A 142011-nucleotide genomic window follows, 5' to 3' on the forward strand; every position below is an offset into this window, starting at 1 on the left:
TATGCGAATCTTCTAAACAATGGTGCAGTTTGGGGAGTAATCAGACTCGGCATCGGACCGATCTCTGCATCCAGTCTTGGACTATAAAATGTGGCAATTGAAATTCTCTCTTTTACTGAGTCAACTACTGCTCTATGCTCTATGCTTGGATAAATTCCATTCGACATAACCTACAAAATTAATTGAAAAAAAATATTACAATTAATCAATTACTATCTTTATATTTTAAAAGTAAAATGACTTTTTTAAATGAAATTTGTAAGCCAAAACACGACTTATGACCAAGGCAAAACAAAGAACAATCACCTGAGTAAAATACAATCCGAACTTCTAAAGAATTTAAAACTGTAATAAGGAAAAGATAGCTTCGAATATTTGTAGAAGTTCAAAGTCAGAGTAAAACTATCAAACACCACGTCATGAAAAGAAGTGAACTTCCTCTGAAAAATACGTAAGTTCCTGCTCTTCAGAAGATTACAAGTTGCAAAAACCCGTAAACTCAGCCACAAATCCGGATAATAACTCTTATGAATCAAGTGTCGCAAAGATAGCAAGAAATCATTTTGGCAACGAGGCATTACCTAAAGCAAACCCATCTTAGAGATACTCAAATTTCAAATCAACCTTGCAAATGTACAGGATGTGATCATTTATTTCATCTTCTCCACAACACCTGCAACCCACATCAATAACCGGAATAATGCTCCTAAGAGCGACAAAGGAACGACTAACGATCCGGTCGTGAAGAGTTGTCCAATGAAGAAATTAATACGAGGAGAAGAAACCGACTTCCACAATGAGGGAAAAACAGCGCTGAATGTAGGTTGAGGACGAGATAGCACACCAAAAAAATGGCCAGGGCCCAGAGTATGACCGCAGTTTGCCGTTCCAGCAAACCGCCTCTTCTCTGCCTGTAAGGACGAACTGATCAACAACAGCTTGAAGAAGAAGTAGCTTGGATTTTTCACAGATTCTAAACCTTCGTCCAGCTCCAACTTGCAGACTTCACTCGGCTGAATGTACTATCTTTCTGCTTAGTTAAACCATAAAGCTGAAGATAAATGGAAAAAGGCGAACAACAATTGAGCTAGTTATCATGCTAAAATGATATCAAAACTCCATTATTAACCAAAAAAGTAACATGGCTAATGAAAGCGTTTCAAGAAGTTTGATCAAGAAAGCATGAACTCCTAAGACCTTTCCATATATGACGGCATTTTGGAAATTGTTCCATCTCCCAATGTTTGAAGAAGAATATACAACTTTCTCCAATAAAGAACAATGATCCACCTAAATTTTCCATATCCATTTATAAAGCAAACAAAGATTTCTATCCTTAAGAAAAACTAAGCTCAAACCTCCATCAATAAAATCGCGGCAAATTGAATTCCATGAGATTTTGCACAAGGTTATGCTAGAGATATCTCCTTTCTATAAGAAATGCCTCAATATTGGACTACAAGGAATTTTGAACACTGATAGGCATTTTAAAAATCGACATAAAATAAGTCAGAACACATTGAAGAAACAATTTGACGAGAGTTAAACGACTAGCCGGAGACAATAAAGAACCTTTTCATAAGAATAACTTCGACTAGAACCTCATAACCACATGATCAATTGCCTGAAGAAATTTTCCTATATGACAGAGGCAGTTCAAGGTACGTAGCGAATTGGTACGCTATCCATCCTATAGCCTATAATATTTGAAGCATTGTGAAGGTCAATGTCTTCAATATTTATGCCCATTAAAGAACTCTTGTGATTGTTGATCTTTAAATCCGTAATAAGCTCAAAACCTCTGAGAATAATAGTCAAATTTTGCAGTTTACAAATATCATAAGACAATAGAAGCAAAGTATTGTTAGCAAATTGCAACTGAGAAACAGAATCAAGGCTGTCATTATCCGCATATCCCGTAATAAGGTCCATAGATTTAGCTCTCTGTAAAATAGCGTTCAAACCTTTTAAAGCAATAGCAAAAAGATAAGAGGACAAATGGCCACCTTGCCTAAGTCCTCTTTCCAAATGAAAAGGTTTCGTTTCGTATAGCTGCCATTAAGTAATATAGAAGTCGATGCAGTCGTGTCATCCAGTTGATCCAACTTCTAGGAAAACTCAGCAATCTCATGGCAGAAAGAAGGTAATTCATGTTGATGCTATCAAAAGTTTTATGGAAATCAAGCTTTAAGATCAATAAACTATCTTTCCGTCCATTTTGCAAGTGTAAAAGCTCGTTGGCGATCACACCAATAATTGTTTTCTATTATTTGGCTAAATTATAATTTAATATTAATGGTTTATTATATATTATTTATTTAATTAAAATTTAATTATCAATTGATTATAGACTAATTTCACGCACAATCACATTAAAATATATCGTTCATTTATTTTTTATAATAAAATTTTATAATTAATTTCAATATATTATATAAATAATTTACGAGACGATAATATAAAAATATTACATAAATAATTTTATGAGACGATAACATAAAATTATATAAATATAATTGTATGAGATAATAACATAAAAACATAACATAGATAATTTTAAGAGATAATAACCCAAAAATAAAACATACTATGATACTACATAATCAAAAGCATTTGTGGAGGCAACATATATAGAAAATTTTACCTTTTTTATTGTTTTAATTGGAATAAATTATGTAATGATAATTTTTACTAATTTTAATATAAATTAATTTTTAAATAATACAATTTTTTTTAAAAAAACATTACTAACATCTTCTTTTTTAAAATATAAATACAAATAAATTTGTGAGTGTAATTGGTAAAAAAATATAAAAATTGTTAAGAATTAAAAAGAAATAAAATATTAAAAAAAATATGTTTTTTTGGGGAAGGAATTGGTGACTTCTAGTGGACTAAATTTAATAAAAATTCACCTAATTAAAAAATAATGAGTAAATTTTTATGACTCCCATTGAAATGCCCTATGGTCTAATGAATTGGAAATGCCCTCAAAGATTTGATTCTAAGACGACATGAGCATATACTCGATATCATAGTTATAAGTTATAGCTAAATAGTTACCTCAAACATGTCTCCGATGTTGATGATAAAAGCATTAGCGACGGGTTGAATCGAAACCCAATTTTTGTCCTTCTTAATTTGGAGTCCATCGGTTTCATTGACTTGCAGAAGAATGGTGAATCCACTGGCATCTGAATGAGGAGAAATGCCCATTACAAGTTCAGGCTGTGGACATGGAGGATAATAATTCAATCTCATTGCCTGCCACCCTTCTGGTTCAAATAGTCCCACCAAATCATCATTGGGTTTTATTTTTAGAGATTTTGCCACTAAATTTATTATTTTCATAGAAAGATTTTTCATTTCTTTCGAGTAAGCTTCAAGCGCATTTCTGTCATAAACATGAAAAATATCGTAAAATTATAGGGAGAGAAATTTGTAAAGGCTGTATAAAAAAGTATTCCCTCCGTCCTATTATAATTGAACATATTTTTTATTTTGGGTGTCCCATTCTAATTGACTATTACTATTTATAGAGTACTTTTCACATGACTTTTCTCTTTTTACCCTCTTCAATTAATGCAATTAGAAAGCATATTTTTAAAAAGTCGTGATGCATTTAATGTAATGTGAGGATATAAAAGTAATATTACCAAATTTTTTTAAATAATGTGCAATTGAAATTTTTTCAATTAGAATGGGACGGAGGGAGTAATTTGTATTATATTTATAAGTCTTTCATCAAGTTATCCACGGGCATGATCAATAAAAGTTGATATGAGAAGACTTTAGAAATACTTTAATAAATTTTTGTTCAATTAGTATTATTTTTTATTTTTAAAGGAAAAAAAATATAACAAAATTAAACTTTATGATACCGGCAAAGATTGGATGTGTATACATCATTTGTTAATTGGAGAAATTCTTAGGTAGACTCGGTCTACCACGTCATCCGTGGACTAATCCAATCATATCATAACACCTCATTAAAATGAGGGTATTCTTATAATTTCGTTTGTTATTTGCATACACTTTTCAATAATGATATTACAAGAATACCCTCTTTTAATGAGGTGTTATGATATGATTGGTTTAGTCCACAGATGACGTGGTGGACTGAGTCTACCTAAAAATATCTCTGTTAATTGACCATAACCACTAACTTCAATCGGGCACAAATTGATAATTTGTCTGAATTCACCGAATAACCTCTCATTGAGAAAACATAATTTAGTAAATTGTAAAACGTAAATTGATGATAATAAAAAAATAAAAACTTATATAATAATTTACCTGTCAATTTGTAAACAATAGATAATTAGCAGATAAATTAATTTTATGGGCAAATCAGTTTTAAAGTTGGTGGACATATATATATATATATATATATATATATATATATATATATATATATATATATATATATATATATATATATATATATCCGTTTTTATAAATTACCTTATAAGTTAAAAGGAAAACTTGCTAATTGAAGGACCAATTAGTTTATAAGTTAAGGAAGTAAATTATAAAAATAAAATTAATTATGCATAACCACTAATGTTAAAATTAATTTATGTGCTAATTATTCATTATTTATAAATTGATGGAGCAACTTTCTACTTAAATCAAAAAATAAATAATGTATAGTTCAATAAACGTAAATTATTTTAAGCCGAGATGAGAGCTATAGGAAATTAATTATACCTTAATGGAATAGGCAAGTTTGGAAACAAATTGTCCTTCCGCAAATGGATAGGGATAGTGGTAAGGCTTAAGACATCACACCAATCAAGCTTCTGTTCTTCGGAGACAACAAATAATTGACCATACCCTTCAACTTCTCCATTCACACTAGCAAATTTCTTTTTCTCATCACTCGGAAGATTAAATAAATTTTTAGCTTCTATTTTCATTGTCTCCACCAATGACTCACTAACTCCATGGTTAATCAACTGTGTGAGAAACAATTAAATTATTTTGTTAATTTCAATAACTAATCAATGAACAATTTATATAGCTATTTCAGTAAACCGTATAACTAAATTTTTAATTAACATTAATTATTAAAAATTCAGAAAAGGTGTTAATTTCTCATTACATGTAAATTTAGGAGGTCAATTAATATTAAGTTTTATAAAAAAATTATGAAATAACATAATTTGGCAGATTTTGTTAATTCGGAAATTTCAGAAAATAAATCAAACATAGCCAAATTAATTAAAGTTTTCAAAATTCTTAACGAAACTAGAATTTTAACTTGGTTCTACCCGAATATCGCATAGAGAAACAAAAGTCTAAGATCATTAATTCCTCCAAATTAATATATATTTTTCAGAAGAAATAATGATCAATAATCCAATTTATATAGAAAGTGATCAATTTAACTAAGTCAAATTAGTCTATAATATTATATAGATATCCATACCTGAAAGAACCCCCAATCTTTGCAAGCATTATGAAACTTGTCGAGCTCGGATTCTTCAGAAAGCAATTTGCTCATGTCGATGATCGGAACTTGATCGGGCGAAGAAGAATTGGATAGAAATGGAGGGTCCAGATCAGGTCTTACATATCTAGATGGAACTGTAGCCAACGATCTCTTTGCCAGCTCCTGAACATAAGGCACTGGGAGGCTGCTTCTCTGGGTTAATGTTTCAAGATTGGACTCCATTGGCAATGTGGTGAGAGATGCAGAGCATCCAATTTCACTCTCTTTTGTACTATCAATTAAATGTGGCTACGGTTTATAGGTTCATAGACTCATAGTTGAAGACACATTTAAATTCAGTGCGGATTTAGGAAGAGTTTATAGTTGGCAATTATCCATTTTATTATTTTAATCTTTGAGAAAATAATGAACTAGAATTTAATAATATAGTTTTCTGCTTTAAACTATATAATATTATCCATTTTAAAATTTACATTTTATCAATTTTTCTCATAATTAAGATATTGTTAATTAATTATTTATATATGATAAATACAGTCGTACTTTATTATAAAAATTAAATTAAATTAATGATTAGTTTTTAAAAGTAATAAGAGATTAGAATATATTAAAATAAATAAATAATATTTTACATTTACAATTGTGTATATTATAAAATACAAATAATATATCAATAATTAACTATATATGTATATAATAATTTAAAGTATAGCTTTTATTTGAAATTGAACAGCCGGTTCCAGTTTTAAAAAATATTAAATATCTTGAATCTAGCCTCCTTTTAATATCATGTTAGTTTAGACCGATTTAAAATTTAATCTGTCTGTACTTAAGGGCTTAGCCTAATCCTCTGTGTACATTCGGATGTCAGGGATTCGACCCTGACTTTCTGCATGCAGTTGTTTCGCCTGATTTAAAAAAAAATACTAATCCTTACGATAACCTTTGCTAACACTTAATATTGAATAGTTTTTTTTTTGATAAAAAGAATTACTAATTTGTTTCGGATCAGATTTAACCAGGCCACTTTACGGTTCAATCAAGTTATGGCCACTTCTACTATCAAATTTGGTGCGTGTAATAATGCATGTTCAATCATTGACAAAAATAATAATAATGCATGTCAATAAATTAGTACGGACAAAGTATTTGTAATTATTGTTTCGGATCAGAAAAAATATGTGGTGGTTTTCGTGTGGACCTGATATATGGGAGACATGGATTGGACATTTCATAAAGAGTAAGCATACAGATTTCGAATCATAACAATTTAGTGGACCATTTTCATCCAAAAACATTAGTTAGGCTAATTTTATAAATTTTCGAAATATCACTTCCCCCTCAGCTTGACATAAAAAAAAAAAAAAATCATTTTCGAGCATATTGAATTATATCAACCTATAAATTGGCCGAACCTGATCAAAAATCCCCCTCTAATAAAACAAATAGAGTGCATTAAACATCCTCCTCTAACCAAAAAAAAAAGATGAATTTTATAAGGTAGAGAAAATTTAATATCCTGCAATTTCTAATCGTCACGCTATGCCACGAGACCGGATTTAGACAATTAAAATTATAAAAATAATGTTTTAAAGTTTGACTATTAAGAAAAAAATCGTCAAATCAAGACCTGTTTTATTTATCGAGGGATAAAAATTAAGTTTGAATTTTTTTGATAGGTAAAGCAGATTGATCGGGAATGAGTAAAATTTAAAAAATAAATTTTAAATCCAGAGTTAATATTCATGAAATATTTTTAAGTAGTTATCGTCAAAATTTCATAAAATTTGGACGAAGTGTAAATAGTTAAGTGGAACTGAGCGGGATCAAAAATATCTATAAAAAAATATAAAATGGAATATAAGTCTAGTGCGAATAAACATTATATCTTTATTAGTTTTATATTTTTAAAATTTATGTGTGAAGTCTCATAAAATACAGAATTAGTTTCTGTAATTAAATGGAGAAGATAATTAAAAATTTGGGTTAAAGTGTTCAATTGAGCTAGGGACCAAATTGCAAATTAGCCATGTTAAATATATATATATATATATAATATATATATTTTGGAAAATGAAAGGAATGGTTCCAGAAACCATTTCTTTCTTTCTCACGCGAAGCAAGGGAGCGGCGATTAAAGTTTCGATCGCTCAATTTCTAGTTTCCGACTATAATTTCTTCGATAATCCGCACGTATATAGGGTAATAATTAAGAATTCGACTTTAATTTTATATATTTTAATATATATTCGAATAGTTTACGGTAACTGTATCAATTAGTTGAATTCTTAACGTTTTAGGTGTTTATACTGTGAATTTAAGTTGTTTTATTGATGGATTGGTGTCATGGACGTGTTTTAGTGTCGGAACCACGTCAGAATAGCGAAAAATTGAAGTTTTGGGGACGTGTAGAATTTGGCACGTCACGCCATTCGCGGGAGCGATGCGACCCATGTTAGCGCGGCGCGTATAACACCCCATATTTTCTTGTTATGTTGTCGACTTGATTTCGAATAGGTTCGGATTGGTTTTAGCATTGTGACACTTGATTAAGTCTTGTTTTGTATCTTGTTTGTTTCACATGTGTCGTGTAGGTATTCGATGTTGATTTGATTCGTTTCCAGGTAATTATGATAGATGTGTTTGTGCGCTTTTCAAATATGTCATGCTTTAGTAAACCGTCCATATTTCCAAATTTTACCGTCGGATTGGGCCCCTATTTATATATGTTGTTCCTGAGAAGATTTATTACAATCTGGTTGGTTGGATCGTTATTTGAAGGTTTCTAACTCTAAAAATACCTATTAAACCGTGGGCTTTAATTGAAGCCCATTTAAAGCATGCTGGAGCCTATAAATAGACCCCTAACTAATGTGATCAGCCCCTTTTCGAGCCCTAAAACCTAAAAACAACCTATTACACTCAGAGACCTATATTTCTTCATTCTAAAACATTCAGGTTTGATTCGTTACGTAAGTGTGTGATTTTACATCCTTTCTACAAGATCTACGCGTTTTCTTCGATTGTGTTCTTCGTTAGAGGCTTGTGAAACCTTTTGATTTTGGTCCAGACCTTTATACTGGGGTTTAATACTTATATTATCTTGTTCTTCATCATCCCTAGATATGGTTTTCTCACCCTTACGTTATACGAATTCGTAGTTAATCGTTTTGCGTAGAAATTGCATGTTTTTAGGATTTAATGATTGAATAGCTATTATTATTATGTCATGCCTATGCTACTGATCTAGTATGATTAAAATAATTTTTGGTCATTGTAAACTGATATTGCATGTTTTGAAAAGTGTTTGGCATGATTTATCAATGTTAGGGCTTTGTTAGCAGATTGTGTACTCTAATCGATTTGGTGTTTTAAATCTATGGAAATGAGATGCTATGCTTAGGTTACTGATATGTATTATATGTTGGATTGATTTAATGTTTAAGATCTGATTTATTTAGTTGTATGACACTTTAGGCTTGTAGTCGATTGTTTTAGCCGAAATTGAGTAATATGACGAAGTTGTGGTTTTTAAACGTTGTAATCACTTAAATGTTTTGAAATGACAAGTATACTATTTTAAAATGATTTAAATAATATTTATATTATTTAGGATCATAGGTTACATGTTTTGAATCGTTAAATGCATGAATTGGCTTGTTTAGCATGTTTAGGTAATTTCTAGCGAAATTGCGAGTTGGATTGTTTAAGTGTTGTTGGAATGCGTTTAGATCTGAGTTGGTTTGGTATTTTGGATTCATGTATGATATACTACTGATTTAAATGAATTTTGGAGTTAGAATATTATTTTGTTTTGGTACGTGCGACTTAATTGACAAAACTTGCTAGCTTTACGCTTAAATGCTATGATATCGGATTCAATAATTTGTAATGACTTTGGATCTGAGTTTCATTGATATTATTTACTTTGAAAATGTTTGTAAGCTGATCTAAGGTGTTTGGGTTTAGCGATGCATGTTTAGACCCGTATTGCTTTAAATGTCGGTAATGTTTATTTGGCTGATTTTTGCGAGAATCATGTTATTTGATTTTGAATTTTTTTTATGGCATGTGTTGTTCCAAATATGATTATTAAACATTTTAGGATTTTTGTATATTATTTTTAGCTTAATTGGTTGTGTTTTTCCTTTAGGGAGGTTTATCAAACATTTTGTAAGCATGATACTATACTTCAGTTTTAATGTTGAATTTGAGTTTTTTTTTTAAATTGAGACTTTGGTTTATTTAAAGTGTTTTCGGACTTTAAAAACGAATTGTTTTACTCTGATTGGATGTTTGGATGGGGTTACACTTGGGTTGCCCGACATGTAAAGTTAAACTTGATAGTTATGATAACTTGGCTGACTCACCACTCTGGGAGTTTTAACTTGGTTTTAGGATTCTTAACTAAGTTAGTTAAAGTGATTTCCGGATTATGTTTTTAAAAGTGGGAACTTGATTTAACTTGACTATTGTATGACTCTGGTTATATTGAGTATGTATTTATGAATACCAGACTCAACTAAGTATGATCACAATACATAAAGACCAAACTCGGGTCACAGAAGCAGACAGCACCAGTGCGTATCCCGTCCCTAACACAGACAAGGACATAACAGCTAGTAGAGAATTCTTGGTTTTCGGGGATCAACACAGAATTCATTGACTATCACACTCATGGTGCAGGTTTCCATATCAGGAGCTGATGAACATGATTATGGAAATCAGAGGTCAAACATACCTTATCTAAATAAGGAATGCCCAAGAAAGGTAATGAAACCTTAAAAAATATAATTAAAGGGCTGAAGACAGGTACGAACCCTAATTTTATACACACATTCAATCTACACCTTCAATATTAAGTACTTAATTTTTAAAGTTGGTTTGATAACTTAATAAAGTTCAACTTAACTTCTTCAGTTAAGTTAAAAACCACTAAACATATTAAGTAAAAAAATTATTATTTTTTTACTGAAAATACTAAATTATTAAATATTAGTTATAGGTCAAATGTTGTAAAAAGGCCAAACCTTTCACAAAAGTTCAACAAAAGTCCTGACCTTTAAATTTTGTCGATTTTGGCCAGAAACAAATTATTTTGTCTCAATTTTATTCATCTCTCAATTGGCAATCAAATATGCTGATGTGGCTCCTACGTGACGTGCCACACAATGTGTCACCATGGCAATTATTAGGTTAAAGTGTAAATTAATTCTTAATGTTTAAAAAATTTACCAATTTTATACTTATAAATTTTTTTACCACATTTTATAAATCAAAATAAATAAAAACTCAATTAAACTAATTAAATACTTTAAATTCCAATTAAGTTAATCGAACTAATTAATTTCATTAAAACCTTATAGTCGCTAAATTTATTTTGTCAATTAATAAAACCTAACTAAATATAATAAATATTCAATTAAATAAAACAAAACAAATTCAATTAAAAATTTAATTTTTTTTAAAGAAAAAAATGAACCCAGTTGAACTAGGTTTATCTTTCTTCTCATTTGGGAAGAACATGATGAACCCACTTCAACTGGGTTTAATTTTTTTTTTTAGTTTTTTAAAATTAAATTAATTAAACTTCTAATTGAATTTATTCTATTTTATTTAATTGAGTTTTCATTATACTTAGTTAGGTTTTATTAATTGAGAAAATAAATATTTGTTCTTTCATTTGGAAAGAACGGTAGCCGGGAAAAAATTTCGGACAGTGTTGGTCGTGGCGGTTGGAAAAAATTGAAGCGGCTGAAAAAAGGTGTCATTGGTGGAAGTTGGAGAAGTACGATAAAAATGTTAAGAAACAATTGAATTATTTTTTAATAAAATTATTTAGATTTAATTGAGTTATTTTTTTAATTAAATTTTAATAGTTAAGTTGAAATGATTTAAAGTTTGAGGGAGTAAATATTCTTTTAAAAAAAATTAATAATTTATTTGTACTTTAACTTAATAATTGCAATGGTGGCACATTGTGTGGCACGCCACGTAAGCGCCACATCAGCAAAATTGATTACCAATTGAGGGTTGGCAAAAATTGAGACAAAATAATTTGTTTCTGGCCAAAATCGACCAAATTGAAAGGTCATGATTTTTGTGGAACTTTTGTGAAAAAGTTGGCCTTTTTTCACATTTGGCCTTAGTTTTATCAATGAATAAACTTTATATCCTTATTATTTCCAATTATTACTCACGAATAAAAAATATTTTATCTCACACATATTAATAATTTTTTTATATATCACAATGAGCGTATTATACTTAAATCAGTACTTATAATTGTAAATTACTATATTTTTTAGGGTAAATTCCATAAAAGAAATCACGACCTTTACATAAAGTTTCATTTTAATCACGACATTTAAAAGTTGGCAATTAAAGGCACGACCTTTCATTTTGTTTCATATCTATCATCGAAGTAAAATTCTGTGTATTTGTTCTGGTTAAAAATTACTAATCTTACATACTCTAACTGAAAGATAATAATATTTGGTGTCAATTTATAATTTGGGTCTTTTATTAATGGTTTAGTGAAGAACCTAGACAACAAAAATACACTGAAATGATATATTTGAATAAAAATAAAAGGTCATGTTTTTATATGACAACTTTTAAAGGTCGTGATTAAAATGAAATTCTGTGTTTATTGTTAATAAATAATTAATTTTCTATCTTTATTTTTCATTTTATAGTATATGTACCATTTATTTAATACTTCTGCTCTTTTACATTATTTGTACTTCCGTTAGTAACACACAATAGTGATCATCATATTTCGACGGTATTATCATAAAACCGAAGCAAGTATAACCATAAAATTGAAGCAAGTGCAACTATAAAACAATTAGAAATGAGTGCTGACATGAAACCAAATAAATCTGCACTAGTATAAGTGACATCGTTTAAATTATATATTTTGCTCTCTGCCTTCAATTTTGAGAAACCCTTAGCTTATGAAGTCGAGATTTTCGATCGAGTTCACGAGAAAAGAAGGTTTTCAAGTAGTCTGCATATGCGAATCTTTTGAACAATGGTGCAGTTTGGGGAGTAATCAGACTCGGCATCGGACCGATCTCTGCATCCAATCTTGGGCTACAAAACGTGGAAATTGAAATTCTCTCTTTCACTGAGTTAACTACTGCTCTATGCTCTATACTTGGATAAATTCCATTCGATATAACCTACAAAATTAACCACATCGGAAAAAAAAGTAAAATTAGTCAGTTACTATCTTTAAATTTCATTTGTAGAATTATATCTTAGACTTTAAAGTTTAACATTTTCATTTTTATATTTTAATGTTTTCAGCACTACATTCTTTTAAGGCCTAATTACTCAAAAACCACACACCTTATAGCTTTTCTTCATTTATACCATAACTTAAGAAAATTTTCAATTGTACCCTACTTTTGATTTTTATGTTTCAAAAAAATTTAATTATTTTATTTTATGCATTTAGTCTCTTTTTTTGTGTGTTTTCTTTTTTGAAAGTTTTCTTCTTTCTTCATATTTTATTATCTATACTTGATATAAATTAAACGCAGTAAACATTATTTTCAGTATAGTTTGAAACTTTTTTGAAACTATTTTAGTAATTGTTTGAATTACTAAAATAAAAAAATTCCCGATGGAAAATACCGATTATTTTCCAGAGTTCGGTAAGAGGCGGTGGCTAAAAACGGTGTCGACTGACGTGGCGCCGCCATTAATTTCTTTTAGTATCAGTTCATCACTTTTGACAGAGTTAATAGAATTTTTAGACGGAATGACCATGAGGAGCGCCGCCACATCATTTAGGAGATTTACTAACCGTTTTTAAAACTCATCGAGTGTACAGGAAAGCTTAAAGTCAGGGTCCATAATTATTAGCCTTTTAGAAATAGTTGAAATCTATATTGAATATGTTAAAAACTGCTTCATTTTTTTAGAACCTTAGAAAACTGTTTTTAAAAAATGTTGGACACTATTAGGAACTGTTGTGAAATATTATTGAAAAATGTTGGAAACTACTTCTGAAATGTTTGAAAATGTTGGAAAATATTTCAAATGTTTAATTTTTAATATTTAATTTTAAATCAAGCATTTAGTGACATTATATGATTAATAGTTTATCAATTTAATAGTATTTAATTAATATCAAGATATATTCAATAGATAACTGTATATCTAATATAGAAATATTTAAATATATAGACAATATAAAGTTTTATTGTAAGGCCTAATGAATTGGAAGTGCCGTCAGAGATTTGATTCTAGGGTATTATATATATATAGTTATAAGCTATAGCTAAATAGTTACCTCAAGCATGTCTCCGATATTAATGATAAAAGCATTAGCGACGGGTTGAATCAGAACCCAATTTCCGTCCTTCTTAACCTGAAGTCCGTCGATTTCATTGACTTGCAGAAGGATGGTGACTCCACTGCCATCTGAATGAGGAGAAAGGCCCATTACAAGTTCAGGCTGTGGACATGGAGGATAGTAACTCAATCTCATTACTTGCCATCCTTCTGGTTCAAATAGTCTCACCAGATCATCACTAGGCTCTATTTTTAGAGATTTTGTCATTAAATTAAATATTTTCTTGCTAAGATTTTCCATTTCTTTCGAGTAAGCTTCAAGGGCATTTCTGTTATGAACATAAAAAAATACCATAAAATTATTGGGAAAGAAATTTGCAACGGTTGTATGGGAAATAATTTGTTATATTATTTTCATAAGTTTTCCATCAAGTTATCTGCGAACATAATTAATAAAAATTGATATGAAAAGGCTTTAGAAATATTTTAATAATTAAACCTTTGTGGAATCATTAAAATATACTTAAATAAAATTAAAATTGCAAAATCTATTAGCATGATTTTAAATGATAATTGCTCATGTGACAATTAAAAAGTTGGGTGCCACATAATTTTCAATCGGGCAGAAAAATGATTATTTCCCGTGCGACAATAAAAAAAGTTGAGTGCCGCATAATTTTCAATCGGGCATAAAAATGATAATTCGTCTGAATCCACCGAGCAACATCTCACTATTAAAAAGATAGAAGATTAGGTTATTAAAATGTAAAAACATAAATCAACGATAATCAAAATATAAATAATTTATAGTTAAATTTTTTAACAGAATTAATCATACCTTAATGGAAGAGGGAAGTTTGGTAACAAATAGTCCTTCCTCGAATGGATAGGGATTAGGGTGAGGCTTAAGAGATCACACCAATCAAGTTTTTGTTCTTCGGAGACAACAAATAATTGACCATACCCTTCAACTTCTCCTTTTATGCTAGCAAATTTTCTTTTCTCATCACTCGGAAGATTAAATAAATTTTTAGCTTCTACTTTCATTTTCTCCACCAATGACTCACTAACTCCATGGTTAACCAACTGTGTGAAAAACAAAATTAAATTATTTTGTTTAATTTCAATAACTAATCAATGAACTCTTTATAAAATACTTTAGGCCAATTCTATATATAGATCTAATTTAAAATCTTTACGATTTATAATTTAATTCAATTTTTTAAATTTTTATAACAATAATCAAATTGTATTTTTTTCTTGCAATTTAATCCAGTAACAAGTTTGACCATCAATATGTCTATTATTACAAAGAAAAAAATACAATTTGGTACTATTATTATAAAAATTAGAAGATTTGTATTAAATTACAACAAGTTATAAATGTTTGGAGTTTTTTTCACCATTAAACCATATATATATATATATATATATATATATATATACACCTAGCATTTATGAATTTAAACTCAATTTGTTTTATATTATATCTATCGGTCTGTTCACCGAATCCAGCAATTAACTGAAATAAGAACTTATAATCATTAATCGGATCGTAATTAAAATATATAAAAAAATGAATTGTAATCTGAATAACTAAATTCTAATTAACATGAATTTTAAAAATTAAAACAAATTAGTGTTAATTTTTAATTACCTCGCTTGATTCGTAATTATACACTTTTCGAAAAGTGACTTTAAATTACTACTAAAAATAATAATCTTCTAGTATATTTATGAGGTGAGGAACTGTACTCATCTTTCGGAAATTTTAAATTAGCAAATATTATACAGATATTCATACCTGAAAGAACCCCCAATCTTTGCAAGCATTATGAAACTTGTCGAGCTCGGAGTCTTCCGAAAGCAATTTGTTCATGTCGATGATCGGAACCGGACCGGACGAAGAAGTATCGGATAGAAATGGAGGGTCCTGATCAGGTCTTACATACCTAGATGGAACTGTATCCAACGATCTCTTTGCCAGGTCCTGAACATAAGGCACCGGGAGGCTGTATTTTTCAAGTTTAGACTCCATCAGCAATTCTGTCAATAAGATGTGGCCACGGTTTATCCAATTATACTCTCTTTTAAGGCTGCATTATCCAATTTTACGCTCTTTTACTCTATCAATAAGATGTGGCCACGGTTTGAAACTGTCGGTGCACAGTCAAAAACACATTTTAACCGTCAGGCCACTTTTCGGTTAAACCCAGCTATGTAATAATGCATGTTCAATAAATTTGGTACGGAAAAACGTATTTATAATGAAAAAAATACTATTAGTAGTTAAAATTTATAGTATTAAATGTATTTAAAAAAATTTTACTGTAAAATATAATATTTAATAAATAAAGAGAATATATACTTATATTTAAAGATATATAAAATTAATACAATAAAAAAGCTAATTTTAATATTATATATGTGTGAAACTCGTTTAGGCTCGTGAGATTGATATTCAAACTCGGCTCGAAATGAAACTCGAGTAGCTCGAGCTTGGCTCAAACTTTTCGAGTCAATCTCGAGCTTTTTTTGAATCGGCCTCGAGTAACTCGCAAGTATTGCAATTCGTATATACCCCTAGTGAAGATGTTAGATAGTCTTAGACAATAGTTTTCCGATCTTTGAAAATTAGGTTTAAATTTTAGGCCAAATTACTAAGAAGGCCGATTTTTCATGAAAGTTTTATAAAAGTCCAAAACTTTCAATATTATAAACGCATGATTTTATTTCAATTATGTTCCACTATATAATTTTGCTTATCTGGCGCCGATGTGTGTCATGCTACATCAGCGCCATGTAGGCGCCACACGAGCAAAATTGTGTAATTGGACATAATTGAAAAAAAAATCATCTGTTTCAGGACAAATTGGATAAAATTTAAAGGTTTGAACTTTTATGAATCTTTTATGAAAGGTTTAACCTTTTTTATCATTTGACCTAATTTTTATAATGTGATTATAATTGGCTGACCTATTTGGTGGATAAAAATCATTGTGCACGTGGATAACTGTTTTGTAATATTATCATTATTTTTTGAAATGGCTCACTCGTTATTATTAAGGAGTTATATTTTTTATATTATTTCTATTTCATTTCTACTTCATCAACTGAAATTTTAACTTTGACACAAAAAAAATGGTTAAAAACTAATTGTAAGTTTGTATATTATTCAAAGCACATGCATTATAATAGATCATTATTTGGAGCAAAATTCAAAAATATACTGCTCATACTTTAGTATATATCATTATATATGTTATTTGAAATTTTTATTTTACTTGTAGTTTTACATCTAATTTAAAAGTTATTTGATGTAATTTTAAATTTTAAAATTAGATGTAAAACTACAAGTAAAATAAAAATTTCAAATAACTTATATAAAGAATTATTCATAAAAAAAATAAAGAATTAACATTATTTACTAAAGCTATATGTCAAATTTGAACAAAAGTTTAAATATATTTGTTTTTATTTTAATATTAATTGAAAGTGCAGAAAATTAAAGTTGCAGTTATAGTTAATATTTTTAAGGTTTAGTCATTCAAAAATACTCTATTTTTAAATTTTTTTTGTTTATAATATAAACTTTTAAAGTCATCAATTTTAGCATATTTTTAAATTTCAGTTTCAATTGTAGTCATTTGTTCAAATTAGAATAAAAAATTCAAATATGTCATTCATATTGTTCTAGTTTATTTTTTTATCATAAGAAATTCCAAACAGGCAGAAGCTGCAGGGAGCTGTTTGTGTTAGACAAGAAGTCGAAATCTGTTGGAAATGTCCTCCTGAAAACTGGAAGAAAGTAAACACTGATGGAGCCTTTAACTCAGTTACAGGTATAGCTAAAGCTGGGGGTATAATCCGAGATGATTTGGGGAGATGGTTGGCTAGCTTCTCTGCTACTTTAGGAGATGGGTCGGTCCTGCATGCTGAGTATTTTGGAGTGTTTCTTAGTCTCCAATTAGCCTGGAAATTGGGGTTGCAAAGGGTGATTCTTGAGGTAGATAATAAACTGGTTGTGGAGAAGATTTCTAGTCATGAAGATGTTGCGGATCATTCAAATATTGTCAAGGCCATCCGTGAGCTTTTGAACAGGAGCTGGATTGTAAAGGTCAACCACATTTACAGGGAAGCAAATTTTGCTGCGGATCATCTCGCGTCGATTAGCGATGACTACCTCATTGGCTGCTGTTATCATGATACCCCGCCTGCTAGTATTTTGCCTTGGATCTCGCATGATTTATATGGCACTTCGTATGTTAGGAATGTTAGTTCCTAGTTTGTGTTAGGCTTTGCCTCTCTCCCTTGTACCAAAAAAAAATATAAGAATATACTTCTTTTCACTTCAGTTTACACAAATTGCTACAATTAGAATTGAAAAATAAATAAAAAGCTCTTAATTTGAAAACTTTAAAAGTTTGTGCATAAACAAAAAAAGTAAATAAAATGAAGTATTAACTCAGCCTATTTTTAAATCACTAGGCTTTTTATATTGCTTAAATCCACTAAACTGAGTGATAATAACTCAAGCGGCAAATGCAACCGAAGCAAATGTAACCATAAAATAAAACATGACATGATCTTTAATATATCAAATTGAGAAATAAGTACTGATATGAAAGCAAATTAATCTCCACTCATATAATTAACATAGCTTAAATTATATATTTTGCTCTCTGTCTTCAGTTTTGAGAAACTTTAAACCTATGAAGGCGCGATTTTCCATCAAGTTTATTAGAAAACATGGCTTTCAAGTAATCTGTATATGCAAATCTTTTGAACAATGGTGCAGTTTGAGGAGTAATCAGACTCGGCATCGGACCGATCTCTGCATCCAATCTTGGGCTACAAAATGTTGCAATCGAAATTCTCTCTTTTACTGAGTCAATTACTGCTCTATGCTCTATACTTGAATAAATTCCATTCGACATAACCTACAAAATTAACAAGATTGAAAAAAAGTACAATTAGTCGGTTACTAATATGACTTTATATCACCACAACTTGCTATGTCCAAATTCGGAAAATTATTTTTAATACTTTGGTTCATCAATTTTTAAATTAAAAATATTGCATGCATGATGTAAAAGAATTGTATAATTAATAAAACATGATATAATCCATTATCCTAAGTTGCTATTATGTGTTGTTTGCAACACAGAAAAAAGAAGAGAAGAATTAAGCCTGGAGTGTGTAAAGATATTATTGTCCTAAAAGAATATTTCGCCAACGGTAGCATATTCTCCAGAATACAATAAGCTCTTCGGTGTATAGCATTGGGAGCTGGAGAAGCAGTAATATATTTGATACATTAAGTATGTAAATCAATCCATCTTCTAGGTTTTAAATTAAAGATAGAAAATAAAAAATTTAACAGAAAATCATAGTACAAATAATTTCACAATTTAAGAGATTGAGCTAAACCAATTTTATATTAGGTCAAAAATATATGTAAGCATAAATAATTTCGGGGTGTAAAAAGATAATAAAGCCTTGGGTCAAACTTATCTGAAATTCATACTCCACCAAACATCCAAAATCACTCTGGAGGAGTGGAGGGGGAATTTAGTTCCCCTTCAACCCTTTACAAGCATATAATGGGATTCCACTAATAAACTCAAAAATAGTAGGGTAAACTTTTCATATGGAAATTGGTCTTTTGAAAAACATTAGACCAAAATTTAAAAAATACAACATGATATAAACGTTGTACAACAAACTGTTAGGTCGTGAGTTCAATTTCTGCCATAAACACTTCTTTTTCGCCAATTATAAAAAAAAGTTGCTATTATGAAAAATTAGATCATATTTAGAAAACAATTTTAGATAGTTATCGTAATAAAAATATATTACTAATAATATACAAATTTTTGTATGAGTAGATAAATAATTGCTTTAATGATTTTTTCTTCAATTATGGATGATTTAATACTATTTTTTAAATGGCATAATTATTGGAAAAAAAAATTTAAAATACACAAAATTAATTTGCTGAAATTTCTTTTAATTGTCGCTTATCAGATGTTAGTTTAAATACAATCAATGATCCAACCATTTTATTTTTAAATTAAGACATACACATTCATCATGATATAAAAAAGTTGCTTAACACATATTTTCTCCTCATTTTTAAGAGTATTTATTTAAATTAACTATTAAATTGATAAAACTCGAATTTCAATTTTTTTAATATTTTCAGAGGTTATACAACATCCATGAAAAATAAAAATATGAAAATCTCATTAAAAATTAGTATGTTGTTTAATTTTAGAAAATAAAAAATAGAAATTAATAAGAAAAATCAATCAGCAAATAAAATTTTGATTTTCTAGTTTTCTATTTTGAAAATTAAAAATTGAAAAATAGTAAAAATGAGAAGAAAATTAGAAACAGAAAAAACAAAATATTTTCTTCTATAAAACAGGACCTTAAGAACTGTTGAAAAATATTATTGAATAATGCTGGAAACTATTTTTGATACGGTGCTTCAACAACTCGGATTAGTTCAGCCTATACAGTTGCCCAACATGCATGATAGTTTCCTTCACAACATCCGAGGAGCGACAACTTTTTAGAGCTTCACGCATATTTTATCCTGATTTGGAACGACATGGAGTCGTTTGTCGTTGAGGACCACCTACTTCGACATTCATCATAATACCATTCAGAGTACATGGAGTGGAGATGAATTACCCATTACAGTGCAGAGACCGGTTCTAGTGTACGTAGACTTTTTAACGATCATTTCATATTTAATTTGTCTTCATAATATGATAACTGATGATTTATTTTCACTGTTAATATTGCAATATGATGGAGATGATATACTTGCATGTAGAGGCAGGTTCGAGGACTTGGACTGCTACATGCAATTCCCAATTGGCTAGTATGGAGAGCGGAGACACCTCACGTTGCTTCCACCTGAGCCAACAGTTCCGCAATTTATACTACCTGACCTCCCTCCCGCGACGGTGGATTTGGATGCCATCCAAAGACAATATAGACATCACGCTAGACCTCACGAGCAGCCCCGTCCACAACCAATAGACCCTATTCCGCCAACGGTCTACTTTCATGTGGATGTTGCAATGACCGCAAACATACGGCGGGAGTATTACGGGCCGACACAGTATTATGGGACATCCTCCCAAGCTCCATCGCAGTCTCAATGGTCCCAGGCTTCGTCGTTCCAGGTTCCACGTACTTTAGTATATAATATAATTTGTAACCTCCTACTTTAGTATATAATCTAATAAATATTTCTTTTCTTCTCCCCAAGCTTCGTTGTTCCAGGTTCCACCAGCGTCTATGCCGTGTTTTGACTCGTCTTTTTGACAGACAGCATATACGACTCCCTTGTCCACGCCGCTACAGTTTGCGCCAGCCTACACGGCAACTCATGCACAATCCGATCAGTAGTGGTATCCACTGCCAGCTCTGGCTCACTCTGATCAATATTATTATCTCTCGTCGTCTCGGTATGATCGGCCATCGACATCATAGAAGCGGCTCTCTTCTTCACACCAGGCTCAAGATGTGTTGCAGCTTCATTTCTCGGTTTTCAGAGCCTTGGTCGTACACTCCGGACGATACCAGTGAGCCGTTTGGAATGTTTCCATCACGGATTACCGATATCACGCCTCCGTCCTTTACGCTCCTCCAGGAATACTCCTCACAGGATATGTCTGGTACTTCACCAGCTCTAGATGTCGACCAACCAGACCTGGATGAGGATGGTGACGAGGGCGAGGGCCGCGCTGATGATTGACATTATCGAACAGTGAGTGCGAGCATGCGCTCGCGATGGCATAACCGGGGTTACGACATGAGGCTGGACATATAGAGGACTAGATGATATTAGGGCTAGTTGTATTTCATACTACCTTGTTGTACAACATTTTCATTAATACAAAATTTTACAGTTATTTGTCACTGTTTTTTTTTGTTTATTAAAGGCTGGACATCCATGCAGGGGCCTCAACGATATAAGAACTAGTTGTATTTCATACTATCTTGTTGTACAACTAGTTCATTAATACAAAATTTTACAATTATTTATCATTTCTGAATATTTTTATTGTTTTCATAATATTTATAAAAATAGCAAATAACAATTTTAAAACGGAGAAAATACATTCCCCAATTATTGGGTAAACCATCTCTCCAATGATTGGGGAGACAAAAACATTCCCCAATCAATGGGAAGGCAACAATCCGTAAAATATTTCTACAGATTGCTGCTTATTAATGGTTAATCAGTCACGTACTTGTTAGTCACCAATCCACAAAATCATTTAGCGGATTGGGTGGGCCGATGAAATATTTCGGGAAGAGGTACAAATTTAGAAATTTTTTCGCTACTAGAAATTGTATCGTTAAAAACCTTATATGCTATAGTTAAATAGTTACCTCAAGCATGTCTCCGATGTTGATAATAAAAGCATTATCGGCGGATTGAATCGGGATCCAATTTCCGTCCTTCTTAACCTGGAGTCCGTCGGTTTCATTGACTTGCAGAAGAATGGTGACTCCACTGCCATCTGAATGAGGAGAAAGACCCATTACAAGCTCAGGTTCTGGACATGGAGGATAATAATTCAATCTCATTGCCTGCCACCCTTCTGGTTCAAATAGTCTCACCATATCATCACTAGGTTTTATACTTAGAGATTTTGCCATTACATTTATTATTTTCATGCCAAGATTTTCCATTTCTTTCGAGTAAGCTTCAAGGGCATTTCTGTCATAAGCAGAACGAATATCATAAAATTATTGGGAGAAAAATTTGTAAAGGATGTGTGGAAAATTATTTATATTGTCTTTATCCGTGGATATGATCAATAAAAGTTGATATGAGATGACTCTAGAGCAATAATCTTTTGTGCAATTTGCACTACTTTTTATTTTTAAAGAAAAAAAATGATATAACATAATTAAACACTTTTTGATACTGATAAGGTTTGGATATGCATACATTATTTCTTAAAGGCTTATCCATCCAAAAAAAAAAATCATCTCTTTTAACTTTTTTTATTGATTTAAATGCACCAAAAATCACTAACTTTCACGTGTTTTTAGTATTTAACATAATTTTTTAATTTTAGCAAAAAAATGCATGAATTTTCTAAATTTTGCAATTAAAGATACCAGCACCGTTTTTGACCGTTTTACATTAAAACGACGCCACTTTACATATAAAATGACCCTATTTTTCTAAGAAAAACGCATGTGGTCTTAATTGCAAAAAATTGGAAAGTTCATGTTAAATATGCCAAAATTAAAAGATTATGTTAATTATCAAAAACACGCGAAAGTTGGTGATTTTTGGTGCATTTTAACCTTTTTTATTTCATCTTTTCAAATCTTTCATTTTAACCAATTTTACAATTTTGCATTTCAATTAAAACTATTAGCCTAAATTTGAATAAGAAAAGATTTAAAAATACTCTCATATTCGCGTTTTAAATTTTTATGATTAAAATATAAGTTACAACAATATAAACATATACAAATATTTTATACTCAAATTTGAACAAATAGTTACAATTGATACTGGAAATTGAAAAATGAGCTAAAATTGAATTTTGAAAGTTAGGTCGTAAACGAAAAGGTAAAAAAGATGAGTATTTTAAATGGTTAAACCTTTATTGAATCATTAAAATATACTTAAATAGAATTAGAATTTTAGAATCTATTAGCATGATTTTATTTAAAATGAATAGCTAATTAAATGTAAAGTTTCTAAATTGAATGAAAAACAGATAGAGAATTAATAAATTGCGGTTACACATTAGTTTTGTCACTTTATTTTTTATTTTTGATAATCTAATGTTTATTTTATTATTTTTCAAAATACATGAGGTTATTTTCGCTATTCCTGTTAATAATTGCTTGTGTGATGATAGAAAAGTTGGGTGCCGCATAATTTTCAATCTAGCGTAAAAATGACAATTCGTCTGAATTCGACGAGTAATCTAGGTTATTAAATTGTAAAACGTAAATCGATGATGATCAAAATAAAAATAATTTATAGTTTAATAACCGTAAATTTTTTTAACCCGAGATAAAAGCCGTAAAAAATTAATTATACCTTAATGGAAGAGGGAATTTTGGTAACAAATAGTCCTTTCGCAAATGGACGGGGATAGTGGTGAGGCTTAAGAGATCACACCAATCAAGCTTTTGTTCTTCGGAGAGAACACATAATTGACCATACCCTTCAACTTCTCCTTTTTTACTTGCAAATTTCTTTTTCTCATCCGTCGGAAGATTAAAAAAATTTGTAGCTTCTGCTTTCATTGTCTCCACCAATGACTCACTAACTCCATGGTTAATCAACTGTGAAAAAAAAATTAAATTATTTTGTCTAATTTCAATAACTAATCATTGAAATCTTTATAAAATAGTCTAGGCTATAAGTTTATATTTATGATCCTAACATGGTCACCGAATCAAACAAATTAACTGAAATAAACTTTTTATAATTATTAATTGGATCATAATCGAAATATATGCATAGTGAGTTATAGTCGAACTAAAATAATTATTTAGCTCGGTCAGTAAACTCAGTTACTAAATTTTCATTAGCATTAATTATTAAAAATTAAAAAAAACTTGGTGTTAATTTCTCATTACATATAAATTTTGGAGGTAAATTAATATTAAGTCTTGTATATTAAAAATTATAAAATAATTTAAGTCTTTTGAAATTTGTAAAAATAACATTATAAATATATAAATCGGCAAATTTTGTTAATTTAGAAATTTCAGAACAAAGCCAAATTATCTAAGCTTTTCAAAATTCTTAATCATAACCAAAAAAATAAAGCTAAGTCAAAGTAGTCTATAATTTATTTTCGAAAACAATCTGACTCTAATTTTTAATAATAAAATGTCATTAAAATTATCACTCTAAGAAGTTTTTCTTGTGAGGTGAGGAACTGTGATTATATTCATACCTGAAAGAACCCCCAATCTTTGCAAGCATTATGAAATTTATCGAGCTCGGATTCTTCTGAAAGCAATTTGTTCATGTCGATGATCGGAACCTGACCGGGCGAAGAAGAATCGGATCGAAACGGAGGGTCCTGATCAGGTCTTACATACCTAGATGGAACTGTAGCCAACGATTTCTTTGCCAGGTCCTGAACATAGGGCACCGGGAGGCTGCTTCTTGGGATTAATGTTTCAAGATTGGACTCCATTGGCAATGTCGTGAGAGTTGCAGATTATCAAATTTTACTCTCTTTTATTCTATCAATAAGAGGTGGCCACGGTTTATATATGGCAGTTCCGGTTCGAAACTGTCGGTTCACGGCTGAAAACACATTTAAACCGTGTTTGGATAGTTTTGAGCGAGTTACGGTTAACGATTCTGGTTCTTACAGGTTTCGGTTTCGAGAAATATTAAATACCCCGAATCCAGCCTCCCCAATATCAGGCCAGTTTAGACAGGTTCAAAATTTAATCGGTTTCGAATCAGATTTAACCAGATCACTTTACAATTCAATCCGACTATGGCCCCTTCTATTATCAAATTCGGTACGTGTAATAATGCATGTTCAAATAATAATGCATGTTCAGATTTGGTACGTGTAATAATGCATATTCAATTAAACTTCTGTAGTGTAGACGGGGGACATGATTGGACGTTCCATAAGTGTAAGCACACCAATTTTGAATCACATGCCATAAATATTTGTGGACCATTTTCATACATTCCAAAAACATTACTGTAGCAATTTTATGAATTTTTGGCAAAAGGTGTAGATTGGCTTTTATGATCAGAAACCCGTGAATATTTTTTTAGATCTTTGAGGTCCACACGAGTTTTTAATGATCATAAAAAATGATACAGAAGAGATCAATATTAATACTTGTTAATTCTATTAAAAATTCTGGTTTTTTTTAAGTATAAAATTATGATAACCCCATATGATCAAAAATCAAAACATTTAATATTTTATAGTCTAAAATAAGTTCCACTTTTACAAAATAATAATAATTATTTAGATATGATTAAGTTATTCTAAATCAATGATATTTTTTTTAATTTCTTTTTGAATTTTTTATCTATTTTATTATTAAAAATTTATTTAAATTCATTTAATATATTTTTTATTTATACTATGTCAATAATTTATACACTAAAATATTTTAATAATTTTATTTTTAGTATAATTAAATTAAGAGCAAATTACCATGAAGTCCCTCACATTTATCATAATACACTACACACTTAAGTCCTTATTTGGCGATATGGTCATTCATTTTTGTTTATCTCAATTTTTTAGTCACTACGTCTATTTTTTGTGTTAGTAAACCGAGTTAATGAAATTATATGGTTCCCTATTTTTGTTTCTCTCAACAATTTTGTCCCTCACTTTTGTTTTTATTAACGATTTCGTCCCTCATATTTGGAAATTAATTTACTTCTAAGTCCTTTAATTTCGTTGACTAACACCAAAAATAGATGGAGCTGGGACTAAACTGTTGACAAAAACAAAAGTAAGAGATTATATCGTTTTATTTTCAAATAAGAGAAACTAAAATCTGAATTATGATAAATGTGGGAGTCTCATAGTAATCTATTAAATATCATATTGAGTAATTTTGATATATTTAGTACTATGTATAATTAAATTAAAAATTAAATAAATTATTAAAATAATTATTAAAATTACTTAATATAATTACTATTTAATTACACTAATAAATTATTTACGTAGTGAAATTAAAAATAATTTCTATTATGTATTACTATTTTGTTTAGTATAATTGTTGCAATCTGTTTTTTCTACAGAGTTCAATCTGTAAAAGAAAAGTAGATGACTTATCAGATGGTGGTTGTTCGATTAGCGCTCCGATACTTAAATCGGTATTGAGTTTAAGGAAGTACTGTTATATTCAATGTAATTGTGGTGTTGTAGGCAATATTTAAAGTTTTTTATATAGCATAAATGATGAATATCTTTTGGAATTCCGAAAGATCATCAAATCATCTTTTGGCATGCATGAAGGTCGTCAAACCATCTGTAAGCAAAGACTTTCTAATTTTTTTTATTACATAAAATAAAATAGTATTTTATCCAGTTAGTTAAGAATTAAAATGAATTTTGATGATCAATGGATTTCGGCACCCTTTTTTGAGCTGTTGCATTTTTTGGTCAGTAATTTTACTGGTGATTATATTTTTGGTAGGGCTCAACCTTTTTTTTTTCCGGATTGATTGAGCCGATTAAGGTGGAAGCATTAGGATTTCAAACGTCAATAGAAAGTTCCCACACATTATCAAATAATAATGTTTTTGAAAGGACTGCTAGAGTGTTATACATGCGCTATATTTTTTTCTTGTGATGACAAAAATGCTGAATAGTCTTAGATAATAATTTTTACCTAGTTTTTTGTTCTTTAAAAATTAGGTTTGGTTTTGTACTGTAATTATAATTGGGTTACTTATTTGGTGGGCAAAAAACTCTTATGGATAACTGTTTTGCAATTTGCAGGATGATTATTTTTCTTTTAAAATAACTCATTCCTGTTTCATTTCTATTTCATAAAATGATATTTTAGTTTTAATGGTCAAAAACTAATTGTAAATTTGTATATTATTCAAAACACATGCATTACAAATAGATAATTATTTTGGAGCAAAATCCAAAACTAAGTGCTCATACTTTAGAACATATCATGATTCACACATCCAACACATTTCCAATATGCCTATTTATTTTTGTATTCTTTTTCTTTTATATAATTGGAAAATGGAAAGCGCTGTTATTTTTGCATTCTTGATTACGCAACTACAGTTTGATTCATTCTAACTCGATTCCTTTTGTTCTTCATCCTCGTCGATTCTTATGACATCGAGGTATGATTTTCCGCGGAGTTGGCGTGCAAAGTAGCCCTTGTAGAAATATTCAGCTATCATTGTTTTAAACCTTGCTCGAGCTTCAGAAGTTATAAGACTCGGTGCTGGTCCTATTTCTCCATCTAATCTTGGACTGTAAAATGTAGCAATTGACAGTCTTTCTTTTGTGGAATTGACTGTTGCTCTGTGCTCAATGCTTGGATATATTCCATTCGTCATAATCTGTCAGAATTATGAAAATCAATTTAGGAATTTCTAATTTATTTTTATAAGAGAGATAATCAAATAATTGGTAGTGTAATTCGCTTAATTTTGAATTTTTGGTTACTATATTTATTTTGATTTTAATTTTATTTTAGAGAAATTTTCTATTTATATAGGAAGGAATATTTGAACCTCCTGAAACTATTAAATCAGACCATAGTATCTCTATAACTTATTAAATAAACAAAAATAATATAAAAACGTATGATTAAATACACACATATTTTAATTAATGCTCAAATATTTAACTAACTAAATGAAATTATCAGATATCAAATTTTAGTCCTTTTTCTTTATCATAGATGCTTTGAAACCATTTAAAATAATTAATCCTGAAGTACTAAAATTTGATGTTTGTACACTTAGAGGTGCTGACTGGGCTGGGTATCTTTCCAGCCCATTTAGTCCCGGTCTGCTTAGAATGGACTTGTACGCTTACTTTCCATCAAGTCCTAAACGTATTAGGCTTGCTATCGGTAAGCGTGGTTTGCTTCGGTTCGATTTAGTTTAATAAAATATAAAATTAAATCATATTTAAAGAAAAAATAAAAAATAAACCAAACTAAATTTAATATAAAATTCTGGTTCAGTTAATCAAATTTTATCATTAGTTTCAATTTGATTTGGTTCGGTCGGTTCGGTTAACCAATGATAAAAACTAAACCAAATCCAAAAACTATTCTTTTTAATAATTTAAAACCAAATCAAATCTAAGAACTATACTTTTTTTATAATTTAACACCAAACCAAATCCAAAAATTATACTTTTTTATAATTTGTATAATTTTAAAACTCGGTTTTTCATCGGTTTGGTTAATAGTTTGGTTCCACATTTTTACTTACCCCTACTTGCTATTTTAACTTACCGGGTTGAATTTGTTTTTTTAGATGAATTACTGTGTAGTCCCAAATAATATTAGTTTCAATCTGACGATCAAAAAAAAAAATATTAGTTTCAATCTGTAATAGTACCATGTTAATTACATGCACAGACAAATCTAATTTAGTACTTGAAATTTGTGATTATATAATCAATTACCTCCAAGCTATCACCAATGTTAATGACAAAAGCTTCAGGAAGTGGTTTGACAGGGATCCAATTGCCATCTTTTCTGATTTGGAGGCCTTCAATTTCATTAACTTGGAGAAGAATAGTGAGACCACCTGCATCAGAATGAGGGTTCAGACCGATAACATGGTCTGGCGTTGGACATGGAGGATAATAGTTCATTCTCATTGATTGCCATCCTTCTCCGTAATTCTCGTCTACTTCTTCGAACTTGATCGAAAGAGCTTTCGCCATTTGCTCAAGAATTTTCATTGCCAGGACTCGCAGTTCTGCCGAGTAAGCTTCCACAGTTTCTCTGTATATCGATAGCAAAATACAGACTTTTAGAGTGTATAGTTATTGATATCTATATTAAAAGCAGGGATTATTTTCATTCGGAGTCCCTCAATTTTGTCTCTTTTACAGTATAGTTTCTAAATTTTGATTTGTAGCTATGTTTTTAGGTAATTGATTTTTGGAGTTACTAAACTGTTCCCTTATTTTATTTTGGAGACCAAACTTTTATTTTTTATTTCTTTTGATTATTAAGCGTACGCTAATTTCATTCAAAAAGAGATTCTCAGACCAAAAATGCATACGTGACGATCAATTTTGCTTACAATGCATATACGGAAATTGATTTTTGCCTGAAAACTTGCCGCGTAAATATAAATAAACAAAAACCGACAAAACCTAATTGCAACCTGACAGAAATGAGCAAATATTAATTGTCACTTTTTCATTTTTAGCTTTAAAACCACCCTTTGAAATGAAAATAAAATTTAATGGTCAAAATGAAATAAGTTAAAATTTGAACAACAATTGAAATAAGACAATATCACTACTAGAAAACAGTCATTTAACGACGGATTTTTCCGTCGCTAAATGACCAAAATCTGTCGCTAAACACGTTTAGCGACGGATTTGCGACGGAAACAGTCCGTCGCTACATTTTTTGTCGCAACGTTTGACAACGACGGAAAAAAAATTTAGCGACGGATTTTGGTCTCGGTTTTAGCGACGGAATTTGAAATCCGTCGCTAATTAGTAGGGGTGTCAAAATGGGTCATGACACGATAACACGATTCGTCTAACCCGTAAGTTTGGCGAATCTGGGTTGAGGCTTAGCGGGTTCGTGTCGAAAACGTGTCAACCCGTTTATGACACGAAATAAATGGGTCGTGTCACGGGTTGACTCGCGAACCCATCTAACCCACCTAACCCGTTTATAAATTTTATTATTTATAATAATATAAAAATAAAATAGTTATAATCATAAAAAATATATAAAAAAATTACTAAATTAATTATATTAATATAAAAATAAATAAATTAGATTAAAATTTTACAATTTGAAAATTAATTGATAAATTCGAGGTTAAAATTATATTTATATGATTTAAAAAATTCTTAAATGTTAAGTGGGTCGTGTTAGCCGTGTAATTGTGTTAATCGTGTTACCCATTTATCTTAACGTGTTAATCGTGTCGTGTCGTGTCACTCGTTTAAAATTCGTGTCGTGTTAGGGTTGGGAATTTTGACACGATTAGTTAAATGGGTCGTGTTCGTGTTGACCCTAATCGTGTCACCAGAGTGGGTCGACACGACACGAACACGACCCGCCAACCCATTTTGACACCCCTACTAATTAGCGACGGATTTTAATCCGTCACTAATTTTAAAAAAAATTAAAAAAATTTAAATTACATCATAAAATAAATTTTATTTAACCCGCATCCACCTGTCAATTTTCGCTAACTTCCCAGTAGGTCACCCATCCTTCCATTGCTCCCACTCAAGACTTTTTAACCTTATAGTTCTCCCGCACGCAACTCCACCTTAACCAGCTCATATTCATGTTATACATTTATGTATATTATACTTAAATGTAACTAAAAACAACAAATATTTGTTTACATAATTTAATCCCGCATTCTAAGATAATTTTTTTTATAATTAATAATTTTTTAAAATATTTATATACTTTAAATAAATAAATAATTTGTAATTAGTATTTTATAAATAAGGTTTAATTATTATTTTATAAATAAAAACATTATATTGAAATAATATAAATATAATTTAAAAATTATTTTTTATTAAATACTATCTTAAATAATATTTTTAATACCTTTTAATTTTTTTTGACAGTGCAAATTAACGACGGATTTAAAATCCGTCACAAAATTCCGTCGCAAAAGGCGTAATTTAGCGACGGATTTTGTGGAAAATAAAAGGCGGGAGTATTCCCGCCAATAATTAGCGACGGATTTTAAAATTCGCTAAATTTTACCAAAACAATTGGCAGGACTACTCTCGCCAACTTTAGCGACGGAAAATCCGTCGCTAATGTTGGCGGGATCCCGCCAATTTAATTGGGTGTTTAGCGACGGATTTTATATTCGTCGCAAAATCCGTCGCTAATCAAAAAAATAGCGATGGATTTTAGTTCTGTCGCTAAAACGCTGTTTTCTAGTAGTGAATAGTTTAGTAACTCGGAGAATCTATTATCAATATTGTCGTGGCAGCCAGTTAGAGTTTCATTTGGTTCAATAATTTTTTGCTTGGCGATACCATTTTCAGTCTAAATAAAACTCTATCCGGGTGCCGCATCATTAAATTTTGACGGAAATGACGTAAGAGATAATACCGATATAAAGTAGAATTTGAGGAGAATGTAGTTATGGTTTAAAATATAAAAATTATGACGAAAAGGCGACAAAAGTTGAGGAACCGTCAATAAAAATTACCCGAAAAGAAGACGAAAGAGAGTAAACCTGAAAGATGTGGGAAGTGCAGAGAAGACATGGGGTTTTCTCATGTGGATTGGAAGTGTTGTTAAGTAGAAAAGGTCTGCCCAATCTAACTTCTGATCTTCAGAAACAACAAAGTGTTGTCCAAATCCCTCCATTTGTCCTGGTTCTTGCCATAGCTTCTGCTTCTCCTCCATTGTCAAATTGAAGAGTTCCTTCAGCTCATTCTTCATTTTCTCCACCAAAGATTGCTCCACTCCATGGTTTATTACCTATGTGCAACATATCTTCTTTATTTGCTTAACATTATAATTGGATAAAATTACATAATTGGATAAAATTGAAACGAAATCATGCGTTTCTGGATAAATTTGATAAAATTAAAAGGTATGGATTTTTATGAAACTTTCATGAAAAATTTGGCCTTTTTTTAATCATTTGGCCTTCTTTTTTTTTTTGAAGAAATACCTGAAAGAATCCCCACTCTTTACAAGCTTTATCAAACTTGTTCAATTCCAAATCCATGGTTTCTTCAACTAGCAACTTTTGCAAATCTATCACCGGAACTTGAAGTGTAACAGAGGCGGACAGGAGTGGCGGCTCGAGATCGGAACGCACATATTTTAGAGGGACTTGGGTAAGTAACCGACCCCTTGCTAGCTCCTGAACGCTAGGGACAGGAAGAGAGCTGCCAAGTTTTGCTGCCATTATTTTATCTAACTGAAATATATTAATCAATTTCACTCGATACTGTTTATAAACTTTTATGATACAAATTAGTCGTTTTATAGGACAAATTATTTGTCTTTAGTATCTTTTGTACACATTTCATTTTCAATTACTATCAACGTCATGTATAGACCAATTTGAGTTTAGCTGATAAAGATTGCAGAAAGAAACTTCTGAAATCTTTTACCAAACTTGTATTTGAAATCAAGGATTTAATTTCTTTGTTGGTAGTTGAATAAATTCATTAGTGAGATTTGTTTGTTTTGTACAATTAGTTATAGCTCTTTTATATGTGAACTCATTAGTAAATATGCAATGGGGAATGCATACATTTGTCTAGTCTTTCTCTACTGTAAAAAAATTGATCAAAAATTGAGCAGCGTTAAGTTTTTATTTAACTTGGTTCTTATCAAAGATTTAGCATTTAAATAGTACTTCAATTATTTATTCTATATACATACGGTTCTTGAAAAAAAAATTACAAGAAAAAAACACCATGGTTTCATGGCAATCAAAACAGTGAGATTGTTAAAACAGTTATTATGCTTTGTTAGGGTAGTACAGTCTTTTACTTCTCTAATTAGTCTAGCCTATATAAACCGTTCCTTGAAAAAAAAATTGCAAAAAAAATACACCATAATTAACTCACATGTTATAAAAATATTTGTTTAATTTTTATTATTTTAACATTATACTTTATTTAATTTTTTCCTAATATAAAATTATTAAAAAAAGAGTATTTATATTAAAGACTATTAGTATTTTTAAATAATTTATTATTAATATTAAATTAGATTTTTATTTTATTAGTCTGTATACTATGATTTTGTTTTTATATTTTTATATGTTTTTTTTTAATAAATTTATTATTTAAATAAATTATTAATTTGATTTTGTTTAAAAACGCGGGACTTACATCTAGTTCATGTTTCTAAAATTTTCATTCAAGTTGTTGTTTGTTTTACTTTTTAGTCATAATAATAGTATTAAAAAGTCAAACTTTTTTTACTTTTTGGCAATCTATCCAATTTTTTTAAATCTTATACATCTTCTCAATTTGATCAATTCATTAAAAATTTATTAAATTTTCAAAAATCAATTTAATATTTTTAAAATTAATTTATTAGAATCATGTGACAATACAATTATCAACTTCTTTTTCTCATTTGTTTAAATTACATATACAATTTTCACATAGGCAATAATTACATCAATGTTAACAAATTGGTTGAGTTTGGAGTGAAGTTATATATTTGTGAACATATTTTAAAAAGTTGCAAAAAATGTTTTTTTTTGGCACCATTAAAACTTATTTTTAACCAAATAACTTGCCTCTTCATGCACCCATTTCTTTGAATGTCTTAATGCTTTAAAAAACTTCGACCTTTTAGCCCTTTTTTAATTCTACCTTAACGTTATGAACTGGTTAATTTTACCCTATTTTATATTTTATCGTATCAATTTTATCTCAATTTTTTAATTTTTGTAAATTTCTTTATTAAAATGATGAAATCATTCAATTAACTAAGTTTAAGGATAAACTCAAATTTATTTCTATTCAAAAAAGTACAAACAAGTCCTTTATTTTTAAAAACTAACTAAAAAACTAAATCAAATTAAAACTAATTTAATTTTTTAATTAATTTAACTAAATCCAAATAAATTTTAAACACATACAATTAATATATGCTAGACATGGAGAACGTTTTTGCATTTTTTTTCAAATAAAAAAACGTCAATTTAATATTTCAGAGTACAATTGAAATATAAAAATACAAAATAGGATAAAATTGACCAGTTTTCAGCGTTAGGGTAGGACCGAAAAGAGGTTAAAAGGTCGGGTTTATAAGGCGTTAAGCCTTCTTTGAATGGTGAAATTGAAGATTAATTCTTGATAATGAGCAACTGTTTTTCGTATGAACAAGTGTGGAGTGAGTCGATCGTAATTTAGCAATTGTAGGATCTAAATATTTGACCATTCTAGTCCTTTTTTTGTTTCCTTTGAATAGACATAATTTCAACAAATTTACGAAAGCATGATGTTGCAGTAAATCAAGTCGAACTCTCTCCTCTTTTCTAAATGACTCGGGTTCAATCACCAACCCTCTCTCTTCCATATATTTTGTTTTTCTTATATTTAAGAAAGAATTATGTAATTTTTATTTTATTATTATTTCAATTATAATATTTATTATCATAAATTTAATTTTAGAATTTAAAGTTACTTTACGTATTCGCAATAACTATTTCCTTTTTCAAAAATATTTTGTATTAAAATAAAATAAAGTAAATCAAACAATTATGAATAAAAAATAGTAATTTAAATCTGACATTTGACCTACTGGTTTAAAATGAAACGAATCAACAAAATGTAAATTTATGGATACAATTTTTACAATAAAAAATAAACTGAAAAATTTGAAACGCATCATGTACAATCTTTGAAACTCTGCATTTTTAAGGGTGTGACATTCTTGAACAGTTAAACCTTCCTCATTTTTAAATTTGAACATCATGGTAAGTCTATTGCTGATAGATTTTTTGAAATAGTGTTAAATGATACTAAAGTTATTAAGATAACTATATTGAGATTAGTCGTAGTAGAATATCGGAAAATTAATTAAAAAATTAATCTTATGGAAAAATATAAAATTGAATTAAAACAAACACAGAATGAATGAAGAAGCGAGTTTTTATTCACTAATAAATCAAGATTACTAAAAAACGGTAGAGATTTTTCTAATGCACAAACTCAACAATAAATCCAAGTAATACTTTGGTTACACACTCTTTAAATTTTGCAAGTCATAAAGCTCGCTAGAGTTCAAATTAGGTTAAAGGTGTAAGGAGTCATAATCCTAATATATAAGGTTAATTAGATTTGTTTTTCCTATACAAAGACCAACAAAAAATATAATTAATATTTAATACATATTAGAATAAATTGAAGTTCTAAACTAATTAGAATTTAGGAATAATCCTAATAATCACCCCCTTAACTAAAAAATTTCTACCTCTTCAATAAATTAGATTCACAACCAAACTCCACTTTCTCCACTTCACCATAATCGGTTGAGGAATTCCAAACAAAACTAAGAACGTCTTGAATTTGTCGATGCAAAATGACTCAAAAGATAAATCAATTAACTTATCAACCAATTCGCACGCAACTTCAATTTTGTTGGCCTTGATCTTGACAATATCACATAGAATCTGGTAAAAGAGACAAAGTCGTAACCGATTCATCAATCTCATACAAACAACCAACTCTATGAGCTTTAAATAAGACCATAACATCTTTTACAATATCAGAAACCTCATTCCTGCCATAAAACTCATATCCATAAACTTTTATATTAGAAAGAGAGATGAAATTCTTACGCATTTCAGGATCATGTCGAACGTTAGTGAATGTTCTAACTTCTTCATTATGCATCTTGAGCTTGACTGAACCAACGCCCAAAATTTTGCAAGTTTGACTGTTGCTCATAACTACAGCTCCACTAACAACTATGTTATATAAAACCAATCGAAATTGGTACAAATGTGATATGAACAATCTGAATCTGCATAAATTTTCAGACCAACAGATTTCTGCTGCACTTTGGACAAAACCGGTTCTCTGGGTTGAACCGATTGTAAAACTGGTTCAACCTAAAACCTGAATCTCCGCCCCAAACTGTTAGTACTTCTTCATGGTACTCATTTGATTCATCTTCAACAATATTGGCTAGAACGATGTTGGTCAAAATTTGCAAGTATACAAAGTTGCAAGTAATAAAGAGACGATTAAGTCCCGGGTTATCGCACCACGAGGAAGGCAATGCTCTAATAACCAAATTCAATAAACTTAAATTTGTCTAGCAATGAAAGATTATTTTGGAGATTAAACTACTCAATTGTAAAAGCAATTAACAAAAGTAATAACAAAGAAATTAAGAAACACAGTTTGTGAACAATTAAAGCGATTGGAGAGTAACATTCAATATAAAGTTCAAATCATGATTAAAGGTCTACGGAATGGTTTTATAGTTTTAGGATATTCGAAGGCGTTATCTCAAGCTCTCTCGAGTCAAATAACACAACTAAAGCTTAATTAAATTAACTAATCAACTAGCTAGTCATTCTCGTGTTATCAATAATTTAATTAATCAACTAACTTTCACTTATTAAACTAACTCTAAGAATAATTAACTATTAAATCATTCTCATGCAATTAATTGTTAGCTTGTTGAATTCTTATTCCATATTAAAAACTGCTCTCTCGAGTCAAGTCCTAACACATGCATCTAGGTTCAATAGGCCAACATTAAACCTAACCTTAAGCACAAGAAATCAAAACAACAACCCAAACCCAGCAACCATTCATCATAAATTTAACCAACACATATAAAATTAATCCCAAAAAAGAGAAAAAGAAACACATAATGGAGGCTTCAAATACTAAATAGATTAATATCCAATATAATAGCATCTAAAATAATCCTTGTTCAACACCCAAAATGGTGGTTACAATTATGAAACTAAGTAACTAAAAGTTGGTAACCTAAGAACAATGGAGTAATGGAAAATGGTATAGCAAGAATAATGTAGGTAGGTGGTGAAGTCCCATCTACAATTGAAATGAAGCTCTTTTATACTCAATTTCCTCGAAATTCGGGCTTATAGGTGGATTACCCTGTTGCCCTTGAGTCACTGTGCATCCTGGGATATTTTTGAGACATTTGACGAAATAGGGGTACCTTGCCAAGTCCTTTGTGGGGGAAAGACAGTGTCTTGTGCCCTCAACGGTGCAGTTAAGACAGCTTGCGGGCGCAAGTTCCCCACAAGGGCTTGCTGTTTGAAGCACATCTTGTTTTGTGCGCAAGGTTCCCACAAGGATCCTTGCAAGCACAAGTGGGCTACACCAGTACCAACTTGAAAAGTTCATAATTTGATGTAGACACCTTGAAATGATTTAGTTTTTGATTCTATTGAAATTTTAAGATGTCTAATTTATGTTTTATGAAGAACAAAAATTCATTAGAAGTCTTGAATTACTCCAAAATCTTCAATTAATACGACATGGTCAATTTTGCAAGTAGGTACTTATGCTCTCGACGCTTATTTTCTTCGGCAACCTCCGGAATGCTCCAATTAAGCCGAAAACTCTTCGATACTATTCAACTGGTCCTGAAAATATCAAACAAAGCAATGGCACAAATAACAATAAGTAAACACGTATAGATTAGAAGTATTTTTACTCCTATCAAATGATAAGATTTTGGTAGTTTTTACTTTTTGGATATTTCCAACAATTACTCTTTAAAAGCCCCTTCTTCTTATAATATTTAAAAATACCTTCAAAAATAAGGCAGACTTAACTCCCTCGATGAAAAGAGTATCATGATTAAATATTATATTTTCACTAAATTGCATATATATAAGGCTTAATTGCATAAAAAATCATCAGCTTTCGCGTATTTTTGGTATTTAACATAATTGTTTTTCTTGGCATAAAAAATCATCAACTTTCAAATTTTGGCATATTTGTCCACGGGACGTGAAACGGCGCCGTTTTGAATGTAAAACGGCGCCGTTTTGTACTAAAACAACGTCGTTTTGCGCTTAATTTTTCAAAGGAAACGGTTACGTGGACGAATGTACCAAAAAATGAAGTTGATGATTTTTTATGCCAAGAAAAAAAAATTATGTTAAATACCAAAAACACGCGAAAGTTTGTGATTTTTGGTGCAATTAAACCTATATATAATCAGATGGTAACTAACAAAGTAACATAAGTGACAAATCTTCTTCACCATATTTAACATCTAGACTCTTCAAATCCATTATAATAAAATTGAATTCCCCAAGGTATGTTTTTAAAGACGTACCTTCAGTCATATGGAGCATATGTAGACAGTTTTTGACAACAAGTTTCTAATGAGATTTTTCTTCAAGAACTGCGTTTCACGTTTTTTCCACAAATCCAAAGCAAATTTCTTAAGTATAAATTTATACAAAATATCATCAGATAAACATTGTCAGATAGTAGATAGATCTCTTCATCCAAATTTTCTATCTTGTCGTCAATCATCTTCTTTAGCAGTTTATCGTTCCCCAATAATGCTTTCACAATTCAGTTTGTGTCACACAGTCATGTATCTTGATTTGCCATAAGACAAAACTATTGGTGCAATCAAACTTCCCTATTTCAAATTTTTCTATAGTCATGTCATAAAATTTTCCAAATACTTCCCAAATTCAAAACTATCGCTCTGATAAAACTTATTGTAAGATTAGTTGCAGCAAAATAGCGAAAAAACTATTATGGTGCGTTTGGATAAGGGTGGATTTGGATTTGAATTTGAATTTGAGCCAATTATCCTCTGTTTGGATTGTAAAATTTGTTGGATTTAGATTTGAGTTAAATCCAAGTTAATTTCAACACATACAAAGTTGAGGATTTGAAATAACTTCTATAACCTATACATTTCAAATAATCTCATTATCTTTATTATATTAAAATTAACCGATTTAATTTAATTCTGTTGAAAATCGACTATAACCCGATTCGAATGAATAAAAAGTAGAAATTTTTATCCGGTCAATATTTTTCTGAATGTTTTTCCAAAAAAAAATTTCTGGACGAAGAGCATGTTTGTCCTTTTCCGAGATACCCGCCGCCGCTGTCCGACGGTAATTTTTTCTGAAAATGTTTTGAGTTCTTGACATGTCGTAGGACAATCTAAGTACAACACATCCTTTATCCTCTCACGCTCACTCTCCTCCACGCAGTCAATTCTCATGCATTTTCCCTTACTACTCAGACTTCGCACCCTCTTGGTCATCTCAAACTCAACACTTTCGTCCTCTAATATCAGAGTCAACTTGCCTACATTCACATCAATGAGAGCTCTGCTGGTGTTCATGAATGGTCGTCCGAGAATTAGAAGGCACTCCTTATCACATAATCAAGAATGTCAAAATCCACTGTGTATATGAATTTGTCGACCTTAACTAAAACATCCTCCATAATTCCATATGGCTTCTTGATTTCTCGTCGTTTCCGGTCGTTTTTATGTTCGTTTTTTCAGTTCGCGCTAGTTTATTTGTCTCTTCCGTTTGCGATATGGATTTCTCGACTCGTTTTTAGATTTGTGGAATTTTTAGGTTTTTTATAATGATTTAAACATTTTGTAAATAAATTATTATATATCTATAATTTTTTGTTTATAAAATAATTCTATTATTCATATAATTATTTATTTTATCTTTATAAAATAATTCTATTATTCATATAATTATTTATTTTATCTTTCTCTTATTCATATATTTGTTTATTACTACTGATTTTGTAAAGAACAAATTGATTTATGATGAATTTGTAATAATTTTATAATATATTTGCGTTTTAGTGTATTTTTGATGTATTTATAGTGTTTTTCGGGATATCTATGTTTTTTGGATATTTCTGCCGTTTTTAGTATCTATGGTGCATTTACAGTGTTTATGGTGTATTTGCAGTGTTTTTATGGTATAGACCATAAAAACACTACGAAATGTCATAATACACTATATATACACTATAAATACACTGATCTTACACCATAAAAACACTATATACACACTATAAAAAAATAAAAAAATTCACGAAAACAATCTGTAAAAAAAAAGAATAAATTATTAAAAACTGAAAAATAGGGTTGTCAATCGGTCGATTCGGTCGACTGAACCAAAAAAACCGAAACCGAAATTGGAAACCGAAAAGGTATTTGTGAAATTAAAAAAAAAATATTTTTCGTAAATAAATAAAATTAAAAAAAAAGTCAAAACTTGACAGATAAAAGTGTATATAAGTTACCGAAACATATATTTAAGAAAATTACCACAAAAATTATTTGTAAACTTTTTAATAGTAACACAAAAAGATTTGATAAAAGGTTTTTTTTGTTAAAACTAGATATATAACTCGTTAAATAATTTAATTTTTATTAGTTAAATAATTAATATTTTTAATAATTGACTGAATATAATCACATAAATTTGGAAAAACAAAACAGATTTTATTGAGATTGTACATGTTAATTTTATTTTACAGAATACTTATCCAGCTTTAAAAAAATTATATGACATAAAAAAAATGATCGGAATCCTAATGTGAGTAATTAGTGCCAAACAGGTCCGCTTAAATGAGTTAGGAATACGTATCAGCCATCCGTTTAATCAATCTGATACAATTTGGTGGGTTGAGTTAAGTTTTTAAAACAAACAAAGTAACGATAACTATATATCAAGAAATCTTTCAAACTCATATCACCAAATTCTTTCTTTCTGCTTTCTTAATTTCTCGCTTACAAAAACAATAAAATGCTTAATTAGGGTTTTGAGATCTCTGAAATCCATTATCACCCAATTCCGGGTTAAAATATTTTGCGGTTACCGAACTATGCCTTTATTACAATTTGGTAACTAACGTTTCATTTGTTACATTTTGGTAACCGAACTTTACTTTTCATTACATCCGGCGGTCACCCATCCGTTTCTGATCAAAGTTTGCTTATGTGGCACCGGAATTTCAATTTTTTGTCCCAACTTTGCCACCTAGACGCCACGTATTTGCCACATAGACTTAAAAAATGAAATTACTTCATTAACTCTAAATAAATTTTAACAAATGAGCAAACCTAATCCCACTTCTTTTATTATTCAAATCAAATTATAAGAAAAAAAAAACAAAACCCTAGCCACGCAAAAAATTAAACCCAGTTCACATAATTATCAAAACTCAAACCCATATCAAAACTTAAATCACTTTTTCATTACAGATATGTAAATCCCATTTGGTTATAACTGAACTCGAAACCCCTAAGTTTCTAAAGCTATAACATCAAAATCCCTAATTTTTAAATTAGGGACAGTTTAAGGAAGATGGTTTTACAATGGAATGTTCGGAAGCATATGGAACTACCACCACGATATCGTAAGTAATTTCAACTTTTCGAAATGTATAGCTAGCTATTTATGTAAATTGATTTTAATTTCAGAAATTTTATTTTTGATAATTGTTGTTTCAGAAAATTAAATCTAAGTTTATGAAAACCAAAATATATAGCAGTTGTGCAATTGATTTTTGTTTAAAACAAATGAAACTTAATTTTTATAAAACCTAAAATGTATATCAGTTATGTAAATTGATGTTTGCTTAATTAAACCAAAGTAAATTGATTATAATCTGTTTTGCAGCACCTGATGTTCCATATTTCACAATTCGTGTTCATCGAATTAACAGAAGCTGTGATCATAGCATAATGGGGTACATTGATTATTGCAGTGCTGATTTAATTTCGAGAGTTGAGTTGCTTAGTATGGGTAAAGAAATAGGCATCGATGTCGATAATTATCAGATTTTCTGGAATGAAAGTGACAATAATTTGGTACAAAAAGCAATTAACAATGACGTTGATGCATTCGGAATGGCGCTAAGAGCTGAAAAAAATAATGATGTGAATGTATATTTCATTATTAAAACTGATGATGTTCTCGACGGGAATGTGGAGGCTCAAACTGAACCAATTAGTGGCAGTGTGGTATCTCAAATTCTGAATATAGAAGGACCTGCAAGTGGCAATGAGGAACCAATTAATGTTAATACTGGGAATGATAATCTAGAAGGAGAAGTTCAGGAGGATGACATTGACTTACTTGACTCAGACTACAGTTTTATTAGTGATGAAGACATTAATAAGGATGACTACTTGTTTGAGAAATTTGTTGACGCAGGGGTGGAGAGAGATATGATAGTACTTGGTGAACCAGAAGGGTGTGGGAATGTAGATGAAGGCAGCGATAGCTCTGAATATGCAGGAAGTGATAAGCTTTATTCATGTTCAGATAGTGAGGAAGAGGGCGAAGTAGCTTATAAGCCAAGGTTTGAGGAGTTTAATGAAGATACAGACATGGATGATATTCATTTTGCAATTGGCATGCAGTTCAGCAGTTTTGATCAATTTAAAAAAGTTGTTAGGCATTATGGCATTAAGCACAGATACGTGATTAACTTCAGGCCTAATACTAAAAAGAGGTGCAAGGCATTTTGTAAGCGGCAGTGTCCTTTTTATCTTTGGGCATCATTAATGAGCGGTGACAAGGAAACGGTCCAGATTAAAACCGGGATACTTGAGCATTCTTGTGTTAGGGATCACAATATTAGACATATAAATCCCACCTGGATTGCTCATCATTATTTAGAGCAATTCAGAGCAGATCCGACATGGAAGCTTGATGGTATAGTGCAAGCTGTGAAAGCTTTAACTTTTTCATTATTGAGTCTAGGTCAAAAGGAATAATTACAATGAATGAAATGATTAGGACTAAATTGATGAAAAGGATTCAAAGAAAAAGGGATGCAACACCAGAGGAAGTCGCAAGACTCATAACAGGACCACGAGAAAATCTTTCACAGGTTAAATGATTTGTTTGAACTAATTGTGCATTTTAATTAGTATAATCATTAAGTATTAAATGGCTAATTAATGAATATGCAGATGAAAACAAGTAGCAGGTCTTTACATGAATATGCAGCTGACAATGAAGTTATCAAGAAGACGAAATCCTTACATGAACTCCTTTGTTTAAACCCTCAAGCAGCAGGTCCTTCTCGACAGAAGACTTCCAAATCCCAGGCTGCAAGAAAAGCTCCAGCTAAAAGATATAAAACTTCAGTTCCGACTCCATCTCGAGCAGCAAATTCAGCTCAAGGACCAACAAATTCAGCTCAAGGACCAACAAATTCAGTTGCAAATCCTGCACCAATTCCAGCTCCAGCACCGCCTCGTTCACTTCTTAAGTTGAAAGCTCCTATTCCACCCAAGGCTACTTCTTCTTCAAATGTTTCTTCTAAGAAAAAGAGGGTTTGGATACCACCTGGTTTTGGAGATAAAACAAATTAGGTTTTAATAAAAATTATATTTTTGCTATGTAATACCCACTTTTGGCACATGGTATGTCTGCCAAGTAGTTTACTTTTGTAGGGATGAATTAATTTTTTTAAAATTTTGTAAGTGGGTAGACACAACTACATTCTGTCTTTTTGTGGGGATGATTAAATTTTGTATTTTGGCTATGTAGGGTATCACTTGTCACAGTATGTGCCTTATATTTTGGAGGATGCTTTTAAGCATATAGTGATATGTTAATGATTTAGTCTGAATCTTTGTTCTTATTTTAAATGATGATTGCTATGTCCATTTTCTAATTAATAGCATCAGTTGGTGATTTAGTGCATTTTATGTCCATTTTATAATTAATAATAATAACATTTGCAGTAATGATTTAGTCCATATATAAGAATTAAAGTTATCAATAAAAATGCAACCCTTTATTCTTTTCAGTAGCAATGTAGTGCAATTACAAGTTACTTGGGTTCTTGTTTCAGATTAAACTTGAAGGATTTTTGTCACACGTCCAACAATTTCGTATTGGTTCACAAATGCACATTTATCTCAAAGCAGCAATTTAGCTTCAAGTGCACATTCATCTCAGAGCTGCAGTTTAGCTTCTTTACTGCAGAAAATGCTTTACTTATTTGTTTAATAAACTTAATTGCTGCAATCAAATGTTGTAGGTCTATTTATCAATAACTTAGCATTGAACTCTATAAAAGAATATCTTAACAACAACCAGCATAAACAATGACTAACAAGAAATAGACAGTGATCAAAATCCATTCAAGAAGTGCATTTATTAAAATTACAGTAGTCTGTGGATAATAGTCAGCCTAAATGAACAATCTAAACAATAATTATCAACACTAATATTATCTAACATTACAGAACACCTTTCTAATCATTAATTAGTAATTACCAGCACTAATATTATTAAATATTACAGAACACCATCCTAATTAGCAACTCCATCTTCCAAATATGAAGGCAACGAACACTGCAATACATAGGTGATACCATCTCCATTTTCCCTTGCTTGCTCTATTTGCTATTGGCGGATCATACCATTGAAAAAAATCACAACTTATGCCTCTCTGATTAAGAAAAAAGACCCTTTAATTTTACAACCAAAGATAATTTTAAGACAATTATTTTGAAAAAAAAAAATCAAATCACTAAAAAAGAAAATTAACCTTATGATTATAACAGCCATAAAACCGTCTTCCTGGGTTTGCATCAGTCCATGACGTCCTCAACTCTGCTCGAATATTGCAGCGGCAAATGGGTATGGAGCTGTGATTCTCCATTAACCTTGGTAGAGAAAAAGATGTGTTTTGGAGGAGTTGAACTTTAATTGATAGAATGAAAATTCCAAATGACCGATAGAAACTTGAATGTGTTAGCAATTGTTCTTGATTTATATTTTTGGAGATGGGTTATAATTTTTGAGTTCAGATACGTCTTTTTTAAGTAGAATTAGAGAATTTAGGGTTTTTGGGAGAATGGTACATTAGAATTTAATTATAAGTTATAGGGTTAATGCAGTAATTTTATCTTTTAAGTCTATATGGCGTCTAGGTGGCAAAGTTGGGACAAAAAATTGAAATTCCGGTGCCACATAAGCAAACTTTGATCAGAAACGGATGGGTGACCGCCGGATGTAATGAAAAGTAAAGTTCGGTTACCAAAATGTAACAAATGAAACGTTAGTTACCAAATTGTAATAAAGGCATAGTTCGGTAACCGCAAAATATTTTAACCCCCCAATTCCTTTCTTTTCTTTTACTTTGTTCTCTCTTTAATCATCATGACATGTTTAGGTTATGATCAAGAAACTGAATATTTGAAACCCATTAGGGTTGAGATCAAGAACTTGAATCTTTAAATTAAAACCGATTACTATCCAATTCTTGCTTTCGTCTTGCTTTCTTTAAACCATTGACTAGGGTTTTGAGATAAAAGAACCGAGAAATGGATTCTGTAACTTTCTTTAGGGAAGGAGACATTGTTGAGGTCATTGAACAAGGGTTTTTTGGAACTTTATACAAGTCAAGAATTGAAAACAAAGTAGGAGATGACATGTGGGAAGTGATGTGCCTATGTCGTGAAGATGCAAATGGAAGGCAGCTTATACTCAATCTCCCCACTTCAGTAATAAGGCCTTTTAGTCCTGAAATTATTGATTATGAATCTTTAAGTGTGAATCATATCGTAGATGCACATAACATGGAGAATGGGGCTCATCATTGTGGAGTAATTACAACAGTACAAACCAATTCTCATGGCGCTCAATCATTCGTTGTCAGGTTATCAAATAATACACTTATAGAATCTAGTTATGTGAGGCGGCATTGTGATTATTTCCATCAACCATGCTTTGTGTTCTACAGGTAAGTCTTTCTTTTTGTACATTCTTGAATATTAATTTCTTTAATTATTAATGCAAGTATCTTTTTGTTATGTTGCTTCTTAAACAAGTATCCAACAAATTAACATCAATGTTTTAGATTTTTTTTTTGTTTAATTTGGATTAGGGTATTATTGCATGGGCTATGAATTAGACCTGTAGAAAATTGCTAGGTGTTATGGACTTTGTTCACCAGATAATTTCTGTTTTAACAAAATATTTTCAAAAAAAAAGAACATTTCAAACCTAACTTGATTAGTTCAATTTGTTTTTGTAATTTAATGATTTTTTTAGTTCAGTTTATGTTAAAATTGAGTGAAACTTTTTTTTACTAAACTTGTACTGAACCAATTTGGGAAAAGCAAATAACATCCCTAGTTCTTTTGACCAATTGCTTGTCCACTGATTTTTTTTCAGGCAAATAATTATTAATATTTTATATATATTAATTTCCTTTCAGGCAAAATATTGGAACCATCACTACACCAAAATAATGTTTTACCGGCAATTTCTTAAAGATGGTTTCAAATAGTGCCACTAAATTATAAATGTAAAAGTTAACGACGCTATCTAGAGACGAGTTTTAATTTCGTAGGTATGTAAAAGCGGTATAAACCGTCTCTACGTAAAAATAAGGGTGAAAAAGTAAATTTTTAAATCTTTTTCACGATGCTTTCAGTTTATCATTTTCAGTTTTCACAACTTTCTCTTCCATGCTTTCTCTTTATGGATGATGAACATTTAAATAGATTAATCGATTAATTGATTCAACGATGCTTTCTCTTCTTCTTTATTGTTTTATTTTTCATGGAATCAGAAACTTATAGAGTTATTCTTCGTGGTGCTCAAAGTTCAGATTACTGTCTCGGTAATCGATTGTGAGGTCAGTAGCGAGATTAAAATTGATTTTGATTTCGTTTTAGGTTTTAATCCATTAATTTTGATTTTGTTTTAGGTTTTAATCCATTTATTTTTATTTTTATTTTGTTTTAGGTTATAATGTATGATTTTGATTTTGTTTTAGGTTTTAATCCATTGATTTTGATTTTGTTTTAGGTTTTAATCCATTGATTTTGATTTTGTTTTAGGTTTTATTAGGGACTGTTAGCTCACTTGCTAGTGCTTACTTGAAGATCTCATTTTCTTTCTTAGTTTTCAACCATTATTTCGTTAAGATATTATACTCTGTTTGGTTTATTTATTAAGATCTGTTGTTAGTCTTCTGTGGTACTATGAGCTTGTTTTCTGAGGGAATGAACAAATTTAGAGAAGGGACTGTTATGTGGATGTTTTAGCTAGAATTTGTGCATTTTTCTAGTAACAGTGTTTCCTACTGAATCTTGCCATTTTATACAAGTGATCAGTGGACAATATTTGAATTCATCAACTGTTCATAGGACCATCTTTTTTGTGTTCCCAAATAGTTATTGTTACTTGAATAAGCTATTATATTTAAAGCTAAACAATTTTGTTTCCATCTACTTTATCATTTATCTATTTTTTTATCTTATTTGCTGCAGGATCTCTCAGTCACGAAGCTAGGGGTTTTGGTTAGTTATCTTTAGTGCTCCAAATAAATATGATGTACTTGACAAATTGCTGTAATTTTTAATAGAAGCTAGTGGGAATTTACTAGTTACTTTGATATATTCTCACAAGTTGAACCGGTGGTCGCATGAAACCAAAAATATGCACAGGGTTTAGAAATGTATTATGAATGGATTATATCTAGCCCTTATTTGGTGCTTCACATGGAGCTTCTCTTCTAACATCTATTGTATCTTACTTTTTAAGGACTGAAACTTGCAGCTGAGAGTGGAACTCCAAATATTACTAAATCAGGTACTTCTTTTTGGCGGGGAGAGTAGTAGCTGTACTTGAGCCATCTAGTTTTCTTTTGTTTTGGAGTAGTGTAATTTATTAACAAAAGAGGTATGCAATGATATATCTGGTGGCTCTTGATTCTTGCAGGGTAGACTGGGTCCTGCGCAAAAGATAAGTTTAAGTATCAATTTGAAATTCAGGCCACCACGTCTCCTCCGCAACCACCCAAGCTGAGTCTGTAATGTTAGATTTAGTGTATTATGTTAGATTTCGTGTATCATGAATATGCTGAGAACATGTTAATCTATTAGGTGATGTTAGATTTCATTTATTATGCTCGTTCTCGACTCCGAAAATAGTTCCCTTTTATCTGCTTTGATTAGCACCCATAAAAATTGAATTTCTTGCTGAGTTTGAGCTATCGGTTTCAGAAGGTATATCTATTTTCTTTTTCAGGGGATGCAAGATAAAAGTACAAATAAAAAAGCTTCATCGGTTTCAGAAGGTATATCTATTTTAGTACGCCTTTTCTTGTTTCCTTCTTCTTTTCTCCGTTGCTTTTCTCTTATCGCTTCTCCTCCTCCGATTACTGACCACCACTCCTCGCCATTGGTAACCTTTTCTTTAATTTAATCATTTTTGTTCTTTATCTAAATTGTACTTTGGTTGCAGTAATAAAATAGGAAAACACTAATATTCTGTTCTTCTTCGTCTGAAATGTAAAGTTACCAAAACGCTATTGTGAGCCATAGTTTCCTTATATGTTGTGAGATCAAGTTTATATTATTAAATGTGGTGCAAATCAAGTTGTCATGTTAATTTCTTTGAATGTATCATTTGATTGATTTGAGAATTTTGTTATATTTGCAGGGGAAGCCTCCAGATTGGCAAGATTTTGTTGGAATTATTACTTTGCTGTTGATCAACTCGACTATTGGTTTTATTGAGGAAAACAATGTTGGTTACGCGGCTGCTGCTCTCATGGCTAGTCTTGCTCCGAATGCTAAGGTTTACTCGAGAATCCTGACTGCGTTCTATATTTTAGATTATTATGGAAATTGCACCTCTGCTTTGGTGTTTATGTCATCCAAATTTGACTTAAAACTGAACTTAAAAATTTCAAATTTGTTAATTGATTTACTTGCTAAATCTTGTTAAAATGTTCTTCGAGATGGAAGGTGGAATGAACTGGGTGCCGCTGTTTTAGTTCCTAGTGACATTGTTAGTATGAAACTTGGAGATATTGTTCCAACTGATTCTCTTTTATTATAAGTTATTTGAGTTTCTTTATGTAGTTGTTTCTGAGAGATAATTAATTTATTTAATTTTTTCGTAAATGCAGGATATGATGGTGCTAAGGATATATGGAGAATCGGATAAGGTTATGGACCAAAGGCTACAAGATATGAAGCATGTTTAGTTTTTATAAATTTTAGACAAGACATTGTATTAATTTCTACTTCAACTTACACATTACAGTTAAGGGTATGAATTAAGTAGAAGTTTCGTTGAGGGTGTGAAATAGACATTAAAATTGCAAGTTTATGTAATTTTTTTTATTATTGATATTTTACCTTTTAAGCATTGTATATTGATTATGATTTTGAAATAAAATAATTATATTCAGTAATTTTCATATTCTAAATAATGTTTTTCTATAAAAATATATCTTTGCTCATAGGGGCGGTTTTAACTGCCCCTATAAATAAAAAAAGCAAGATGTGTAAAACTGTCTCTACAGTTTTTTTTGCTCATAGGGGCGGTTATAACCGCCCCTAGAAACCGCCGCAACGTGAAAACTTTCCCCGGCGGTAGCTCAAACCGTCTCTAATTTATAGCTACGGCTACAAAGGCGACGCACATGTGACGGTTGGAAAAAGTGTCTCTACTTTTTATAGAGACGGTTAAAACCGCCCCTAGAGACAATTAAAACCGTCTCTATAGGCAAGATTTGGTGTAGTGCATGGTTGAGATACAGAATAGGAGGTACGAAGAAGCTACTGATGTGGTTGAGATTGAGGAGGACGGTACCTATAGTGCTGCTAGAATAGTGAGACGGAATCCTCGAAACTATAGGATAGAATACTCGACCCGTTACTTTGATCCGGTATCCAAAACTAGATTTAGGGTGGTTCCCAAGAGTATGGTGAGGCCTAGTCCACCGGTTTTGAGAGACCGACTCTTCATCATAAACGACGATGTTGATGCATATATGGAGGATCGTTGGTATAGAGCAACACTTAGGGGATTCACTAGGGGCACTAATGGTAATACATTGTTTACTGTGGATCTATGTGACCGTCAATTTCGAGGACATTCTGATCAAATCCGATTTCATAGCGATTGGTTGGCCGCCCCTTCTCCATTTTTTCCGGGGTACGTAATATTTCTTTATATTCTTTTTTTATTTAAGTAATACTTTTTCAATTTATAAATTTTAAGGCAAATAATAGTTTGTTTATTTTTTCAGGTTAAGTCGCAATGGCCGTTTGCCCGCTCTTACAATTTACAATAAGCCTCACAATTGATCTACTGCAACTTCCGCTCATGTAATGATAGTAGTTTCTAGATTTAATTAGTCTCTTATGTTTGTGGTTTTGTTGCTATCAATATGAATTTTTTTGGATGTTCTTTAATTGTCAATTTTGGCATTTCAAGACAATGAAAGTAATTCAATAGATCATTTTATCACTCTTGGAGCTTCAAGGATCAAACAGGACTTAATATGAGGGGGCCAATCCATTATTGTTTTTAGCTTTAGGGACTGCACACAAGGATCATTATTTAATCTTTTATATCTTGGATCAAATTGCCAATTTTTTTATCTTTAGGGTCCAAATTGAACATCTGTGCAAGACTGAACACCTTGAAAGGAAGTTTGCCATACTTGTTTGTGTCCCGTAGCACAATTTGCTACATTAGTGGTTTCACTATAGCTCAAACGTGATTAAGAGTTGTAATATGAGAGGGGCAATCCACCATTTTTTTTAGCTTCAGGGATAGCACATGAATAAGCATATGAATCATTATTTTATCTTTCACTCGGATCAAATTGCCAACTTTTTTATCTTCAGGAACCAAAATGAACATTTGTGCAAGACTGATCAGCTTAAATGGAAGTTTCCATAATTGTTTCCGTCTCTTGTGGCACAATTTGCATTAACAGTCATAGCTCAAAATAATGGTTCCATATCCATCAGTATACTATATAAGTGGAAACGGAGGAACAAACAAAATTACGATACTAACTTTTTATAATTAAAAAATTTATGAAATTAAATACAAATGTAATTCTATAATTGTTAAACTTATATATTACAAATTCAGTGTTTAATTAGGTTTCATTTAACTGTGGCGCCATGGCATTTTTATTTTAGTGTTAACATGAAAAATAAAAATGGAGAATTTAGAATGATCAGTCGCGATATTTTGTTTATTTGCTTAGGTTAGTAATTTTAAATTATGGCTAGACTTAGAATTGAGCAATTAGGACGGAAATTTTTTATCCTTTTAGGAGAGGAGTATAAAAGTGGTCACAACTTCAAACGTATAATTTTAAATAAAGACCGGGTAGTAATGTGGTCTTTATTGATACCCATATTACGACCGGACTAAGAGCCCTTGGTAATATGTTGTCCCTAAATAACTATTTTCTTGTATTGAAATTATCTATAATGATATATATATAATAGAGCAAATTACTCTAAAATACCTCACATTTATCGTAATTCACAGTTTGCGATCCCTTATTTGGAAATCAAACGATTTGTTACCTCGGTTTTGATTTTGTAAACTATAAGGTCCTTCTGTTAGTTCCGTTAATAATTTAAAATTTACTTTCAAACGATTTGGTACCTCAGTTTCAATTATATAAACGATTTGATACCTCAGTTTCAATTATATAAACGATTAGATACCTCATTTGTAAACGATGTGGTACCTCACATTTCATTCCGTCAACGATTTAGTACCTATATTTAGCAGAAGCGCCTTATAGTTTACAAAATCAAAACTGAGTTACCAAATTATTTGATTTTCAAACAAGAGGTATCAAATTGATCGAGTAAAACCCTAATAAATCACAAAATGAGAACAAACTTGGGATGGGATTAGGGGTGTAAACGAACCGAGTTGTTCGCGAGCAGCTCGGCGTTTGACTCGATAAGAGCTCAGTTCATATTCGTTCGTATTTTAAATGAACCGAGTCCAGCTTGATTTTATATTCGTTAACATAAACGAGCCGAACATGAACACTCCAAAGCTCGGCTCTGCTCGGTTCATTTACATCCCTAGATGGGATCCAAGCTTATATGTTTTCTTAAAAATCAATAAATATGTAACTGTGATTTATGAAGATCTACATAAAAATACATATGATTTATGAAGATCTAGACTCAAAATTGACATAACATTATCAAATCAAAACCTAATAAACAAATTCATAAAAACAAAATTGGCAGATCGTTAGTTTCTCTTCTAAAACCAGAATATGTAGTTAAAGAAGGAAAAACATTGGGAGATACCAAAGTCTCTATATATGTGGCCTGAGTTGGCCATGGTTGAAGACGATGAATATAGATATCGTCACTGTATTGGAAATTTTTACGGTCATATATTTTCAATGAGTTTCTACCGACTCCCATTACAACTTCATCTCTTCCGATAAAATCCAGCGGCATCAAGATACAGGAAATTCTGGGTAGATCTACTGGAAAAACCATATTGCTTAATTTGATCCAAGATTCTGCCACACCATACTCTTTCATCACCCATACCTTCAAGTTCCCTATACCAGGAATGCCCACACAAAGATTACCATGTAGAGTAGACATAAAAGCTGGTCTATAGCGACCAGGTATAACGATATTACACGGGTTAGGATCAGGGTTCGCCAGAGGTGGCGGTAAAGGCAGCTTCTTGAATTTCACTTGCACCAAATCGATTGACAGAATTTCGATTGTCAAAGTATCAAAATTTCGGATTCTAATTATCCAATGTGGAATACCATTCCGCAGAGTAATCCCTGGTTCGTTGTTAATATACGGCCGGCCATCGTTATCGTCGTCGTCGGTCGGAATCCGATAACTTTTTCTATTCCAACGATTTTCCTTCAAGTTATAAACTTCAACTTCCGAATTGTTTCCATATCTATCAAAACAAACATCTACAACTTCGTAATTATCGTTAAATTCGTCAAAAACGAGCCCGCACATATAGGTATTATGTATTAGAAAAGAGCTTTTGCGAATGGTTATGTGCTCTCTAATAGATGGATTCCACAATATAAAATCTCTCCTGTTCTTATATGAAATACATAAAAGTAACAATCCATTACAAGAACTAACCACCGAGGCTTTCATGTCAACTGTGTTTTCTGGTTCGGGGATGGGTGGAAGTTCAAGATTTCCGGTTGCCTGTAGTTGTCTCAGTCCATGAAGAGAAAGGTATGTATCCTCACTTTTCAGAATTCCATGTCGATAGGAGGAGCTTGCCCTAGCATGGTGGAGATGCTTAAGACGGAAATTAGGGCTTGAAATCAGAGAAAGCCAAGAGCTGTGCACGCTTTTAAATCTTATGAGTGATTTTGGAGGTAGCCGCAAAAATATGTCGAATAAAATATCCGGCGGAATGTGAAGGGCTTTTATTTTTTCTTTCATAACCCTAAACTTCTTTTGCAGAGGAATCATAGTGGTGTTTGCTTCAAAACTTAAAATTTTTGACTTTTATATATAGGGTTAATTGCTCTAGAAATCACCAACTTTCCCGTATTTTTGGTATTTGACATGAAATTTTAATTTTGGCATATAAATACACGAACTATCAATTTTTTGCATATATAACATGGGCACCATTTTAAACATAAAACGGCACCGTTTTATGCCTAAAACGGAAACTTGGTCATATATGCAAAAAATTGATAGTTCATGTATTTATATGCCAAAATTAAAAGTTCGTGTTAAATACCAAAAACACGCGAAAATTGGTGATTTTTTGTGCATTTAAGCCTTATAGATACTTAGTTTTGCATTACGTTTACGCACGTGGCTCATAATATGACTCGTCAAATTATATATTAAATTTGTTATAGCTATAACAATTTATTTTATTTATAATTAATATTAAATTAGTTACAATTTTTGCTAGAAATAAATATAGTATTTCAATTTATAATTTTTAAAATTAATTAACATCAATAACATTTATTTATCATAATTATAATAATTTATTTTACATATAACTAATATTAAATTAGGTAGAGTTTTTGTTGAATTAGGAAATATCTTTGTAAGTTTATTTAAGACTATTAATTATAATAGTAATTAAAATTACATTTATCCAAAAAAATAATTAAAATTACAGTTTAAGAAAATAAAAACATAAAATCTTAATCCAAATTTAATTTAAAAACACTTAAAATTAGATTGCAGCTGTAATTTAATTGCAATTTCTGACCATGCTTCTATATATTTTGATTTAGCAATTTGAAATTATATAACACATTGCATCATTACTTCATATACAATTTATCTTTTTCTTCTTACTAGTTTTTTTGGCCACGTGCTACGCACGTTAACAGTATCTATATGACCCGTTATTTAATATTATAATTGTATATTTTTTTAATAATATATTATTATTTAAATTTTATTAGACTTGTATTTTTTTATTTGTTTTGTTTAATTATTTTATAAAATTTTATTTTTTTTATTGGAAATGTTAAAAAGTTAGAATTAAACAATAGATTTAATATTTGATATTGTTGTTATTAAAAAAATGATAATATAACTGAAACAAATTCATATTATTTTTCATTGTAAATAACTAATAAATATCAAAAATATCAAAGCCTTAACACAAATATTATAATATGATTATTTAATATTAATGAAACTCGCCATATTCTTTTATATATAGTGATATATCTGTACAATTCCTATTAGAATTAGAAATTTAACACATAATGATAGTTGTTGCACAATTCCTTTTAGGATTAGGAATTTAATACATAATGATAGCTACTGCGATAATTATTTTTAATATGTTTCCTTTATGGATTAGGAATGTCATCTTTCTATTTGTTAAGTACAAATATATAAAGGGTATTTTTGTCCGTGAATGAAAGTGTTCCCCCGCGAATACACTTTTATATTTGTTATAGATTAATATAGAAGATAGATATTGATGAATTACATATATATAATAAAAACAAAAACCAGAAAATAGAAATTAATTATTTAGAATTTGAGACACTCACGACGGTCAATGCCACTAGACCGGTTACAATAGTCATAAATCATATGATATTTACGAACCCATCTGATCCATTTTCGATCTTTTCTACTGAGTCCCCTCTTGAGCCAAGCTTTGCTTCCAACAGAACGAGTCGTCTGTATGTTCAAGTTGCTATAGTAGGCAGTAAAAGGAGCCTTGGACCAGTCGGTTTTGACTCGGCCACCCTGGGTCGCCCATTGGTCTGCATCCCAAAGAGTTGCCCGAGCCGACATCGGTTTGGTTTTAGGATATGGTACTCCGATTTTATTCTCGAATACCCTTATGGGAATGTTATCTACTAATAAACTGCATTCCATGAAAAAAAACGTGCATTTATCATTTTTTATACACATATTAATCAAATAGTTTAAAGGGTAAGAATAAAATCTTATATAGTCAATTAATTTATTTTTATAATAAATTAATCTATCATTGAAAGAATTAAAAAATGGAAAAATCAATATAGTTTTTCCAAAATATTTATATAATCAATTTATAATTTATTTATTCATTAGTAACTTACATCATTTTTGTAATTTATTACAATTATTGATATAAAAAATTGTTTTGCCTAAATTTTAAAGAAAAATATGAAATAGTAATTATTTTCCCTAAATCATTTAATTAATTAAAAAATGCACACATATGGATAAGCAATAGAATATCTTACATGATGCGATGGGGACTCCATAGTATGGTATATAAGTGAAATCTTTGAGTTGGATCGAACCAAAGGTTAAATTCTTGCTCCCTATTTCCTTTCCCTCCAACGTACACATTTGTGTGCAAAGTATAAGGCGAACCACTAGAATTTCCCAAGAACTCCAGATCAATCTCATCATGATCTCCCCCCGGAGGAGATGATAACTGCATTGCATACACCAATTTAAATGTGAATTACGATCAACGAAGATGGAAGTAATAAGCTAATAAACAATGAACTTTATTCAGTAATTCATGACCAATCTTTCGGCTTTGATATTGCCGGATATCTGCGGCCACTATCTTGACTAATAATTCATATCGAGCCGGTTAAAATTTTGTGGGCGACAAAACTCTGTTTAAAAGGTTTTCTTAAAGGTTTATTTTGCTCGTTCAATTTAGAAAAAAGAAATCAAAAATCGTAATATTAAGGAAAAAAAACCCTAACTTGTCAATTTTGAGTCATGTTATACCCTAAGTTGCCGTCAATCTGACATCATTCTTTATGGTTAAAAGTGTAAAATAATCCAAAGTCGATAAGTTGTTAGTGCTTTTGGCTATAACCACAAACTCTAATTCTTTTAATCGTTTGTCAATTATGTCCGGTATATTTTCAAACGTTGTCAATATATCTATGTGACATTTGGAGCGTGACCAATCTTAGATGGGACGTCTATGTGTACAAAATTTATCTTAACAAGCGTACACAACACCACGCCACGTCAGATTGACCGCATTTCAAAATAGTCATATGGATATATTCGAAAACATTTAAGAAAATAAAGTATTAATCTACGATAATTAACCTTCATGAATGGAGAAGTTAGCATTCGAATTAATTACATAGAAGGTAGTGACGGTGCCGGCGGAGTTTCCGGGGACTAATTTCATTTGCACATCAAATTTGGCATAGAGATATTCTTGATTGGTCTGAAAACCAGAGCCGGACTCCTTGTCAAGGCTTAGCGACAAAAGATTTCCTCCGTTCAGAATCTTGCCACGGCCATTGCCCCATGTTACAGCCACATCTTGGTAGAAATTACCGGCACAGGATGCTACAAAAGTACTCAAAATAATGCCGGAAAGCAAAAACAACGGCGACATGGCCGATCAAGAAGGAGAAAAGAGAAAAATAATTAATGGAGATTATAGGCTTCCCCTTTTATTCTCCTCTTTTATATATAGGTAATTAATAACTTCTGTTACAAGTAACAAAGCTGGTGCAATTTTACATGCTAATTATAGGAGATTACAGCGAATTAATCATATTTATATATAAATACTCAGTCTAAGAAAATAGACAACGATCGATTTTATCATTGGCATGCCTGAATCTCAGCTATTATATCAGTATATGTAGCATGCATTACTCTAGTTTCATTCAAAAGTTTAGTATAAAACTTAATATGGGTACTGTCTATTAAAGAAGAGTGTCTATGCAAGTTAGAATGAGCTTTCAAGGAATTGAATCGGACCGTGTTAAAGATAATCCTACATCGATAAAATAACATAAATATAAAAAATTATAAATATAAAAGTTCAACCACCTATTAACTAGTACTATTATTAATTTATTAGGTTATAGTTGAGTTTAAATATATTCATATACATAGAATTTTACATTCCAATCCATTTATAATCAAATACTCCTACATATTAATCAATATTATTTTCAAATGAGAGGCCGGTTCGACTATTAACCGGAGGTCAGTCCAGTTCACTAATTCGCTAAAAAAATCAAATTTTTGATTTAACTGTTTCAGGAAAAAAAAAAACATAACCAGTAAGTTATTGAATTTTTAGAACCGTAAAATTTGTTGGTTTTCATAAACTTAATTATGATAAATTTATTTTTGGCTAATGGTCTAAAAAACCTTCGCCTTTTAGCCCCTTCTTGTTGGCACCCTAACGTTGTAAAATCGCTGATTACACCCAAATTCGCACCTTCATTTTCAATTGCACTCTCAATTATTAAATTGATCTCTTTTTCATTTAAAAAAAGTTCAAATCAATATATTTTAACATATATTCTAATAGCGCTTAATGTCATATTTAAAACAAAAGCTTTTTTTCCAAAACAAATTAAAATCTAATACTAATTTTTTATTTAATATAAATAAACATTATTATATTTTAAATATAATTTTTTGTTTTAATTATAACATTGAAAACTACTTAAAATATATGTTAAAATAAAAAGTATTAAAAAAAACAGGTCAATTTGATGCTCAGGGTGCAATTGGAACTAAAAGGTGTTAATTTTGATGTTTGAGGGTGCAGTTGAAAACGAAAGTTGCGGATTTGGATGAAAACGGTAATTTTAGAACGTTAGAGTGCAAACAAAGAGGTTAAAAGGTGGAGGTTTTTTCAGACTATTAACCTTTTTTTTTAAAAAGAATTAGGTCTAATTACTAATCTTCAATTAAAGGATTCAAAAAAATTGATTTAATCGATTTAACCAACTGAATTATAAATCAGTGGTCCAACCAGTTCAGCCACCGATTTTTTTTAATTCATTCTCAAAATAGGATGGAAGTGGTTGTAAGCAAGTTTTAAGGGGTAATGTCATTAAAATTCACCAACTTTACACGTTTTCTCGATTTTAATCACGTTTTTAATACTTCTCATAAAAATACACTAACTTTTATTTTTTTTCTTCAAATTCATACACGGTGCTGACATGTCACATATTCATTGGTGCAATTTGCTGATATGTAAGTTATTTTTAACCAATGAAAAATTGGGTATTTTTACAAATAAAAAATAGACATAATTAGAGTACAACTAAAAATATTAAAAAGAAAAGAAAAAACAACAAATTTTCAGAACTGACGTACGAGAAAGATGATCTCCCTCCATGGAAGACGAACGAGATCTAATTTGGCAGGTCCGAGGGCGGCAACGGAGTCGAAGATATGAAAAAATTAATACTATTAATTCATATTAAATAAAAAAAATATTATCATTTGTTTATTATTCTTTAAATTTGTGGAGAAAACAGATTTTTTTTTGTTCTATATATAACATCATAAACTATTTAAAATATATGCTAAATATGAAAAAATTATTTAAATTTTGTCCGAGTATAAAAGAGGTCAATTTAATATTTTAGGGTACAATTGAAAATCGAAAATGTGAAATAAAGTAAAATTGGCGATTTTATAAGATCGCAGTGGAATAGAAAGTCAAAAGGTATGTAGTTTTTAAGACATTTTGTCTTTTATTTAAATAAATATAATTTTATTTGATTTGATTTATTTTCAAAATTTGTTTAAACACTTATCATTTACTAAAAGTAAATAATTTGTTTAAATATAATTTTATTTGATAGTAATGATGTTTTTAGAAGTGTAGATTTTTTTTTTTTTGAGAAACTAGTTGATTTTCTCCAGTTTTCCGAATTTGTAGCTTCTTTTGCCTCTCACTCCTTGTGGTTATGCTAATAAAATTATCATTTATCAAAAAAAACTTAATTATTAAATGTTTATCAAATTAATTAAATTTGTATAAAAAAAATTAATAGTAGAAAAACAAAATTAAACCTTTGAGTGCATTTGTAGTTTAAACTAAACTCTTCAATTTCTATCATATTATCTCAATTTCATCATTTCTTCCGGTCATAAATTTTCTAACAATTAAATTGTTCTAATTTTCATTTAAATATATATACTAACTTTTGTAATCAACATGATCTATTTTTTAGAATTTTAGAATTTAATTTTTAATCTAAAAAAATGAAAAATAATATTAATATTTAATTCGAAGTTCTCTAAATTTTCGGTGACTGAAATAAAAATAAAATAACTAATTTAAAGATAAAATTATTAAAAAAAAGCAAATATGAATTGTCTTGAGGTGACAGACTGAAAAAATGTTGTAATTGCAGCGAAATGATAAAATCAAAATATTATTATAAAAATCATAAAATATAATTCAAATTGTAACAATCCGTAAAAATTTATATTTTTTTATAATTAGAATTAAATGTATTTATAAATTTTAGAGTTAATTCAACTAAATAAGATATCAAATCTCTACAAGGCTACTAATTATAGTAGACGTATATATCTCAATATTTTATTTGATGTCATTTGTCGTCATCGATGACGAGTTGGATTTTTTCTGACTTATATTGCAATTTTTGCATGTCTTTATCAATGAAGAAAATCATGTGTTTTTCTGTATACAGCAAATATGTATTCGACACATACTATAATTTTGCAATTAAGCACGTTTTTGTTTAAGTTGGAAAAACAAGTACCTTATATAACACGTAAATGTAAAAATATGTTCAATAATCAATATGTTGTTGTCTTGACGTTGGCCAACGGATAACATAATGAAAAAAATTCTGTATTTTTTATATTTTTTATTTCGTTTTTAGACATTTTTATTTTTTATTTGGTCCCTATACTTTAATAAATAATTTTATAAAGTTTTTTATTAATGAAAGTGCGAAAATATTAAGGATCAAGTAAAACTGTTTTTAAAAGTATAAAAATAAAAAATATAATTTTAAAAAATATAAAGATCACGTAAAAAATAAAAACGCTTAAAAATGAAGTACAAAAACTGAAAAGTACAAAAAAAATTAAAATAGATTAAATCTAGAAGAATTGACTCCTTATATTAATTTGAGTAAGATGAATGTTTCAAACACTCTCTTGGACAAATACTGTATTATTTAGGCTAAACCCATCTAGAGGTCCTTGTACTATATTATTTTTGTTCAAAAAGCCCCTGTACTATTTTTTTATTCTTCAGGTCCCTCTACTTACATAATTTTAGATTTTCAGGTCATTTTTTAGTTTATTCCAGTCCCTCTACTTACAATTTTTTTGTTCCTCCAGTCCCTCAAAAGGACCTAAAAATCGGAATTTTGTCAAGTACAGGGACCTGAAGAACAAAAAAATAGTATAAGGACTTTTTGAACAAAAATGATATAGTACAAGGGCATCTAGATGGGTTTAGCCTATTATTTATTATATGGATAATTTGATTTGAAATCATAACGTATAAAATAATATGTGGATACGAGAAATCGTGAATATTGTATGATAAACTAGGTTTTAACGTTCACCTTTCTGAAAATTATTAAACTGTTTTATTTAATTTACCTATCAATTTTATGTGAAAGATACTGAAATACTTTCTACACCTTTGATAAACTCATCTTCCATCAAAATAACTCGAATCAATTTAGTTAAATTACAAATTAACCTTATATTCTCATCAAATTGGACACTAAGAAAGCATATGTGTCAAATTTTAACATAAAATAACTACTCATCATTTAATTATAATTTTTCAATATTAATTTTGTATAAATGTTTTTTTGTATTATTTTCTATTTCTTTTTTTTTCCTTTTTAACTTCATATTTCCTCTTTCTATTTTTAAGATTTCCTTTGATTAAATTTTTGCAGTGGTAGAATTACACGTCAACATAATAAACATATAAAAAAAATTATATAGTTCACCTCTTCTTTTAATAATTTATTTAATATAGTATCCGTTGTTATTATTATAAAAAAAGAAAAAAAATTGAATAATTCCCAAACATATGGTTGATTTTTTTAAAATGATAGAAAATATAGATAAAATAATTATCGAAAATAACTAATTATAACATTTTTAAAACATTTTTCATTAAAAATAAAATTAAAATTTTGTATTTTTTATGAATAATTAAACATAGTATTATGTTATTTTTAATGCTAAAATTATTATAAATATTAACATTGTATTTGGATGCTCGAGTATATGTAGTCTTGTATGTAATTTCGTTTTTTGGGGTATTGGCGAAACAAATCCCAACGTTTCACTTTTTTAGCGATTTAAACCTAACGTTTAAAACTTTACGAAATAAATCTTAACCTTTCTAATTTTTGCAAATTTTAGCCCAAGTTCTAATTCCAGCCATTTTGTCATCTTTTTTAAGCTGCAAGTTGCAAAAATGCGACACGTTCGAATTTTATTTGTAAAAGTTTAAAACGTTTGGAATTTAATATATCAATAATATGGTTGTCACATAAGCAAATAGTAGCCGGAAAACAGCTTGGGCTACAATTTGCAAAAATTGAAAAGATTATGATTTGTTTCGTAAAATTTTAAACGTTAGGCTTAAATCGCAAAAAGGGTGAAATGTTGAAATTTATTTTGCCAATATCCCTTTTTTTCCAATCAAGCGCTTGAGATGAAGAAAAATATTATTCCCTTTGTCCCACTTAAGAAGTCCCATTTGCTTTTATAAAAAACATTAATTATTTTTGTCTTTTCATGTTTTGCCCCTATTAATTATAGTGGAATTTTTCAAATTATTCTTTTAAGATGACTAAAAGAAGGGTAAAATAGAATATTCAATGGTAAAACATTCCAAAAATAGTAATGAAACTTTTTAAATGTAACATCTTAAAATAAAATATGGGACTTTTTAAACGGGGCGGAGGGAATATAGTGCTCGTGTTTTATATGTTTGCTCATCAGTTTGATTGATCATGATCAACCGATGGCTACACAACTAATTAAAATAAACCACTTGAAGTATTAAAAACACTCAACGTGGAAGAATGAGTTTTAGTCTATTCATGAAGAAGATATAACAGATTATTTTATAAACTACTAGAAAGCTTTCAAATTGTTTTTTTTTTTTTTGCCTGTTATTCATTTTAATTGCAAGATTTGGAAGAATGTATTTCCAATTGTGTTATCTTTTTGAATTTTTATTTATTTATTATAGGCACATTTATCACTTGTTCTTTTTTGATTGAATATCACTTCTTTCTTTTAAAAGCTATTAATCATTTTATAATCACCCAAACAAAGAAGAGGAAGAAAAAAAACAAAATAGATAATTTGTTTAGAATTGTTCTTTCTTTTATTTGTTGCATATACAGTTTTCCTAATAGTTTTATTAATTCGGATATTGGAGACAAAAACTCTTTCCTAACTGGTAATAGGTAAAAAAAATGATGGCGTGCACATTATGATTTTTGTAAAAAAAATAAATAGATATTTCTAATTATTTTATTTCAATATTGAAATTTTTATTTATTTAAAATTATTTTTCAAATTAAAAAGTTAGCAAACTATATTACAATTCAATTTACTAATTTTATGGTCAAAATATAAACAAATAATACTAATTCAATATATTTTTAACTATAACTTATTAAATTTCAATCTTATTCCTAGTGAATATATTTTTTCCCAATCGCTGAAGCAGTGTAAAATTTATCGAAAAAATATATACACATACGTAAGATTAATATATATCTATTCAATTTTAATGGATCGATAATTCAAGTAAAAACATGTCCTACAACCGCTATATAAATACATGCACCTAAGTAAGCTTTTATAATAAATAAAAAAAACAATGGCATCTAATAATTCAGAGGCATCATCAGCTGCTAGCTTCAACAAATTTCATCAAATAAGTGTTCAAGAACTCGTTAAAAACCCCATACTCTCAGTCCCGTCACGCTATGTGGTTCGATCTAGTGATGATCACAAAACCTTGAGCTGCAAATCTTTATCAAAAACCACTATAATTCCTACTTTTGACTTCAATCTCTTGCTTTCTAAAGAAACTTCTGAGTTTGAGATTCAAAGGTTGCACTCTGTATGCCAAGAATGGGGCATCTTCCAGGTTCTTTCTATCAAATTATATCTATTTCAATTTATTTTTTTTTATATATATATATATATATAGGTTTAATTACTTAAAAAACCCTCATCTTTAGTTTTGTTTTCGTTTATACCCCGACCTAGAAAAATTGTCACAAATACTCATGACCTTGTCTTTATGTTTCACCTCTACCCCAAATTTCAAAAAAAAGATGATTTATTAAAAACAACTAAATATAATGGTTATTTTATATCTTTTTCTAATAAAAAAATTACAAACAAATACTTTATCTTTAAAAACGCTCAAATAAGTCCTAAAATTAATTAATTTTTTTAATTTAAATAAAATAAAATAAATAAAATATTTTTTTTAATTACAACCTACAACTATACTCCAATTTAAAAAACCGCTAATATTATTCCCTATTATTTATTAATAAAAAAAATTTGATTTTCGAAACGGACGCCGGAAAAGGAGGAACAGCTGCTCCTCCATGGAAGGAGGACGACTGTTCCTCCTTCCACAAAAGGAGGACGGTGGCGGTGGGTGGAATTTTTTTTTTACTAAAAATGAAGGACTACTTTAAACTTTTTTTCAAATGAAAAGAGGTAAATTTAATACCTCGAGGGTAGAGGTGAAACAGAAAGACAAAGTCATGAGTATATGTGACAATTTTCCTAGGTCAGGGTATAAACGAAAAAGAAAAAGAAATTAAAGGTGAGGGTTTTTTAAGTAATTAAGCCTATATATATATATATATATATATAGTGACGAAGTTAAGGGGCGGGAGTGGGCGGCCATCGTCTCTTCCAACCAAAATACACTTATGGGTAGTTCAGTGGCTCGATAGCTTCCTAATTCAGCAACCATTACTCTCAGTAAAATTTTCAGTTCCGCCGCTATATATATATATATATATATATAAGGCAAAATAATTTTATTTATTCATATTTTTAATTTAGATGGTAAAAACAATTATGACAATATGATCGCCGGTTTATAATTTATGACATTTATATCCAATTTATAATTTAAGACAGTTATATTCAATTTTAAATTTAAATCTATTAAATTGTCGACCACAATTTAAATCTATTATCATATGCATAATTATCTATAAATTATTATCATATGCACATGATTGTTTTTTGAAATATAATTATCATCTTGGTCAAAGATGAGTATATAAAAAGTTAGGTTGCGTGTATGTATAATCTTTGGAATTAAATTAAACATGCAATAATATTAATAATACACCAAAGAATGAAATTGCTAATAAATTTGAGATTTGATTAAATTATGTGCAGGTGGTGAACCATGGAATTAGGTCAACGCTAAATAAAGTGAACGATGAGATTGAAGAATTCTATAAACTGCCCTTAGAGGAGAAAATGAAATACAAAATTAGGGCGGGTGATTTTGAAGGGTATGGTGCTACTGAAAGAACACAAGGAAAACTTGACTGGGGAGATCGGTTTTACATGATAACAAACCCTATTTCTAGACGAAAGCCTCACCTCTTACCGGACCTCCCTTCATCTCTAAAGTATCGGTTCGACTTAATTTGGTTCATCTTTTACGCACCTTTAGTTACGCTTTTATTATTGGAGCAAATTACTCGGACACTCTTGATATTTATCATAATTCACACTTGCATGCATTTCTCTTGTTTTATAATCAAATAATATGATAATTTCAATAATTTGAACGATTAAAGTGTTCAGTTATAATGTTCGGATGACATCTTCGATCGTGTCTATTATTTTAAAATGTCAAACCAAACCAAATCGAAATTATCGGACTGATGCAAACCCCTAGCTATTTCTTGACTGTTTAGTAGACAGATATGAGACATTCAATTATTGATTATAGGTCTAATGGCAAAAAAAACCCAAACCTTTACGACTTGTTGCAATTATATCCAAACCTTTTAATTTTTGCAATAATATCCAAATTGCATTTTTTGTAGCAATAATAGTCAAATTGATGGCTAAATTTGTTGTTTTCAATTAAGATATTAGGATATTATTATATTTTGATGTATAATAATATAGTAAAAGTCCCCAAAAATGGCAAAAAACTCAAAAAAATTCACATAAAAAGTGCAATTTGGATATTATTGCAACAAAATAATGCAATTTGGATATTATTGCAAAAATTAAAAGGTTTGGATATAATTGCAACAAGTCGTAAAGGTTTGGGTTTTTTTTGCCATTAACCCTTGATTATACTATAAAGATATGCTGGGATTTGAATCTGATATCCTCAATATAACAACATATTAATAATGATCAAGTTGAATATATATATACACATTTAAATATATTTATGTATACAATATAATATGGATCTTTGACGTAAATATTGTTTATCTACAGGAATAGCTTGGAAAATTATATATCAGAAATGCAGAAACTTGCGAAGAAACTTCTCGAGTTTCTCGCGCGAGCTCTAAAGATAGAGGAAGTGGAGATGGTCGAGATGTTTGAGGACGGAATGCAATCGGTGAGAATGACATATTATCCGCCATGTCCGCAGCCCGAGCTGGTGGTCGGGATAACTCCTCATTCTGATGCAACTGGAATCACTATCCTGAACCAGGTCAATGGTGTGGATGGGTTTCAGATTAAAAAAGATGGTGTCTGGATGCCTGTTAGCTTCTTGCCGGATGCACTTGTTGTTAATTTGGGTGACATTCTTCAGGTCTGTTCTTTGCACTCAGTTTATTTTCTTCATAACCCTAGTTTTGATATGACTCAAAAAAACTGAATATTTGTTACTTTTTTAAAAAATAATTGTCAAGTATAGTCTGATTTAAAGGATTTTATTTTAGTTATAGCTAAATTCGCTCAATTGAATCAACTAAGCGTAATTTTGCAATGCGATCGTCATTAAATAGTCAACTTTTTTATGTTTGTAATGTTTATTTAATCGGATGAATTTAATTTTAATATATTGCTATTCATTGACAGTCACGTGAGTAAAAACTCTAAAAATTATGATGAATTTATTCAATGTGAAGACTTGGCTATAATTAAAATAAAATTATTGGAATCAGAAATTTTTTTGTTAGTATTAAGGGAAAACATTTAATATTTTTTAAATCATTAAGCCTTAAATTAAAATTTAGGAAGAACCTCTATCCATATGAACATCTTATTTCTCATCTTGAAAGAATATTATTTCTTAAATTAAAAACAATGTTTCATACTTTATTTAACCATAAATATTTAATGCATAATAGTAATGCTTATATATATTTTTTGATGAATTAATGCTTATATATCTAATTTTATCTTTTACATTCTTGAAGATTTTGAGCAATGGAGCCTATCAAAGCATCGAGCACGGGGCAGCAGTAAATTCAGAGAAAGAGAGAATATCTATTGCATTTTTCTGCAACCCTAAATTTGACGCAGAAATTGGACCTTCAAAGAGTCTAATAAACCCACAGAACCCACCAATATATAAAAGAATAGGGATGGAAGATTATGTCAAAGGTTTCTTCTCTCAGAAACTCAATAGCAAATCCTATCTCCACCAAATGACACTTGACAAATAATCACCTAACCGAATCGCGATCGTTAACCGTAAAATGATTTTTTATATCCATAATATTAACCTTTTTATTAAATATATTTTTAAAATAAAATCGAACTATCTAGTCCGTCACTTTAAAAATTGAGATAAAATATATTCAGAACGCATTTAGTCCGTCACGGATTATTCTTTTGGATTTACTTGATTGTTCCGGTTAGAAAAGATAAACTCTAGAATTTTAATTTATATATAATTGTTTTGATTTGTAAAATTATTGGACCAGATAGTTCAAATCATTTTAAAAATATATTTTTTCATAAAATTGTTAAAACATTGGATAGAAAAAATCATTTTGCTTAGATATATAGTTACTGAAGTATATAGGAGATATTTTCATTTAGATCATATTCATAAAAGATGTATGAAATATATCCGTAAATTTCATACATTTAAATGGGAATGATTGAATTCATATATATATCATATTTGGTAGATTTTTAGTTTAGATTAGAATTTACATACACTCACACATGTATATTGCCTCACACCCGTTATTGTAATTTAATTAATGTTAATTAAGCATATCTATACCTTCTTACTTTTGTTGTAAATTAAAGAGTTATTTAAAAATCACCATGTTCATAGGCAATGTAATCAGATGGCTCATGTATTAGACAAATGGAGTATTTGAAAATGTTTTGTTTTTGGTGAACGAACTTGTAACAGTTCTTAATCAATAAAGTGCAATTCTAATTCAAAAAAAAAAGACTATTTAAAAAGGAACGTAATTTTTAATAAAAGTAGTAATTTAAACATTTTTTTATAAAATTAACATATATAAGCATATGATTTTTTAGTGTGGTAATTAAAAGCTTCAAGCCAGTTATTAGAATAATTAATAGAATTCTATTTGAATAATAAATAGTCATTTAATTTAATTAATAAATAAAATAAAATTCTGCTCATGTTTTATTCAAGATTAATAATAGATGACTACGTTGAGCTAAGGAATTTCTAAAAAGAAAAGTTGAGCTAAGGTTAAAGCCTTTAATTTATGAATCAAGTCGATCTTTAATTTAATCCTATTTTCTACATGAGCAAATTGTTAAAGTTCCACATTGATTATATATGTGAATGGACATGTGTTTAAATATTGGTTAGACACTTCTACTTAATACTAATTGGTTTTAAAATGGAATTTAACACAAATAAATAGGTGTTTGTAGTTTGTTGCATTAATTAAAATTACAGCAACATCCTTTTTTTAAAAGATACTAAAATACATTGATGATAAATCAAATCGCATTTCAAACAAATCAAATGATCTGTGACGAGGGTAGACTAGAATTTTAGATAGATTATAATTTAATTAAAAAATATGTAATACTGTAAAAAAACAATTATTAACAATTTGAGATAGAATATTTTTATATAATTTATTTTTTGAATTTTTTAAAAATAATTTTTTTAGATAGGGCGCAGGCATTGTCTAACCCTACCATGTCTCTGTCCCTGATGATATATAAGACTCAAAAAATTCAATATTTGATCTATTAGAAGAAAATAAAATAATCTAATAAAAATTTAAAGATTAATTTTTGATAGCATGCAAAATTAACTGGAAAAAATTATGGTTTAAATTTTCCGATAGTCATTTATAACTTTGAACTTCCGTATTTCGAAATGCTTTATTTTTGAAGCCGGCTTTAATAAAACTGCAAAAACCTCAATTCATCAAAAAAATTAAAAATGAAATACAAATAAGCCCTAAAAAGTATGAGACAAATAAATGATCATTTATGCAAAACAATATTGACAGAAACACACAAAAGTAAAGAAAACGCCTCATAGTTGCACCTCATTTCTCTCCCAAAAAATTTACGTTCAGAAGCAGGGCGAACGCCCAGCTCCACCTTGTAGATCTGTCACTGTTCAAATGTAAATTAATAACTTAAATAGATGCTCAAATTTTACATTTATTTAACTCTAATAGCATAATTTATATTTATATTTCATGTGATGTATACGTGTGTTATAATTCAAATAATATAAATGCTAGATAACATTCTATTAGGTCGTAAATTTATTTTTTTCACTAACACTTTCCCTCTCTAAGTGATAAAGAAAAACTAACTCTCATCAAATTCCACTTACATGATATTTAAATTTTGGGTTAATGTCAAAAAAAATCACGAATTTTAAACTTTTTTTCATTTTAATCACGTAGTTTAAATTTTCTCATTTTTATACACGAACTATCATTTTTTTTCAAATTCATACACGTTGCTGAGGTGGCACTCATTCATTGATGTAAAGTGACATCCACCTCAACAAATTACACCAACGGAACCGTGACATCTCAGCACCATGTATGAATTTGAGAAAAAGTGGTAGTTCGTGAATGAAAAAGAAAAAATTGAAACTGCGTGATTAAAATGAAAAAACGTGTAAAATTCGTAAATTTTTATAACATTAGCCCTTAAATTTTCCATCATATATTAGTCAACGCATCAACAATTAAGTTATATATGGGTGGTATACGGCTTAACCTGGCACGAATACATATTCCAAATCACTTGTCACGTTAAAAAAATAGGCAAAATATATGATTTTTTATCCAATTTGAGTCTCTCGACTATAATTTGTATATATTGAATCTATGTAAAATTTTATAAACTTTTTATATTTTCCATCATAAAGAAAAACATTAATATTGTCAAGTCAAACCGAAAAAGACTGATCAAGAGACATAATTTTAATAATAAAAAAATTGTAAGGATCCAATTCAAAAAAATATATAAAAAGTTTATTTCAATGGCATTAACGGTGTATAAACTAAACACACTATATTTCTATGATAAAAGAACCTGATATATATAAATTAAAAGTGTAAATATTCAAATTTGAGAAATTATAATAAAATACCAAATTCAAAAAAAGAAATGATATAAAGATTCAAATATACATTTTCCCCAAAAAAAATACTACTGTATTACTTGATAAATTAAAATATTACTGCTTTAATATTATTATGTTTTTTGATAAAATAAGTTGTTACTACGTTAATATAATTATATTATTATTTATTAATTTATTTTATATAAATTAATGGAATTATTTTCAAACTACCCTACTTTGAAAAAGTATTTACAATATTTTCATCCATCTTTTGCTTCATCTTTTTCGATACCCATTGTTATAAATACTAGTTTCGCATTACGTGCTATGCACGTGGCTCGTAACGTAACTCGTCAATGAACATATTAATAAATTTTTTATAATTATATCAATTTTTTATGAGAAAATAACAAAAATGCCAAAAAATTGCTTCTGTTTTCACACAATACAAGATATTATGAAAACATTTCACTTGTACCATTTTTTAAAGTTTCTTTTCACTAATACCATCTGCTGACGCGCACTAAGCTTTGTTGGTGCACCAAATGCAATGACCCGCGCGTGAAGGGTCATACATGTTGCATATTTTTCTTATAATAAAACAAAAGGTTGTATTATTTATCTAACATAGAAATTGATTTCCTTTATAATATGTTTATTTAAATTTTAAATTTTAATTTTAAAATATTATTATTAATTGTAATTTTAAAATATAAGTATATTAAATTTTAAAAAAATAAAAATACACAAATGATATAATTATAACAAAAAAAATTATAAATTACAGATATATTATTGATACATACTAAATACGTATAAATTATATATTAGAGATGTATCTATTAAGTACTGATGGATTCCGGCATCTCGACGGCATTAATCCTGCAAAACAGTGTAGATGGCTAATCGGACGGTTTGTCCGATTAGCTCTCCGATGCTTAAGTCAGTTTAGGCTTAAGAGAGAATAATTGTATTTTTTATAAGTTGTGTGTTTAGGCATACCTCAAGCTCCTTTTATAGTAGATGATTGCATACCTAGTAGTGTTGTAGTAGGAAAGTGATTCCTATTTAGTAGGGTTTGACCTTGATTAGGAGTGTCCTTCCTTATTCAGACAGGAGTCCTATTTAAGAAGATATTCCTAAATAGTCTCGTCTTCCTAAATTGGAGGCTATCTTCCTAAGTTGGAGTTTGTATCCAAATAGGACAGATACTCCGAATATTGCGTAGATCTTGGAGATCTTATCTGAATCCCGGGGTCGACGTGCTTTGTCCGAGTCCTCAGGGATTCGGTCTTTATGATGTCGAATGATGTATTTCGGTCAAGGAGGATCCGGTGGATTCGGCCCTTTGGGCGGGAGTCAGGTGTCGTCTGAGAATAGATCTCCTGCGACTCGGCTCCATTATAAGTAGAATAGGATTCGGTATCCATCATTAGCCCCCCCGCAAGTGAGCTGAAGTCATGGTATTTTATGCCTTGGAGTATTTCAGCTCTATTTGAGGCGAGTCGTTTTACTTCTCCAGCAAGATTTCTATTTTTCTTCTTTCTTCCACGTATCGTTCGTCTATTCCTCGTTGCTTTTGAACTTAAGACAAGTGTCCGTTTTTATTTTCCTTATATTTAAACTGTTGCATGACTTGTTTCATTTTTCATCTTTTGTTTATTATGGCGAATCCGTATAGATTCTTCTTTATCTTGATTGTCTAATATATCATCCTTCGGCGTTTCTCTTTTTTCTTCTTGATTTTGAACTTTTCTTGTTTAGGACTCGGTTGAGTCTTTTCTTTATTTAATGCATTGCTCATTATTTCCCATTTGGTTTGCTGTGTTTTTGTCTTCAAGTACTTTGATCTTCGTTGTTTGTGATTTTAAGTTTATTGTTTATTCCTCTTTATTCTTTATGTTCCTTCTTCTTTGGCGAGTCCCTGTTTGGCGATATTCATTTCATTTCTTTTTTTCTGTCTTTTTTGTGTTCGTCTTTATCTTTCTTCAAGGTGTTTCTTCTTGTTTTCTTTCATGCAATTCACTGATAGAGTTATGAGTCCTTCGACCCCCTCCATAAATACACTAATCTCAAAGGGTATTTATGCCCGTTTTTGAGATCATGTCTTCAATTTATTTCGTCGATTTTCCTTGATTTTGATTATTTTCGGACGGGTTGCCTTCCTTTTTAAGATTTGTTCCTCTGGTTTGGGTGAGTTGCCTTTTATTTGTTGCTTTGGGCCTATGGCCTTATTTCTTTTGTTCTGGACGAGTCGCCTTTATTTGAGCACTTGGCCTTATTTTTACCTGAATCATTTTAGACTCGGTCTTCAGTTTTGAGATCTTTTGCATTCCTCTATTGATTGGCATTTTGCCTTTCTTTCGCATTTCTCTTATTTTTCGGCGTTTTTCTTTCTTTCGCATTTCTCTATTACTTGACATTTTCGTCTTTCGCTTTATTTTGCTTTATTTAGTTGATTCGCCTTTCGTTTTATTTTGCTTCGAGTTGATTTTGATCTTTGATATTTCGCTTTTAGAGTTAATCTAAACTCTGTTTTTGGCGTTTTGCTTTTATTTTTAGAGTAATTCTATACTCTGGTTTTTGGGCGTTTCGCCTTTATTTTAGAGTAAGTCTATACTCTGGTTTTTTGGGCGTTTCGCCTTTATTTTAGAGTAAATCTATGCTCTGGTTTTTTGGCGTTTCGCCTTTGTTTTCCTCAGTCCTTCCGTTTTCCTCGATTGCTTTGTTGTTTTTAGGGGTATTACGCCCTTCTTCTTTATTTTTCCGGTGGTGTTTCTTCTAATTTTTTGATCTTTAATTTTTGGTTTCTGGATCGTTTCTTCAATTTTGATTTTTTCCTTTGCCTTCTGGGACATCTTAACCTTCGGTTCTTGGACCATTTCTTCATCTATATGTTTGTTTCGCCTTCAGTTTGTCTTTCGAAACATCTCCTTCTTTGCGTCTTGAGTCGCTTCACTTTTCGCCTCTCGATCCATTTCGTTCTTTATTTTTTGTTGCGTTGATAGGGGTAAGCACTTCAGTTTCACGTCCTCCAGGTCGATTTCTTCAGTTTTGATGTTCTTTAGTGTTTTGACTATATTTTCTTCCATAACTTCTTCCGCTATATATGTGGTTTTGCTCCGATGTGCAAATTCAGAGGATTTGCCTTTGTCTTCCTAATTTTTCTTTTTTGGATTGACTCTGTGGGGCTCTTTCTACTTTTGCTCTTTTCTGTCTTTTGCTTTTTTTGTTTTTCTTTTCTTGAATTTGGTTTCCTCATGACTTCGTTTTGGTTTTCACCTTTTCGGGTGGTATCCTTTTTTATCTTCTCCGTTTTGACATTATTTTTATTTTCTTCATTCCTTCCATCTTTCTTGTTTCTCGTTGTTTCTAGGGGTGTTATGCCCTTCTTCTTTAATTTTCCTCAAATTTCTTGATCTTCATTTTTTTAGTGATCCCTTGATTTCTTCTTTTTGACCAAGCCTTATTAGGCCGAGTCTCTTCTTTGTTGTCATGGTCTATTCTTTTTGACCGAGCCTTATTAGGGTGAGTCTCTTCCCTTTTTTTTTTATATTTTATAACATATTTATTAAATTCCATAATATATTTGAAGTCTATAAAAGTATGGATTAAATTAAAATAATAGTTTATTATTATTATTTTTCTTTGATTTTAATAACCAAATTTTAATATATATCATGCGAATTTCAAAATATATGAAAAAGATTCATCACGCATTATAATATTCCAACGAATATAAAAAATAAGATAAAATATTTGAAAAACTTATCGTGATTTAGATCCCGTTGATGATAAGATATTATCTCTGATTCGTCATTTCCGGATGTGGTCTCGGTAATTTCAGAAGGTCCTCTGAATCTTAGCAGTGGGATAAGAGATATTGAAATCAAGAGACTTTAATTTATCATGTCCACGTCATCAATAATGGTGGCCATAGCTTTCCACTTTGCAATTTCCATAATAATTTCTTCAGCATATAAAGTCGAGACAAGCCTCTGCAGTTTAGAGTCCACTGAGAAAGCTTTGATTTCATTATTTGTATTTGTGATTCCACCAGACAATTTAATGGTAATTTCTTTGTTATTTTTCTTCTCCCGGTTTCCATTGAAATTTATTTAATATTACGCAGCTTTTTTATTGTCCAAATCTTGCAGCTTCCTTTTTCTTTTTAACTTGTATCTCCTCGCTTTTTCCTGCTTAATTTTCTTATTGCTATTATTTGCCCGCTTCTCCTTTTATAATTCTTGATGACAATCGTTTTGTTTTTTTCTTGATTCTTCAAATTTAGGAGATCCGTTAGATATATTTATTATTCCTTTGGATTAGTCCCGTCGGATGCCATCCTTCAATAAGAATTTATTTTGAGTTCAGAAAAGCCCCTTCCAGTTTGAAGTTTTCAAGCTTTTCCCACAGACGGCGCCAATTGATGGATTCCGGCATCTCGACGGCATTAATCCTGCAAAACAGTGTAGATGGCTAATCGGACGGTTTGTCCGATTAGCTCTCCGATGCTTAAGTCAGTTTAGGCTTAAGAGAGAATAATTGTATTTTTTATAAGTTGTGTGTTTAGGCATACCTCAAGCTCCTTTTATAGTAGATGATTGCATACCTAGTAGTGTTGTAGTAGGAAAGTGATTCCTATTTAGTAGGGTTTGACCTTGATTAGGAGTGTCCTTCCTTATTCAGACAGGAGTCCTATTTAAGAAGATATTCCTAAATAGTCTCGTCTTCCTAAATTGGAGGCTATCTTCCTAAGTTGGAGTTTGTATCCAAATAGGACAGATACTCCGAATATTGCGTAGATCTTGGAGATCTTATCTGAATCCCGGGGTCGACGTGCTTTGTCCGAGTCCTCAGGGATTCGGTCTTTATGATGTCGAATGATGTATTTCGGTCAAGGAGGATCCGGTGGATTCGGCCCTTTGGGCGGGAGTCAGGTGTCGTCTGAGAATAGATCTCCTGCGACTCGGCTCCATTATAAGTAGAATAGAATTCGGTATCCATCAAGTACATTTAACAATGTATATATTATGTATAAATTATGTATCATTAATGTATTTATGTACATTTAAAAATTTATATTTTTAAATAGCAAAAATACATATTTGATACACATTATATACAACTTAAAAAAAATGTATCTATCATGTATAAATTATATAGTAAAAAACATGTATATATCATGTATAAATTTTGTATCAACGATGAATCTATAAAGTACATTAAAAAATATATTTATCATCTGTAACGTATATTAAAAAAAATATCTAACATATATAAAACTAAAAATATATAAAAAACAAAAAAAAGAGTTCGAACAATTAAATATGTATCAAATATATATCAGATAAATATAAATGGGAATGGCGTGTTGAAGATGTATCAAATATGTATCATAAATATATCAAATATGTATCCGAGATATATCTATTATATTCTTTTACAAGATCTGGATCACAATTAAAATCCAAAGCAAACATATTCCCATTTTAGTTCTTGCTTTTGCATTTGTATAAATCATACTAAGATTTTATAAATTTAATATGTATACCATCATTCAATTATAATATTGACCAACTAAGTTGAGTGGCTAGCCGTCTTCTCTTTTCTTCTCTTTTTTCTGAAAAAATCCTAGCCGTCTATAGCTCTTTATTCGATTCTTTTTCGGCTGCCGTCAATGGTTTAGGTAATGCCGTTGATGGTAGCCATCTTTTGTTTTATGTTATTTTAATTTCATATAGTATAATAAATAGCCAAATTTTTTTCATTTTTTTCTTGAGGGATTAACATTTATCGACGAAGCGCAAATCCAATTCAAATTTTCATAAATCAAGAAGCGAAGATATATGGATTGGAAATCTTTCAACAATAAAGATGAAATCGTTCATGGGCTATAGTAGTTTTTATTGTTTTAGTATTGTATTTTATTTTGAGAATTCTATTTTGTCCTTTCTATATGAAGGGTTTGTTGTCCTTTCTATGTGAAAGGTTGTTATCCTTTCTATGTGAAAGGTTGTTGTCCCTTTTTTACGAAGGGTGTTCATGTGTTGGTTGTATGCGATGTCACAGCTGTAGTTTCTGATTTCATAAATCAGTTTGCAGGTGATGGTGAATATTGAGCGAAGACGGCACTTTATTGGCGAAACAGTTAGATAATTTATTTTTTATTTTCGTAAGTAGATCTGCGAATCAGACAGCATGTTGTCTGTTCCATGTCAGGTCATCGGGTTTAATTTTCGAATTTTCCCGAATTTCTTACAAATGTAACTGTTTCATATTTGATTAATGAAGTTTGATGAATTCTAATAAAAAAAAAACTAAGTTGAGTGATAAAAAATAGACTGAAACAACAAATACCCAGAAACAAAATCAGGATAAAAATCAATCTTCAACGACGAGTAGGTTATCTCTATTAAGAAAAACTTAAAAAACAAATTAAGAGACATTCCAAGTTGAATAGATTATACAGATTACAATCTTTCTAAGTTGAACAAATTATACAAGCAAAAAGAACCAGATTTACAATTAAAAAAGTAATCTAAACCAAACTTAAAAACAAAGAACAATTACAAGCAAAAGACATGACACTTAAATCAAAAAAATCCACATGCAAGCTTCAAAAGTAAAGTGACATCAATCAAATAAATCCAAAAGTTCTAGTATTAATAATCAGATTTCCTTAATGGGTTTCCATTAGAATTTCATTAAATTACATTACTAACTTAGCTAAACTTCCAGATCTTGGTCTTCGCCGACAACCACTTCTTCAACGACAGCAACTGGTTCATCCCTTTGTCGGAAACAACGGCCATCATTTGAACAACAATAGTAGTAAAGTTTTGAATTGAAATTTCATAATCACTATACTCCGCCTCAACTCCATCAGTAAAAAGCTCCTTCGCTACTTTTGAGCTGTTAGCGGTGGTGAGGCGAGATGATGACAGAGGCGATGGCTAGACGAGGCAGAGGTCACGCCGATGGAGATGGATATGTGGTGGCCGGAAATGAGAATAAATAGAGAAGAAGAAGTGGGCGAGGGTAGAATTAGAATTTTCCTATTTTATTATTAATAATGTCAAAGGAGATAGTGAAAGAAATGGATAAGCTCAGGAAGGAAAAGGTGGTATTGGTGAAAATTATTAGGAAAAAATGGCACAGAAGTAAACTATTTAAGAAAAATGGTACCGCGTGAAAAAAACTTTCATTTATTGGTTTTTCTTGTTATTTTCTCATTTTTTATTTATAATTAATATTAAATTAGTTAAAAAAAATTATGAAAGTAAATATAATATATTTGATTATTAATTTTTTTTCCATATTGAATTTATTCTTCTTTTGATTTTATAATTATAACCATAATTAAATAATTAACTTAATTTTATTAATAGTATCTTTAAAAATAATAAGATAAAAATTTAAATAATAATATATTGACCAAATACAGTATTTTAATTTTGTAGTTCAATCAAACTAAAAAATAAATATTTCTACTATTTTGGATACAATTTAGTTATTGTTTACATACTAAAAACTAAATTGGAGATAATTTAGCTACCTAATCTAATTAGGACTTTAATTAGAATAGTAGTTAATTAAATAACTAATTAGTTAATGACTATAAAACCTTTATTTAGTAGTAAACTGAAAAGGATTATTCAGTAAATTTGTCTGTCCCCCCCCCATCCGTGCTTTTATATATAGTACTAGCGTTTCGCCACGTGCTACGCACGTGAGCGACATTTACATGACCCGTTATATATATTGAATTCTAGTTTATAATGAATTAATACAATTTTCAATTTAAATTAAAATTGTAGTTGAGTGATATTAATATAGTCTATTTATATTAAATATTAAATATTAAATAAATGATTAAATATAAATTATGTATTTGGAAATGTGTGTGATACTGGTAAGTTATTTTAATAATAATTTTAATTTTTTTAAATAATTTTGTTTTAGTTAAATGTTTATAAATTGATTATTATTTGAATTCAAGTATTTTTATTATTTTTAAAATATTTTTATTTGTCATAAATAATTTTAAATTTTATGTAGCAACATGTATATATATATATATTTGGATGAAAGCGATATATTTAATAATAATATATGATATCAATGCTTAGCCATCTAGTCTATGACATGCTATACATAAATATTATATATTAAATATATTAAATAACATAATTTATAATTATAAAAAAATAACATAATTTAATTTTTAATTAATTAGTATACATTATATTTAAATAAAATTACAGCAAGTAAATGATATTTATATGACCCGTTATATTTATTATATATTTTGTCAAAATATTGAATTATATATTTTTTATGTATATTATATTAATTTTAATTATAATTAACTTGAAAATCATTAGTACTATCAATAGTACTAATTTAACATGATTAGTGGTGTAATATTTATTTAGTTTAAAATAGAGTATTATGACTTCTAATTATTGTTAGCAAGTGACAAAAATATAGAAAATAAACGGTAACTTTTTCAAAGGTAACATTTTTTTTTGGAATCTTAATTTGCCCGTAATCAAACTTATCAATGGTTAGGAACATTTGATTTTTCTTATATTGTTTAATCATTTGTACAGTTAATCCAATTGAATATTATTAATCGGGGTCTTATCTTTTGGACGACCAGTTAACTTCTCCACAAGGACTCTTTATCTTAGACAAAGCATGTAATTTTATTTTAACTAAACTTCTATTTATATTATTTTTTTTAATATAATTTATACCTTTAATGAAACCTACTATCGTAATTTTGCCTGTCCCCAGAGACGGATGCAAGGTAGGGCCAGGTTGGGCCTGAGCCCTACCTCACATTGAGAGCTTATGGGTTAATTATACTTTCTAATTATGCACAATAGTATAAAGCAATATACCATTTAATATAATTCTCAGATTTATCATTTAAAAATCATTGTACTTTGTAGATAAATATTATATAATAAAATCAAATATACAATTTACATTAGCTTCAAATACTATTAAAATTTAAAAATATACATCAAAGTCTGATTAAAATATCAATTTTTTTTCATATTGCACAGGCCCTATTTAATTTAAATTCTAATTTTTAACATATTTTTGTTCAAAAACATACCCTTAATTTTTAATTTTTTTCCAATATAATGAATTTAATGTGTTTTTTTACTTTCCATTAAGACAAATTCATTGCATGTAAAATAAAAAATAAAATAAAAAATCGAATTGATTTTTTATAATATTGTCGACCTAATGAGAGAAAACTTATTTATTTAGTGTAATTTTTTGTGGCGTGATTTTTTTTAATTAAATTTGTGCCCTATCTCAATTTTGGGGCTGGCTTCGTCACTGCCTGTCCCCCCCCCCCCTTCCCACATATAAGATAGTTATAGATAGATAGATAGATTATAGATAGATAGATAGATAGATAGATAGATAGATATAGATTAATTATAAAGCTATCTTTTTTTTAACTCAATCGCGACATGCCTTATTCTTTTAAAAACCATTAGAAAAATATCATAAAACATCATAAAACACGACAATGCACCATAAAACATCATCTGATCGAGACATGCCTTATTTTTATTTTTATTTTAACACATGTCTAAAAAATAAAAAATATATTTTTGAAATTAAAAAAGATATGAAATGTAAATGTATCAAAAAAATTGGATATTGTTGTAATTAAGTTTCAAAACAAGGTATCCTGAAATTTTTCACTAAATTAAGAATATACTTTTTTAATCTATAATTTAAGTTAAAAAATATTAAGATAGAGTGATATTTGCATAATTTCTTATATATATATTTAATAATAGTTAAATAATTATATGTTTTGAATAATTTTATTTTGTATTTAAACTTTAGATATATTTCAAAATTAACAAAAAACAGAAAGAGCCGGACTTACAATTTTCCTAATGTCGGGTCGTAAACCGGATCCAAACGTAACCAACCTTTTAAATCACTAAACCTCTCTGCTACATAACAGAACAAAATCAAAATCCCTAAATCAAATCGAAAATCCCATAACAAATTGGAAATGGCAGCGGAAGATACACTTACGAGTGAAGAAACACCAAACCCTAACCCTAACCCTAAAGAGGAACTTATAGACGAAGAGTTGGAAGAAGGAGAGATAATCGGCGGAGAAGCGGAGTCATCAGCGGCGGAGAAGAAATCATTAGCGACGGAGCAGCATCCACTGGAGCATAGATGGACATTTTGGTTCGATAATCCATCGGCTAAATCTAAACAAGCTACTTGGGGCAGTTCTATGCGTCCTATCTTTACTTTCGGTACTGTCGAAGAGTTTTGGAGGTCCGATTCTTTAATTTTTGTTAATTTTTGAGAAATTTTGTTGCGATTCAGTGTAGTTTATTTTAATTGAGTAGTTGATTAAAAAAATTAGGTTAGTTTGGTTCGTACGATTGCTAGTGTAGTGTTTAGATAATGTAATTAAATTGCAATAATTATTAAATCAGTTGAATTCTATTTAACTACTGTCTTGTGTTTGAAAAGATTATAGCTGCTAGATTAGAAGAAAATAAGTAGTTTGAAAGGCAATTCGAAAGGTTATAGCTGGATTTATTTTAGGTCCGGACTTAATTTCTAATTCACCTGTAATTTTCGGTACCTTAGATTTAGATAGTTTCAACTTTTCTTTTTCTGATTAATGTGTACATGGTTGCACTTTTAGTTTTAGTGGATTTTTCGTTTTGAAATGCCAGTTTTTGTAATATTAAAAAAGTAATTGCTCTTGATTTTCTTGAGTATTCAATAATAACTGTTGCTAAGTATTGACATTTACGAGAAATACTCATATTGGCATCTACTGTTCATTTTACCATGTGTTTGTTGTAAACCTTCTGGAGATTAATTAGGATTTAATAACACCGGTTTCTGAAATGCTTTTGAGATAGGCCTGAAGCTTTGTTATGTTAAAATAATTAGGGATTTGGCGTCATTTCTTTCTTCTTAAATATAATCCTTATGTTAGTTGGATCATACTTATGATATCACTTTGAAGACACAAATATACTCATCGCCGCTTATAGGTTTCTATGACGAAGAATTTGATCATGTTGCTATTCATGTACTGCGGAACAAGAATCTAATTGTTCGTTTAGGGTAATGATATAGCTTTATCCTACGGCATTCTGATGTTCATAAGCTCATTTGGCTACTCAAATTATGACATTTCAACCAAGCAAATCCTATTGAAATTTATCCAATGTAGATAATGTTTCTGACTGTCACAATTATCAGCAAGTTCTTTTATAATTTCTCTGATGTTGATGTCTTTGACAATGACTAATTTCTTATGTTATATTCAGTATGTACAACAATATACACCATCCTAGCAAGCTGGCTGTGGGAGCTGATTTTCATTGCTTCAAAGATAAAATTGAGCCAAAATGGGAGGACCCTGTTTGTGCTAATGGAGGGAAGTGGACTGTGACTTATTCCAAAGGGAAGTCAGACACTGCTTGGCTGAATACGGTACAATTCTTTATCCTACTTCATGCTATTGATCTACACAACCTTTTACCTGTTGGGGCTTCTTATATTTCCATTTACTCCTGTTAGTTGCTAGCTATGATTGGAGAGCAGTTTGATCATGGTGATGAAATCTGTGGAGCTGTTGTCAATGTCAGAGCTAGGCAGGAAAAGATAGCCATTTGGACCAAGAATGCATCAAATGAAGCTGCTCAGGTACTCTGCTTTTTGAGAAACATTTTAATTAATATCTATATCTATGGACATCTATTCGTCATGTAAATACAGCACCAGTACTTGTTTAGTTTATTTCTTTTTTGGACAAGCGCAGTTCCATACATCTCTTTTCGACTATATTTATTAGAGACCTCATAACCGTCAAAATCATTGATTTAAAAGTTGCTTGAAGTTTTGTTTAATTATTAGGATTCTTTTACAACATTTTGTGGTTTACTCGAGTACTGAACCATGTTAAGATGAAATTTGTGGTATTCTAATTCGTCGCTTGTCAGCATATGCATTTTAAAGTTTAATTGAAATAAAATAGATGCATCATCACTTGTGCATTTTAGTTGATAAATATGACATCTAAAAGTATCCTTATACTCCCTACATCCCGAATTGATAGGCAGTTTAGGACATCTCTAGGTAAAATGAATAAAGTTATAATAAAATATCATTCACCTACTCTTGTTTAATGTAGTAATAACTTGTCTTTTTGTATCTTTTGTTCTCTTTCTAATACATTCCACTATAATAAATGAGGGTACATATGACAATTTCTCATTAAAGTAATAATTAAGTGCCTATAACTTGAGACAAAGAAACTTGAAATAGTGGCTATCAATGTGTATTTTCTAGAATTGGCATGAGATTGATGCATTTAATTTGTGTTAGTATTAATTGGGCAACTAGTTACATGTTGAACCATGGCAAGAAAACGTTTGTTATGAATACCGTGAAGTCAGACATGTTCTGATCTATTTAGATCTCTTGCAGCTGAGCCTCGGAAAACAATGGAAGGAGCTCCTTGATTATAATGGTTCTATCGGGTTTATATTCCATGTAAGTTTTGGTGTATATTATCAATCATTTTACTTAGTTGACACCAGGAAGCCGCTAACTTCGTGTTGCTTCTTCTTTCCAGGATGATGCAAAGAAACTCGACAGAAGTGCCCCAAATCGTTATACAATATGAGTTGTACAGTCTTTCATCAACCTACTTGTGTGTCGGGAAGCTAATTCATAATGCTGCACTAGGGCCCTTATTCCTCATTAGAAAATTAGAAAATCTCGCTTCCATTTCCTAGGAAATATAAGACGTTACTGATTTTGCAATTTGTTATGTTATTTACGCTTTGAGGTTTAAATGGTCTGACTACTTGAACTAGTTTCCTGGTCGTTTTTATTTGATGCAAGATGAGAACAATTAGACCTTCACATTGAACATAACGGGTCCAAAAATATAAGAAAATATTCAGGAGATCATTCGAGCTGACGAGAATTGATATTAAGCCCTACTACAAGTAAGTGATAGTATTGCTCAATTCAGTCCGATTCAGATCTAATTTTTATCACCCAATCTTAATCTATAAATTGAACTTGCTTAGAATTGGACTAAATTTCTTAAGATCCAAATGAAAATTATATTAAAAATTTAATTTAAATCACTTAAAAGATGAACCTAATACCAGCTCATACAGATTTGATAAAGAAAATATCATACATTCAATTGACATATAACGGGCAGAACAATTTAAAATCTAAGACAGTGCATACCAAAAAGGACAACATTCTCACCTGCTAATATTTGTCCTATAAATATTCGTAATTACATCATCACCGATCCTACAAAATTATATTGATTTACAAACAATCACTTTTACCTTTCACTGCCAATGCAAAGAGCTATTAACAGAGTCAGAAAACGAAAAGAAATTTTTTTTTGATACTATTTCATTCATGAAAATATTTCACCTTCCTCTTCATCCCCGACTGATAATAACTCCTCTTCATCATCGACGACATCATCCTTTATAAACAAACCCAACCGCTCCAGTGGAATCCAAGAATCAGCTCCTTCGATCTTGCCTTCCACAGTATCAGCCCCTTTCCTGCCGAAACTGTAACTGTATGATAGGGAACAGCCGCTAAGCTTCTCAAGTTCTTTTACGATCACAATGTTTTGCTCGATCTTAGCAGTTTCTTCCATCTAAATAAAAGTGGTAACACATAAGTACCAATAGATATGTTAAAAGAAAGCTAGAGAGGTCGAATCTGTATGAGTAAATGCTGCAAAAACAATTGAAATAAGTAAATATACATTCTCCAAAGCGAGTCGAGCAGCTTCTCTTTCCTTCTCCCGTTGCTTTTTCAACTCCATTTCCTCCTTCTTTCGTGAGGCAGCTTCAGCAGCTCTGATCTGGGCTTCAATCACAGCCTTCTCTGCACATATGAATTTCCAGTGCCACAGTTAGCAACCAACACTAAACAGAACTAGCATGACATACAAAATAAATAAAGAACTAAAACCATTCAATTTGCAGTCACCAATTTTAGATCCATCACATTAAATCAGCCATGTCAAACTAAAAGCCCCGACAAAATCAAAATCAGGGCCACAAATCCATTAACATTATCAAATAATATATCACTCCACTCTCATTAACTGATTCACTAACAGGTCACCGTATGCCTGATGTTTTGAAAACTGAACCGGCGTGCTGAACCAGTGAGTAAAATAAAAAATAAAAAAATATGCCATGGTTCATGGCCCAACTGCTGGTTCAACCAACGATTCAAATCGTTCGTCCAGTTCAGTCTGGTTCTACCTTGTGGACTAGACTTCCAGGTTGGTTGGGTTAGTTAGATAGAACAGCTAGCCATTTCCCAATTCAACCGGCAGGTCCGATCAGGTTTTTTAGTCACTGCATATACCATCAAAATCAAATAGCATACTCAAGCAAAAAGCATTGTAAATCACCTTCAAGCTGCCTCTTTTCCAGTCGTTCTTTCTCCTGTTGCAGCTTCACAGGATCAGCCTTATCACCCTAACAGCCAAAAAACAGTACAAAAGAACAATCACGCACTAGAAGGAGAAGCTAACAGAAGAAAGAGAGAAAGAAAAGCAAAGAATACGGGGGCCTACCTGATCTAGGAGTGTCTTATGCTGTGCTTTTAATATGGTATCTGCAAATCGACGTTTTAGCATTGCAGCACGAAGAGCTTTTGTAGGAGATAGTTGCACATCAAAAATAGAAGGTCCCCATCCTAAGACAAACAATGAAAGATATATAAAGGATATCATTATGCTGTGGTGCCAGTACAAACTGTGGAAACTAGCTAATAATCAACTCAAGTCATGCATTACAAATAAATAAACTAACCTTCTCCTGAATTTGCATCTGTTGCAGGAGTCATTAGCTCAGAACTCGGACATACATTTTCCTCATCCAAAGCACTTACAGCTCCTTTATGAAGATCCAAAATAATCAGGAAATCCAAAACATGTAGAATATCAGAAAAGCATACAACAGAAGATTTTCTCACCGTCAGAATCAGGATCTGACTTGCTCATCTGAGATACTGACATGCATTTTTCCTGTAATTCCTATATTCGAACACAGTTTCATTATGCCGCTAGAAGGCATTGACAAGAAGAAAAAGTATAGACAGTGGGCATTTTAAGTACCACTTTTGAAGTATCAGTGCTATGAGCTTGATGACCTCTCCCTGATGACCTCTCAGAAGATATGTCTAAAAGAGAGCAGGGGAAAATTCGGGTCAAATAAATGATCAACTTGCAGACTAGATAATAACATTAAGAGAAAAGATTAACAACCTGAAGAAGCGTGAGCTGAATTACTGGAAAGTATGCACTGACAGGAACTTTTCCCGCATGTACAACATTTACTAACTGGATTCAAGGATGGTTTCACATGGACAAATTTGCGTGTATGTTTACCACCATCATTTGTGCCTATAAGGCAAATTCTAAGTTAGATCTATTAAAGAGCCACATTGCAGAAACTTGACTCTTCCAATTCATACCTTTGTTCAAATGTTGGTGCACTGGCTTTTGATTGCAGTTTCCTGCTGGTTTAGAAAGCTTGACCTAGAGGCAGCATGCCCAAAAAGCAAACTCTCAATAAAAAATAAAGAAAATAACAAATATTTTTAAGTCGCTAAATACAGATAGAGTAAACACATGCATCAGATCACAAACCTCAACATCTAAATTATTACACAATGTTAGTTAATTTTTACGACCAATCTAATGGAAGCCCAACTGGAAAAACTTTAAAAATCTGTAAAGAATAACTTACTTCTGCAGGTCTAACATAAGAAGAGCACCTCAGCACCTTGCCTTCAGATGGATTTGACCTCTTTGGCAACATGGCATTATGCAGAGGGGGTGTTTTAGGACTATTCTGTCTTGTGTGGCCAATATCTTTTGACTTTGCAATAATAAGATCCCTATCACCAGCTTTTTCTATTTCAGGATGCAGCCATTTTTCCTCTAGGGCCTTCCACCTTTTCTCAAAAACCTCTTTCAATTTCACTGCAACTGTATGGACCTTATTGGACGGAGGATTATAGAGCATGGCATTTGAGAAAGTCAATCTGACATCAGCTGCGAACTCATCAGTTGCAAAATACTGATTATGATCCAGCTTAAATTTGATGGTACCCAAGTCCATGGGGTTAGTAATTATATCAAAATAATCAGGAATTTCCAGTTTCACTGGATCCACAGGAGTCTTAAAAACCCAACCAGATGGATGATTTATCAGTGATCTCAAAAGGGAAGAACACCGGTGCATCACACCAGGGTCCATCTTCTGCTTCTTCTGTGGTCGTCCATCCTCCAACTTTGCTGATAACCTACGCTTAATAGCATTGCGCTCTGGGGGATTCCATGTACCACAAACCGGAGAGTGAAAATCCTTTTCCACATTATGCCCAGATTCACATGCATTCATCCCAGAAGAGGCATTTAGGTTTTTGGAGGAGAACTTAATCTTCAACTTCCTTGCTACTACAGGGCCCACAGGCTCAGCAGCAGTCATTCTGAAGACCCGCAAGAAACCCCAACAATGAGATAAAAATTGACCTCCTCAAGGACAATGACACTGAGGCAGTGCCCTCTCAAACAAAATCAGCATGCATAAGCCGAAACAAATTACACGGACAGCCCTGTCAAATGATTGCAAGCAAACGATAACTGCATTGCCCAAAACAAAAAAGATAACGTATTAAAGCCAATATAAAGGGTTAAAAAACAAGTAGACATAAGATCGAAGACGGAAAAAGCAAAAAATTCAACTTAATTTGTAAACTACTGAATACAACAGAAACTCCTGAATTTTGATTAATTAATCTAGAATTCAAGTAAATAAGAAAAATCAGGAACAGTTGTTTGGTTTTTCCTTAATCATTTGCTATAACAACAATAATTCAACAAAGTTCAATCTGCTTGCCAAAAATAATGAGAAAAAAACTGAATCGTTGTTCAATAACCAAAAACCCAGATAATAAACTGACCTTCGCGAACACATATACATGAAAAATCAAACCCTAAAGGCTCACGTGGTATAAATTCTAGCTAACGAATTAAAAAAGGCGAAAACTCAAGTAAACACAAAAATCCCCCCCCCCCTTCAATGTAAAAAAAAAAAACGGGTATTCATTAAAACCCTAAAAACTAACCAAAATTGAAGTTTTCTCCTGAACTAATCAACGTTAACAATCAAAACACCGATGGGTAATAATTAAAAACCCTAAAAACTAAACAAAAATTAAAAATTCTCTCGCGAACTAATCAAATTCACAAATTGACGATTAAATTAATGAAAACTGCAGATCGTACCCTTGCAAACTGAACATAACGGTTTTTTAGGGTTTCGAAACAAAACTTACCGAAAACGACGGCCGTCGCGCTTCAAGAAGAGAGGATTAAAAAGGCTGACTGAGCAGCGAAATAACACTGGAAATCGAGAGATTGCGCAGAGAAAATAAGGGTTTAAGAGGCGAGTAGATAATGAGAGAGTGACGATTAGGGTTTTTGGATCTCTCGTTTTTTTTTTTAGCTCTCTCTCCCTCGCATTCACGCGAGTAAAAGACTTTCTTTGTTCGTTTCGGGTTTTTTTATTTAGGAAAGATCCATTTTAGAGATTCGAATAACTCATTTTACAATTTTGCCATTTAACATTTTTTTTAGTTCATTAGGTTTAAATAAATAAAACAAACTTTTATATATTTATTATTTTCTTATACTAATATTTTTCTTATTTTATAAATTTCTTGTTGTAAGATCTAATATTTTGAGTTGCTTTTAATGTTTTGAAATAGAGAGAGGTTTTATTTTTGTATCATCCCTTCACATTATTTAGATTTTTTTTACTTTTCATATGTTTTTGAAGATGTAGAAATAATTAAATACTAATATCATGAAATGTAACAATTTTATTTGGGTGTTTTGGTCATTGGATTTTAATGAATTTATGAGCATATTTTTGGTGCTTTTTTTTTCAAATGAATTTGGACATTTTGAATTTTTAGGACTTGGTTTTAGAAGACATCAAAGATGTGAAAATGGAAAAAGAACCAAATAGCCTATACCCTTTACATAGGAAAAATATATAAATTAACTTATGCTATAATGTAAAAGGCTAATGATATGCTACAAGAATCAAATTGCTACTTAAATATCTATTCACCCCTAAATTTGTACACAATAATCAATTAACACCAAAAAAAATCTATTAATTAATTCGGGTTAATTCCATATAAAATCACCACCTTTACACGTTTTTTCATTTTAATCACGTTCTTTAAAAAGTGTCAAATAAAATCACCACCTTTTATTTTTTTGCAAATCTATCATTGATAAGTAAAATTCGATGTCTTTTTCCTACCAAATAAATGTTTTAATTTGACTAATGCCCTATTAATACACAAAATACATTCATCTTACTCTTTTTTTATTGATTTCGATTATCAAGTCAACAAACATACACTGAATTTTCACATTCGTGATAGATCTGCAAAAAAAATGAAAGGTAGCGATTTTATTTAACATTTTTTAAAATACGTGATTAAAATGGAAAAACATGTAAAAGTGGTGATTTTATATGGAATTAATCCAATTAATTCCTTGAAGTCGTTTATTTTATCAAATTATAACCAATTAACTAAATTCTTGATCAATTAACCCCTTAAAAAATAAAAACATTTAATCTAATTGATAAAAAGTCAAAAACTTAATTGAGAAAGAAAAAATCTAAATTAAATAACCAATCACAATTAAACTCAGATAAATAAATACTTACATCTATTGTTATTCTGTCTTCTTGTGTTCAAGAAACCTGGTATGAATTTATATTTAATCAAATGTTTAAAAGAATCTGTTAAAAAAATCTATAAAGAAAACAAAATTTTCAAAAATGTTTTACATGCCGCATTAGATAGAGACTGACATCAAAATCCTAGCAGCCAGGGGGTTCACCTGGTTCACGGCCTGCTTCCTCGGAGAATACTACACATCGTCGTGTCTAAAATTGCCAGGTCGAGCTAAAGCTTTACAACTACAATCATTTGCAACTTGCGCAATGCATGTTTACCGCCTGCCCCTTCCACCTCCACCTCTACCTCCACCTCTACCTCTGCCCCGACTGCCTCTTCCACGGCCTCCACCTCGACCACCTCGACCACCACGACCTCCTCCGAATGATGGTCTGCCTGACTTCAGCCCTAAAGACTGGACTCCTCGCTTCTTTTCACCCCGACTTTCTCTGTCCCCGTCATCCTCCTTGTACTTGGCTGAGCTTCTAGAAATGAAGGAGATCTCTCGTGATCCTCCTGGTCCAAACTTCACATTCTTTGAAAATCCAGAAGTCTTCCGGTCACCACCTTGAGCTGCCACCCTTTCTCCTAGTAGAAGAGAATCTTCATTTTTTAGCGATTCACGATTCCAGAATGCCTCGGCGTGCCTCTCATCCTTGACTTCAAATAATCTACATATTTTACTCAGCGGAATAGGCATTTAGTATTCAATTCAAAATACCTATAATTATCAAGTTAAAGCTAGAACCTATAGCTGGCAATTTTTGACACTGACTGGTTCAAACGACACAAGATGAAGTTAAGCACGTCTGAATTGAGCTTCGGGTGTGGGTTATAAACGGGTCAACCTCTTTAAGACGCACTTAACCCGTTTAAACATGTTTAATTAATTATGTTAATGAGTTAACTTGCAAAATCTCAAGCTGCATAATTGTTCTCAGCTTGCAAAATCAAGTATACACAATTTAACTTAAACAAGCTGCAAATACGATACCTTGGAGTTCGTGAAGTCTTTCTCATTTTGATCTTATCATTGCCCAGCTCATCTTCTGAAGTCGCAGCATCACTTGAATTCTGGTCTTCATCGTCCATTATAGGTTCAAAATGCTCCTCTACCAAAGTGGGTTGTTTCTGGGTAGCCATAGGATGCAGCGCCATGTATTCGTGTGACTTCTCATCAATCTCAAAGTCCTACACGGAAGAAGAATAAAGGATCTTATTTGATTTTCATTTCGTTAACTTGAAAATTGTAGCCTACAAGATAGTATGCGCAGCACAAATGTTTTAATCCTAAATTTGCTTTTATGCTGAATGTAAATTGAATTTTCCTGCAAGTATTTCAACAATCAATAGATGTCAACAGATGATTATGAACATGGGACAATATTATTTGTGCCCAAGTTGACTTCAAACTCAAGCTGCCATAAATTCAGTACCTCATTTGCAAAAAGCAATCCAAATCTATCATCTTTGAATATCTCACTGCCAAGTCCTTTCTTTTTCTTGGATGGTCTTTTGGTTTCATCAACATCGGCGTCCTTCTTTTCATTCTCAGTTTCTTCCTTTTCGAGGATTGTAGCTGCAAACTTGGCATTAACCTTGGGTAATTTTCTCCTAATCTGCAGAAGAAAACGAATTTTGTAAGAATCTACTCAAATACAAGTAGAAAATATTCATATTGCATTTCCATTCCTTACTAATCCAAGAAATTGAAGAATTTAACTGCCGCATCTTTAAATACAGCAAAAATACCACAACTGGGAATAAGTTCTGGTTAATGTACAAGCATAACTAAGGAGTAGATATCAGCACATATGCACATAGACAGACACATGAATGTGCATATAACACCAACCACAAATAGTTTATAAGCAAATTCTTATCCACTGCAACCCCTGTAAGAAGCAGAAAATTCATATAGGCTCATTTTCATATGCCAAACAGGCATAAATGAATTAAGTACCAAATACCATAATACAGCTATGACAAAAAAGGTAAGAACCTCCAAAACTATGTTACATTCAAGCAAAATTTTGGTATTCAAGCTAAGAAGACCATGTATCTCATGTTAGATATAAACATCAAGGGCCCTGGAGCTGTGAGAATATAAAGATTATCATACCAAATATTCCATACACCATAATATCTCAAAAATTGACATGAAAACTAGAGAAAATAAATTATGACTAATGCAAACCGTGATTCGAGAAGCATGAATTTCGTCTAGTTTCTTCTGCTTCTGCTGTTCTATGTAATCTTCATAAGCAAAAGGATCTGCAATTGCTTTGGCCTGCACGAATACCAAGTGATTAAATATGCAACATAGCAAATAACCAAACCATCATTTCTTGTCATCTACACAAGCAATTTCCCTATAAAATAATCTAAAAGTACTTCAGTAAACCTAAAATTTAGAAGTTTCTTATTCAAAGATTGTCAAACATTTGTAAGCGTATCCCTCAAAACCCTGAATTTTTAAAATTTAAATAAAGGGAAATAATTTTAGTGAAGTTTTTTTTACTAACTTATGTCCTGAAGTAGTTGGGGGCTTAAGTAGACACAACCTTCTAGAATGACAATATTTAGTCCTGAATTAGTTGGCGGCTTAAGTAGACATAACGTCCTAGAATGACAATATTTAAGCAAGTTGAGTTCTCCACATAATTAACTTTCAAAAAAGCAGTGGACACAGAAAATTCTCACGTTTCAACAAGACACAGCAACAAAAGAATTATGTCAACTTTGCAGCCAGGAAGTACTTTGCCCAGATTTTAACCTTTCCAAAGTGTTCCTTAAACTTTGGTTTGCAGACACAAAGAAGAAGTTATCAAACAAGGACAAAAGAAAAAGACAAAAAATGGGTAGAGTTGAACCAAAACCACCAAAACATCATGCCAATAATTTTTCCTCTCGCACTAAAAGTACCCTCACCAGAAAAAGAGGAACAGCTGATAAATGCATAAGTAACTAGCATATCAGAATTTTTTTCTTAAACAGCTATTAACATACATAATACTACACAAGTTGTGAAACATAAAACCTTTTTGTACAGTCGATAATCGATGAAGAAACCGTGCATGTAGGCTCTTAAAAGATTGGTCCCAATCAAATTTGTCAAACTCAATTTTGTAAGATCCTCTTTTGTCAAAAATTTGTAATTGTCATATATGGTCATCTCTGGTTTCTCCTCCAGCTCTTCCTGCAAAATAGAAGGCAAATAATCTCATACATATCAGTAAAAGATCCTACAGAAACCTTTCAAAAACCACATAAAGGAAGAAAAATGTGACATTCATGAAATCTACAAACACACCGTTAGAGTTTCGAGAGAAGAGCACCACTTAGGAGCAGGTCCTAAAGAAGGAATGAAGTAAGATGGTATTTGGCTACAGTCTAAAGCTAGCAGCATCAGACCACTCTCATTATACACGCAAATATCATTTATTTTTCCTGCTGTAGGTTCAATGCTAGTCATGCCATCTCCCTGAACAGAAAAACCATCAACAGAAGAAAAATATTATATTGTAATCAATAACATCCAATTCATCACTTAAAAAGCTTCCCATCAATATGGAGCTAGGAAGTGTGAGCAGACTGACAGAATGTGAGCAAGAGTCCCCAATATTGCAATAAAAATGAGAAAGATGATGAAGCCAAAAATGTGAGTGATATAAATAGTCTTGGAGGAAGAAGTAGATTGCTGAGGACAAATTTGGATTTACAATGCTGAGATTGATAATGATGTAGAAACCTCTGCATCTGAGAAACTAGTCTTTGATCTCTGCCATAAGAACTAGTAACCATTTAACTAATTTTCCCAACTTCAAGAGAAAAAGTCAAGAGCACCAACAGGTCCAACACTAACAATTTCTACTTTGTCCTCCCGGTACATCACTTGGAATGCATCAAAATTTACTTCCTAAGTGACCTTTGATATAGTAGACATGCAGAAATACTTTGTTTCGGATGTTATCATCTGTATAACTTTAAATTATATAGACAAAGAAAGCAATAGATTAAAAAGCTTATGAATACTTGATATAACAATACAAGTAGTTTAAGTTAGTTTTCTTTAAAAGAAAATACAGTAACTTAAAAGAGACACAATGATGAAGGCAAAAAGTATGATGATGTCATAAATATTTCAAGGAGATTCCTCATCTCTTTTAATTTAGTCAAGCCAATATTCATCCCATGCTTTTCGTTGAAGCAAAATTTTTACAAAAGGGAAAAGAAGTACAAACATCAAAGACGTTCCTTATTCTATTTATCAATAGCATGAGAGCAAAAAAAATTCTCACCGTCTCTGGATCCCAAATTCTGACTACATGGGAATCTGTAGTGATTAGCTTATCCCGTTCAGAATTGAGACTACGATGCCATTTAATGTCCAAAATTGGGCTTCCATACCTGCATAGCAACACAAATATTTTTTAGAAGCAATATGTAAAAAGAGAAGAAATTTCAGATCATGTTTCTGTATGAAACAAGGTAAGCAGCATCTATGAGTATACTTACATATGATCCTTAATTCGTATGGGGTGTGAGGATCGCAGATCATAGAGCAGCACCTGCAAATTACACAAAATTAAGGCTACTAAACCAAAGTACTATCTCAAAACTCCATGCATCTATTAGTTTATAGTAGCGTCATTTCTTTAGTACTCTAAGGAGTGGTGTTCCCATAAAAACTGATCCCTCATCCCTCCCAGAGCCTTACTTTAGCATATTCATTTCAAGCATTTCCATCACTTAATTAATATAAAACATTAAAAAGAAAGGATAAAAGATAAAAATGAGTTTGCCCAGGCATGAAGATAGGTCCTTTGAAACAGCAACAGATTTATGCTCAATACATACACAATCATTCCATCAAACAAGCAAATGAAGTAGGATATATATGATGAACAGAACTTGGTATAGCACAGAATCACAGAAATTTTAACAGGACATAATTGTTGAGCATCATTACCTTCCCACTGCTACTTCCAACAGCCATGAGGAAGCCTCCGTCGTCATCAAACTCTAATGCAGTGACTTCCTAAGCAAATCCAGCAGACACGATAAGAAATCATTTTCAGGCAAATAAGGGCAACTATTGATATAATTAATTTACACTCGCATCTGACCACCCTTAAACCACCAAAACAACTAGAAAAAAGATAATTGAACAGAATGAAGGCCCACATCTGATGCCAAACACTTCAACCAGCTATCCAAACCATAATGAGTCAACAATTACAAAGAATCTAGAAATAGTTTAGAGGCTGCATTTGGTTCCGAAATATAAGAATGTATTGACCAGAATTGTTACTAGAAAATCAAACTTGAAGAAGACACATGTCACATCACATATCCTGGTCAATATGTACAAAAACTCACCTGGTCATCATCACCAGCAGGTGCAACAGCATCAATTCTACCAGCTGAAGATCTCATTCTCATATCAAAACATTCTACAGCACCATCCTCACCACCACAAGCAACCAACCCATGAAGCTTGCTGAAATCGGAAAACATGAACCACCTCAGTATTAGTTAAACAAAGATCAACAGCAAGAGATATTGAGCTCACAATCTATAAAAAGATTAGCCAACAACCTCCGACAAACTACATTCAGGGCTGGTGATTGTGTGTTGAGTGAAGATAGAAATCGGCCCTGCAAAAGTAGAAGTGAACAATTTCAAAGATAAATATGATGCACAATAAGTAGTTGATGAGGACACTTAATAAGCAAGCAAAACAGTCTGACACTGTAATTCTTTTAACACAGCAGATTTTTCCATAAGTTGCAAAATCATAATGATTGGTGACTTAATAAATGTTGTAGATGCAATTAGATCATCAACGACAACAAGTACAACTATAAAAACAATCAAAAAAATAATTGGAAATTAACTACCTGCTCTAAATTGATCCGATATAGATCTGGAGATGAAGCAGCACAAAATAAGTCACAAGACCAGCAATCATAAGCGATATCCCTTCCCATCCTGTAGGTACAAGCACATGAGATGGCTCTTTTATGCATCAACAAAATAGCAATGGAGAACTTCTTATAGGAAGACAATAAAAAAGACCATAAAATTGAGCCCCAATAGCTCTAGCCTAGGAGAACAACATCCACCAAACATGAATAACAAATTAATTAGTCAGGCTTTGCATTACCTTTCATGCTTTACACAAATAAAAAATAGCATCTCTAACAAAAACAAGCACGATGACGGATGCATGTAAAGGAAAAAAAATGCTTCAGCTAATTGATAGGGAAAAATGCACTTCATAAAATAGAAACATGAATAGGAGTATCAACATAGTATAAAGAAAAACCTTGGAATCCTCAAGTTGTAATGTTTCCCATATTTTGCATGCAGGGAAACAGTACGATCAGCGCATAAGAATGCAAGCTTTGAATAATCATCATCCAGTATCTACAAGGCAAGTAATTTATCAGTTAAAACACCAAGCACTTTAATTTAGTATTAAATAAACTACTCTGATTTCCATCGAACTATTTCCCTTATTCCTTTCTTTACATCTTCCTTCACCTTAACTTTTCTACTTAGATAAGCCATAAAATTTAGTATGCAACGATTATCTCTTATCAATGACACCATATCTAGGTATTCCAAAAGTAATCTTTTATCTCATTTGACCATATCCCATTTGTAGGCACCTTATAAACATTTTCTCTTTTTCTATCAGGATACTCTCACAAAGCAGAAAACCTTAATTTAAATCATCTTGATTCAAAACAAACAAAAAGTTATTAAACAAAGGAAAAGCTCACACGCTAACTTTACAAACAATTATGATAGAAAATTAAGAAAAATGGTTTTAGTTACTAAACTCTTGCAAATATTTATAAAAGTGAGGCACTGGGAAATAAAAACTTTTTAGTTGAGAGTCTGAGACACCAAGATCCTATTACTAAAGTTTCACCAATTACAAAACAAATGTAGATAGTGCCTTAATAAAATAAATCTGCTGGTTGAATTACACGATTCAGGAATTATATAACATACCTGAAAGTCAATAATCTCAGAATCCATATGTCTTTCAAATTTCATCGACAATTCTCTGACCTCATACACTTTAAATTGAGGTGGATATATTCCTACAATTATAGAGAAATAAAAACAGTTACTACCTATTACCTTAACATAGTCACCAAAACATTGTATATAAGACAGAACTGTAAGCTAGGAACCCTTTAATCACCTGATAAGATGATATACTCGCCATCAGGAGTAACTTTAATTTTCGACGTAGCTGTTTCAAACCTCAAATCCTCAAGCAACTCCACTTTTTTCTGATATTCTGACAAAAAATGAACAAATAAAGAAAAACAACAATTAAGCTAGAGACTCAATGCATCAGCTACATATTTCATCATCAGACTACACAGATGGCATAAATTAAGGGTTTAAGCTAGGGTTTAACATAAATATTCTACCAATAAACCAAAACATTTCACATAAATAAGCAAATAACAACAAAATATAATCCAATTCAGCACTCTTTTACAACACAGCTGATATCAAAGAGTTTAAGCTAAGGTTTAACAAGAAAATGTATAATCTATTAGCTAAGATTTAACAAAAAAATCTCAAATTAAACTAAACCTTTATCTTTGCGAAGAGCTCGTTGTTTTTTGGGATTAAGCCATGAGGCAACAGACTGTTGCTGAGATGTAATAGAATAGATTTTAACTCCGTTAACGGACATCGCCTTCATGCCGGATTCTCCTCGAACCGCCATCGTTTTGCTAATTACTAAATTTTTCTTCTAGTTTGTGGTGTCTAGTTAAGCTCTAGGGTTTCGTTTTAAGTTCCTCCAAAGATTAAATTATCAATTTTCGCGGTTTTTTTATTAGTATTGTGCAGTATGTGTTTCTGCTGTAGTAGCAGCAGAGGAAGAGGCTGTTAGAGAGAGAACCGCAACTCTGTTTTTTAGGTCTTCTATTGGTTCGGGTCAGCCGAAATTCGGTCAGACCTAAAATAAATATAATGGGACCAGACCGGACCAAACCGAACCTATATATACAAGTTTATGGAGTATTTATTATCATGTTAATTTAAAAATATGTAGTATAATTTATTAAATTTAAGTAAAAATGTGGAATTTGTTTTTCATTTTCGCAATTCGTTCATTAAGAAATAACTTAGTATACTTATTTAACAATTTAATATTTTTAAAAAATTTAAAAGTTCACATTAAAATAATATATTTAAAAATTTCAGTGACTGCTAATATACTTTTAAATAACATTCTATAAAATCATTATTCCCTCTATACCAATTTAATTTGATAATATATGTGCATTATTTTTAATAATTTAAATAACTAAAATATAATTTTATTTCATACCTGTTTTACATTAAATAATATTTTTAAAAGCAAAGTTTATTAAAGAAGATAAAAATAAAAATAGAAACATTTTATAGATAAAATTATTAATTAGATTAAAAAAATTATAAAAAATATACATAGTATCTAATTTAGGACAGTCAATTCAATTAATACATAGTATCTAATTTAGGACAGTCAATTCAATTAACTTATCTAGCAATTTTTTACTTATAGCAAATGAAAAGTGGGATAAATGAACACAAATTACAAGGAAAAGGTACATACAAATACAATGAATATACAAAATGACTGAATACTGATAATATGAATCCAAATGTTTAGCTAAAAGAAAAACATTTAGATGATTGAAAATAAATCAACCACAAATGAATAAATGCTATACAATTCCAAGACAATGATTTACTGGTGTCTGTACACTGACATTAACAAAGATTAAAGACTATTGCTCTGGTGCTGCAATTTTGTAACCGCTTATTGATAGTCGTCCGTAACAGCCCGTTCCATCGAGCACCAGATTGTTTTCTTTCCGAGTAGTTACTCGTTAACGCTGTCTTCCTTTCTTTGTTGCAGCAAGAAGTGTACTGATCCGATCCAGACTTGTGAGAATCCATTGACAAAACAGCGATAAACATAGCTCAATGATTGTTTATCGACATATAACTTATCAGAATGTCGCAACTCGCAATCGATAGATTGCACACAAATTCCTGTAAAATAAACATCAAGCTAGATGAATTACTGTTAACGCATTGCTCTAAAAGTGAGTCACAACAATACTAAAATTCTCAATGTGGATGCTACATATTTGGCTTTAGTCCCTCGAACAATAAAACCGAAGGGTGTCAAAAGAAAGTTTTTGAGCATGCTATAATAAACAGCATTAAGCAGGCCTTTAAAAAATTCTTGGGACGTCTTAAGTAGCAAGATCGCGGATTAGTGAATCGAGATTCAAATTGAATTTTAAAATTATGCTTTTTTTCAAATGTCTCTTTACATTTTGATAGCAGTGGATTTATCCGAACACACCTTCCTAACATCACATATGCTAGATCAGTAGGAAGTAACTCACACAGACCATAGATCGTTGAACCGATTAACCTAAACTCGAAGCATGGCACCACTATGTCTTAAATTTTGTCTTCTTATTAAGTTAATATGTATGCATTTTAGTTTGAATCATAGGTAGCTAAGGATGAGAAATATCAGTACAAGCTAAACTAGTATACTTAGATGAGAGTTACAGGAAATAACTTTACCATATCACATCGACAGATAATGTACTTAGGCATAGGATGCTAACAACGGTTCTCTGGAATCTTGGCCGTATTCGTTGCTATAATAAAAGTATAGCGCCAGTTGTATTAGCCCCAGAATTGTTCCAATACCATTAGGGACCTATATCAAATGAAAAAGTACATAGCATTAAATGAAAATGAAAATAAAAAAGAAAAGTCGAGATTTTTTTTATGACAAATAGAATAAACAGTTATGGATTCAGGAATGATTAGGTGTGGCACTTACATAAATGAACGGATCATACTTCAACATTCCGTATGCAAAGAAAGAAAGACTCATCAAAAAGGTTGCAAGTGAGAGATAGAACGGCATGAACTCGACACTCTTTGTTTTATACACCAAATTCTGCCATGAAAATGCACTGTAAGAAACGGTGAATTTAGCATTATAAATTAGGAAACAACCAAAATTTCAAATTAACTCACAATGACACAAAGTGGGGAAGCAAACATGGAAATGAGAGAAAAAACACTTATATATCCGACAAACATTTGTCTATCACGAGGCTCAAAAACATATAAGCTCACAACTACTATCGCAGCAAATATTGTAAAAACTCCAACCAGTAGTCCTGACATCTTTAGCTGCGAGCAAAATTCGAAGAACAAGCATTCAGTACTGAAAGCCGAAACTTCAAACACCAGCAAAAGATCAGAAAGGGGAAAATTTCAAGATTACCTTTTTTTCTTTATCGGTATGCATGATGAATATGATAATGTAGATAAACTGAAAAACTGCCCCAATTGAATTAACCGTTGCAACCAATATAATCTCGGGTGATACGAGAGGCATGCCATACCAGAGGCAGATCAAACAGTTCAAGAGGGCATATATGTAAGGCAACCCTGAAAACTGTTCTGTAGATTGGCTTCTAATAATTCTCCTAAATGTTGCTCTGAATCGAAAAAAAATATACGGTTTAGCTTCTCTAAACAACAATTTTCAATCTAATTCTTTATCCAAATAAATATCAGATAAAAACTTACATGGGTGACAAAAATAGAGCAAAAGCAAAGATGTTCCCTGCAATTAATCAGCAGAAGTTAAAAACGAAATGCCTTAACAACTACACAGTGCTCTAACTTTAGATCATGCAAGCAAATTTTAGCAACTTCGCACATAACCTTATCGAATCCTATGTTTCGTTGTTTCATTTCCATTTTCAAAAACGCTTTTAAAACCCGAAACTCCATATTTAAACCTACCCTTATAAAAAATATCATTTCTCTTTTTCCGTTTCAGCATTTCCGAGCTCCATAGCTAATAATATGATTTAGCATTCATAAATTCTATAATTCCCAATGTTTCGAGTCTTGCATTCCCTTTCCGGGCGTTAAGAAACCCAGAATTCCAGTAATTTACAGCTACAATTCATTTTAAAACAAACCCAACACAAAAGATTAAATTTTTTCCTGGTTCAGACAATCCAATTATCAAACATGCAATAATATAAGAGTTTCACACACGATTCAGCAATCTTCCAACAACATCAGCAATACTAAAATAACCAATAAACATGAGAAAAAAAAAACTTACCAGCAATCCCGGCAGCATCACTGAAACCTATGACAAACGAATACAACTCAGACAAACTCATCTTTTGAATTTAAACTGAACCCTTAATTCAATTTTATGACCAGAACCCAGATTTTTATAGTTTAATTGTTAATTATAGGGTGTCTTAAGCAACCTTTTTTTTATTGCTTAACCAACTGATTTAACCAATTTTCTTCATAAACTTTTACTTTTCATATATATCAACTTGTTTTGGAATATGCTTATATTTTCTTCATCTTTCTAGATTCATTTTACAGTTCACAAAACCCTTTCCATTTAAAGTTGTGATTAATACATTTTCAGCCGTTTATTTTTCATAAAACTATTTTTTTCATGTTTTAATTAAAATACAGCCTCATATTTGATTAAGCCAACGAGATTAAGTTTGGATGTGCTCTATAAATTTGAGATCGAGCTGGAATGATATCCGAGCAGCTCGAGCTCGAATAATATCTGATATATTCAGTCTCGAGATTAAATTTGACTCGAGTTCAATATGAAAGTAAAAAAATAATCTTTTTGATGTAATTTAGGTCAATGTTACTGTAAAATGTGTATTTGGCCAATTATAATGAATTATATTTAAACATAGAGATCTACAAAAATTTATATGTTTAAAATGTATATAGAAGACTCGTTAATATTCATTTAGTCTCGCGAACTTCACGAGTGTCTATAGCTAAATATCATACTCGGTCTAAAATTAAATTAAATTCGGCTCGAAATGAAATTTGAATAGCTCGATTTCTATATGAATTTGTTTAATTTATCTCCAATAACTCACTGGTGGTAGTTGAAAGAGTTCCCCTCTAAATATGCTGGCCACCTCTAATTTTGACAAATTAAAAATTACTATTTCAGAAAATAAATATATTGCTGGTGCTTGTATAGTATCTTTTTAATTCATGGTCTACCTACATTTCAAGTGGGTCTTTCTACCTGAAAGTGGGACACATTTATTATTATTATTTACAGTCACGAGGGATATAATTATTTTGGAAAATGACAATTATTTCAGTAATTCTAAAGTTATTTAATAATTTAAATTTTTATATGTAAAAATAATAAAATTTCCAAGAAATATATGAATATTTTTCATTTATGATTAAAAATTAATTAACTAAATATACATTAACTTTGACTAATTTACGAAACCAAAATAATATTTTCTATACTTATGATTTGACCTTAATTACATAAATTTAGCTATGCATTTTACAGAAGACTAGTGTTGAAAGCTTGACATGACCGTAAATTGGTCCCATTTATTGGTTGGTGTCGTCCATGATTTTTGTCTATTGTTGTGAGATGTTATAAAGTGATAATTGAAATACTATATAGATAACATTAGTATAGTTGAAATCATTTATAAAAGACAAATAGAATAATAAACAAAGCCAATTAAATTTGAGCAGTGTAATGATAAGCAAGAATATGTGCTGACTCAACTCTACTTTACTTGATAAGGCGTTTTTCTAACTTAGATAAAATTACGGATTAAAGCAGAATTTATGTTTACAGCGGTTATAATTTAGGGTTAGAGATAAAAAACTTATTTAACTCAAGTAAAAATTAGATTAAATATGAAATATTTAAAAATCTCGTCTCATACTTGGACCATTTAAAACACCTCATGTATCATGTCCCTAAAAAAGATGCTAAACAATTCAAATTTAGGCAAATATAATTTCTTTCGTTTGCATTTTAAATTTTATACCTAATTTATTTATTTATTTAAAGGTATAATATATATTGATATAAAGTTATAGTACATCATCAACAATCATGTAAATGAAAAAACAAAATAAAATATAATAGTTGTTTGTTTTTTTAAATCCTAATAATTATTTTATTAAAAAGGAAAATAACATAATATAATTTTAAGAATGAAATTTTTCCCATTACCAATATAATTCAAATAATTTGATGACTCAATAGAAGGGCTAATTACAAATTAAATCACAAATTTTAACGTGATTTACAATTATAACACAAATTTTGAAACTTGACAATATCAATAATTAACTTTTATTTTTTGAAATTGGTACACCAACTAATCATGTAACAACACGTGATTGTGTATTACAATGTCTCCATGAGTGTTTTTTTTTTCAGTTTGGTGTTAAAAAATAAAAATTGGTTGCTGACATTATCAATTTTCAAAATTCATATTGTGAATATGAACGAAGGATCATTTTACCCCCTGAATTTGGCACAAAGTCTCAAAAACGTCCAAATTAACAAAATTTGATTATTTTTACCCTGAATTTGGAAAAATCGGTACAAAATCCCCCCTTCCCACTCTCGCCCAAGAGAGTGAGACACACTCTCCGGTATTGATAGTGGTTTCTTTCTCTTAAGGTGGTTTTTAATGGAAAAAGGGTTAAAATGATCCTAAATTTTATTTATTTTTTCAAATTAATTCATAATAATTAAAAAAATAAAATTAATTTTAAAACTGTATATAGTAAATTTTTATTAGCTAAAAGTATAAAAGATCTTTATGTACTTTTTATAAAAAAAATCAATTTTTTTTAGAAACCGATGAGCAGCTGCCGGAGAAGAATCTGGCAGCCGCTCATCGTCGTCTCCATGAGAAACGACGAGATCCGTCTCTCACAGAGACGAAGCTCGTCGCCTCCGTTGAGAGACGAACCCAGATAGAGATAGATCTCTCAACAGAGATGAACCAAACAATATTTTTTATCACTTTCCGAGAAGTTTTACTTTTCTAGCTAACTTACCTCCAACTAAATAAGACCTATAAATTAGCATAAAATTTGTGACTTAATTTGCAATTAATTCTGCATGGAAAATTGAGATTTATATAAAAAAAACAGACTAAACTCTGAAACAGTTTAGAGCGGAAGGCTGATTGGGCTGTTTTTGAAAATGGTAAAAGTGCATTTTACCCCAAGCCCAACCACTAAAAAGTCCAACCACCAAATAAAGCCTTTGGGCCTCAATTCACCCCAAGCCCAACCACTAAAAAAACTCTATAATCTTCAAAACAAAAACCCCAAATTTATCAAGAAACAGTAAACAAAACAAATGTTTCGCGCCAAAAGCTATCTTAAAAAGCAATCCTAAATCCCCAGTTCCAAATTAAACTAAATTGAAATTAACCCAACTTTAGGTCAGTTGGGCACAGTTCAATTCACACCATCGAATGGGAATACATGGTCTATTACCTCTCTTAAAATCGATAATGGTGCCCATTCACGTGAAGGAATTAGATGGCTGCAGTGTTGCCATTGATACTTATTCTTGGCTCCATAAAGGAGCTTTGTCTTGCAGTACCCAGCTCTGTAAAGGATTACCCACCTCCAGGTCAGTGAATAATTTTCAAGCTTCATTTATTTTGTTATATATTTTTAGCTGTATTCTCAAATGTTAATTTTCATTCATTTCTTTATGTAATTATCAAGAATGCATTGATTTCGCTTAATGGGTATTGCCAATTTATACATTTCTTTATGTAATTATCAAAACTGTATTGATTTGGCTTAATGGGTATTGTTAATTTATACATTTCTTTATGTAGTTATCAAATTGGATTTATTTGGCTTAATGGGCATTGCCAATTTATACATTTCTTTATGTAATTATCAAAATTGTATTGGTTTAGCTTAATGGGTATTGTAAATTTATACATTTATTTATGTAATTATCAAAATTGGATTGATTTGGCTTAATGGGTATTGTTAATTTCATCTAGAGATGTATTTAATTACGTTATTGTTGTGAATGCCAAAGTTGAAAATTTGTCAATTGCGTTGGTGGGTTTACTAGGGGATTGAGTGCATTTCCTCAATTGGTCTAATGATTTGTCGTTTTAGCTGCGGCAATGTGTTTTTGTTTGGAATATCTATCATAATGACCAGCTGTGACAATGTTGGGTGCTTTTGCGTGTATTGTGAATGCGAATTCTCATGTAGCTTGCGGTTTCTGATAATGTAGGCACATTGATTACTGCATGCATAGAGTGAATTTGCTGCGGCATTATGGCGTTAAACCTATTCTTGTCTTTGATGGTGGTCTTCTACCGATGAAGATTGAACAAGAGAATAAGCGTGGAAGGTATGCTGTTTGTACGATGTTGAACTTAATTTTGATTTGAAATGAAATTCCGGGCTGCATTGGTTGCAATTCTATAATAATATCATGTTACTGTTTTTACACTTGGTTTTCTTCTGTTAGCTTCCTGTTAAGTAATTTTATAGGTTTCAGTCAGATGTTAATGGCCTTGTAGAGTTGTTGACAGTTGGTGCTTTTTAGATCACGAGTTGGTTATTTCTGTATGTTTTACCCGAATTCACCAATTTTTGAAACGGGCATGAGGTACAATCATTGTAAGATGGTAGGTAGGAAAAAAGTTCAATCTCTACCTCCAGCTGTTTCATTTTTATCTTTACTGATGAAAAGTTGATCCACTCAGCCATAGTCTCATCAAGGAAAAGCTTCCTGCTTTTGTTTTTACTGCCAACGTCTCTTCACAGTCTCTCTTTTACTATATTGTCTAACTGGCCTATCTCAGAACACTGAAATTGTATGCAATTATAGCACTTGGCACTTGTAGGCGTACTTGTTGCCATAACATTTGGGATCATGAAGTACCTGTTATTATTGAGACATTATAAGCTTTACAATTTTGCAGATCAAGGAAAGAGAATTTAGCACGTGCTATTGAGCACGAATCAAATGGAAACTCAAAAGCTGCTTATGAGTGCTACCAGAAGGCTGTTGATATTTCACCTTCAATTGCTCATGAATTAATCCAGGTTGGTCATAGGTGCGGCACAACTTTCTAATCCGAGGCTTGACCTTGTAAATATATATCTCTTAGCTCTATAAATTTTTTAACTTCTTATATTCATGTGATTGCATGCGGAAGGTTTTGAAGCGGGAGAACATTTCTTATGTTGTGGCTCCTTATGAGGCTGATGCCCAAATGACCTTCTTGGCAGTCGGCAAACAAGTTGATGCTGTAATTACTGAGGATTCTGACTTAATACCATTTGGCTGTCCTAGAGTGAGTTTTCCAATGTAGCTTATTATGAAGAGTTTCTCACAATTGCTGCTATTGTGCTTTATCTAAATCTGGCGGTTTCTTGTTTACACTATTTTCAGATTATATTTAAAATGGACAAGTATGGGCAAGGTGTTGAGTTCCATTATTCCCGGATAAAGCTGAACAAAGAGTTAAGTTTTGTTGGATTCACCCATGAAATGGTTCTTCAGATGTGCATTTTAAGTGGTTGTGACTATTTGCCGTCACTGCCGGGAATGGGGCTTAAAAGGGCTCATGCACTAATCACAAAGTTCAAAAGTTATGACAAGGTGAGTCCATCTCATTTGTTTATCCACATATCACAATCCAAACACTTTTGCAAACATAATTATTGTGAGTTCCCTTCCATTTCAGAAGATTTCAGATTATTTAATGTCAAATACCTATTAAAAGTTGGTTCCTTTTAGGTAATTAAGCACCTGAAATATAGCACAGCTTCTGTTCCTCCCCTTTATGAAGAGTCCTTCAGGCAAGCAATCATGACCTTCCAGCACCAAAGGGTGTATGATCCTATCACTGAAGATATTGTTCACTTGTCAGCTTTAGCAGACAATCTTGTTGACAATTTGGACTTTTTAGGCCCATATCCTTTAGTTCTCTTTTCTCGCATTCTTCTAAACCAGCTCTAATTTTGTTCCTATTTGTTTAAGTTTTTGTCTCAATGCCTTAACTTTGAACACATTGATACCACAGCATATAGCTAAAGGTATAGCAGATGGTGATCTGGATCCATTTACCCAAATGCCATTCGAGGTACTTTCTATGCATACTTCACTTCTGTTTCTGTTACTTCTCCCTCCAAGACTTTCTTTTAGGTTTATGAGCATAGATGTATACTTTTTGCAAACTGGTTTATCAAGAATATGCTTCAGCTATATCTTTTCTTGTCTAATATGTAAATTATTAGAATAAATGTTGCCTAGAAAGAAATTTTCAGCTAAGGCCTCAAGATGATTGGTGTACTTTATATAGTTTTCAGCAGTTATATATTATATTTCAGTCTTGACAGGAAAGGGAAAATTCAATTGTTTAATCAAACTATAGATTACGTGATTTGAAAGTGACATTCTTAGATGAAGAGTGTGCAATCTTCATCCCTTATACTGTGAAAATGCTAAAATTGGACATCCGAAAGAGTATTTGACTCAAGATTTAAACATTATGAAAGTATTTCCTACGAGAACATAATGTGTTTTCTCTGGCTGGTAAGAGTTCTAAGAGACTATTTGCTTAGCCCCTGCGAACTGCCTATCCAATATTGTCTACAATACGTGTAGTGATTGTTATTTTGTGTTATCAAGCTGGTGTGTTTGGACAATTTATTTTCCAATTAAGATTAACATATAGTTTAAAGACTATTTCTTCACTTTCGTTGTTTCTTTTTGTACTGCACTAACAGGGAGAAAGTGCTAGTTCCGCAATGGTACTCAGAAGAACTACTGAAATTAAAAGTGTTAAACCTGAAAGTGGAAGAAAAAAGATAGATTTGCCCGTGCAGAAGAATCTCCTAACCAAGTATTTCTGTATCCATTTAGATTTATTTCGGTCCTCAAAGTCTGGTTTTCAACTACAGCATCACAGATTCTTAACAAAAAAGCAAGTGCTCATAAGTAAACTTGTTGTAATTTTTTTGAAGCCAGAGGTGAGAGGGTTTGGTTGAGGATATTTACCAAGATGATCAGTTTCCTCAAGTATTCGGATTCAAACCTATCATAATAATCTATAGCTGTATGTGATGTGATTTTTCTTCCTTCTTCATTAAGGTCTTGAATTGGTACCATCAATCTTTTTATCCAAGGCTCAGGTAGAAATAAACATGGCAATAGAGGATAAATTAAGTATGTAGAAAGTATGTGTGCATCCAAATGTGGTGTTTGGTAGGAAATAAAAGAATATTTATAAGCTAATGGTAGGGTTTGTAGCTCTTGATCTCATCCAGTTCTTACTAAATTCAAGTTATGCCTTGGTCATACTTCATTTTGTTTATGTGCTGCTTTTTCTTTCAATTCCTTAACGCATACTAGGCTTTGCATCTCTCGAAGCAAAGAGACAATTCAGGACACCTCGAACATCACCAATAAATCCAACTCTAGTAGAAAAATCCTCTCTTGCTCCCAAGGAAAACTGCAGTCTAGCAGTTGGTTCAAGTATAATTCACAGCTCTTCAGCATCACCACTTGGCTCTGGAAATACAGAAATCACCACGCCTGATGAAAATGTGAGTATCAATGCCAGTAGTGATTCTTTTTCTAAAATTGCTCAGATCATGTATGTTGAAGTATGCACATTTTTATATAATTGGTAAGTTTCTTGCAGTTGGAAAGTGGTGCCTCTGAAGATCTGGATTATTCAGAGTATCGAATGCATGGTAAGGATTTGGCTTCAAATGCACTTATAAATTGAATTCTGAGTTATGTTAATATTTCAATTAACTCATTGTAAATTCTTGATGCCAAGGCATGATTAATGAGACGAGAAGTTCAGAACCTACTTTGCCCCAGCAACCTGGGAATTCAATGCATGAATCTCCTCAAGCATTACTAAGGGAGTGCGATAGTAAGAGTGTTTCCATGCCGAGTGTAGTTCCAGATGTAAGAAGCGCAGAGAATAAAAAGGCCATTATACGAAGCTCTTATTTTAAGCACAAGCCAATGGACGACATTGTTGAAGATGATAAAGAAGACAAGTCCCTAGTGAAGAATTATGGTTCCACCGATTCATGCGATAAAATCATAGTCAAGAGTTCTTATAAGACAAGAACAGCAGACAACAAGATCACCGTGAGGAGCTCTTATTTTCGGCACAAATCAGTAAACAAGAATGATGAAATAAATATGCCTGAAAGACAATTAGTTGAGGATGATGCAGCAACAGATATTGATGTAAAAGAGAATACCATTCTTGAAAGTGCTTCTTGTGAGAATAACAGCATTGCAACGAAAAGGAAGATCTCCCCAAATGACACTGTCCAGAGAGTAAGCATTCTACTTTTTCCTCTCTTTTACTCTGGAGTAGATATCTCTAATATTTAAACCTTTCGTTGATTTCACCATTTCAGGAGAATATGAAATCCAAACACATGCGAGCAGATGCATCGCTTTCTGAAGATGGTATGTTGCTGCGCCTCATTTACACAAAACATTATCAAACTCTATCTGACAGAGTAAATAATCTTAGTTTTTCAAATTCTGGTTCTTTAATTAAATGGAAGATCCATATTTTTCATGCAACCGTGCGTTTTTAGGTTATTGGATTTATACTCTCCCAATACTTTACTAAATGTAGTGTTATTTTTCTCAGCTGTGCTTTTTGTAAGTGTATATCTGAATGAGTCTCTATATGCCGAAAAGAAAAAAAACCTGATACACATTTTCGTTCTCATGTTTGTTATCTAAAGGCTGCGATGCTCCGGATCGTGATGAAACATTTGAGGGAACAATGGCAGAAGGAGGAAAGTTTGGATCAAACATTTCACACTTAAATCGTTATAGTGGCATAGCAGAGAAATCAATGGAGAAATTTGTTTCAGTCATATCTTCTTTTAAATTCCCCTCATCTGGTTCTCGTGCTAGCGGTCTTCGTGCCCCTCTCAGAGATATTCGAAACACGTGTACCAGTAGGTAATATGTGTATCCCTGATGTAAAATTTCTAAAGTTGCTGCATTTCCAAATCTTGAACTCAGCTGGTGTTGGTTTCAGGTCAGACATTGACGCAGATTTTAGTCGTTTTGCTTATGTACCAAAGGACAAAAAGGCGAGTGCACCATTGCGACGACGCTGAAGTGTGCAAGGGCGTAGGTTTATGAGTCTTTTCAACTGCAGGAGCAATTCTAAATTTTATCGGGTGTAGCATTGCGACAGCTAAACAGTTTTGGTTGCATTGAAGCTGCACAATTGGCGCCTGCTGATCATATTCATGTAAGTTGAGATGCTACACTTTGATTCTTATGTAATTTGATTTTCATTTATGAGAAACATATATGATTGTAAAATGTCTCTGTAAAGATGAACTTAAATTTTAAGAATGAATCTTTAAAAGATTATTACTTTTCACATATTGTGCTAACTTGTAGGCAGGTGGGAGGATTCATTTATTTTTTCTGCATAAACCCTTTATTTTGAGTGAAAATCATTTTTATCCAAAACATTATGACATAATTATCCACCAAGTTGATCTTGCTAGGGGTGTGCATTTAGTCTGGACCGAATCGAACTGAAATTTTGGAATTTTTTTTCAAATCCTAATTGAACCAAATTTATATGAAATCAAAAATTCAAACCTAACCAAACTAGTCATTTTGGTTGATTTTTTGGTTTGCAGTAAAACTTAACTAAAAATTCTTTATGGCTAAAACCGAACCGAACTGAAAAATTGATCTTTTATAATATTAAACTAAACCAAACAAATTTATCAATTTGGTTTGGCTACTCAGTTTTATATGGTTTTTGCACAATGCTCCCTCAACTTTGATCGAAATCTTAAAAATGTCATGTTCAATGCTTTCTAAATTCTAACAATTAAACCCATAACTTCCTAAAAAAACAATTAAACCCATAACTTGCCCATTTTGGATCATTTCAAGCCCAATCTCTTAGCTGTAGTATTGATTAAATCGCAATGCGTTTCCAAAACAACAGTTCATGGATTGGATGACTCAAATTAGACAAGTTGTGGGTTTCATTGTCACAAAATGCTGAAAATAACTTTTTTTAAGATTTTGAGCCAAGTTGAGGGTTGAATTGATCCTTTGTCCTCCATATTTATGCTAACCTTAAAAAAAAAGTTACGGAGAACAAGAAGATAATCTCATAATTTTTGTTTCAATTCTATTCTACTTCTAATATGTTATCTAATACAGACAAATCTTTTGTCACAAGTAAGATATTCCATTTTATAACTATTTCTTGTTGCAACAAAACATTAACATCATCATAAATAAATGCTTATACAAAATTATATTCATCACACCATTCACCTACAGAGTCGATAATATTTTTAATACTGTTACTGGCGTTTTGCGTTTGTAACAACAAGCGTGTGAAATGCGGGCGTGCCAGGAAGCGGATTCCAAAATGTAACTTAACTTCTTAAACGAGCGATTGGGGTTTGGTTAACCTTATAACAAGTACTCCAATCAAGTAATGCTAAAACAAAGAATCCAATTGTAAATGTGTTTACTAATTGAATGAAATGAAAATACAAGTGTTTGAGTAGAAATTGCAAAAGTTCAATCGTAAAGTTCTTTACTGATTGAAGAAAACTGAGAATGCTAAGTGTTGAGTGTTTTTGCCTTTGGGCTGGTTTTTGTTGGATTTGATCGGGGGCTGCAAATTGGCTGCTCTTCTCTTATTTATAGCTTCATCATTTGAAAACTGCTGCTTCATGAACCAACTGCACACGTTCTTCCCCACCTTCAGGAACTGCCAATCGTGTCTTTACTTCTGCTGCACGTGCTTTTTAACTTCTTTTCTTCTGGAATGGACTTTCTTGGGCTTATGGGCCATTTAAATTAATATTTAATGGCCATCTCAAATTTGGGCTTAATCTTCTGCAACTGGGCTTGGACTTTTTGAATTAGCTTCTGGAGTAGTCAACTTCTAGAAATCAACCTTTAGAAACCAACCTCTAGAAATTAACTTCTGTCAGCATTAGTCAACCTCTAGAAATCAACCTTTAGGAACCAACCTTTAGAAATCAACCTTTAGGAACCAACCTTTAGAAATCAACCTTTAGAAATCAACCTTTAGGAATCAACCTTTAGAAATCAACCTTTAGGAATCAACCTTTAGAAATCAACCTTTAGGAATCAACTTCTAAAGTCTAGTCAACCTCTAGAAATTAACTTCCTAGTCAAACAGTCAATTTTTAGAAATCACCCTCTGAAATCAAAATTGGTCAACCTCTAAAAATTAATTTAAGCCAATCATTAATAATACCTCTTTTATCTTTTGAAAAGAATAGGGGCTTTATGGCCTTTAAGCCATATTTTTAATTTTGGTGCAAACAATGCCCCCTGTATAATTGGCTTTTTAAGAATAAAGCCATTTATATATATTCTTTTAGCCAAAATTAATTATATTCCATCATAGAGAGTCTAAAATTAGAGATTCTGAAAATTCGCGGCATGTGTTTTAGCCGTTAGATTTTCAAAAATTCAAATTTTTCTAAGAACTCCAAAGAATATGCAAAATTCATATGGCTTAATATTTTTTTTTTTTTTAAATTCAGGGCCTCTAAAAAGCCCAAGTGCTTTAATCTTCTTCCTCCTCTAAACCACAAACTCTTAGCACAAATCTAAAATCCCAAAAATTTAAATTAATGTATTTATCTTATATTCTCTCAACCCAAATTTTGCCCAAATCAATTAAATTAATAATTGGGAAAAAGGAGGTTCACCCGCCGGCCACCAACAGGGAAGCGGTGGCACCAACGGCACGCACTACAGCAGCTGATCCACCGCTCGGCAGCTCTTCTCTCCAACCTGCTGCTCGTCGCCGGCTACTCCAGCTGACCGCTCCTCGCCGTCCAGCTCTTCTCACCCAGCTCCAACGAAAGTCTTCTCAGAAACGGCAGTCCTCCCAGCTGCACGCCGTCACCGTACCCAGCAGCTCCAGGCATGACGGCGTTTTCCTTGCCAGCAGCAGTGGCGTCTCGCGTCTTAGCAGCAGCGGCGGCGTCCTAGCAACGATAGTCACCAGCTCCAACGGTCATCAGCAACTCTCAACCGGTCACGCCCAGCAGCTCGCCATCTCCCTCGCGGCTTTGCCCGCCAAGCTCTAGCTGCAACCCGACGGTGACCTTAACAAGTCCGATCACCATCACGGCAGGTATAACTCTTCAATTTACATTCTTACATTTTAGTTGCCGTAATGTGATCTTTGATTTGGTTTATCAGGCAAGATTATGAAATTAATTGCCTAAAATTGGAGTCAATGTCAACATTTAAATTTAATTATTCAAAATCTGTATCAATGTCAACAATTGAGTTTAACTGCTAAGAATTTTAGCGTCAATTTCAGACTCTACCACGGCTTCTTCATCTCTGAAGCCGTCGGTCTTTTACTTTTTAGACGGGTCAATAGCTACTCCGCCTTTGAGACCCACTATAGCAACTAATCCTTTGCAAGAAAATGTAATCCAATCAACATATAAAGATTAAATTTCAGAATCTTTGATATTGTTTTGTTGTTGATTTTGAATTGTTGAATATGTTTGTATTTAAATCTTGCAGAATCTCCTACATTGGCAACTACAAGCACCAATTTCTCTGACTTTACGGCTCAGAAGCCAGCTTTTAATGCCTTTGCCATGTGATCCACATCCAACCTTTTGACAAGTACAAGTAAGCAAAATTTAGTTTCATTATAATTGCTTGTTTTTTGTGGATTGGTTGGTATGGATTTGGCATAGTGTTGTTTGTTTGGAATGGATTTTCATATGCAGGTATTGTTTTTAATGGTTTTTAGGATACCATTGCAGTATTAGAAATCTTGCAACTTCCTCAGGCTATGAATTAGTTAAATTGCTTTTAGCCTTTAGAAGTCACAAGATCTCTAAATAGTTAAGTTAAACAAAATTTAAGGCCATATGGCATTTTGGCCTAATTTTGTCATCTGCATATACCCTGTTCACTCTAATTTCCTTTGAACCATTTAAAAAACCAAATTGGCCAAGTAATTAGTTTAGATTCGCTTGTTTTGAAATTCATAAAAAAAAAAACCAATTACTCTGCTTATTTTCGCCAATTTTGAATAAGTGTGCATATTGCTTATAAGTAGAGTTTATACTTACAGGTTCTGAGTTAGTCACGCCAGCTGTGACTATTCCAATTTATCCTCTTTTGGAAGGGTTTGCCAATGGGAGAGAAAAGAATGAAGTAAATGGCATTGTTGATTATAGAGATCCTGTCTTTTTCAAATTTCAACATTTGCACGTCGCCATCCAAGAGAAACATCATGTCATGAATTTATAGGCCGTTTATCCAGAGTTTGTGAAAGTGAAGTCCGTTTGCCAATAATAATGAGATAAGCTGAGGTGTAGCATCTCTTTTCAAATTTTCCTCCATCTCACTTGTCACATACTGCTCAGGACTCCTCCACCAACTTTGATACTATTTAGCAGTATTTGTATATCGAACTAGTCAAGTAGTTGATGGTTGTAATAATTTAGTACCTTCAAAAGTTGTTGGATTATGTTCCTTCTATTTATCTCAGACGATATTTTTCTCACACGGCCTTTTGGCCATTACTTGCTTGTTGTGACACGTACACTTGCACATATTCACTTGTTCATGCATTGCATTACAGAGACGCCATTCAGGTACTTTCTAAACTTCAAATGTCTTGGTGTGAAGATGGTTCTCCAGCCATTTGTTTGCTTGTTGTGTTCCACACCAAGATTCACTTACAGGTACAGCCATGCATTGCATTTTCACTATGTGTTTATGTTCCTGGTATGAAGATGGCTTTTGCCATATACTTGTGTAGTGATGTGATGTCCATACCAGGACTTATTTCACGAACAAATCACATATGTCACTTACAGCCATGCATTGCATTACATGGCCGTTTTTGTTTGCTGTTGAATGTTGTTGAATTTTCTTTTTATCCCTTTAGCTTAGTTAGCCAAAGTTTAAGAAGTCTTAGCAGAATAGAGACTTATAAACATAGTAGGAGTTTGACTTTCCACCTTTGACAGTCAACTCTTGACATCAACTTTTAGAGGATCAACTGACCAGTCAACTTGAACTTCTAGGAATCAATTTTTAGAAATCAACTCCTAGGACAAACTTCTGGAATTAATTTTTAGGAGTCCACTTTTAGAAGTCAGCTTCTAGAACTTCTAGGAATCAACTTTTAGGAGTCGACTTCTAGAACCAACTTCTGGAATTAATTTTCTATAGTCGACTAATTATAGCCTCACCAATTTAGCTAAAGTAGCCAAATTTTAGAATTTTAATTATCAAAAATGGCTAAAAGCCATTACATTACATCTTGTGCCAAAATCCATAAGTTAATGAAAAAGTACAGGTTTAGCCAAAATAGCCAAACTACTAAAAATCTGATAATACACTCGGCTAAAAAGCCACAATGTTACGACTCATGTACTGATATTGCTAAAACAAGTTACATAATCTGCAGTACATGTATGGCTAAAAGCCATTAAGTCATTTCTAAGTTGTATTTCTCCCAGATGGTGGGAGTGTATTTCTTCAAGTACTTTCCATTAATAAATTTTCTATGAGGCTCACCCTCTAGACTTGATAGCCAGTACGCATTCCCCTTCATCACCTTGTGGACTAAGAATGGCCCTTCCCAATTAGTAGACCATTTCCCATATTCTCTATCTTTAGTACCAGGGGGTAAGATCAACTTCCATACTAGCTCATCTTCTTGAAATGTCTTAGGTCTAACTTTCTTGTTGTAGCTTCTGGAGACTTTCTTCTTCTGTATTATCATGTTGTTTAAAGCCTGAAGTCTCCCTTCTTCTAGATTTTCTAACTCCATCATCATGGTTTCATTGTAATCTTCTGGAGTCAAATGATTCTGCTTAGCTACTCTCAATGACCTCACCACCACCTCCATGGGTAACACTGCATCATGACCATAGGTTAGCATAAATGGACTTACTCCTGTAGCATTTCGCCTAGAGGTGCGATATGCCCAGAGTGCTTCTGATAAAATCCGATGCCAATCCTTTGGATTTTCTTCCAACATTTTTTGAACTATGTTGATGATAATTTTATTAGAAGATTCAGCTTGGCCATTGGCCTGAGCATAATAAGGTGTAGAGGTCAATAATTTTATTCCATAATCAGTGGCAAATTCTTGCATCTCCTTACCAGTGAACATTGTGCCCTGGTCAGTAGTTACTGATTGTGGAATTCCAAATTGATGAATAATTTCCTCTTTAATAAATTTAATAACATCTTTTTGCTCTGTCTTTACCAATGGCTTAGCGACTACCCATTTGGTAAAGTAATCAGTAGCTACAATTATGAAACTGTGATTTTTAGAAGATGGAGGATATATTTTACCTATCAAATCTATGGCCCAACCTCTGAATGGCCATGGTTTGATGACAGACTTCAACTCAGCAGCTGGAAGTCTTTGTATGTTTCCATACCTTTGGCACGATTGACAACCCTTTGCAAAAGTCATGCAATCTTTTAGGATAGATGGCCAGAAGTAACCATGTCTTCGGATCAGCCATCTCATTTTCACTCCGGATTGATGTGCTCCACAAACTCCTTCATGAGTTTGTTTCATGACCTCTAGTGCCTCTGTAGTTCCAAGGCATCTTAGCAATAGGTTGTCGAATCCTCTTCTGTATAAAACATCTTCTATGAGCACGTAGTTAACAGCTCTCACTCTTACTTTATACATCATCTTCTTGCTAGGATTCTCCAGGTACTTTTTAATGTCTCTCCTCCAATCCTGTACTAAGTTATCATCAATATTGAAAATATCTAGTTGTACTCCTCTTTTAAAAATTGAAGGGTGAGTTTTTCTTTGTACCATTACTAGTCGGTGAGTTAACTCCTCCGACAGACGTAGGCCAGATGCTAGCTGTGATAATTCATCGGCCTCCCAATTTTCCTCTCTAGGAACATGTACTAATTCAACCTCTTCAAAACTCTCTATTAACTGTATAGCAATAGCATAATAAGAAGTTAAAGAGTAACTCATACATTTATATTCGCCAGACACTTGTCTAATAACCAATTGAGAATCACCAATTATTTTGACCTTTTTAGCACCTAGATCTAGGAGGATTTCTAATCCAATAATCAAAGCCTCATACTCAGATTGATTATTTGTACATTCAAAGTCAAGATTAAAAGACAAGGAGGTCTTAGCTCCAGAAGGTGATACTATTATGATTCCAGCACCCGCAGACCTATCTGTACTAGACCCATCAAATTTAAGCATCCAAGGTCTATGTTCATTCATAAAAACCGGTAAGTCAAATTTACTTTCATCTCCTAGGTTTATACATGGATGGTCGGCTAGGAAATCTGCTAGAGCCTGACCTTTGACCGACTTCTGGGGATGATAAATCAAATGAAAGTCTGCCAAACTTAATAACCACTTTCCAATATTTCCTGATAAAACAGGTTTGTTTAGCATATATTTCATCAAGTCGGTTTGAGACACCACATAGACTCTATTACTAAGCAGATAGTGTCTTAACTTAGTGCAGGCAAAAAACAAAGCCAGACACAATTTCATGATAGGAGTGTATCTAACCTCTGTAGATGTCATCGAACGGCTCAAGTAATAAATAGCCTGTTCATGTCCATCTTGGTTGCTCTGGGCTAGCAGACACCCAATTGAACCTTCGGCTGCTGAAATGTACAACCTCAGAGGTATACCCTTTTTGGGAGGCATCAATACAGGAGGCTTCATTAGATAATCTTTAATTTCATCAAAAGCCTCTTGATGGATGGTTTCCCATCTGAAGACATCCTCCTTTTTTAATTTCAACAGTTCTGAGAACACTTTTGTTTTTCCTGCAAGATTAGATATAAATCTCCTTAAGTAATTAACCTGCCCAAGAAACCTCTGAAGTTCTGTTTTATTTCTAGGCGGTTTAGCTTCTCGAATAGCTTTGGTTTTGTTTTGGTCCACTTCAATGCCTCTTTCATGGACCAAAAACCCCAAAAAATTTCCAGCTTTTACACCAAAGGCGCATTTCAGAGGATTGAGTTTTAAACAGTGAACTCTCATCCTCCTAAATGCTTCCTCTAGATTTTTCAAATGATCTTTCATTAGTTTTGATTTTACAACAACATCATCAATATAAACCTCCATAGTTTTACCTAAGAGGTCGTGGAAGATGGCATTCATAGCCCTCTGATATGTTGCACCAGCATTACGTAAACCAAACGGCATGACCACCCATTCAAATGTCCCAATAGATCCTGGACATCTAAATGCCGTTTTGGAGATGTCTTCTTTAGCCACCATAATCTGGTTATATCCAGCAAAACAATCCATAAAAGACAAAAGAGAATGATTAGCTGTAGCATCAATAAGAGTGTCAGCAATTGGCATGGCATAAATATCTTTAGGAGTTGCTTCATTTAAGTCCCTAAAGTCTATGCATATTCTAAGTTTTCCATTCTTTTTAACCACTGGAACAACATTTGCTAACCAATTACTATATTTAGCAGGCCTAATAAAGCCTGCTTTACACAATTTTTCAATTTCCTCTTTTACCTTTAATTCAACTTCTTTTGACACTCTTCTTGGAGGTTGGCGGTATGGCTGAAACTCGGGCTTAATAGGAAGCCGATGTTCTACCAATGTCCTGCTTAACCCCGGCATATCAGAATATTGCCATGCAAAGCAATCTTTGTATTCCTGCAAGAGTACAATTAATTTTGTTTTTAAACCAACCTCTAGGTTTTTACTAACAAAAGTTACCTGAGGTTCCTCAGAGGTTCCAAGATTCACTTCTTCTAACTCCTCTCTAACATGGATGGCTTCATCATCTATCCAAGGAGGTGCTTGTTCTAGCTCCTCCAAGCCAATCTCATGATCTTCAGAAACTTCTTCTTCTTCATAAACCACTTCAGCATCTAGAACCTCTGCCAAGTTGTTTTCCTCCATAATTCCTTCCATAATGTACTGCATACGTTCTTTTAAGATAGCAGATGCAGCTGCTGCAAACTCACTAGAGGTGAGCTTAATCATTAATTTCTTCAATGGTGATGGAGGAACACGGCTTGTTGTATGGAATAATAGCTGTTGATCCAAGTATCTCAGTTGCTTTTCTTTTGACCTCTTCATGCACATTCAGAGGTTTGTCGGATTTCTCTTTCTTCTGCCCTTTTTTACTTTTCCCAGTAAATTGGATGGGGCCAACACATGAGTCATAATAACGGGCTTCTACCATGTTGGTGGCAGTGGTAAATGGCTTTGTGTCTGCCCATACCACCTCCACCTCATTTCCCTTCCAAAAGAGCAGAAATTGGTGTAAGGATGAAGGAACGCACCAATTGGCATGAATCCAATCTCGTCCCAAAAGAGCTTGGTAGCTGGCTGATGAATTTACAACAAAGAACGCCGATAGGGAAGTTTTGCTCCCTACAGTTACCTCTACTGGGAGAACACCAATAGTTTTTGTGAGCTCTCCAGTAAAGGCAGACACACTAACCTCTGTAGAGATGAGATCTTCTGTAGTTTTTCCTAGAGGTTGTAGCATGTTGAATGGCATAATATTCACGGCAGAACCATTATCAATCAAGACTCTGGAGGTTGGTCTGCCATTGAAGTGAGCCTTTATGTACAAAGGCTTAATATGTTTGGTCATTGCCTCTGCAGGTTTGTCAAAAATCACCCTCTTTGGTCCACCATCTGCAGCTTCTTGTATGGTGACCTGGCTGCGACACTCATCTTTTGGAGGTTTGGATACCTCCTCTCTCTGAATTTCTTCTACTTCCTCAGAGTTGTCAGGACCTTTGAAATCACTTGGAAGAATCAAGGAGAAAGCATTACAAGTGAGGGGAATCTCAATTTCACCCACTCTGATGGATCTCTTCTTATCACCTTCTGTGTCTGATTCTGAGTCGCCATTCTCCAGAGACCTCCTCTGAAATTTTCCGCTTTCCTTAACGGGTGGAGTATCATCAGTATCCTCTTTCAAGAGGTCGTTTAGTCTCATGCCCTCCTTTAGGATTTCCTCATCCACGAGATCATCCAACTCCATGTCGTCTTCTAGGAGATCATCTAAGTTCATGCCATCTCCTGCAAATTCTCCTTCAAGAAAAGCTTCCAACTCCATATCCGAAATTTCCTTCTTCGAAGGCACGTGGGAAGTTTTATTTTTCACTTCCACTGCCTTTGAAGATTTTTGGCTTCCAGATTGCTCTTTCTCAATTAAGATCTTCTTTGACCCCTTTTCCTCTACAACTTTTCTAGGATCTTCCAAGTGCCTGGACTGCCACTCGTTTCTTGCAGCAGCCCTCAACCTCTGGCGCCTCCTCTTTTGAGTTCTTGTTAGTGGAGGCGGAAACTTCTTGTGATAATTGGTATGCCACCTTGGACTAGGTGAGACCAATGGTGGTACCACGAATCTTTGTTCTTTTCTTCGGTTTTCAAAGGTAGAAGGAACCTCTGACTGTTTTTCTTTAAGTGCCAAAGGAGCTTTTGGCTTTTCCTCCCTAGGTGCCAAAGGAGCTTTTGGCTGTTCCTCCCTCTTCCACACGAAGGATCGCCTCTCCGGGAAGACATGCCTTTCTGGCCTCCTTTGATAGTAAGAGGCCCTGTTTTGTTTTTTCAAAAGAGGGCGGTTAGTAGAAACAAAATTATTAGAGTTTCTAGATACCTGCCTTCTTTCTCCTCTGTAATCCCGCTTTACCTCTGCTCTCCTTTCCCGTTCGAATTGCTCTCCCCTGACTCTTTGGTCATTTTGCTCCCTGATTCTGAGCTTTCTTTTTATATCTAATAACAACCTCAAGTCAAGTTCCGAGAGATCACTGGCATTCACAGACGCCACAGCCGGAAAAGGATCTTCATCTATTACCAGTGCCTCCTTTTTTTCTGGGAATTTTAAAACTCCCTTGGCAATCCTATCCTGTATAATATTTTTGAACCCCCAACATGAATTGGTTGAGTGGTTCCAGGAGTTGTGGAACTTGCAATATTCTCTGCCTTTCAACTCATCTTTTGAAGGCATTTTATGATCCGGAGGCAAAGTAATGAACTTCTCTTTCAACAGAAAATCAAAAATTTCTTCTGTTTTTGAAACCTCAAAAGTATACAGAGGTTGGGCATTGGAATTCTGTTTCTTCCACCCATCGGGTGCTTTTTTGATCAACATAGGGCAGGTACATGAACCGGTGGCCGTGAGGTCGGCTACCGCGGTTTCATATGCTCCCACCTCCTGATAGTAAGTGCCCATTGCCACCTTCTTCTTGTGGCTTTCTTCTCTTAGGAGTTCTTCATATTCAGAGACTTTAGCAGCTAACTCATAGAAGTCCCTGAATTCCATCCCCTGGAACTTTTTTCGGAGCTCAATGTCCAAGCCCCTCTGAGCCATTTTTACATACTCAGTTTCTGGTAGAACAATTTTACACCTGCTCCTCATTCTTTTGAAGCGGTGTATATACATGTCGGCATCCTCTCCCGACCTTTGAGAAACTCTTGACAATTCTGCTATGCAAACCTCTGGCTCTGCACGGTAAAATTGAGTATGGAAAAGCCTCTCCATCTCCTGCCATGTGAGCACTGAGTTCCTGGGCAAAGTAGCATACCAAGTAAAGGCAGTACCTGTTAAAGAATTTGGAAATAATCTCAGCTTGAAATTTGCAATGTTATCTAGGTTGGCCAAGACCCCACATTGAATTGTGAATTTCGCCACATGCTCAATGGTGGAGTGGCCATCCTCTCCAGAGAATAAAGAGAAGTTAGGAATTTTATAGCCTCTAGGGTAAGGATTCTCCCTGTCAATGACATCTGGATAAGGCTTGTGAAATTGCGGTCGGTCAATCTGCCTTAGACCTGGACCATACAACTCTTGAATTGCTTCTCTTACAGCCTCCATGTCTAGTTGCCTTCCCAAAGGTTGGGGTGGCACCTGAGGCTGATTTCTCTCTTGGGGCATGTAATTGCCCCCCGTGCCCAGAGGTTGAGGAAAATTTTGATTAACCTCTAGGTCGTCCGAAGTCGGACAATTAGCACCTGCATTAAACGGCCTGGAATTCCGGCCAGTTTGATTATTAGTTTTAAAAGAATTAAAATACACAGGTTCATCTCTTTTGTGAGGAGGAACGTACCTTTCTTTAGAGGGCGGGTTTAAGATTGGCACATGACTAGTGCTCCCAATCTCCTGGATTCCTCCAGATGGCTGCCCCCCGTGTCCCTTAGGATCTTGTTTGGCCGTGTTAACAGCCTCTGGTACATCACCACCATGAGATGACACTTTGACAGCAACTATCAATTCTGCCAAATAGCGTTCCATTTCGAACTGCTTCTTATCCATTACCTCATGTTTCTTGGTCAACTCGGCTTGTGCTTGGTTAAAGCTAGCCTGAGTCTGTTTCATGTCTAACATGGCTTTTGACAGCATGTCTAAAGCCTCTACCAATCTTGGCTCAGAATTTCGCCGAGTTGGTGTCTGTTGCTCTCCAAAGCCAGGAGGCACATCATCACTCGCCTCTCCTAGAGGCAAATTTTCTTTTTCAATGCTTCTGACCATGTGAGCCACATAGTCTCCATGTCCTACATTTGTAGTAGTAGGATCATCCACTGTATCCTGGGATACAATAACATCTTTTCCTTTTTCACTTCGAGTTCTAGCCATAACTCTTAGTGTCCCACTGGGCGTGCCAAAAATTGTTACTGGCGTTTTGCGTTTGTAACAACAAGCGTGTGAAATGCGGGCGTGCCAGGAAGCGGATTCCAAAATGTAACTTAACTTCTTAAACGAGCGATTGGGGTTTGGTTAACCTTATAACAAGTACTCCAATCAAGTAATGCTAAAACAAAGAATCCAATTGTAAATGTGTTTACTAATTGAATGAAATGAAAATACAAGTGTTTGAGTAGAAATTGCAAAAGTTCAATCGTAAAGTTCTTTACTGATTGAAGAAAACTGAGAATGCTAAGTGTTGAGTGTTTTTGCCTTTGGGCTGGTTTTTGTTGGATTTGATCGGGGGCTGCAAATTGGCTGCTCTTCTCTTATTTATAGCTTCATCATTTGAAAACTGCTGCTTCATGAACCAACTGCACACGTTCTTCCCCACCTTCAGGAACTGCCAATCGTGTCTTTACTTCTGCTGCACGTGCTTTTTAACTTCTTTTCTTCTGGAATGGACTTTCTTGGGCTTATGGGCCATTTAAATTAATATTTAATGGCCATCTCAAATTTGGGCTTAATCTTCTGCAACTGGGCTTGGACTTTTTGAATTAGCTTCTGGAGTAGTCAACTTCTAGAAATCAACCTTTAGAAACCAATCTCTAGAAATTAACTTCTGTCAGCATTAGTCAACCTCTAGAAATCAACCTTTAGGAACCAACCTTTAGAAATCAACCTTTAGGAACCAACCTTTAGAAATCAACCTTTAGAAATCAACCTTTAGGAATCAACCTTTAGAAATCAACCTTTAGGAATCAACCTTTAGAAATCAACCTCTAGAAATTAACTTCCTAGTCAAACAGTCAATTTTTAGAAATCACCCTCTGAAATCAAAATTGGTCAACCTCTAAAAATTAATTTAAGCCAATCATTAATAATACCTCTTTTATCTTTTGAAAAGAATAGGGGCTTTATGGCCTTTAAGCCATATTTTTAATTTTGGTGCAAACAAATACATTAATAAATATGTAAAAAATCAATTTATTGAATTATACTATTAATATAATTTCATTGGTGTATTGTAATGTTATTGGCTATGTATATGAAAAATCAACGTATATATAAAATCAAAATTCTCTCATATTGATTGAACAACAGAAACATTCTTTGTTTCAAAGAGAGGAAAATGTGTTATTCACCTTTCATTTAATAGTCAGAGGCGAATTGAAAATTAAACGGTGGTAATTCTAAAAAATAATCCGAATATGATTATCATGTTTAATTAATTTACATTCTTTATTATAAAATAAATGATGTAAATTAACTTAACATAATTTAGACTATTTAAATAAGAATTATTTACTGTTTTTAATAAAGAGTGTAAATTAATTGAAAATGATAAACCATAATCAATTAACTTTTGAGAGGACCATAACCAATCAACTTGAAAAGATTCTAACTTGTATGTGCAATGATTAGTAAGTATACTTAAAGAATTTATGGCATAAAACTTGCATGATTAACTAAAGGATAAGGTTGACAATGAAAAATCATCAAAAACTAGTAGTTTTGAACGTGGCATTAAAATTAATTATAAAGAACATGTATGTCATAATCAATGTCCTAACCCTAAATTAGAATATATATAAATAGTAATTTCAAAGAGTGCACTCCAAATTTATATCAAATAGCCTAAGTCATTAGGCAATTATTAGCAACACGCATTTCTTACTTGTTTTGAGTCATTTTCTTTCATTTGACCTTTTTAATTATATTTCTTCTTTTTCTAATTTTGGTTGATAGCAACATTAACCAATTATTTGGGATATTGCAAGAGAATTATTCTTGTTGAATTGAAAATGCATCATTTTTAAGTTATTTTATGAGTTTGTTTTTAACTTTTATTTCAAAATATAAGAATTTAGAGACTTTGTCAAAACTATATATGGTTGAAAGCGTTGTATTTGTATTTTTCTGTCAGAAAAGATGGGTCATATTTTAGAGGAGTTGTGAATTCTGAAGAAAACTTTTATTTTCTTTAGATAATAACACTTAAAATATTATTAAACATATTTAGTGAAATAACACAAATTGAAGCCAATTTGTTTATCTTTTTTAAAATCGAACCTAATTAATTTTAAAAATAATCAAGAATTTCGAACTGCAACTTTTCGGTTAGTTTTTTTTTTACCAATTTTAATTTTTAATAATTTCATACCAATATCGATTTTTTTACTGTAGTTGAATTATTCGATTTCACTCGGTTTTTACACTCCTAAAAATTGATATCCATGTGAACAAGTATTATAACAAGGAATAAATGATGCATGAAATCAAATAATACAATTTTAACATGGTTGTGTTGCTTTTCAATTTATTCTACATATCAATCCTATTCGATAAGAATAGAGAAAGAAATGGTTGTGAATGAACCAATATAATCTAAAAATCAAACAAATAATTTTTTAATCATGTATTTTTATAATTGTTTTATAGTCTAAAATTGTAATTCAGCAGAGTGAATGAAACGCTAAGTTGCATATTTAAAAAGTTTGATCAACGTGGTTGAATAAAATAATCATAAATTTTTCTTATTTAATGAAGTTATATTTTCGTACTTAAATTTTTTGTATTTAATCTTTAATTAAATTATAGTGTTATTTTTCTATTAATGAAGTATCTATTATTATGTATAATTCTTTTATTGAATATTTAGATGTCACACTTAACTAACAAATATTCTCACCTAATTTATCTTTTGTTGGCATTATATATTATTTCCTAATAAAGTTAGAATTCCATTTTGTATTTTATTCATGTTATTTGCTCAAGAGATTCAAGAATCAGGCCCATACCTAATTGGATTTGACATTTTTAACCATTATTGTAAAAAGATTCATTTGCATCCTAACAACCACCCATATTTTGTTCAAACATAAATTTGATTTTTACATATATTTTTTTTTGAGAATAATGAAAATTTCATTAATAGAGAAATAAAAATACAACTTGATCAAATATTGAATATATCAATACATTCAAGAGGTATAATAATAGAACATCAGTAAAATAACAAAAAATCATATCTAATTTCTTCAATCGCATTGACGGAGCTCTTTGAATGTACAACTCGGCGATCCGTCCGCTCCACTCGAAGGTTATTTTAACCACAAATCGACTCTTCGGTCTTTGAATGAGTCCGATTGAGAGAATATTAGAAATAAGATTTCTACTGATAGCACTTCAGATCTACGTTCCGTAGATAATTCCATCAAGGAAATAGCAAAACCCATAAAGGGTAAGGGCCAGAACTCCACTAAGGAAGACAAAACATCCATAAAAGAAGAAAGAAAAAACCAACAGATCTCAGATCTGTGATTATTGACGTAAAATAAACTAAATACGAGATTTAAAGAGAAAACGAGAAGGTAGGGAGGTGATTTTGAACCAAACAATGGCCAAAATCACCTCCCTCTTATTGCGGCTAGGGTTTCTGAAAAGAAAGAGAGAGTTTAGAGAGATGAGAGAGAAAATTAGATGCAGCTATTTTAACCCTAATTGATTTTTACATATATTACAATTTCTTTTCAGTGTAGTTAAATGAATCATTTTGGGTGTAATGGAATAAAAAATATTATAAAAAAATCATATTAGTTTACTAATAATGTGGCAATTATATTTAACTAGAATTATTAATTTTTTGTTTTTTCTATCTATACACATTTCAATAGCATGAAAAGTGTGTAACAATTGAACTAAAATAAAAGAATAATCAATTGTATTAAAGATTTAATTTGGTTTAATTTAATATTATAAAAAAATATAGTTTCAAATTTGACTTTAATCGGAATGGATTGATTTGCTTTTAGAAAAATTAAATTTTTAATTATTTTTAATTCTTAACTTAAAAAAGAAAATTAATCTCGGTTCTCTTCAAGGCAAGCCGACAAATCCAACAAATAATAGAAACTCACCTTTGAAAATAGCAAAATATACTTTTTTTTTTAATTTATTTTGATTTGTTTAAATATTTTCAAATTTTTAAGATTCTATGGAAGCTAGCAGTACACGTCATATATGGACTATGTCCGGTCATTGTTTGACAAGTAATTAATAACAGAACACGTGGCAATGATATTATCTCATGCAACCGCACGTGGCCTCGTTGTCAAATAAATAATTTTGTTTGTATGCTATTGGATAATGAGTTGTTAATGATGTTGTAATAATAAGATCGTTTGGATTTTAACTGTCAATTCCAACAAAATGAACAAAAAATTATCGTTACGTTTTCTCCCATTGCTCTCTAGTAAAAATGGCCAAAAAATGAGGTACAAATTAAATGCTTAAGGTTTTAAATTTAAATTCTATCTTGAGCAGAAATTGAAAAATTATCAGATTATTAAAGATGGAGCTATATATTCGAACTATGAAAATGAAAAACTATGGAACTAAGAGCTATGGATGTCGGCTGTAGCATCGTACGTTAAAATCGCTTGAAAAAGAAGAAGGTGTTTGATGTTAAATTCTGGCCAAATTATTTTTCAATTCAAACTTTTGCTTTCTTTATTAATTATGACCGAATCTTTTAATTCTACGATTATTGTCCAATTTAAGATAAAAATTGCAACTATGACTTAAATTTTGAATTTTATTTTTTAAATTTAAATCTTTGTACTTTTTTTATTAGTTACGGCTAAATTTTAATTTTTTTTGTCTGACCTCTAATATAAACATTTGATCGCGATTAATAAAAAATACAAATTTTGGATTTAAAAAAGAGATTTCAAGTAAGAAATTTTTGGTAAAAGAAAAGCTTTCAAATTAACTATAATTATAGAACTTGAAAATTTAGTTATAATTGATAAAATATATAAAGATCTAAACTTAAAAAATAATCATACTTTCAAATTTCACTAAAGATGAATAGTTTTGTATTAAATTTTAACGTATTTGCACAGCATCCCATATAATCTGAAAATGATCATCAATCAAAAATTGGATGTAAAGCAGTTGCAAAATAGTATATGTTAAAAGTAGAAGCACATGTTTTATGCCTGCGGATATGAACCACACGTTTATCACTCTCATTCCAAAGAAAGTGTCGCCGGAAGCTATGAAGGATCTCCGTCCTATTAGCCTCTGCAATGTGATTTACAAATTGATTGCAAAGGTTCTCGCTAACAGGCTTAAACGGGTGTTACCTAGCTTCATCAACGAGTCGCAAAGTGCCTTTGTTCCAGGGAGGCTCATTACGGATTAATGCTCTCATCGCTTTTGAGTTATTCCATTCTATGGCGAAGAGGTCACAGGGTAAAAAGGGTTCCATAGCTCTCAAAATGGATATGAGTAAGGCATACGATAGGGTAGAGTGGAGCTTCGTTGAGAAAGTTATGGTGCAAATGCGGTTTCCTGAGCATTTCACTAAGCTTATATTATCGTGTATTTCTTCGGTTACCTATTCTTTTTTGGTGAATGGAACGCCTTATGGATTCCTGAAACCTCAGAGAGGTCTTCGTCAAGGCGATCCTCTATCACCGTATATGTTTCTGTTCTGCATGGAAGGGTTGTCTGCGCTGATTAGGAGAGGGGCCAGTGAGGGGTCTATTTCGGGTACAAGGTTGTGTAGGGGAGCTCCTAGAATCAACCATCTGTTTTTCGCAGATGATAGCATGTTGTTCGCGCAGGCTTCTATGCGTGAATGTAATGCTCTTAAACAGATTATTGGGTCTTTCGAATCTGCCTCGGGTCAGCTTGTTAATTTCGAGAAGTCGGAAATCATGTTTAGCGCAAAAGCAGATCCGGTTACCCGAGGGTCTATCCAGCAGCTTTTCGGCATTCAAGTTGTGGGGCACTTCAACAAATATTTGGGGATGCCCACTATGGTTGGTCGGTCAAAAAAACCTATATTTTCTTTCCTTAGAGACCGCCTACATAAGTGTATTCATGGGTGGAAAGAGCGTTTCTTGCCTAAGGCGGGTAGAGAGGTGCTAATCAAATCGATAGCCTAATCTATACCAACCTATATCATGAGCTGTTTTGCTTTGCCTGTGTCTTTCTGTGCAGAAATGCAAAGCATTATTTCAAAGTTCTGGTGGAGTGGCAGTGATGACAAGCGAAAGATTTCATGGGTCAGTTGGAAAACTATATGCAAAGCAAAGAAGGATGGAGGGCTTGGATTTCGCAATTTGAGAGCTTTTAACCTTGCTATGCTGGCTAAACAGGCGTGGCGGTTTATCCATTTTGAGGGTTTTCAAGGCAAAATACTTTCCCCACAACGATTTTCTCCATGTTCGACTGAGACGTGGCTCCAGTTTTGCGTGGAGCAGTATTCTGGAAGGAAAAAAGGTTATTGATTCGGGTCTTGTGTGGCGTATAGGCGATGGTCAGTCAGTGGATGCAAGGAATGATAGTTGAATCACGCCGGCTCAGTATATGAAGCCTCTCGGTCTGATTAATGCTCCGGTTGCGTGCAAAGTTAGTTATTTCATCGACGCCCCATCGGCTACGTGGGATAGAGACAAGTTAGCTGCAAGTTTCTCTTCTCAGGAGGTCTCGGATATACTGAAAATTCCCTTAAGCAGAAGGCTCCCCCCTGACAAGGTATTTTGGTATCCGAACAAGAATGGGTTTTATACGGTAAAATCTGGTTATTATAAGGCGTGTGCGATTATTAATAGAGAGTCTGCGAGCTCTTCTTCTTCTGCTATTACTAGTAATGAGATATGGAAAAGGATTTGGAACTGCTCTATTCAACCTAAGATTAAACACTTCCTTTGGAGGATATGTCATGGTGCTCTTCCTTGTACTGATAATCTAGTAAAGCGTTCAGTCCCAGTTTTGAATTGCTGCCCGCGCTGTGGTGTTTCGCCTGAAAACGACCTCCATGCTCTCAAGAATTGTGATGAAGTCAGAGGTATTTGGCTTCTCTCCCCGCTGAGTTTAAGATCAGACTCGTTCCAAGCTTCGTCTATGGTGGAACGGATGAATCATATGTTTACTTCGTTGAAAGGAGAAGACATACAAACATTCCTAACTTGCCTTTGGGTCATTTGGAATGATCACAACAACATTGTCTTCAATAACAAAAGGGTGCCTCTCCCATTGCTGTTTCGTTGCGTATCTGAATTCAGTAGTATCAACTCAGGTAGTCGAGGTCGGCACCGTACCACACCTGAAAATGTTTCTTGGAAAGCTCCTCCGGCCAACGCTTTTAAGGTCAATTCTGATGCAGCGGTGGCTCTTCACAGGAACATGTCAGTTGCTGCTACAGTTTGCAGGGATGCGACAGGGAAGGTACTTAAGTGCGGGGTGAAAATATTGCATGGGATTGTCGACGTGGAACTGGCTGAAGCCCAGGGTATCATGCTAGGGTTGCAGATGGCTATTACGATTCCTGGTTTGAAGATGGTTGTAGAATCTGATGCCTTAAATGTTATTCACAGATTGCAGCACCCGAGCTTGTTCTTAGACAATATTCAGCTTGTTATTGAAGATTGTTTGGACTTAGTTAAGGATGCAGACGTGGTTTTTCAGCATGTCCGGAGAAATGATAACACGGTTGCCCACACCCTAGCTAAATGGGGCGTCTTCTTTGATAGTGATAAACTTTTTGACGGTGAAATTTCTTTCCCGGTCAATGAGCTTATAATTTTGACTTCTTAATTTATAAAGCTCATTTTTCCTCTAAAAAGAAAAAAGTAGAAGCACATGGCAATGAAAAGCTATGCTCCTTTTACACATAATTATTGATTTAGGCAGCGAAACTCAAGACTGCACACACAACTTGTCTCCCCACTTTAATTTCTAAATTCTGTTTTTTAAAATAATTCGGATATGATTAATCATTCACCAAGGAGAATTAATCATCCAATTCTCTTATCCATGTAAATGAGCCGAATTTAAATTATATCACGTTTATATTCAAATTTGAATTCAAATAAATTTAATTTTTAAGCTCATTTTCTAGTCCAAACGACATTAAAACTATTCCAACTCAATGTAAGTAAGTTTGAGTTTGATAAAAAAATATATAATTATAATAATAAAGTTATATATATTAAAAATATTTTTTTAATAATTGGAAAATGAGAATACGTGAAAGGATTAAAATAATATACAAACTTCAGATAGATAACAACCAATATTTTTATATATGAAAGACAATTTAGACTCGTGAACTTTCCAAATCTCTTTATTTAATTGTTCGATTTCAGTTTAAAATTAAACCTGAATAGCTCAATGTAGATTTTTCAAATTAATTTTAACCCTAAACCCTATTATACCATAGATAATTATAAAGTGGCTTACAAGGTAATGGATTAAAAATTCTTACTTGCATATCAAAAACAAAATCAGATACCTCTGTTTATGAAGTAACTTTAATTATTTTTCTGAAAAGTTTTATCGCCTTAACAAATTTTATCAATTTGATCTGAATTAATCAAAGCAGTAGTTTTGAACATAGAATGGTACTTGTATTATGTATATACATATATGTATATACATATATGTATATATAAAGACAAAATCAAAGGATTTTGGTATGAGCAAATAAAATGTCCAATAATAACAACATATATATTTTAAAGAAACTTCCTTCATCACAAAGTTAGGTAGTATCATCTTCAAACAATTAATTAAGAGAATCCAAATTATTATGCAAGAAAATCATTAAAGGTGGATATAATAAATTATTTTGGATCCCAAAATTTCGGTGTCACCTAATGGTTAGAGACCCGAGATTATCCCTAACCTGATGACTATGCCAAATTATTTTAATTTTTTCGTTAAACCTAATTAGTTTTTCAATTAAAAAATTGACAATGTATATACTTTCCTTCATTAACAAAATTCAACTGTTTTATTAGTGTTTCAATTTGTTTAGTGTGATTGAAGCAAGTACATGTTTAGGTTATAATGCTTGTCTCCTTATAGGAGTTAATTATAAATTAAAGTCAATGATTTTTCTATTAAAAAGTAGCCGGTCCAAATTTAAAATTCTCAAATTTAAATAATATACTAGGTTTTTACTACTAATTTAAATTAGCAGTGATAAAGCCATCGTTTTTAATTTAGAATTAGAATTTTAATTTGGATATCATTCTGATTTGACTTTTACCATGAAAAGGTCATAAGAATATGCCATCTTCTTACTGAAAACATGTAAGATTAGAAAGAAAGAAGAATCAAAAATAGTGAAATACTATAAGTTGCAAGGTGGGGTAGTAAATTTTGAGAATCGTGACTTTTTTATTAATTTAAATTTAAATCAAAAACTTTTACGTATTTAGTAATTATAATATAAATTTGTAATCTTGTCAATTTTATACATTTTTAGTATATTTAAAATATCGACTGAATTTTGATATATTTATAATAATGTGGATACCATGAATTAGTATATATAAATAATCATATCAAATATTCAACGAGTTTTTTAAATTATAAAAAAAATGCATATTGGTATCTGAAACTACTAAATTTATTATTTGTGTTGTATTTATCAGAATCATGATATAATTTATATTAATAATTTTTTATTCTTATAAGAAAAACACCTTTTATGGTTATTTAATTTTTATATTATTATGTCCAATTGTAACCATTATATGAATTATCACTTTCATCTAAAGATCAATTATCACTTTTAATAAAATAAATAAAGTTAATTACAAATTAAATAATCATAGAGAATATTGCTCATATGAACTCAGTTTCTCATGCCCCCCCCCCCCCCCAAACACTATATATGCCCATTCTCACTTAAAATTAGACATCGTTTGGTTAAGGGATTATAGACTAAATAACTTTGTGGGAAATAATTTTTTTGGTTACATTTTTATATTTTATTTCTGAAAAGTTATGTCTGTTTCACTACAAAAAAATGACATTTCTAGGAAATATAAATAAATTAAATATCATAAATATTTTTTTAATTTAATCTTATCCAATTTCTTAAAATATCTCTAATTTTTTTATAAAATTACTTTTATTTTATCTATGAACTTTAATGTAATAAGCAATCGATCGATAAACAATAATCCAATTATCTATAATATAAAAAAGATAATATTCAATTTTTAACAATAAAAAACATATAATATAAAAGATTAAATTACAATTAATTTTACACTTAAAAAAAAACAAATACATAAAAGACTTTCTGAAAAGTTAATATACTTTTCTAGAAGTACATTAAACTATTTTAAAATGAACCAAACAAGAAGAAAAAAATACCAGCAAATTTGCAGATAAACTCTTTAATGCTATATCATCATAAATATAGCTAATTCATACATAAAACAGTATGCAAATAAAAACAAGAATTGTACAATCAATTAAAACCCACATGAACAATTCCTCTTCCTACTTAAAATTCTTTTTTGCTTTCAATTACATTAATGAATAATATCTGAAAATACAAATAAATGAAATAAAAAGAGCAAAAGAACTGAAATTATTTCCATTTTTATGCCCCTCAACTCTTTTCTTAAATAATTAGAATGTGCCCCCAAATTTTTACTAAAATTCTAAAAAACTCCTAAACTTTTGATAATCATAATCAAGCTTCTAAAAATCCAGTCAACTTAAGAATTGAATTTCTAACCTCACTCAAATCCCTTCCTTTTAATGTTCTCCCATTTCCAGTACACACAGAAAACGCCATTTTCCCTTGAATTCTCCTTCCAATAATAACATGTGGCGGCACCAATTCTTCATCTTCGTCGTCAAAATCCTCGTCGTCGAATAAAAGCTCGTCGCCGTTGGAAAATCGGAACACATTGCTCGGAATATTAACCGGAATAGACGACGAAGATGAAGACGAAGACGAAAAATTAGATTTCTTTTGCTTCTTTTTCTTTCCTCTCCTAGAAGAGTTTTCAAGATCCGTTGCTAATTCTTCATTCCAAAATAAGATTCTTTTGTCGTCGTTGTGGTAGTCGGAGAAAATAACCTCCGATTCTTGAAATTCTTCTGCCATATATATATTTTTAGCGACGAATTGATAAAAAAAATAGTTGAAATAAAAATTAAAGAGTAATGAGTAATGGGAAAATAGATTGGAGTGAAATGAATTTATAGAGGACGAAGAGAGAGAAAGAAATGGAGAATCTAAAGCGTAATGAGGACACTTTTTCATTATTTTGTATTCATAGATGGCGTCACTGTAGATGAGTTGAGTGCGGTCCCAGCTTTCTCTCTCTACAGGTGTTCCAAATTATTTGTCTTAGTTTTTTTTTTATTGTTTTAAATACTAAGTATAAATTTCAATTAGTTTAAAATTGATAATATATGTAAGTGATAATATTAAAGAATAAATATGACAATAATGGAGTAATAAAACGATAGTGACTGAAAAAGAAGAAGTGAAATGAGATAATTGAAAATAATAATTATAATACAAGAGATAGAGAGACAATCGAAAGAAAAAAAATCAGTAATTTTATCGCTTCACAAAAGTCGATTAAATGTCGGTTTTACCAAAATATTTGTCTTGTTCTTTTAGCTCCACGTTGAATACGAGTTTCTTTTGGGGGATTTAAGCGTTTGGTATAAATTATTTTATTGGTGTTGATTAATAATTTGTATTTGAATAAAATCAAATTATTTGAATTGTAAGTTTTTTTTATATAAAATTTTAATGTTAATTCATAGTTTCATACTCATAATTTGAAATAAAAATGTTGCATTTGATAAAGACCGGTGTAATTCAATAGCAAAAAATTTAAAACATTATACAAATTAATTGTCCTTCTCCGGAGGATCTAATTGTAAATTAAGAAATGATGGTAGCATCACAAATATTAACCGGTAAAAAAGGGGTCGAGATGTATTCAATTTTTCAGTTGACTGCTTTCGATCAAATTCAAGTTCTTTTAGAGCATAAAGAAGAAAGTTTTTTATTTCTCGAGTCGAATGCTTTAATATAAAAATTGCATACAATTTCACTTTTTTATTTGTTCAAATTCAATTTTACTTTAATTATTAAATTTTAATATCTTATAATTTTTTTGTTTATATTAGACTTATATTATCAATTTATCATACGAGTATATAAGACTACATATTTTATATTTGGCTAATAAGAGTGACTTTGTCAAAAGAATAAGAAATTATTCTATATTTTATTATTCACAATTTCTTTGCCATGTAATAAGTTGCATTCTATAATTAAATATAGACAAATACTCTTATATTTAGACTTTTGCGTTAGTTTAATTAAGTAATAAGAAATGGGTCGGCTGTTGCTGCTTTGCCTAGAAACCGAGTTTTTCTTTTGCTTGAGCCTCAAGGATTTCTATAGCTTAATTACTTAGCTCTAATAATGTTATTAAATTAACTTTAGAGTTTAGACTTTATTTGGATCTTATTAGTAATTTACAATTTACAAGCTGTCAAATTTAATTGCTGTTTATTCCATACATTGTTTCCTTGTTTAATTCCTATAAATATATATATTCTTTATGATCATTGATGATTTGGGTTTCTTGTTTATAAACATATTTATTTATCTCAATTTAAGTTCTATGTATGTACATTACATGCACAAAATGTATTTGGAGCACATAAATGAATTCGTGTAATCTAATTATCTAAATACATTTCCGTTTGGTGTTTGGAGTTAATAGTGTATTAATAATTAATGTTGTAAAATTAACAATTTGATGAATTAATATTATTTTATTTTTTAAAATATTAAAATAATTTAATTTTATATGAAAATAATTGAATGATTTTTTTTCCAATTCTCAAGTTAGAAAATAGAAGCACACGATGAGATTATTATTTTTGTCTAGACAGAGTTCAAAACTTTATTCATGGACCTAATAATCAATCGAATGTTAGAAATTGTACACATTGTTTTTTCTAACTTTACATTTACTAACATTTGATTGATTGATTGGTGTATAATAAAGACCTAATGATTTCAAAAGTTTTGCTTTCGATAAATTTAATTAACTTTTTTCATATTAATCATTTAGTTCAATTTAAAAATTGACAATAATTCTAATCAATTTTGCTAACTACTCAATTTAACATGTATTTTTAATATTTAAATACGAGTTAAATGTAAATAAAAATTACGAGTTTTACAATGATTTGTAAATAAGACATACATTTTAAATTTGAAAAAATCAGTTATTAATTTTCATACTTTGACAAATACATTTTGAATTTTTTTTTATATATAAATTATCATACCAGAATATGTATTGTCCTGGCATGCACATCATTGTTTTTAAATAAAAAACAAATTGGATTCCGATTTATCAAACTCTAAAAATTGATCAATGCTTTTCTCAAATTTAAAAGTTTACTATGTAATTGTAATTTAAAAGCATGTTAAAAATTTCTGATTTTTTTATGATTAACCCTTTAAATAATTAATTAAGAAAATTTACACATAAATATTTTAAAATTTCAATTTATTTTTGAATTTTTATGCATATAACTTCTAAAAATTATTTTTTAATATATAATATCACATGTCAATTTGGTAACCTTTTAAAAATATATTAGAATCACTATAATTTTTTTAAATTAAACAAAAACTATTTTAATTAATCTTTTTAATGATTTAAGAAAAAATATATGTATTTTTAAAATTCCATTTTATTTTTAAACTTTTACACATTTAACTTCTAATAGTTGGTTTTTGAATGCATATCACATGCTAATTAAGTAGTTTTTAGATATAGATTAAAACCATCATCAACTTTTAAAATTAGACTAAAGTTATGAAAATGGGGTTTTTTTGATACGAAATCTATGGAATTTTCTGAACGAGTTTCAACTATGAGATGACTTCTTTATGTTTTCTACACATTTAGATTAATCTTCATTTAAATAGTGTAGATTTTTTACGGGAGACAGATTCTAACCACAAGTCCTAAACGGTAGCATATATGAGTATAGTTTGAATCTGCGACCTCACATATATTAAGAGAACTCCTTACCAATTCACAAACGCCTTGCAATTAAAATGAGATTTTCTAATTATATATATAAGTAATTTCAAAAAAAATGTGTAAACGAAATCAAAATTTTTGAATTTTTTTATTCATTAAATCTAAATAAAATAAAACCTTATTCTAGAAAGAATTTTCCATCCACATAATAAATTACAATAAGCAAAGTAGAAATGAAAAACAAACCCTAAATTGCTTGCAGTAATAAGGAAGCCATTGAAAGCTGTAATATTCGCTAATGATTGATTGAAGGTTAAAATTGCGTAGGTGCAAAGCCTCATAAAAACATCGCCCCCTGCGGCGGCGCATGCTCCGCCTTCATACCGTCATTAGGTGGGTTCCACCTGTTATCTAATCCAAGAGACAATGATTTACAATGACGACAAACAAACTTGAACTGGACACGTGTCTTTATGACGTCAGTAAACTCCATACAAGTGGCAATTATTATCCGGCACTATGGGGCCACGTTGGCATAAAAAGGGCCTTTTTCGTGCAAGTCACTGTAGTCATGTTTGGTTTTTGTCTAGTTCATTCCAAAAATGTAATTTTTTTTATTTTTTTAGAAAATGTTATAAAATTAGTTAAAATCAGTGAAAATATTTAACATTTTTTTTAATTTTACACGTTTTTTATTTAGTTTACACTCTGTCTTTGAAATGTACTTCAGATATATACTTTTTATATAAAAATATTAATAGTATATTCTTTAAATATTTGATGTATGAGTGATATATCTTTTATAGATAAAAGATAAAAGTTAAAAAATTAAAAATGTTTCCTTTTAAGATATATATGGAACTTTTAGGTTTAAAATATAAATTGAAAAGTAAAAGATTTTTTGAATGTTTTTATGGTTTTTCATTGTTTATTTATCTCGTTTATTTTGGTGTAAAGTATGTCTTCTATTCGAATTGTACATGGCACATTTAAGGCGAAACTAATTGGTTTTAAGTGATAAAAATACTTTATTTAAAATAAATAGACAATTTTTTTAGTCCGAGTTAAAAATTTAAAAAAGTTTGTAATCCTTTTAGATGTACAAAAAAAATTCAATTAATATTAAATTTTTTAAACATCAAATATAAATAATAAAATTTGAAAAAATAAAATATAACACCTCAATTTGTCATATAGTCCAAGATCTTTTTAATCCTCATAGATAATTCAATAGCGCCACTTCAGAATTGGCATTTTGAAAATAACAATATTTTGTTTGCATCCAAAACAATAACAGTAACATAATTCAATAGTTTGATAATTATTTGGTGAATATGGATGCAGATTTCAGGGAAATGCTAAAGTTATAGGTGTCTCTTTGCTAAAATGATAATGTTATTGTTTTGGATGCAAACAAAATTGGCAGATAGCCCATATAGAAAAATACAGGGATTAAGAAAGGGGTTTCTATAATATTTTAAAAGGAATCATCTAAAAATATCTTACATTTTCGAACTTTTTTGTTCATAGTTCTTCCTTTTAAAATTTTTAATTTCAGCTAATTTTTTAATTTTTAATTTCAATAGTAGCAATTTATTCAAATTGAAATGGAAAAAATATATTTAAATACGTCTTGTTTCATATTGTTCCGTTTTGTACTTTTATCATAAAAATTCTCAAACATGAAGTAATATGAAGGGAAGATTTGAACATATTTTTATTTCAATTTAAGCAAATGGAACAATTAAAATTAAAAATTGAAAAATAGACTCAATTTTTTTTTTAAAAAAGAGATATAAACAAAAATATAAAAAAAGTGAGAATTTTTTTAATGGTTAAGCATATTTTAAAATGGTGTTTTTTTACAGTTATTTAACTATATGCTTTTTATATTTTAGCTACCATTATTATCTGTGAATGTGGATGGATTATCATTTATGTAGGCAGCAAAACACTACAGCACCATTTGAATTGAATTGAGGACATTTAAAATCAATAGATTTTATTAAATTTATAGATTAAAATCAAAGGAATGTGATGGATTCGGTAAATTTTAACGTTTGGAATGTATATAAAATTTATGAATTTATAGAGATATGTTTGTAATAATTAAATATTAGTACAATCCATCATTCATGAATAATGATGGATTTTAATTTTCGATGAGGATTTAAATGAGGAATTTGGGAGCATGAAGGAGTTTAATTAATTTATTGCTAGATTTTATATCCCAATTTTACAAAGTAAATTGAATGATTTTTTTCATTGTTAATTGTGGATCACATATTTTCTTTGGCTATATATCATTCAGGCAAGTATGATTTTCAATTGTCAAAATTGTCTGTTCAAAAATAAAATAATTGATGTGGATTGGATTTTAGTTAAAATTAGACGTAAGATTAGAAAGGTAATGCATTTAATTTCTACAAGAAGTGAGCCTATCAAAGCTTTACGAAATAGAGAAAACAATAAAAATGGGATGGTCCAACTGAAAATGTGTAATTTTTAGAAAAAATTTACTTTAATTAGGGTACTTAACGTACATGTTCTCCTTTTCAAGATAATGACTTGACATTTTTACATGCTTAGCTAATCATATAATCTTTTAAACAAAATGTATATTTAGGTCCCTATATTATCACATATTTTTAAATTGGAATCACTCCATTTATTGTCAAAATTGAGTCATGTATAATTTTAGAGATAGTCACTAAAGCGAAGTGCGTATACTATACTCTATGCGCAGTTAGTGCGGTTGGATACACTTTTTAGTTATTTTTTAAATTATTATTTTTATTTACCAATAAACTATAACTTAAATGTTATAAACGCTAGGTAGATTCTGCTATGTTGTGAGTTCAATTTCTCAGAAAGCACTCTTCCTTTTTAATTATAATTTTTTTTTAAAATGGAGCCCTATAGTTTTATTTTTATTAAAATAAATTATTTAATCGGTCTGACTTGACACTGTTAATAATTTTATAATGGAAGATTGCAGTGTTTATAAATTAAGAGTTCAATATATAAAAAATTATAGTGAAAGGGCTTAATTTTAAAAGAACAATAGTATAAAAATCTAAATATACATTTTGCCTTCTTATTAATCATAAAGAATTGGATAATGATTTTAAACAATCTCATCTAAATTGTTGAATGAACAGTCGTGTGATATTTAATCAAGTTTCTTGATAGTATTTTAATGGTACAATTCACATGAGAAAAATTATTTTATTTTATGTTTTCTAATTCTTTGGTTAATCTTGAAAATGGTTTGTCTCTATTCGTAAGTTAGGTTACCATGATTTTCTTAAATTCTCTCTTGATCTTGAAAGTTGTAGTGTTCTTAAAATGAGGTTTACCTCGATTATTATATCGACCGTTTGTCATCTAGTTTAGTATATAGGTAAAATTAAATTTTGTCTAATTCTATTTATCCAAAAATATTAAAATTTATAAATATAGTCAAATCTGATAATTTTATTTAATTTTTTAAGTTAATTATATTATTTAAATTATTCAGTTGATTTTTCACTTTAGTTTAGCAAAATTTATTTCTCAGATTGTAAAATTTCATTTAATATAAAAAATAGAAAAATTAAATTCAGAATTATCTACCATTCAGTGCTTTGAAGAAAAAAAGCAAGTTTAAAGCTTACATAAATATAAAAAAACAAATGAGTATTGTACTAAGGTGAAAATTTAGCACAATTAAATTAATTGAAAAAAATTGGATAATTTTTCAATGAAATTATCAAATTAGAATAAATTTATGAATTTTAAACTTGAATGAATTTAAACAAGAAGAGAAAAGATTAGTCTCAGGAACGAGTTAATTGGTAATGCGCTTTCTTGACTTAAATGAGGTCGCGGGCTAGAACCATACTCATGTATGCAACCGTTTAAAATTTAGAGTTAGAGTTTACCTCCTGTAAGGGACCTACATGACTCGAATGAAAATTAATTTGAATGTATTTAGTTTAAAGGTGATGTTTTATAGTTGGAATCCGTTCGAAAAAAAACCTTATAGACTCTGTAAAAAAAAGAGAAAAAATTTGTTTGTGTTACCATTATATTATTATTAATCAAAATTATTCGGAAATTATACAATATGTTTCTAAAATTTTAATTTATTTTGTACTTTTTAATATATAGGATTGGAAACTTATAACAAAAACTTTAAGACATTTTTTTAGGTTAAACACATTTTAAAATTTATTTATGACTAGCTTTTAGTTTAAATAGTCCTTAACAAGTATATTATGTATTTAATTAGTCGCTTAATTATTTATTTTATATAATAGTAGTCCTTTTTGACATGAAAACCCATCATTAATTATATGTCAATCAAAATGACGGCGTTTTTTTTATAATACCGTCCATATAAAGATCACATGAATATAAAAGAAATAGTTAAAAAAGTATTTAAATACAATTTTTTATTGGGGATAAAGTAAAATAAAAGCTCACATGAAACAAATTTTATGATGAATTTAGCACCTTTCAAAAAAAAAAAAAATTCTAAAGACTCTTTCAAATTATTTGAACTATCATAATTTTCCTCGTATGGTACAAAAATTAGAGTTTAGATTTCTTCATTAATTTTATAAAAATTATTCCTAAGAATGCTAAAAGACCTAATTTTATTGATAATAATCTAAACAGAAGAAGTCTATAATACTACGTTAAACAAACTAAAATGCAGAACATTACTAGCTTTGTAGAAAATAATGTAACACTTGAAATTATATCACCAACACGTATATTTTTGAGTTATTTGCATATTAAATTTTAATATTTTATGTTTGTAGGGATGTAATTTTATTTTTTTTAAAATGTGACATCACATATTTCAATTTTTTGCGCTTTTATATTATGTAGCTTATAGTCGTTTTTTCACCAAAAATAAAACTAAAAAATATATACAAAAAAGAGTATAAAATGACGTCATAAAACCGAATTATACTGCACTATGCCAATAATTGAAAAATTGTAATGTATAAAAAATGAGATAAAATCTACAAACGTAAAATGCTGAAATTTAAAATAACCTTATATTTTTTAATGAGGTAAAGATGATACCTATAGTTCTAATTGACGATCTTAATAGTGAATTATTATAATTTTTATACTATACCATTGTTCTATTTTAACGATATTGAGATAATATAGTAATAATAATTATTATTATATTCAGTATTTTATTTGTTTAGATATAAAACTATCTATATCCTTATATCATAGACTATCATATCATATATACTACTGCTTACCTTTTTACTTGCACTTTCTTTATAAACAAAATAAAGAGACTTAACCAATGAAGGTTGGTTCAAGTGGTAAGCGGCTTGATATCGCTTAAGCAAGGTCTCGGGTTCGAGTCCTTGTGAATGCAGAAAATTCCCACTGATAGACTCACCCACCATGCCAGGTGCGCGACGCGGGTCGGATCCGGATTAGTCAGGGCGAAGCCTTGGAAATCGGATGGGCTTACAAAAAAAAAATAAAGAGACTTAAATGAAGTATTCCTTTATAACTATAAATCATAGTAATTAATTAAATTTTTCACTAAATTGTCCAATTAGTAAAATGAAGTGCCAATAATGTCACCCATTTTTTGTTCAATTATCAATTAAGATAATATTGATAAATTATCAATTAAGATAATATTGATAAACTTTGTGGATTAACAATGTATGCATACAGGGCTACAAATGTCGATCCTCACCTCCCTGCACCAACTGCCAAAAGCTTTTGGCGCGCGACTTTTGGCGCATATATAGAATTGATAAGGGAAGGAAAAAAAACTCGTCAACCTGTTCCGGTGTTGGTAAAAGAAGTTCGAATTCGGTGGGGTAGGCTGTTGGTGAATTTTTGACGAAAATTTAGGCGGGTATTGCCGAAATAAATTTTGGTAAATGTATAACTTATGATGTTTTGTTGTATGCTTGCCGATGACACATTTGCGATGGTGAGGCAAAGAGCCACATTTCAATGAGTAATTTAGACAGTTTGAGATTTAAACATTAAATACCCCAATTGAGGGTATTAATGAAGTGGGTACATGAAATAGATTATTGGGTTAGGTTTGAATAGTTGTTCTAGCCCTGAAAGCCCTATAGGCAATGGACCTTGTTCAAGCAAAAGCTATCGAATTAGGATCTATAATAAAATCATCTTCAATAGTCAAATGGATGAAATTGACAAGCATATCATAACTAAATAAAGGCTTAAAGATGAAGGACTTGTTAGTATTTTTCAAATAAAAAAAAGATATATATCATACTTCTATTTAGTTGTGTTGAATGCTTTTATTTTTAGGCCAAATGTTATAAAAAGGCCAAACCTTTTACAAAAGTTTCACAAAAGTCCTGACCTTTCAATTTTATCGATTTTGGCCAAAAACTGATTATTTGGTTTCACCAAAGTCCTGACCTTTCAATTTTGTCAATTTTGGCCAAAAATGGATTATTTGATTTCACAAAAGTCCTGAACTTTCAATATTTGGCATGCCACATAGGCGCCACATAGGCAAATTGAAATCAAGTTGAGAGTTGGCCACAACTGAAACCAAATAATTTGTTTTTGGCCAAAATTGACAAAATTGAAAATTCAGGACTTTTGTGAAACTTTTATGAAAGGTTTGGCTTTTTTACGACATTTGACCTTATTTTTAAAGTAATTAAATCGTCAATTTTTTTTAATTTGGGATACAATTGAAACACAAAAAACCAAAATAGGGTACAATTGACATTTTTTCTATGTCAGGGTGCAATTGAGAAAAAGTTTAAAGGTGGATAGTTTTTGGATAATTAATAAATAAATGACAAGTTAATACAAAATTTCACGTTTGGTAAATTATATAAGAATTAAATAAATAAAAAAAAGGACAAAATGTATTTGACATCTTAAATTATTTTCATGATACATTTGTTTATATTTAAAGAAAAACTAAATAAGTAGTTAACTGCAAAAACAAGCAAAAATATAATTTCTTCTAAAGAAATTTGTCC

The 142011-nt window shown here is 31.1% G+C and overlaps 18 protein-coding genes across 19 annotated transcripts in view; 8 read left to right on the top strand and 10 right to left on the bottom strand.

Annotated features, from left to right (window-relative positions):
* The window catches only part of LOC126680013 (codeine O-demethylase-like), a 6038-nt gene extending 209 nt beyond the window's left edge, over window positions 1-5829 (bottom strand). The window contains exons 1-5 of one of the 2 annotated variants that reach the window (XR_007641023.2): window positions 5432-5829; window positions 4711-4958; window positions 3064-3394; window positions 307-1051; window positions 32-170 (exon numbers count right to left, since the gene is read on the bottom strand). Coding sequence is in view for 1 of the 2 variants with exons in the window: in XM_050375043.2 (XP_050231000.1) it covers window positions 1-170; window positions 3064-3394; window positions 4711-4958; window positions 5432-5677 (995 nt within the window). In the remaining variant the exon portion in view is untranslated. Of the gene's footprint in view, window positions 171-306; window positions 1052-3063; window positions 3395-4710; window positions 4959-5431 lie in introns of both variants that reach the window. The other variant, XM_050375043.2, reaches the window with a different exon arrangement.
* A 6439-nt stretch (window positions 5830-12268) lies between these two features.
* LOC126682064 (protein SRG1-like) lies at window positions 12269-25035 on the bottom strand. Its single transcript, XM_056105702.1, has 8 exons — window positions 24727-25035; window positions 23859-24106; window positions 22178-22508; window positions 18601-18702; window positions 15567-15602; window positions 14601-14848; window positions 13761-14091; window positions 12269-12642 (listed from the first exon to the last, which is right to left on the bottom strand). The coding sequence occupies exons 1-8, from the start codon at window positions 24970-24972 to the stop codon at window positions 12391-12393; spliced, it is 1794 nt and encodes a 597-aa protein (XP_055961677.1). The 5' UTR covers window positions 24973-25035; the 3' UTR covers window positions 12269-12390.
* A 2509-nt stretch (window positions 25036-27544) lies between these two features.
* Window positions 27545-32411, bottom strand: LOC130015472 (protein SRG1-like). The gene is made up of 4 exons (XM_056105701.1): window positions 32172-32411; window positions 31728-31975; window positions 28942-29266; window positions 27545-27860 (listed from the first exon to the last, which is right to left on the bottom strand). The coding sequence occupies exons 1-4, from the start codon at window positions 32409-32411 to the stop codon at window positions 27588-27590; spliced, it is 1086 nt and encodes a 361-aa protein (XP_055961676.1). The 3' UTR covers window positions 27545-27587.
* An 8418-nt stretch (window positions 32412-40829) lies between these two features.
* On the top strand, window positions 40830-42760 carry LOC126682066 (uncharacterized). Its single transcript, XM_050377620.2, has 2 exons — window positions 40830-41394; window positions 41658-42760. Exons 1-2 carry the CDS (start codon window positions 41343-41345, stop codon window positions 42758-42760), a joined length of 1155 nt encoding a protein of 384 aa, XP_050233577.1. The 5' UTR covers window positions 40830-41342.
* A 5-nt stretch (window positions 42761-42765) lies between these two features.
* LOC126682067 (uncharacterized) lies at window positions 42766-43623 on the top strand. Its single transcript, XM_050377621.1, has 2 exons — window positions 42766-42876; window positions 42959-43623. Exons 1-2 carry the CDS (start codon window positions 42766-42768, stop codon window positions 43361-43363), a joined length of 516 nt encoding a protein of 171 aa, XP_050233578.1. The 3' UTR covers window positions 43364-43623.
* Window positions 43624-45125: 1502 nt separating this feature from the next.
* Window positions 45126-50404, top strand: LOC126680059 (uncharacterized). Its single transcript, XM_050375096.2, has 4 exons — window positions 45126-45747; window positions 46225-46239; window positions 49551-49964; window positions 50059-50404. The coding sequence occupies exons 1-4, from the start codon at window positions 45329-45331 to the stop codon at window positions 50114-50116; spliced, it is 906 nt and encodes a 301-aa protein (XP_050231053.1). The 5' UTR covers window positions 45126-45328; the 3' UTR covers window positions 50117-50404.
* LOC126680060 (ATPase 11, plasma membrane-type-like) lies at window positions 46244-49156 on the top strand. The gene is made up of 8 exons (XM_050375098.1): window positions 46244-46359; window positions 46582-46647; window positions 47285-47314; window positions 47559-47606; window positions 47736-47831; window positions 48045-48093; window positions 48459-48596; window positions 48931-49156. Coding segments are annotated over exons 5-8 (267 nt in total). The 5' UTR covers window positions 46244-46359; window positions 46582-46647; window positions 47285-47314; window positions 47559-47606; window positions 47736-47829; the 3' UTR covers window positions 49009-49156.
* Window positions 50405-52027: 1623 nt separating the features above from the next.
* On the bottom strand, window positions 52028-53275 carry LOC126682068 (F-box/kelch-repeat protein At3g23880-like). The gene has a single exon (XM_050377622.1). It carries the CDS (start codon window positions 53273-53275, stop codon window positions 52028-52030), a length of 1248 nt encoding a protein of 415 aa, XP_050233579.1.
* Window positions 53276-54789: 1514 nt separating this feature from the next.
* LOC126680404 (xyloglucan endotransglucosylase protein 1-like) lies at window positions 54790-56734 on the bottom strand. The gene is made up of 3 exons (XM_050375536.2): window positions 56406-56734; window positions 55531-55727; window positions 54790-55166 (listed from the first exon to the last, which is right to left on the bottom strand). The coding sequence occupies exons 1-3, from the start codon at window positions 56664-56666 to the stop codon at window positions 54824-54826; spliced, it is 801 nt and encodes a 266-aa protein (XP_050231493.1). The 5' UTR covers window positions 56667-56734; the 3' UTR covers window positions 54790-54823.
* Window positions 56735-62921: 6187 nt separating this feature from the next.
* On the top strand, window positions 62922-67329 carry LOC126680082 (oxoglutarate-dependent flavonoid 7-O-demethylase 1-like). Its single transcript, XM_050375132.2, has 4 exons — window positions 62922-63212; window positions 64499-64737; window positions 65570-65894; window positions 66505-67329. The coding sequence occupies exons 1-4, from the start codon at window positions 62940-62942 to the stop codon at window positions 66751-66753; spliced, it is 1086 nt and encodes a 361-aa protein (XP_050231089.1). The 5' UTR covers window positions 62922-62939; the 3' UTR covers window positions 66754-67329.
* A 12233-nt stretch (window positions 67330-79562) lies between these two features.
* On the top strand, window positions 79563-82533 carry LOC126683280 (eukaryotic translation initiation factor 4E-2). Its single transcript, XM_050379126.2, has 5 exons — window positions 79563-79964; window positions 80981-81146; window positions 81234-81359; window positions 82143-82208; window positions 82291-82533. The coding sequence occupies exons 1-5, from the start codon at window positions 79687-79689 to the stop codon at window positions 82339-82341; spliced, it is 687 nt and encodes a 228-aa protein (XP_050235083.1). The 5' UTR covers window positions 79563-79686; the 3' UTR covers window positions 82342-82533.
* A 314-nt stretch (window positions 82534-82847) lies between these two features.
* Window positions 82848-87269, bottom strand: LOC126681280 (transcription factor GTE12). Its single transcript, XM_050376794.2, has 11 exons — window positions 87063-87269; window positions 85469-86367; window positions 85194-85257; window positions 84985-85122; window positions 84835-84899; window positions 84693-84753; window positions 84530-84613; window positions 84292-84413; window positions 84127-84193; window positions 83467-83588; window positions 82848-83355 (listed from the first exon to the last, which is right to left on the bottom strand). The coding sequence occupies exons 2-11, from the start codon at window positions 86210-86212 to the stop codon at window positions 83104-83106; spliced, it is 1719 nt and encodes a 572-aa protein (XP_050232751.1). The 5' UTR covers window positions 86213-86367; window positions 87063-87269; the 3' UTR covers window positions 82848-83103.
* Window positions 87270-88426: 1157 nt separating this feature from the next.
* Window positions 88427-96441, bottom strand: LOC126681311 (uncharacterized). The gene is made up of 16 exons (XM_050376837.2): window positions 96114-96441; window positions 95710-95808; window positions 95514-95605; window positions 94819-94919; window positions 94391-94481; window positions 94089-94147; window positions 93870-93990; window positions 93460-93528; window positions 93006-93058; window positions 92789-92897; window positions 91801-91971; window positions 91528-91686; window positions 90685-90777; window positions 89924-90106; window positions 89482-89678; window positions 88427-89158 (listed from the first exon to the last, which is right to left on the bottom strand). The coding sequence occupies exons 1-16, from the start codon at window positions 96247-96249 to the stop codon at window positions 88762-88764; spliced, it is 2130 nt and encodes a 709-aa protein (XP_050232794.1). The 5' UTR covers window positions 96250-96441; the 3' UTR covers window positions 88427-88761.
* Window positions 96442-97102: 661 nt separating this feature from the next.
* On the bottom strand, window positions 97103-100026 carry LOC126679927 (bidirectional sugar transporter SWEET2). The gene is made up of 7 exons (XM_050374951.2): window positions 99694-100026; window positions 99144-99180; window positions 98836-99052; window positions 98583-98741; window positions 98383-98502; window positions 98118-98256; window positions 97103-97568 (listed from the first exon to the last, which is right to left on the bottom strand). Exons 1-6 carry the CDS (start codon window positions 99752-99754, stop codon window positions 98143-98145), a joined length of 708 nt encoding a protein of 235 aa, XP_050230908.1. The 5' UTR covers window positions 99755-100026; the 3' UTR covers window positions 97103-97568; window positions 98118-98142.
* A 2711-nt stretch (window positions 100027-102737) lies between these two features.
* LOC126683358 (exonuclease 1) lies at window positions 102738-108838 on the top strand. Its single transcript, XM_056106005.1, has 14 exons — window positions 102738-103044; window positions 103675-103794; window positions 104372-104495; window positions 104609-104746; window positions 104845-105054; window positions 105193-105368; window positions 105466-105538; window positions 106185-106308; window positions 106810-107003; window positions 107102-107153; window positions 107243-107760; window positions 107844-107895; window positions 108183-108405; window positions 108485-108838. Exons 1-14 carry the CDS (start codon window positions 102884-102886, stop codon window positions 108564-108566), a joined length of 2247 nt encoding a protein of 748 aa, XP_055961980.1. The 5' UTR covers window positions 102738-102883; the 3' UTR covers window positions 108567-108838.
* A 4761-nt stretch (window positions 108839-113599) lies between these two features.
* Window positions 113600-115498, bottom strand: LOC130015465 (uncharacterized). Its single transcript, XM_056105674.1, has 2 exons — window positions 114823-115498; window positions 113600-114378 (listed from the first exon to the last, which is right to left on the bottom strand). The coding sequence occupies exons 1-2, from the start codon at window positions 115472-115474 to the stop codon at window positions 113948-113950; spliced, it is 1083 nt and encodes a 360-aa protein (XP_055961649.1). The 5' UTR covers window positions 115475-115498; the 3' UTR covers window positions 113600-113947.
* A 12025-nt stretch (window positions 115499-127523) lies between these two features.
* Window positions 127524-128753, top strand: LOC126682069 (uncharacterized). Its single transcript, XM_050377623.1, has one exon. It carries the CDS (start codon window positions 127524-127526, stop codon window positions 128751-128753), a length of 1230 nt encoding a protein of 409 aa, XP_050233580.1.
* Window positions 128754-131359: 2606 nt separating this feature from the next.
* On the bottom strand, window positions 131360-132186 carry LOC126682388 (protein S40-1-like). The gene has a single exon (XM_050378048.2). It carries the CDS (start codon window positions 132070-132072, stop codon window positions 131653-131655), a length of 420 nt encoding a protein of 139 aa, XP_050234005.1. The 5' UTR covers window positions 132073-132186; the 3' UTR covers window positions 131360-131652.
* Between the last annotated feature and the right edge of the window lie 9825 nt (window positions 132187-142011).

This window comes from Mercurialis annua, linkage group LG5 (genome assembly GCF_937616625.2).
Source record: "Mercurialis annua linkage group LG5, ddMerAnnu1.2, whole genome shotgun sequence".
NCBI classification, from domain to species: domain Eukaryota; kingdom Viridiplantae; phylum Streptophyta; class Magnoliopsida; order Malpighiales; family Euphorbiaceae; genus Mercurialis; species Mercurialis annua.

What these genes read in the sequence shown, in the direction of transcription:
- LOC126682388 (XM_050378048.2), bottom strand. Translation starts at nt 132,072, where the DNA reads ATGGCAGAAGAATTTCAAGAATCGGAGGTTATTTTCTCCGACTACCAC.
- LOC126683280 (XM_050379126.2), top strand. Translation starts at nt 79,687, where the DNA reads ATGGCAGCGGAAGATACACTTACGAGTGAAGAAACACCAAACCCTAAC. An exon ending in ACACTGCTTGGCTGAATACG is followed by an intron (nt 81,147 to 81,233) that starts GTACAATTCTTT and finishes TACTCCTGTTAG; the next exon opens with TTGCTAGCTATGATTGGAGA. An exon ending in CATCAAATGAAGCTGCTCAG is followed by an intron (nt 81,360 to 82,142) that starts GTACTCTGCTTT and finishes GATCTCTTGCAG; the next exon opens with CTGAGCCTCGGAAAACAATG.
- LOC126680060 (XM_050375098.1), top strand. An exon ending in AGCTTCATCGGTTTCAGAAG is followed by an intron (nt 48,094 to 48,458) that starts GTATATCTATTT and finishes TTATATTTGCAG; the next exon opens with GGGAAGCCTCCAGATTGGCA. An exon ending in GTCTTGCTCCGAATGCTAAG is followed by an intron (nt 48,597 to 48,930) that starts GTTTACTCGAGA and finishes TCGTAAATGCAG; the next exon opens with GATATGATGGTGCTAAGGAT.
- LOC126681311 (XM_050376837.2), bottom strand. Translation starts at nt 96,249, where the DNA reads ATGGCGGTTCGAGGAGAATCCGGCATGAAGGCGATGTCCGTTAACGGA. An exon ending in CTGAATGTAGTTTGTCGGAG is followed by an intron (nt 93,991 to 94,088) that starts GTTGTTGGCTAA and finishes TTCCGATTTCAG; the next exon opens with CAAGCTTCATGGGTTGGTTG. An exon ending in CTTCTCTCGAAACTCTAACG is followed by an intron (nt 91,687 to 91,800) that starts GTGTGTTTGTAG and finishes TCTATTTTGCAG; the next exon opens with GAAGAGCTGGAGGAGAAACC.
- LOC126681280 (XM_050376794.2), bottom strand. Translation starts at nt 86,212, where the DNA reads ATGACTGCTGCTGAGCCTGTGGGCCCTGTAGTAGCAAGGAAGTTGAAG. An exon ending in TTCAGCTCACGCTTCTTCAG is followed by an intron (nt 84,900 to 84,984) that starts GTTGTTAATCTT and finishes GCTCTCTTTTAG; the next exon opens with ACATATCTTCTGAGAGGTCA. An exon ending in GCACTGATACTTCAAAAGTG is followed by an intron (nt 84,754 to 84,834) that starts GTACTTAAAATG and finishes GTTCGAATATAG; the next exon opens with GAATTACAGGAAAAATGCAT.
- LOC126679927 (XM_050374951.2), bottom strand. Translation starts at nt 99,754, where the DNA reads ATGAGTTTGTCTGAGTTGTATTCGTTTGTCATAGGTTTCAGTGATGCT. An exon ending in TGATGCTGCCGGGATTGCTG is followed by an intron (nt 99,181 to 99,693) that starts GTAAGTTTTTTT and finishes GATTAATTGCAG; the next exon opens with GGAACATCTTTGCTTTTGCT. An exon ending in ATACCGATAAAGAAAAAAAG is followed by an intron (nt 98,742 to 98,835) that starts GTAATCTTGAAA and finishes TTTTGCTCGCAG; the next exon opens with CTAAAGATGTCAGGACTACT.
- LOC126680404 (XM_050375536.2), bottom strand. Translation starts at nt 56,666, where the DNA reads ATGTCGCCGTTGTTTTTGCTTTCCGGCATTATTTTGAGTACTTTTGTA. An exon ending in GCACCGTCACTACCTTCTAT is followed by an intron (nt 55,728 to 56,405) that starts GTAATTAATTCG and finishes TATGCAATGCAG; the next exon opens with TTATCATCTCCTCCGGGGGG. An exon ending in TGGAGTCCCCATCGCATCAT is followed by an intron (nt 55,167 to 55,530) that starts GTAAGATATTCT and finishes CATGGAATGCAG; the next exon opens with TTTATTAGTAGATAACATTC.
- LOC126682064 (XM_056105702.1), bottom strand. Translation starts at nt 24,972, where the DNA reads ATGGAGTCCAATCTTGAAACATTAATCCCAAGAAGCAGCCTCCCGGTG. An exon ending in AAATTCCCTCTTCCATTAAG is followed by an intron (nt 22,509 to 23,858) that starts GTATAATTAATT and finishes TGCTTATGACAG; the next exon opens with AAATGCCCTTGAAGCTTACT. An exon ending in ATATCGGAGACATGCTTGAG is followed by an intron (nt 12,643 to 13,760) that starts GTAACTATTTAG and finishes TTAATTTTGTAG; the next exon opens with GTTATATCGAATGGAATTTA.
- LOC126682068 (XM_050377622.1), bottom strand. Translation starts at nt 53,275, where the DNA reads ATGATTCCTCTGCAAAAGAAGTTTAGGGTTATGAAAGAAAAAATAAAA.
- LOC130015472 (XM_056105701.1), bottom strand. Translation starts at nt 32,411, where the DNA reads ATGGCAGCAAAACTTGGCAGCTCTCTTCCTGTCCCTAGCGTTCAGGAG. An exon ending in AAGAGTGGGGATTCTTTCAG is followed by an intron (nt 31,976 to 32,171) that starts GTATTTCTTCAA and finishes TGTTGCACATAG; the next exon opens with GTAATAAACCATGGAGTGGA. An exon ending in GCACTTCCCACATCTTTCAG is followed by an intron (nt 29,267 to 31,727) that starts GTTTACTCTCTT and finishes ATCGATATACAG; the next exon opens with AGAAACTGTGGAAGCTTACT.
- LOC130015465 (XM_056105674.1), bottom strand. Translation starts at nt 115,474, where the DNA reads ATGAGTTACTCTTTAACTTCTTATTATGCTATTGCTATACAGTTAATA. An exon ending in TTGGGCCATAGATTTGATAG is followed by an intron (nt 114,379 to 114,822) that starts GTAAAATATATC and finishes GTCATGATGCAG; the next exon opens with TGTTACCCATGGAGGTGGTG.
- LOC126682067 (XM_050377621.1), top strand. Translation starts at nt 42,766, where the DNA reads ATGAATGAAATGATTAGGACTAAATTGATGAAAAGGATTCAAAGAAAA. An exon ending in CACGAGAAAATCTTTCACAG is followed by an intron (nt 42,877 to 42,958) that starts GTTAAATGATTT and finishes ATGAATATGCAG; the next exon opens with ATGAAAACAAGTAGCAGGTC.
- LOC126680059 (XM_050375096.2), top strand. Translation starts at nt 45,329, where the DNA reads ATGGATTCTGTAACTTTCTTTAGGGAAGGAGACATTGTTGAGGTCATT. An exon ending in CCTTCTCCATTTTTTCCGGG is followed by an intron (nt 49,965 to 50,058) that starts GTACGTAATATT and finishes TTATTTTTTCAG; the next exon opens with GTTAAGTCGCAATGGCCGTT.
- LOC126683358 (XM_056106005.1), top strand. Translation starts at nt 102,884, where the DNA reads ATGGGAATACATGGTCTATTACCTCTCTTAAAATCGATAATGGTGCCC. An exon ending in AGTTCAAAAGTTATGACAAG is followed by an intron (nt 105,055 to 105,192) that starts GTGAGTCCATCT and finishes GGTTCCTTTTAG; the next exon opens with GTAATTAAGCACCTGAAATA. An exon ending in TCTCCTAACCAAGTATTTCT is followed by an intron (nt 106,309 to 106,809) that starts GTATCCATTTAG and finishes AACGCATACTAG; the next exon opens with GCTTTGCATCTCTCGAAGCA.
- LOC126682066 (XM_050377620.2), top strand. Translation starts at nt 41,343, where the DNA reads ATGGTTTTACAATGGAATGTTCGGAAGCATATGGAACTACCACCACGA. An exon ending in GGAACTACCACCACGATATC is followed by an intron (nt 41,395 to 41,657) that starts GTAAGTAATTTC and finishes TCTGTTTTGCAG; the next exon opens with CACCTGATGTTCCATATTTC.
- LOC126682069 (XM_050377623.1), top strand. Translation starts at nt 127,524, where the DNA reads ATGAAGCCTCTCGGTCTGATTAATGCTCCGGTTGCGTGCAAAGTTAGT.
- LOC126680082 (XM_050375132.2), top strand. Translation starts at nt 62,940, where the DNA reads ATGGCATCTAATAATTCAGAGGCATCATCAGCTGCTAGCTTCAACAAA. An exon ending in AAGAATGGGGCATCTTCCAG is followed by an intron (nt 63,213 to 64,498) that starts GTTCTTTCTATC and finishes AATTATGTGCAG; the next exon opens with GTGGTGAACCATGGAATTAG. An exon ending in ATTTGGGTGACATTCTTCAG is followed by an intron (nt 65,895 to 66,504) that starts GTCTGTTCTTTG and finishes ACATTCTTGAAG; the next exon opens with ATTTTGAGCAATGGAGCCTA.